At 45.6% G+C, this 121896-nt stretch overlaps 6 protein-coding genes across 9 annotated transcripts; all 6 read left to right on the top strand.

The window, feature by feature from the left end:
* The first annotated feature begins 8445 nt into the window (after positions 1 to 8445).
* LOC128403722 (protein S100-A12-like) lies at positions 8446 to 13049 on the top strand. Of its 2 annotated transcripts, none has more exons than XM_053368757.1 (3): positions 8446 to 8551; positions 11141 to 11304; positions 12746 to 13049. In XM_053368757.1, the coding sequence occupies exons 2-3, from the start codon at positions 11164 to 11166 to the stop codon at positions 12905 to 12907; spliced, it is 303 nt and encodes a 100-aa protein (XP_053224732.1). In that variant the 5' UTR covers positions 8446 to 8551; positions 11141 to 11163; the 3' UTR covers positions 12908 to 13049. The 2 variants fall into 2 exon arrangements, with proteins under 2 accessions (XP_053224732.1, XP_053224733.1); XM_053368758.1 differs by lacking the exon at positions 8446 to 8551 and adding an exon at positions 10104 to 10177.
* Positions 13050 to 14584: 1535 nt separating this feature from the next.
* Positions 14585 to 18324, top strand: LOC128403728 (protein MRP-126-like). Its single transcript, XM_053368770.1, has 3 exons — positions 14585 to 14676; positions 17291 to 17454; positions 18140 to 18324. The coding sequence occupies exons 2-3, from the start codon at positions 17314 to 17316 to the stop codon at positions 18275 to 18277; spliced, it is 279 nt and encodes a 92-aa protein (XP_053224745.1). The 5' UTR covers positions 14585 to 14676; positions 17291 to 17313; the 3' UTR covers positions 18278 to 18324.
* A 3031-nt stretch (positions 18325 to 21355) lies between these two features.
* LOC128403727 (protein MRP-126-like) lies at positions 21356 to 23888 on the top strand. 2 transcript variants are annotated; one of them, XM_053368769.1, is made up of 3 exons: positions 21356 to 21428; positions 22898 to 23061; positions 23579 to 23888. In XM_053368769.1, exons 2-3 carry the CDS (start codon positions 22921 to 22923, stop codon positions 23714 to 23716), a joined length of 279 nt encoding a protein of 92 aa, XP_053224744.1. In that variant the 5' UTR covers positions 21356 to 21428; positions 22898 to 22920; the 3' UTR covers positions 23717 to 23888. The 2 variants fall into 2 exon arrangements, with proteins under 2 accessions (XP_053224744.1, XP_053224743.1); XM_053368768.1 differs by lacking the exon at positions 21356 to 21428 and adding an exon at positions 21472 to 21637.
* Positions 23889 to 26576: 2688 nt separating this feature from the next.
* On the top strand, positions 26577 to 29350 carry LOC128403714 (protein S100-A10-like). 2 transcript variants are annotated; one of them, XM_053368743.1, is made up of 3 exons: positions 26577 to 26666; positions 28410 to 28573; positions 29084 to 29350. In XM_053368743.1, the coding sequence occupies exons 1-3, from the start codon at positions 26585 to 26587 to the stop codon at positions 29219 to 29221; spliced, it is 384 nt and encodes a 127-aa protein (XP_053224718.1). In that variant the 5' UTR covers positions 26577 to 26584; the 3' UTR covers positions 29222 to 29350. The 2 variants fall into 2 exon arrangements, with proteins under 2 accessions (XP_053224718.1, XP_053224719.1); XM_053368744.1 differs by lacking the exon at positions 26577 to 26666 and adding an exon at positions 26795 to 26871.
* An 8658-nt stretch (positions 29351 to 38008) lies between these two features.
* Positions 38009 to 41649, top strand: LOC128403718 (protein S100-A9-like). The gene is made up of 3 exons (XM_053368751.1): positions 38009 to 38115; positions 39686 to 39849; positions 41317 to 41649. Exons 2-3 carry the CDS (start codon positions 39709 to 39711, stop codon positions 41497 to 41499), a joined length of 324 nt encoding a protein of 107 aa, XP_053224726.1. The 5' UTR covers positions 38009 to 38115; positions 39686 to 39708; the 3' UTR covers positions 41500 to 41649.
* A 4491-nt stretch (positions 41650 to 46140) lies between these two features.
* On the top strand, positions 46141 to 80736 carry LOC128403709 (peptidoglycan recognition protein 3-like). The gene is made up of 5 exons (XM_053368735.1): positions 46141 to 46265; positions 70240 to 70306; positions 71726 to 71936; positions 74421 to 74539; positions 80266 to 80736. The coding sequence occupies exons 2-5, from the start codon at positions 70255 to 70257 to the stop codon at positions 80445 to 80447; spliced, it is 564 nt and encodes a 187-aa protein (XP_053224710.1). The 5' UTR covers positions 46141 to 46265; positions 70240 to 70254; the 3' UTR covers positions 80448 to 80736.
* Positions 80737 to 121896: the final 41160 nt, after the last annotated feature.

Here is a 121896-nt window from a genome sequence, read left to right as displayed (position 1 = left end):
TACCTTCCTGCCACAGTGGTACCTATTTATCTACTTGCACTGGTGTGCTTTCGAACTGCTAGGTTGGCAGGAGCTGGGACAGAGCGACGGGAGCTCTCTCTGTCACGGAGATTCGAACCGCCAACCTTCCGATCGGCAAGCCCAAGAGGCTCAGTGGTTTAGACCACAGCGCCACCCGGGTCTCTAATATTTACATTAGTATAATATCAAAATTATAAAAGAATGTATGGGTTAGGGTATTTTTGTGTATAGTCATATAATATGTTTCCACTCCCGCTTTAAAAAAGGTAATTCCCAGACCCACCTGGAGATGAAGGAGACTGAACCTGTGACCTTTGCATACAAAGCAGATGGTTTTAGCACCGTGTTACAGAAATGAGGAATTGTTCCGAGCGATGTCGCAATTTCCCCCGCCCAAATACAGGTCTTTGCTTCTCCTTTGCAATGGCTAGAAGAGGAAGGAAACACTTCCATTTGGGTTTCTCAAGGCGTTTGTCTGTTCAGTCTTAATCTGAGAACGAGTGTGTGCAAACATGCCCAGCAACGGTGATGAAATAAGTGCAGGTTGCGCTTTGCCTGGATAGGTGGAAGTACTCAAAGTTGGTCAAAAGGTCACTGGGTTGTGGAGGAGTCATGGCTGGCATCAAAGGTCAACATGGTGGTGCCCTTCCATGTGGTGAACCAAGGACTGTTAAGTAGAGTAATTTAATTCACTGAAATTGTAAATGCCAGTATGCATTGCTATGTACATTTGATTGGTTGGTAACTGAATTCTAGAGAGTTCTCTAGTAGTTCTCAAGCAATGGCCTAATGCTGGCCACATGGGAGGTTATCTGGGAAAGGAGAGACTACATTTTTGCATGAAGCAAGATGACTGTGCTTCAGGATCCACTGTGAATACTGCTGCACTGAATGGAGCATTGTGGTGCTTCTTCTCAGCTTGAGAGAAAGAAAGCAAAGCTGCAGGAGAAGGAAAAATGGAAATCTCTCATAGGGGCTACAAGGCATGGCCTAACTGAGATATGGAAGGCTGAGGGCTGAGTTCTGGAAAGAGGACAATACAGTTTGGAAGTTAAAGAAAGAGACTCTAAGCCCAGGTTTGGACAAGCATGTGACTGTAAATACTATGTTTTGATTCACCTATAAGTTTCTGCAAGTCAAGTTTTTGAATGTTAAGTCTGGTTTAATTTCCAAAGAAGGGTGCCAGTCATATATACGATTTGAGCTTCTAAGCTGCATTTTCGCTACCCTTACTTCAACACGTACACGTACCTTTCTTCTTCAGGATGAAAGGATCCCTAACTGCACAAAAGCCAGGGGAGTTTGAAAGTAGAAGAGAAGCATTGCTGGGTTTTTAATAACCCCACTCTCCAGCTTCTTGTTCAGAGATTGGCAAGGAGAACTGAACATGGACAGAGAGCTGGGCACCACAAAGGGAAGGGAAGGAGGCATGCTAAAGAGCTGGGAGATGGCAAGCCAGCTAGGTAGGCAGCTAGGTAGGCCAAATGTCTTGGAAGTGTGCAGTGAGAAGCTTGTTTTATGGGAGGGAGAGACTCTAAGCCCTTGCTTGGCTAAGCATGTGACTAAATATTATGTTTTGATTCATCTGTAAGTTTCTGCAAGAAAAGTTTTTGAATGTTAAAGTCTGGATATCGGTTTGATTTCCAAAGAAGGGTGTCAGTCATGTACAGTGGCACCTCGGGTTACAGACGCTTCAGGTTACAGACTCCGCTAACCCAGAAATAGTACCTCGGATTAAGAACTTTGCTTCAGGATGAGAACAAAAATCGTGCTCTGGCGGCGTGGCAGCAGCAGGAGGACCAATTAGCTAAAGTGGTACCTCAGGTTAAGAACAGTTTCTGGTTAAGAATGGACCTCCGGAACAAATTAAGTACTTAACCTGAGGTACCACTGTATATGATTTGAGCTTCTTAGCTGCACTTTCGCTACCCTTACTTTGACAAGGACATGGTTGGGGTTGGAAGGTGGTCAGGCTGATGCTCCGGTTCACAGACTCTAGCGATACAGAACTCGGATGTCTGCCCTTGCTGAATGGCTCAGGCTCATTCAGAAAAGAAGTGGAACATACACCAAAAACCAGTGGATTAGATCAATGGGGGGGGGGTGTAACATAACCGGATCACCCCCTAAAGGAAAATCATGCAAATTCATTTCTTGTGCTTCCCCCTCAACACAGGTGCGATGATAACAGTCTAGTAGCCACCAGCCATCAATGCTGTCAAAGAAGCGGTTAACTTTGTGCATGTGTCACACACAACACCTAGGCCATTTGTATTCTCTCGGCGCACACAAGGTGTTAATTGCCAGTGTGAGCCAGTGTGGTGCAGTGGTTAAGAGCGGTGGACTCGTAATCTGGTGAACTGGGTTCGCTTCCCCACTCCTTCACATGCAGCTGCTGGGTGACCTTGGGCCAGTCACACTTCTCTGAAGTCTCTCAGCCCCACTCAATTCTCAGAGTGTTTGTTGTGGGGGAGGAAGGGAAAGGAGATTGTTAGCTGCTTTAAGACTCCTTAGGGTAGTGATAAAGCAGGATATCAAATCCAAACTCCTCTTCTTCTTCTGCTGTAGCAATAAATCACCCCCTTGGGAAAGTTGCATGAATACTTTTTTCCATGGCCTTCACTGTTGCAAAAGCAATGGTTACAATCTGGTGGACACCCTCCATCAGTGCTGTTAAGGAAGCAATTAAATTCTGCACACAAAGACACGTGTGCACCCGCCCACCCAAACATTCGCACGTAAAAACAGACACTCCCTGGCCCTAGGGCAATAGCAATCATTTGGCAGAGACCGTGTGTCATTGTCAAAGCAATGCAGTTTTGTGTTTCCAACGTCCTACCCCTCCCACTAAAACGAGAACATTTTTTTAAAAAATAATGCAAAACTGATCCATTTACTGACATTGTTGAACTGGAAGAGTCTTCTGTCTTCTACCTGTTGCAACATCTGGTCAAAGTCAGGAGGAAAACAATCCAGTGACAGGTGGGCGATTTGGCATGTCTCAAACTCCCTAGTTCCTTAAGCGATACAAAGGGGTTGGGTGTGACCAGTGTTTGGATTTGATCCCTTGTCACCCATCCAAAATTATACACAAAGAGGATCCACAACACACAAAGACGCAATCCGACAAGTATTCCATTTCAGAACCACATCTTCCAGCAAGGTGGAGGCAACTTAAAACTCCCCAAAAAGTTAGGTGAGGGGTATGGATGGATCATCACAGGATTCCTCAACCTCGGCCCTCCAGATGTTTTGAGACTATAATTCCCAGCATCCCTGACCACTGGTCCTGCTAGCTAGGGATCATGGGAGTTGTAGGCCAAAAAGGAGGGCCGAGGCTGAAGAAGCCTGAGCTATCATATTCCCCCCCTCTTTCATTTTCCCAGTTGTAAATTCAGATCTCCACATTTCTGTAACAAGTTTGCTTTCTTTTAAGAAATCCTCCTGAAAATTCACCAGCATTTAAGTGCAAATTTCTCCTAAAAACACTTTGTTTGTTTGCAGTTGTTACTAATGCACACAATTTTTTGTGCATACAAGAAATCTGTCCTAACTGATTCCATTTCTGTACATTAATAGGGTTCCCTGTCTTCAATAATTCCAAAGGGCACCAGCCACCACTAGGGCTAACTAATACAGCGTCCTTAAGGTTCTTTAGGCTTCTTCACTTACTTGCTTCTTCATGCAGTGCAGCATTAAACTATGGAACTCCTTCCCACAAGAGGCAGGAATGGCTGCCAACTTGGATGGCTTTAAAAAAAAGAATTGGACAAATTCATGGAGGGCAAGGCTCTAATAGCTTCTAGCTGTCATGGCCAAATTGGTCAGAGGCAGCCAAGTTTCTGAATACAGTCGTACCTCTACTTACGTATCCCTCTAGATGCAGAATCTTCGGGTTATGGCCTCAGCAAACCTGGAAGTGTATACTTCCGTGTTTTGCCGTGCGCGCATGCGCAGAAGTGCTCTACGCGCCTTGCACATGTGCAGAAGCGCTCAATCGCGCCGCGTGCGCGCGCAGAAGCCCGCCTCTATTTACATAATTTTTTGGGGGGCGAATGAACCCCCAGAATTAATTAAGTTTGTATCTGGAGGGTCCACTGTACCAGTTTCTGGAAGCCATAGGAGGGGAGAGTTGTTCTTGAAGAAGAAGAAGAAGAAGAAGAGGAGGAGAAGAGTTTGGATTTGATATCCCGCTTTATCACTACCCGAAGGAGTCTCAAAGCGGCTAACAATCTCCTTTCCCTTCCATCCCCACAACAAGCACTCTGTGAGGTGAGTGGGGCTGAGAGACTTCAGAGAAGTGTGAGTAGCCCAAGGTCACCCAGCAGCTGCATGTGGAGGAGCAGGGAAGCGAACCCGGTTCCCCAGATTACGAGTCTACCGCTCTTAACCACTACACCATATTGGCTCTTGAACTCACGTCCTTCCTTGGGGGCTTCCCAAAGGCATGTGATTGTCCGTGGAAATGCTGAATTAGATGGCCCCAACAAGCAGGGCCTCCCTTTTTCTTTTCTTTCTTTTTAAAATTTTATTGAATAGTTTCACATAACAAATTATTCCAACAAATCATCTTCATTATGTTTTCCCCCATTTCCACCTCCCCCTCCCTCCATCTTCCCTACGACTTCCCTCAGCTCCTCTCCCTGATTTTTTAACACATATTATTCTCTGCGGGTGGCGCTGTGGGTTAAAGCCTCAGCGCCTAGGACTTGCCGATCAAAAGGTCGGCGGTTCAAATCCCCGCGGTGGGGTGCGCTCCCGTCGTTCGGTCCCAGCGCCTGCCAACCTAGCAGTTCGAAAGCACCCCCGGGTGCAAGTAGATAAATAGGGACCGCTTACCAGCGGGAAGGTAAACGGCGTTCTGTGTGTTGCGCTGGCTCGCCAGATGCAGCTTGTCACGCTGGCCACGTGACCCGGAAGTGTCTTCGGACAGCGCTGGCCCCCGGCCTCTTGAGTGAGATGGGCGCACAACCCTAGAGTCTGGCAAGACTGGCCCGCACGGGCAGGGGTACCTTTACCTTTTTATTCTCTGCATGTTATAAAAATGTAAAGATCCTCAACTTATCTATTATATTAGTAACAATAAATTTGTGTATGTTTATTCAAAACCTGCCAAGGAGTCCAGTTCCTTTTTCTTTTCAATCTATTTTTGTTGAAACTTTTCAGCATACGATATAAGAAAAACAGATTAATCAAAATATATATTTTTTAAAAATCATGAAAAAGAGAAAGAAAGAGAAAAATACATACATACACACACACACACATACACACATACATACATACATATGATACATACATGCATACATACAGACATACTCCTCTATTAGAGGTAGAACTTAACTGCTGTGTCACATTAAAGCTCTCACCTAGGAGCTTTCCTTCTTTTTCCCAGCCTCCCACCCTGGGAGATCATCTCTTCCCTGCCTCTCACACAGGGTCTTTCACCTCCCATCCATCACCTTCCCAGCAAGGCTTTTCTCAAATTCTTAAGCCCTTTAAGGGAAGTTTCCCATGAGGGCACCTGCTTGTTCCACGTGAGAACAGGAAGTTGGAACAAATGACCCATTGGCCCAGGGCCGGATTTAGGTTTGATGAGGCCCTAGGCTACTGAAGGTAATGGGGCCCTTTATATGTCCAGCTGTCCTTTGTTAACAACAAATTGTCATTGTTTTTTGTGTTGAATATATGCTACATGATGATTTATGGACCCAACAGGTATCTAAAGCCATTTGCACATGTTGTACATGCAGAATGTAGACAACCTATATATAGAAAGGAGCAAACCTGTGATATTTCAGGGAGCAGGCTAGCAGGCGGGGCCCACGACTTACATCATAGGAGCCTACACAACACAACACAACACAACACAACACAACACAACACAACACAACACAACACAACACACTGTTGCTGTATGTAGGTTTTATTTTATTTGCTTTTTATCTTATATTTTGGAAATGGACATCCAGGGGTTTTTTTCTCCTTTAATTTTTTTGGGGCCCCCAAGAGAGTGGGGCCCTAAGCTATAGCTTGTTTAGCTTATACGTAAATCCGGCACTGCATTGGCCTAATCCAGAAGGCTTTTCTTATGTTCTTAAGCCAGACTTAGATCAGGCATCCTTGCACTGGGAGGAGTTTCCTCTCTTAAGTAGGACAGAAGGTTACCCTACAAGTCCAGCTTTTTGACCCCCACACATACCATTCACCATTCATTGTAGTGCTCAATGCTGGTAATCATATGGAGCAGGCACCCCCAAACTTAGCCCTCCAGATGTTTTGGGACTACAACTCCCATCATCCCTAGCTAACAGGACCAGTGGTCAGGGATGATGGAAGTTGTAGTCCCAAAACATCTGGAGGGCCGAGTTTGGGGGTGCCTGATATGGAGACTTGAGACACTTGGACATTAGAGTGAGTAGCAGCTGTTTGGTGTGTGTGGTGGGGACAAGGACTGTGGGGAGAAAAGCTGTTCAGGTTGCATTTAAAGGTAGAGCTAATTAATTCAAATCTTCTGGAAAAAATAAACCAGAACTCGGCCGTCCCTCAATTCTGTGAATTTTTCAATTCAGTTCTCCAGCCTAGTAAAGTTTTAAAAACTGCACCTGTTAGGGCAATTAGTGAACATAACTATATTAGGAAATATAGCATATTGAATGCTATGTATTAGGGAAAATTGCTTGGAAAAATTGTGTATCTTAGACAACATTTTGAATACAAAAATGTGTACATTAGCAAAAATTTGCACTAAAATGCTGATGAGTTTTCAGGAGGACAGTAACAACAAGAACAAGAACAACAACAATTGTATCCCAGCCACTCTGGGCAGCTCACAATAGAACATCTAAAATATGATAAGACATCAAACATTAAAAACTTCCCTAAACAGGACTGCCTTCAGATGTTTTCTAAAAGTCAGGTAGTTGTTTATTTCCTTGACATCTGATGGGAGGGCTTTCCACAGGGCAGGCATGACTACAGAGAAGGCCCTCTGCCTGGTTCCCTGTAACCTCACTTATCGCAGGAAGGGAACCACCAGAAGGTCCTCGGAGCAGGACCTCAGTGTCCAGGCAGAATGATGAGGGTGGAGACACTCCTTCAGGTATACAGGGTCAAGGCCGTTTAAGGCTTTAATAGTCAACACCAACACTTTGAATTGTGCTTGGCAACGTACTGGGAGCCAATTTAGGTATTTCAGGACTGGTGTTATATGGTCTCGGTGGCCGCTCCCAGTTATCAGTCTAGCTGCCGCATTCTGGATTAGTTATAGTTTCCAGGTCACCTTCAAAGGCAGCCCCACGCAGAGCACATTGCAGTATTCCAAGTGGGAGATAACTAGAGCGTGCACCACTCTGGCGAGGCAGTCCGCGGGCAGGTGGGTTCTCAACCTGTGTACCAGATGGAACTGGTAGACAGGTGCCCTGGACACAGAATTGACCTGCGCCTCCATGGACAGCTGTGAGTCCAGAATGACTCCCAGACTGTGCACTTGAACCTTCAGGGGCACAGTTACCCCATTCAGGACCAGGGAGTCCCCCACACCCGCCCGCCCCCTGTTCCCCCCAAAATTACTTCTGTCTTGTCAGGGTTCAACCTCAATCTGTTAGCTGCCATCCATCCTCCAACTGCCTCCAGGCACTCACACAGGACCTTCACCGCCTTCACTGGTTCTGATTTGAAAGAGAGGTAGAGCTGGGTATCATCCGCATACTGATGAACACCCAGCCCAAACCCCCTGGTGATCTCTCCCAGAGGCTTCATGTAGATGTTAAAAAGCATGGGGGAGAGGGCAGAAACCCAAGGCCCCCACAAGTGAGAGTCTAGGGGTCTGAACATTCATCCCCCAACCCCACTTTCTGGACAAGGCCCAGGAGGAAGAAATCGCAAACTCCTGTGGAAATGTGAAAAACTGTAAGAGTGGAAAAAATGAAAAATGGAGAGAAAATAAAATGCAGAGATCTGCCTGTCCCAAGTTGTAGGCAATTCTAGTCCTTCTCAGGGTATAGTCATGAGAGAAATAGACATGGCTAACCTCAGGTCCATTAATGTCAGTTGTTCTGCTCTATGTTAGTTGCATGTAACCCACTGGACTCGTTCCACTATTGCTGCATAAAAATACCACCAGCATCAATATTTCACCATAATCTAGGTTACTTCCAGGAAACTCCATGCCCTTCCCATATTCTCAAAAACAGGTTCCATATTATTTTTATGAGGCTCTAAGTAAATAATACAAAGGATTTCCTCATACTGTGTGTAAACTTGGTGTTGGCAAATGATGGACTGTGACTGGTCACAAGTTTGTTGGGGAAGGGGAGGGAAGGCCCCCAAGTGTGTTGCTGAAGGAAGAACTTCACCATATATCTTGAGCAAGAGGTGACTGGTTTGAGGGATTAATGTGTAAAGCAACAAAGATTTCACAACTAGGGGTGGTAGCAAAATACTGGATAGAGTATAAAAGGTGGGTGCTTCATAGGACTCTTCACCACACCTTGGCTCATCTTAGCTCTCTCATCAATCACCGTCTGAGGTAAGTTGAAGACAACGAGGAGGTTTCCTTGTCTGATTGTGTAGGTTTCAGCCTTTGTGTTAGAGATAGGATGCTACTTGTTTTTCAGGGTATTTGCTGATACTACAGGAACACCTGCATGGTCTCCCCTGCAACAATAAAAACCAGGGGAGAGATCTCATCCGAGAGGTGGCCAATGTGGTGCTTTCTTGATGTTGTTGGATTCTCAATGCCCATCACCTTGACCACTGGCCAGGCTGGCTGGGGTTGATGGGAGACGGAGTTCAGCAACATCTGGAGGACCTCGGCCTTTAAATTTCTGTAAGTGCCTTTAATATGTGATCCCTGATTGGTGGGGCATGTGTCTAGGACATGGACGGGGAGCCAGATGTTGCTGGTCTACAGCTCCCTTCATCCCTAATTATTGACCATGCTACCTGGAGGTGAGGGAGTCTTAACAGCACCTGGAGGGCCATGATGTTGGCGCTCCCTGCTCTAAGACAGTGTATCCTAAGCTTGTGCTCTCCAGTTGTTTTGCACTGTAGCTCACATCAGCCCCAACATTGTGGCCGATAGCCAGGGCTGATGGGAATTGTAGACCCAGACATCTGGAGGACACTCAGTTGGGCAAGAATGTCTAGGATCAGAGGTGGGTTAGAATATGAAGTGGCTTAGAAAAAGTGGCTTAAATAATAACTAAACAAGGGTGTAGGAATTTGGGATCTTAACATACAATGTCTCTTACTGTAGAGGGGAAAGACTCTCGCCAGGTGACCTGCATATCTCCTCAAATGACCTGTCCAGGTCCTAAGTCTGGATGAACCACTTGAAGGCACTCAATTGCGTGTGTTTTTAAACCAAATATTTAAACTAGACATGAACTGTTTCCTTCTTTTGTCTAAAATGAGAATCTATCTCTATCTCTATATCTATCTATCATCTATCTATCTATCATCTATCTATCTATCTATCTATCATCTATCTATCTATCTATCTATCATCTATCTATCTATCATCTATCTATGTAATCTGTATGTATCTATATCTATCTATCTATCTATCTATCTATCATCTATCTATCTATCTATCTATCTATCTATCTATCTATCTATCTATCCAGGATTGCCTTTGACAAAGGCATTCTGTTAGGTAGGATCCCAGAAGGGTGGTGAACCTGTGGCTCTCTAGATATTGCTTTAAATTAGTTGCATATAACCCACTGGCCTCATTCCACTATTGCTGCAATAAAATGCCCCCGGCATCAATATTTCACCATAATCTAGGTTACGGTACTTCCAGGAAACTCCATGCCCTTCCCATATACTCAAAAACAGGTTCCATATTATTTTTATGAGGCTCTAAGTAAAGAATACAAAGTATTTCTTCATATTATGTGCAAACTTGGTGTTGAATGGTCACAAGTTTGTTGGGGAGGGGGAGGGGAGGCCCCCCAGGTGTGTTGCTGAAGGAAGAACTTCATCATATATCTTGAGCAAGAGGTGACTGGTTTGAGGGATCAAAGATTTCACAACTAGGGGTGGTAGCAAATTACTTGATAGAGTATAAAAGGTGGGTTCTTCATAGGACTGTTCACCACACCTTGGCTCATCTTAGCTCTCTCGTTAATCTCATTAATCACCGTCTGAGGTAAGTTGAAGACAACGGGGAGGTTTCCTTGTCTGATTTTGTAGGTTTCAGCCTTTGTGTTGGAGATAGGATGCTACTTGTTTTTCAGGGTATTTGCTGATGCTACAGGAACATCTGCATGGTCTCCCATTCATCATCTTTGACCAGGGGTGAAACTCATCTTTATTTCACCTGGGTCAGAGACTCAGTTTGGCGTGCGCGCACAGACACAGAGACTGGAAGCCTCAGTGACAACCCTCTGGAGGCTTCATCCAGGGCAAAAAACCTGGCTAGCCCCCCTTTAGCTACAGCTCTGCCCCTGACCATCAACCATGGTGGCTTGGGCTGATACAAGTTGGAGTCCCAAGTCACAGGTCCATCTAGCCGAGTACTTTCTGCACCAGACTAGAGAGCCCATCTATCTGGGATTGTCTCTAATGAAGTTGTTCAATTAGTGCAAGGATTTCCACTAGTGTAATGGAGCTCCTCTCCTCTACTTGTCACCCCCACCAAACCTGTTGTGGATGTTCTACCAGCCCTACAGAGGAGGTCCGAGGAGAGCACAGGAAGAGCACAGGGAGATTAAGTTCCATCATTCAAGTAGAAATCCTTGCACTAACTGAAAAACTTTTTTGGATCTGGAGCAATATATTTCAGACTAGACTTAGCAGCGCCTATGGTTTTACATTCTCTTGAATCTTGTTGCACCAGTGCACCATGAAAACTCCTTAATTTCTCAAGGCTGTCTCTCCACTCTGCATCTAACTGTATTAGTCAATTTTTCCTTCCTTCCTTCCTTCCTTCCTTCCTTCCTTCCTTCCTTCCTTCCTGTCTCCAGACTTTGTTTATCCAGTCTTCAGTGGTTGGAGTCATTCTATTTTCCCAGTCATGGCAGATAGTTATTAAATATTAAATTGATATTAAAGGAGACATTTAATGGACTTTTTTTGCATTTATTCTTATGCTCCTCTTATGTCTATTTAGGTTACCAACAGAAAACCTTCAAAATGTCCAAGTCCAAGACTCAGATGCAAGTTCTGGCCGATGGGCTGATTGACCTCTTCCATAAGTATTCTGGGAAATCTGACACCATCGACAAGAAGGAGTTCAAGAAGATGATCAACGAGCAGTTTCCTGACTGCGTTGAGGTGAGGTGGAGATAAGATGGGCGTGGGCAATTGTTGGCATCAATGTGCAGCACGCCTCTGGGCATGTTAAGATAGTGATCGGCACCTCAGCAAGGCAGCACTTGGAAGTGAGCAAGGCTACCCTGTTAGGGAAGTATATTTAGGGATGGGTGGATATGTCCATTTCAGTGGGTATCATTTTCTCGTTTTTTCTTAAATTCAGTTCTCCAGATTTTGAACATTTATGTATTAAAAAATAAAATAAAAATCCTCTTTTGGCAAAGCGATTTCCCCTTATAATGATTTTTTTGGTATGCTATTTTCACTAATCTATTTTAAACACACTTTGCCATAGTAAAAAAAAAAGAGAGTAATAATAATAATAATAATAATAATAATTAATAATAATAATTTTTATTTATACCCCGCCCTCCCCAGCCAAGGCCGGGCTCAGGGCGGCTAACAAGCAATAATAAAAACAAATTGAATGAACACAATGTATATAGTACATGCATTTCTTAACACTTAGCTGGATAAGTACATTCCAGAATCTGAAGAAAGGTGAATTTGGCAGGGTGAGATTCAAATGTGAACTGGATTGGATTTCTCCCCTGTAGATAGATATAGATATATAGATATACATCCCAGGAGAATTGGGGGCTCAGGCTTCTCAGACATTCCTGAGAGCCAGTGTGGTGTAGTGGTTAAGAGCAGTAGCCTCGTAATCTGGGGAACCAGGTTCGCATCTCCGCTCCTCCACGTGCAGCTGCTGGGTGACCTTGGGCTAGTCACACTTCTCTGAAGTCTCTCAGCCCCACTCACCTCACAGAGTGTTTGTTGTGGGGGAGGAAGGGAAAGGAGAATGTTAGCCGCTTTGAGACTCCTTAAAGGGAGTGAAAGGCGGGATATCAAATCCAAACTCTTCTTCTTCTTCTTCATCCTCAGATAAAGTCTCTGAGAAAAGCAATGCTCCATGAGACCTAAAGCCCAATTAGTCTAGCATCTGACTCTCACAGGGCCCAACCAGATGTCTCTGGGAAGCTTACAAGCAGAAGCTAAGCACTAAAAGATGAATATACCCCCCTTTAAATGACCTGAGTATTAAAAGAGAAAGTTTTCTTCTCCTTTTTAAATATTCTGCATTTTGAACTCCTTTACGTTGCTGCTCATTTGGGTCTGCGTTCAACTTCTGCTGATGTTACTTTGCATTAATACCATTCTGTTAAACTGGTAGTGGGGAAATTTTCAGTCCTCCGGTTGTGGCTGAACTACAACTCCCATCAGCCCCAGCAAGTATGGCCAATGACCAGGGGTGAGAATGGGAAGTGTAGTCTTGATGATGTCAGGAGGTTCTCCCCATCTATGGCAAACCTTTGTTTCGCGATGGTCTGATGTCTTAGATGCATATCAACAAATTTCAACCTGAAACCTTTTGTTCCTCCATTCCTTCTCCTCCCTACAGTACCCACAAAACCAGCAAGGGAAAGACAAGCTCTTCAAAGACCTGGATACAAACAAAGATAACGAATTGAGTTTTGAAGAATGGACCCGCCTGGTTGGGTCATTCCTCTCTTGCTCCCACATTAAGTTCCACCAGCATGAGGGACATCACCACCACCACTGAGAAAAGACCCAGCAGGTCCTTCAGGGGACTGTGGTCAGGGGCATGTTGGATACCAACCTTCCAAACAAACAAAGCCCCCCTGCCCACATCCCCTGGCTTGAAATGTAATGTTTTGGCAATAAAATAAGAAATAATCATTTAACCTGGAAAGTCTAGGATGTCTTACTTTTTGGGGTGACAAGGCAGTTTGAAACAGGTTTTGAGTGCAGCGGGGGAAGGTTGTGTTAAGTTTTCTGGTTCTGGCTTCTATGCTGTATTCATCTCTGCGACTTCTCCTTTTTACAACAACCCCTCAGTGCGACTCCATTCCTACTTGACTCACACATCCGCCAAGTATGTTGCCCTTGTAGAACTCTCTGCTGAGTCCCTGCAACATTCTTAGATGATAATAGGGACATCAGCATTCGAGGAATATTGGGGGGTATGCAATGTTTTTACGGGATCAGAGGCCTTTCAGGAAATACCTAAAATCGAATATTAAGCCAAGTGATGCTCAGAAACTGGAACAGGCACTGAAAAGCTGGCTTTGCAAGGCTTTGCTTCAGCCACATTCCCTTTTCTTGCAGTTGCTCACTTAGACATGTAGAAGCAAGTTGATTCTTTGTAAAACAGCCAGCGGATGAGATTAACCCCGCCCCCACCTGATGCTTGAAGAAAATAGAATCTCTCACCGAATAAAAAGAGGAAGACAAAAACAAAGGGAAGCATACGAACACACACAGGGACGTATGTGTGTGGGTCTCCCTCTCGGGCAGAAATTTAAAATCCTCTCAATATACTTAAATATGGGGGAGGAAAAAGCGCTACTGCAGGGTCACCGGTTGGAGGAGGAGAGGAAGAGCGTGAACGCAAAGGAGAGGAAAAGGGAAGATGGAGAGAAGAAAGGAGGAAAGTGAAAGATGAAGGAGAAGGGTGGAAAGCGGAGAAGGATGTAGGGAGAAAAGGAGTAGGTTAAATATAAAGAGGAAGGATAGAGTAAGGGGACAATCATGGTAATGGATGGAAGGAGAAGCAGGTGTATGGAATAAAGGAAACGAGCTGAGGAAAGAGAGGGAGAAAAGAAGGGAAGGGGAGGAAAAGAGAAAGGAGGATGGGTCAGGGAAGGCAACCAAAGGATGGATAAAAGGGATGAAGGATGAAGAGGAAGGCAGGAGGAGGATGCTGTGTTCTACATAGATCCATCGATTACTACTTGTAGCCAATGGTAGTCCTACTCAGAGTAAACCCATTGTAATACACATGGTTCACGTCAATCTATGTATTTTAGCAGGGGCTGCTCTGGGTATAAGTTGGCTGCATATGACCCATGGAAATCATTCCAACCACTGCAGCAAAGAATGCACCCAGAGTTCCATATTGCGCAAGAATGCATGCCGTTTTCAGAAATTTCGGGCCACACCTATATCTACAAAACGGTTAAACCACAATGTGATTAATGAGTTCTAAGAAAGAAATGAAAAGCGATGCCGCGCCATGGGTGTAAACCTGTTGTTCCTAAATGATGAACAGTGATTGGCCACAAGCTAGGGAGGGAACCCCAGCCCCCAGAGGTGCCTTGCTGAAGGAAGATCTCCATCAGATACCTTGAGCACCAGGTGCTCAGGGTTAAATGGTTCAACATGGGAGTGTCATTTGAGAAGGAGCAAAGATTTCATAAGTGGGGTGGGGGTGGGAGCAGGATTCTAGATGGGGTATAAGAGGTGGGAGCGATTTAGGGCTCTTCCTCCAACTTTGGCGCATTCGAACTCTCTTGTTTATCACCAACCAAGGTAAGCTGAAGACTATGGGAAGCTTTCTTGGGTTCTTGTTGGGTTATACATTGGACATAGGGTGTTAAATCTTTTTGAGATTATCAGCTAGGGCAGGGACGAAAAACCTGTAGGCAAGGCTCCAGATGTTCTGGACTCCAACTCCCACCAGCCCCAGTCAGCGTTGCCAATGGACAAGGATAACAAAGTCTGGCAACATCTGGTGGACTGTAGGTTCCCCGTCGTTGCAGTAGCTCTAACACAATTCAAGGTGCTCACATAGGTATTTAAAGCCCTAAATGTCTCACTCGTTCCCTGCAGAACCTCTCAAGTGATATTGTCTTTGTAGGTCCATCACTCTCTGGAGTTCGGTTGGTGATGGTGGCCTGGAGAAGACCTTCTCTGTGGCAGCCCCTTAGTTGTGAATCTCCTTCCACAAAGAGGTTCATCGTAGAATATTAGAGTTGGAAGGGACCCAAAGGTTCATCTCGTCTAATCCCTTGCAATGCAGGAATCACAGCTAAAGCATCCATTGTAGATGACCATCCAACCTCTGCTTAGAAACCTCCAAGGAAGGAGAGTCTACAACTTCCTGAGGGAGTCCATTCCACTGTCAAACAGCTCTTACTGTCAGAAAGTTATTCCTGTTTAGTCGGAATCTCCTTTCTTTAACTTGAATCCATTGGCACATTCCAGCACCTTCATTATACAGCTTCCAGTGTAGATGCATCACTTTATGCTGGCTTTTGACACTTGTAAGTTGCTTTAAATGGGTTTTAATATAGTGCTTTAAGGTTGAAACCTGTCTTGGGACCTTACGGGAAAAGGTGGAGAATAATGACAATCTCAGTACTTTGTGAGTATGGTGGAACCCCGGATTGCGGACATAATCCATGATGGAGGCATGTCTGCAACCTGCAGCGCCGTGTCGGCACACGCGTGGAGCTTTCCTCTCCCCTCCACCAAATCTGTTCTGGGAGTTCCCCCAACCTTCTGGAGCGGATGTAGGGTGGGGAGCCTAGGGAGATAAGGTAAAGTTCTGTTACGTAAGTTGAGATTCTTCTGCTAACAGAATAACTTGGAGGTGTCCAGACCAAGATATTTAAGAGTATCCCTGGCAGCATCTATAGATTTACATTTAACAACAACCATCTCCTTGCACTCTGTTGCACCAACGCATTATGAAAACTCTCCATTTCTGAAGAAAACAATTCCAAGGCTGTCCACTCTCTTTGCCCCTGGCTGTATTAGTCAATTTCACCATGTTCACTAGGTCTCCAGATTTTGCTTATCTACTTGAGATATTTATCTTTATATTTTTGAGTTTTTCGAGTTTTGACAGATAGGCAGAAAACATGTATTATCCTTTTCTACGAAAAGAAGTGCTGGAACTCACCGTGAATGGCTCACTTGTTCTCTTATTATGGCAGTGGCGCCCACCTGACTTTTCCTGAGTTCTGGCACAAAAAAACCCCCTTGTGTATCGCAATTTAAGGCCGGATCTTTAACAAAGTAAAAAACGAAAATAACAGACAGGTTTGTCAGGAGTGCACATCCTGGGGTTATTTCCATTTCCCTTATTGCATGATGGCAAAATTACATTCTTTTAAGATAGTCCCCAATACATGTTGCATGTTTGCAGTAGAAACTTGAGTAAGTAGATAATGCAATCAATGAATATGTAAGTAGTTCTACAGGTAAGCCATCTGAACAACACTTAAATGAACTAAATAAAAAAACAGAATTCAAATGGAGAGCTGTCCTGTGCTAAGTAGGAGACATGGTCACTCTATTCTTAATCCGCAGAATGCCGCGGCGAGACTCCTTATGGGGTCTTCGCTGCGAGACCACATTCATCCGGTGCTATATCAGCTGCACTGGCTCCCGGTGGAGTACAGGATCAGGTTTAAGGTGCTGGTTTTAACCTTTAAAGCCCTATACGGCCTAGGACCCTCGTACCTACGGGACCGCCTCTCCTGGTATGCCCCACAAAGAAACCTACGGTCCGCAAATAAAAACATCCTGAAGGTCCCAGGCCTCAGAGAGGTTAGGCTGGCCTCAACTAGAGCCAGGGCCTTCTCGGCTGCGGCTCCAATCTGGTGGAACGCTCTGTCACAAGAGACTAGGGCCCTGCGGGACCTGACATCCTTCCGCAGGGCCTGCAAGACAGAGTTGTTCCACCAGGCCTTTGGTCAGGGCGCAGCCTGACTCCCTCCTCTGGCAACCTGCACAGAGTTTTGCTTAATGGTTGCCATCAACTTGCTTTCAATTAATTTTTATAATGAAATATTTTTAGAATGTTGGTTTATTTGATTGTTTGATTATTTGATTGTTGTTAGCCGCCCTGAGCCCGGCTTCGGCTGGGGAGGGCGGAATATAAATAAAATTTATTATTATTATTATTATTATTATTATTATTATTATTATTATTATCCTGAAGAATTATAAAATCAAAGATTTGGAAGGGACCCTGAGGATAATCTAGTCTCAACTCCCTGCAATGTAGGAATATGCAGCTGCCCCATATGGGTATAAAACCAGCAGCCTTGCTGTTATCAGCGCTACGCTCTAACCAATTGAGCTATCCAACAAATAATCCAGGCAGAGCCACTCATGTGTTCCTATCAATTCCCAGGTTGCCACCAGAAGCCCTTCGGAATGTCCAAGCCCAAGACTCAGTTGCAACAACTTGCTGAACAATACATAGATCTCTACCACACGTACTCTGGGAATTCTGACAGCCTTGACAGGCAGGCATTTAAGAAGATGCTGGACGAGCAGTTTCCTGACACTGATGAGGTGAGGGGGAGATAAGAAGCAGCAGGGGCAAATGGGCAAAAAAGAGCCTGGAACACCCATTGGCACCAATGTGCAGGGTTCCTTCTGCCATGTTAAGACGGGGAGGAGCTGAAATCTCACCAGGTCTCTGCTTTGGAGCATGCTCAGCTACTCTGAAAACAAAGCATATCTAGGGAAGGGCAGATATGTCTGTTCCAGTATCTTTTGAGTCTTAAATTCCGTTCTCCCCATTTACGTTCCATTTAAAAAAAATGTTTATTGTAATTCTTTCCTATTAAACGTATTTTTGTATGCATTTTTGCCCAATATACCGTACACATTTTTGCAAAGCATATTTCCCTAATATGCTGCATTTTTGTATGTTATTATTGCATAGATGATCGATATAGACAGATAGATGGATTATAGATAAATATATAAATGATAGATAGAGATGAAAGATGATAAAGAAGGGAAGTAATTGATATTTTAAGGATGTAAAAATGAGTACTTTAAATTGTAAAACAGAACATTTAATTAAAAAGATAGAGAGATGATTGATGATTGATGATAGATAGATAGATAGATATATTTGTGCACATCTTACTGTAGCATATGAATTTTTATACATATTACTTGGCTGGGGAAATGCAACAATCACATTTGAAGTCTTCTCCCCTCCATTTCCCCACCCCTAACACTGCAGTCTCCCTTGAAGAAACAAAAGAGGGACCAGCTCTTCAAGGAGGCGGACATAAGCAAGGATGGCAAACTGAGTTTTGTTGAAGTGGGCCACCTGATTGCAAAATTTATCGCTGAAACTCATGACAAACTCCACAAGTAAGAAGGGCGTCCCCCTGGCCACTGGGAAAATGGCCCAGCAAATCCTCCAGGAGACGTCAGAGGAGTGTTGGATACTAACCTCCCAAATATTCACAAACCCCTATCCGCATTCACTAGCGTGGAATGTAATTGCTTTGGCAAAAGAATAAGAAATAAACATTTTACTTGGAAATCACTGGGTGTCTTATTTCAACCTCAGTCTGACAAACTGCAGTGTTACTGCCTTTTCTATATTCAATCTCTTGCCTGGGAGACTATGGAAGATTAGCTTCTTCACACACCTCTGCCTACCTTGCAGGTTGTTTGCGATACATGTGGGCATCTAGTCCTTGCTCAGGGATCCGTCAATAGAAACCTCCTCTGGTGTGGTGGCTAGGAGACGAGGCTTTGTTTGATTTATTTCTTGTATTTATCTCCCCTCTTTCTTCCAAGGAGCTCAAGGTTCTGTACATAATTCTCCTCCTCCTCATTTTATCTCCACAACAACCCTTATGTATTAGGTTAGGCTGGGAGAGACTGGCCTCAGTTCACCCAGTGAATTTCATGGCTGAGTGGGGACTTGAACCCTGGTCTTCCAGTGCCTAGTCTAGCGCTCTAATCACTATACCACACTGTCTCTCTCAGTTCAACTCTACAATTCCGTGATTCTTGGGACAGCTTCTTATTCCTGCAATGCAGGAAGTTGGGACCAGATTATCCTCAGGGTCGCTTCCAACTTTGCAATTCTATGATTCTAAGGTGTCCATGTGTCCTATTTAGCCCAGGGCAGTTCTCTATTTGAACTCTATTTTTTATTTAGCTCATTTAAGTGTTGTTCATATGACTTGAGGGACACGGGAGGCACTGTAGGTTAAACCACAGAGCCTAGGACTTGCCAATCAGAAGGTCGGCGGTTCGAATCCCCGCGATGGGGTGAGCTCCCGCTGCTCGGTCCCTGCTCCTGCCAACCTAGCAGTTCGAAAGGACGTCAAAGTGATATCAAAGTAAGTCATATGACTTACATCAGGGGTCAGCAAACTTTTTCAGCAGGGGGCCGGTCCACTGTCCCTCAGACCTTGTGAGGGGACGGACTATTTTTTTTTGGGGGGGAATGAATGAATTCCTATGCCCCACAAATAACCCAAAGATGCATTTTAAATAAAACCGCACATTCTACTCATGTAAAAACACCAGGCAGGCCCCACAAATAACCCAGAGATGCCTTTTAAATAAAAGGACATATTCTACTCTTGGAAAAACATGCTGATTCCTGGACTGTCTGTGGGCCAGATTTAGAAGGCGATTGGGCTGCATCTGGCCCCTGGGCCTTAGTTTGTCTACCCATGACTTACATATATAACTACTTACATATTGATTATTTCCATTATCTACTTACCCAAGTTTCTACTGCAAACACGCAATATGTATTGGGACTATCTTAAAAGAACATAGTTTTGCCATGATGCAGAGAAATGCAAATGATATCAGGATGTGCACTCCTGACAAACCGGTCTGTTATTTTCGTTTTTTAGTCAGTTAAAGATCTGGGCTTAAATTGTGATACACAGGGGTTTTTTTGAGCCGGAACTCAGCAAAAGTCAGGTGGGCACCATTGCCATTATAAGAGAACAAGTGAGGCATTCACGGTGAGTTCCAGCACTTCTTTTCCTAGAAAAGGGTAATACATGTTTTCTGCCTAAGTATCTGTCAAAACTCGAAAAACTCAAAAATAGAAAGATAAACATCTCAAGTGGATATGCAGTTCTGGAGACCTAGTAAACATGGTGAAATTGACTAATACAGCCGGGGGCAGAGACAGTGGACAGCCTTGGAACTGTTTTCTTCAGAAATGGAGAGTTTTCATAATGCGTTGGTGCAAGGAAATGGTTGTTGTTAAATGTAAATCCATAGATGATGCCAGGGATACTCTTAAATGTCTTGGTCTGGACACCTCCAAGTTATTCTGTTAGCACAAGAATCTCAACTTACATAAACAGAACCTTACCTTTCTTATCTCCCTAGCCTCCCCCCCCCTACATCTGCTTCAGAGGGTTGGGGAAACTCCCAGAACAGATTTGGTGAAGATGACAGGGAGGGGAGAGGGAAGGCCCTCCCCCAGGCCACTGTCACCAACCAATCTCCAGAGAGCGATGGAGCTGCAAAGAGGGTCCCTTTGGCCAATCATGTCACTTGAGAGGGTCTGTAGGGAAGGAGGCAGCCCTTGAGATAATTAGGGAGCAAGACATTTAGGGCTTTAAACACCAATGTGAGCACCTTGAACTGGGCTGGAGCTGCTTACAATCTTCCAAAGCTTGCCGTACATTGTCATCCTTGTCCATTGACTTTTAGACACTTCAGGATCTAAGTAATGAAATAACTATTTTTTTGTGTATAAGACTATTTTTTTTAAAAAAAATTGAAGTTTAAAATATGGTGTCATCTTATACACTGATAGTGCATAGTGCATATTCTTAATTTTGATTCTCAGAAAATAAGGGGCGTTTTTTACACGGGTGCATGTTATACACCAAAAATACTATAATTAATATGTAAGTCACTGTATATGTAAGCCATATGAGCCACAATTAAATGAGCTACATAAAAAACAGAATTCAAATAGAGAGCTGTCCTGTGTTAGGTAGGACACATGGACACTATTGTTGATCCTGAAAAATCATAGAATTGCCGAGTTGGAAGAGACCCTGAGGATCACCCAGTCTCAACTCCTGGAATTGCAGAAATAAGAAGCTGTCCCATATGAGGATAAAGCATGCACAAGAATGCATGTTGTTTTCAGAAACTTCGGGCCCTACCTATATCCACAAAACAGTTTAACTGCAATATGTTTTATGAATTCTAAGAATGCAATGTTGACCAGAGGCTGTAAACTTGGGGCTCCTAAATGACGGACAGTGATTGGCCACAAGCTGCAAGGAGGGAACCCCAGCCCCCAAAGGTGTCTTGCTGAGAGAAGATATTCCTCAGATACCTTGAGCGCAGGGTGCTTGTGGTTAATGTGTGCAACCGGGGAGTGTCATTTGAGAAGGAGCAAACATTTCGCAAGTGGAGGGGGGTGGGAGCAGGTTTCTAGGTGGGGTATAAGAGGTGGGAGCGATTTAGGGCTCTTCATCCAACTTTGGCGCATTCGAACTCTCTTGTTCACCACCACCGAGGTAAGCTGAAGACTATGGGAAGCTTTCTTGGGTTCTTGTTGGGTAATACATTGGACATAGGGTGATAAATCTTCTTGAGATTATCAGCTAGGGCAGGGACGAAAAATCTGTAGGCAAGGCTCCAGATGCTCAGGATTCCAACTCCAACCAGCCCCAGCCAGCATGGTCAACGGACAAGAATGACAAAGTCCAGGAACCTTTGAAGGATTGTAAGTTCCCCATCATTGCAGCTGCTCCAGCCCAATTCAAGGTGCTCACATTGGTGTTTAAAGCCCTGAATGTCTCACTCCTTATTTATCTCAAGGGCTGCCTCCTTCCCTACGGACCCTCTCAAGTGACATGATTGGCCAAGGGGACACTCTTTGCAGCTCCATCGCTCTCTGGAGCTTGGTTGATGGCCTTCCCTCTCCCCTCCCTATCACCCCCACCAAATCTGTTCTAAGAGTTTTCCCAACCCTCTGGAGCAGTTTTTTTTTGGGGGGGGGGTGGGAGCAGGGGGGTGGAAAGAGAGCCTAGGTGAAGTTCTGTTATGCAAGTGGAGATTCTTGTGCTAACAGAATAACTTGGAGGTGTCCAGACCAAGACATTTAAGAGTATCCCTGGCAGCACCTATGGATGTACATTTAACAGCAACCATTTCCTTGCACTCTGTTGCACCAACACATTATGAAAACTCTCCATTTCTGAAGAAAACAGTTCCAAGGCTGTCCACTCTCTTTGCCCCTGACTGTATTAGTCAATTTCACCATGTTTACTAGGTCTCCAGATTTTGCTTATCTACTTGAGATATTTATCTTTCTATTTTTGAGTTTTTCGAGTTTTGACAGATACTTAGGCAGAAAACATGTATTACACTTTTCTAGGAAAAGAAGTGCTGGAACTCACCGTGAATGCCTCACTTGTTCTCTTATAATGGCAATGGCGCCCACCTGACTTTTGCTGAGTTCCGGATCAAAAAACCCCCTGTGTATTGCAATTTAAGGCCGGATCTTAACCAACTAAAAAACAAAAATAACAAACAGGTCTGTTGGGAGTGCACATCCTGGGGTTATTTCTCTTATTGCATGATGGCAAAATTACATTCTTTAAAGATAGTCCCCAATACATGTTGCCTGTTTGCGTTAGAAACTTCAGTATTTAAGTAATGTAACTAATCAATATGGAAGTCGTTGTACATGTAACCATATGAACAACATGTAAATGAGCTAAATGAAAAACAGAATTCAAATAGAGAGCTGTCCTGTGTTACGTAGGTCAGATGGACACCACCTTATTGATCCTGAAGAATCATAGAATTGCAAAGTTGGAAGGGGACCCTGAGGATAATCTGGTCCCAACTCCCTGCATTGCAGGAATAAGAAGCTGTCCCATATGGGGATCAAACCTGTAACCTTTGTGTTATCAGCAGCATGCTCTAACCAACTGAACTACCCAGGCAGAGCCGCTCATGTGTTCCTATCAATTCCCAGGTTGCCACCAGAAGCCCTTCGGAATGTCCAAGCCCAAGACTCAGTTGCAACAACTTGCTGAACAATACATAGACCTCTACCACACGTACTCTGGGAATTCTGACAGCCTTGACAAGCAGGCATTTAAGAAGATGCTGGAGGAGCAGTTTCCTGACACTGATGAGGTGAGGGGAGATAAAAAGAGGCAGGGGCAAATTCTGGCCACTCAAGGGCCTGGGACACCCATTGGCACCAATGTGCAGGGTTCCTTCTGCCACGTTAAGACGGGGAGGAGCTGAAATCTCACCAGGTCTCTGCTTTGAAGGATGCTCAGCTACTCTGAAAACAAAGCATATCTAGGGGTGGGCAGCTATGTCTGTTTCAGTCTCTTCAGTCTTAAATTCCACTCTCCCCATTTGCGCTGCATTTTTTCAAAAAATGTTTATTGTAATTCTTTCCTATTAAAGATATTTTTGTATGCATTTTTGCCCAATATACCCATTTTTGCAAAGCACCTTTCCCTAATATGCTGCATTTTTGTTTGTTATTATTGTGTAGATATATGGTGTGTGTGTGTGTGTGTGTGTAGAGCACACTTTACTGTAGCATATGAATTTTTATACGTATTACTTGTGGCTGGGGAAATGCAACAAACACATCTGAAGTCTTCTCTCCTCCATTTCTCCACCCCCAACACTGCAGTCTCCCTTGAAGCAACAAAAGAGAGACCAGCTCTTCGAGGAGGCAGACATAAACAAGGATGGCAAACTGAGTTTTGCTGAAGTGGGACGCCTGGTTGCAAAATTCATTGCTGAAACTCATGAGAAACTCCGCAAGTAAGAAGGGCGTCCCCTTGGCCACTGGAAAAAATAGGTCCAGCAAATCCTCCAGGAGACGTCAGAGGAGTGTTGGATACTAACCTTCCAAATATTCACAAACCCCTATCCGCATTCACTATCTTGGAATGCAATGCTTTGGCAAAAGAATAAGAAATAAACATTGAACTTGGAAATCATTTGCTGTCTTATTTCAACCTCAGTCTGACAAACTGCAGTGTTACTGCCTTTTCTATATTCAATCTCTTTCCTGGGAGACTATGGAAGATTAGCTTCTTCACGCACCTCCTTCCATCTTAGAAGTTCATTCTCATCTAGGTCAAGTATTTGAATTTCCCAGACATAGCCGAAATTCCGATGTCAGAAACAGTGTCCGGGAGGAAACCACTGAAATGTCAGAGTGTATGGCAACCCATGTCAATTTGGGCGAATTTAATTTAAAATAGCTCAAAAACTTTCTTTCGTTTTTGAGATCTTGCAAAACTAAATAAAGCTTAACAACCCCCCCCAAACTTTTTTTGGAATATGTCAACCCTACTCTACCGAGAAGCAACCCTTGGTGTGATTGTTGCAGTGTTGGAGCCAAGAGCAGTGGTGCAGTATTTGGGGGTGGGGAGCACAGGGCCAGTCGCCCCAGGAGCAAAATTGTTAGGGGGCATAAAATTTCAACACTCAGTGCTGCCTCAATACAGCTGTGCGCTTCCATTCCTGGGCTCCATTGAAAACAGCTTCTCCATGGAAACCAGGAAAAGAGCTTTCCAGACGATGGAACGACTCTTCTTTCCTTATCTCTATGGCTGCAATCTCTTGGTTGACGCAGACGCTGTTAGGCAGCTGAATGCATATGCGTATTCCGTCTCCCTCCCTCCCTCCCTCCCTCCCTCCCTCCCTCCCTCCCTGCACCGCCCCGCCCTGTGTGCTGGCAACCCACGTTATGCCACTGGCTGAGAGTCTGGGGTTCAAATCTCCACTCATCTATGATTCTTTGTGGGTGTGACCTTGGGGCACTCACTGTCTCTCACAACAACCCTGTGAGGTAGCTTAGGCTGGGAGTGGGAGACTGGCCCCAGCTCACCCAGTGAGGTCCATGGCTGCATGGGGACTTGAACCCTGGTCTTCCAGAGCCTAGTCTAACCCTCTAATCACTACTCCACACTGGCTCTGTCAGCTCAACTCACACGGGTTCAAATCTCCACTGCCTCCTGAGCTGACAGCTGCAAAGAGGGAATCAGCAAGAGCCTTGGGCCACCCTGGCCAAATCTTATTAACTTCCATTCTGAAATATGGCAGGCTGATGCACAGGTGTAAATGTGGCTGGAGGGTTTTCCCTTTCTCCTCTCTTCCTGGACTTCGCCTCCTCTACCGTAGGAGCAGGAGGAGGAAGAGAAGGGAGTGGGTGGACAGGGGTACCCTTGTTTTTTGGAGAAGGAGGAGTGTGTGTGCATGTGTGTGCTAAAAATGGTGGCAGGAGCTGCTGTACTAATGGCCGTACCTTGGGCTTTTTTTGAGCTGGAACTTAATGGAAGACTAAGAGAAGAAGAGTTTGGATTTAATATCCTGCTTTATCACTACCCTAAAAGGTAAAGGGACCCCTGACCATTAGGTCCAATCGTGACCGACTCTGGGGTTGCGGCCCTCATCTCGCTTTACTGGCCGAGGGAGCTGGCGTACAGCTTCCGGGTCATGTGGCCAGCATGACTAAGCCGCTTCTGGTGAACCAGAGCAGTGCACGGAAACGCCGTTTACCTTCCCGCCGAAGTGGTACCTATTTATCTGCTTGCACTTTGACGTGCTTTCGAACTGCTAGGTTGGCAGGAGCTGGGACTGAGCAATGGGAGCTCACTCTGTCGTGGGGATTTGAACCACCGACCTTCTGATCGGCAAGCTCTGTGGTTTAACCCACAGTGCCACCCGCGTCCCTTTATCACTACCCTAAGGAGTCTCAAAGCGGCTAACATTCTGCTTTCCCTTCCTCCCCCACAACAAACACTCTGTGAGGCGAGTGGGGCTGAGACACTTCAAAGAAGTGTGACTGGCCCAAGGTCACCCAGTAGCTGCATGTGGAGGAGAGGAGATGCGAACCCGGTTCACCAGATTACGAGTCCACCGCTCTTAACCACTACACCACACTGGCTCTCTCAGTTCTGGAACTCAGTTCTGGCACCCCTCTGGTGCTTGCCATCGCCAATATAAGAGAACAGGGCAGGTGTCCATGGTGAGTTCCGGCACCTCTTTTTCTAACCACTTTGGGAATCGAGACATTCAGGACAAAGTCTCAAAGCCATGGTGGCTTAACATTTTTTTGTGACTGTCCCGTCAAAATCGGGTCACTTATAGGGTGTCTCTGAAGAGGTGTGTGAAGAAGGAATGAGGAACTGAAATTGATAGATCCATCAATCTCTACTTGTAGCCAGTGGGAGTCCTACTCAGAGTAAACCCATTGTAATAGACCCGGCTAACTCTAGTTCAATGTGTTTTAGCGGGGGCTGCTCTGGGTATAAGCTGGCTTCATAGGACCCATCGAAATCATTCAAACCATTGCAGCAAAAAATGCACCCAGCATGCATATTGCGCAAGAATGCATGCTGATTTGAGAAACTTCAGGCCCCACCTATATCCACAAAACAGTTCAACCGCAATATGATCCATGCATTCTAAGAAAGCAATGTTGCACAGATGGTATGAACTTGATGCTACTAAATGATGGACGGTGATTCGACACAAGTTGCAGGGAGGGAACCCCAGCCCCCAGAGGAAGATCTTAATCAGATATCTTGAACACATGGTGGTCAGGGTTAATGGGTGCAACTGGGGAGTGACAGTTGAGAAGGAGCAAAGATTTCATAAGTGGGGGGTCGGAGCAGAAATCTAGATGGGGTATAAGAGGTGGGAGCGATTTAGGGCTCTTCATCCAACTTTGGCACATTCGAACTCTCTTGTTCACCACCACCAAGGTAAGCTGAAGCTATGGGAAGCTTTCTTGGGTTCTTGTTGGGTAATACATTGGACATAGGGTGCTAAATCTTCTTGAGATTATCAGCTAGGGCAGGGATGAAAAAATTGTAGTTTTTCCAGATGCTTGGGATTCCAATTGCCACTAGCCCCAGCCAGCATGGTCAATGGACAAGGATGACAAAGTCCGGCAACCTTTGGAGGATTGTAAGTTCCCCATTTTGCAGCTGCTCCAGCCCAATTCAAGGTGCTCATATTGGTGTTTAAAGCCCTGGATGTCTCACTCCCTAACTATCTCAAGGGTTGTCTCCTTCCATACAGACCCCCGTTCTGAAAGTTTCCCCAACCCTCTGGAGCAGATATTTTTTTTTTGGGGTGGTGGGAGCCTAGGGAAACAAGAAAGGTAAAGTTCAGTTATGCAAGTGGAGATTCTTCTGCTAACAGAACAACATGGCTGTGTCCAGTCCAAGATATTTAAGAGTATCCTTGTCAGCACTTCAGGATTTACATTTAATAGCTACCATTTCCTTGCACTCTGTTGCACCAACACATTATGAAAACTCTCCATTTCTGAAGAAAACAGTTCCAAGGCTGTCCACTCTCTTTGCCCCTGGCTATATTAGTCGATTTCACCATGTTTACTAGGTCTCCAGGTTTTGCATATCTACTTGAGATATTTATCTTTATATTTTTGAGTTTTTTGAGTTTTGACAGATAGGCAGAAAGCATGTATCACCCTTGCTATTTTTCTAGGAAAAGAAGTGCCAGAACTCACCGTGAATGCCTCACTTGTTCTCTTATACAGTCATACCTTGGGTTGAATACACTTCAAGTTGTGAGAGTTCGAGTTGCGCTCCTTGGCAACCTGGAAGTAACGGAGCTCGTTACTTCCGGGTTTCGCCGCTTGCGCAGGCGCTCAAAATGACATCATGCGCATGAGCAGAAGCGGTGAAAAGCGACTCGTGCGTGCCCAGACGCGCCGTCGCTAGTTACATTTGATTCTAGATGTGAACGGGGCTCCGGAACGGATCCCGTTCATATCTAGAGGTACCACTGCAATGGCAATGGCGCCCACCTGACTTTTGCTGAGTTCCGGCTCAAAACCCCTCTGTGTATTGCAATTTATGGCCAGATCTTTAACCAACTAAAAAACAAAAATAACACAGAGGTCTGTTGCGAGTGCCCATCCTGGGATTATTTCCAGTGCTTTTTTTCTGGGGGTACACAGGGGTACACATACCCCTAAACATTTTTGAATCCAGGTTTGGCCTCATTGAGGAGCAGTATTTAAATATGAGTAGGAAAATGAGAATACCCCTAAACAATTTTTTTTAAGAAAAAAAAGCACTGGTTATTTCCATTTCCCTTATTGCATCATGGTAAAAATACATTCTTTTAAGATAGTTCGCAATACATGTTGCATGTTTGCAGTAGAAACTTGGGTAAGTAGATAATGCAATTGATCAATATGTAAGTAGGTGAACATGTAAGCCATCTGAACAGCACTTAAACGAGCTAAATAAAAAATAGAATCCAAAAGGAGAGCTGTCCTGTGTTAGGTAGGTCACATGGACACCTTATTCTTGATCCAGAAGAATCATAGAATTGCAGAGTTGGAAGGGAGCCTGAGGATCATCTGGTCCAAAGATGGGGATCAAACCTGCAACCTTGGGGTTATCAGCAATACGCTCTAACCAACTGAACTACCCAGGCAGAGCCGCTCATGTGTTCCTATCAATTCCCAGGTTGCCACCAGAAGCCCTTCGGAATGTCCAAGCCCAAGACTCAGTTGCAACAACTTATTGAACAATACATAGAACTCTACTACAGGTATTCTGGGAATTCTGACAGCCTTGACAAGCAGGCATTTAAGAAGATGCTGGAGGAGCAGTTTCCTGACACTGATGAGGTGAGGGGAGATAAGAGGAGGTAGGGGCAAATTCTGGCCACTCAAGGGCCTGGGACACCCACTGGCACCAATGTTCAAGGTTCCTTCGGCCAAGTTAAGATGGGGAGGGGCTGAAATCTCACCAGGTCTCTGCTTTGGAGCATGCTCAGCTACTCTGAAAACAAAGCATATCTAGGGGTGGGCAGATATGTCTGTTTCAGTCTCTTTTCAGTCTTAAAATCCGTTCTCCCCATTTGTGCTGCGTTTTTTTAAAAAATGTTTATTGTAATTCTTTCCTATTAAACATATTTTTGTAAGCATTTTTCCCCAATATACACATTTTTGCAAAGCACCTTTCCCTAATATGCTGCATTTTTGTTTGTTATTATTGCATATGTGTGTGTATATATATATATATATATGCACACTTTGCGCAACATATGAAATTTTATACATATTACTTGGGTGGGGAAATGCAACAATCACATCTGAAGTCTTTTTTTCTCCATTTCCCCACCCCTAACACTGCAGTCTCCCTTGAAGCAACAAAAGAGAGACCAGCTCTTTGTGGAGGCAGACATAAACAAGGACGGCAAACTGAGTTTTGCAGAAGTGGGCCGTCTGATTTCAAAATTCATTGCTGAAACTAATGACAAAGTCCGCAAGTAAGAAGGGCGTCCCCTTGGCCACTGGAAAAATGGCCCAGCAAGTCCTCCAGGAGATGTCAGAGGAGTGTTGGATACTAACCTTCCAAATATTCACAAACCGCTATCCGCATTCACTATCTTGGAATGTAATGCTTTGGCAAAAGAATAAAATAAACATTTAACTTGGAAATCATTTGGTGTCTTATTTCAACCTCAGTCTGACAAACTGCAGTCTTACTGGCTTTTCTATATTCAATCTCTTTCCTGGGAGACTATGGAAGATTAGCTTCTTCACACACCTCCTTCCATCTTAGAAGTTCATTCCCATCTAGGTCAAGTATTTTAATTTCCCCAGACATAGCTGGGATTTCAACATCAGAAACAGTGTCCGGGAGGAAACCACTGAAATGTCAGAGTGTATGGCAACCCATGTCGATTTGGGCGAATTTAATTTATAATAGCTCAAAGACTTCAGGTTGTTGTTTTTTTGAGATCTTGCACAACCAAATAAAGCTTAAAAACTCCCCCCACCCCCCCTTTTGAAATATGGCAATCCTAATATACCTATAAGCAACCCTTGGTGTGATTGTTGCAGTGTTGGAACTGAGAGCAGTGGTGCAGCAGGGCCAGTCGCCCCAGGAGCAAAATTGTTAGGGGGCGCAAAATTTCAACTCCCAGTGCTGCTTCAATAAAGCTGTGTGCTTCCATTCCTGGACTCCATTGAAAACGGCTTCCCCATGGAAACCAGGAAGAGAGCTTTCCAGACAATGGAACGACTCTTCTTTCCTTATCTCTACGGCTGCAATCTCGTTTGACGCAGACGCTGTTAGGCAGCTGAATGCGTATGCGTATTCCATCTGTCTCCCTCCCTCCCTCCCTCTCTCCCACTCTGCATGGCCCTGTGTTCTGGCAACCCATGTTATGCCACTGCCTGAGAGTCCGGGGTTCAAATCTCCACTCATCTATGAATCTTTGTGGGTGCGACCTTTGGGGCACTACTGTCTCAGCTTAACCTAGCATGCAAGGAGGGTTATGAGGATTTAACAGGGAGCAGGAGAAGCCACTATAGTCACCTTGAGCTACTTAGGAGGTAAAAACTGGGAGACCAGCAGCAGGTGGAACCAGATTCTCTTAAAATAAATTTTATTTGCAATCTTCACTTTTACAAGTTTTCACCTTTACATTCACCAACAGAAACCAATACACCATCAACTTCCCTTTCCCCCTTCCATAGTCCATTCTGGTTATCCTCTGCTGCTGCATATTATAATCCATGGGTACGCAAACAAAGGCCTGGAGGCCGGATTTGGCCCAATTGCCTTCTAAATCCAGCCTGCGGACAGTCCAGAAATCAGCATGTTTTTACATGAGTAGAATGTGCGCTTTTATTTAAAATGCACCTCTGGGTTATTTGTGGGGCATAGGAATTTGTTCATTCCCCACCCCCCAAAAATAGTCTGGCCCCCCACAAGGTCTGAGGGACAGTGGACCGGCCCCCTGCTGAAAAAGTTTGCAGACCTATGTTCTAGTCATTCTGTATTAATTCTTTCTCATTATCTCACAACTTAATTATATACTGCTAGTCCTTCTAACGTTTTAACTTGTTTACAGTTATCCTTCAAATAGTCTACAAATTTCCCCCACTCTTCCTTAAGTGCTTTCCCCCCTTCCTGACCTCTCGTTCTGTTAGTTAAACTTCCCATTTCTGCATAATCCATCAATTTTCACCCCCATCGTTCAGCCCGGACACAGAGATCCAGTGCCGAGGGCCTTCTGGTGATTCCCTCATTGCGAGAAGTGAGGTTACAGGGAACCAGACAGAGGGCCTTCTTGGTAGTGGCACCCGCCCTGTGGAATGCCCTCCTATCAGATGTGAAAGAAATAAGCAGCTATCTTATCTTTAAAAGACATCTGAAGGCAGCCCTGTTTAGGGAAGTTTTTAATATTTAATGCTGTACTGTTTTTAACACTCAATTGGAAGCTGCCCAGAGTGGCTGGGGAAGCACAGCCAGACGGGCGAGGTATAAATAATAAATTATTATTATATAATTTTGTCTGCCGTTTTTCCTTTGTTGGTTAACTGCTCCCTCCCTCCATTTCTGAGCAGCTGGAACCAGATCCAAGAACTGGCAGAACCAACGAATTCTAGTTTTGTCTCCATCCTCGTTCTCCTTACTGACATCCCCAAGGGCAACACTGACACCTAGAGAAGAGGCAGTTGACAGGCAGGAAAAAGCCCAGGGCTGGTTGATAGTAAGAACACAGCCGCCTGCTGAGAGCAGATTGGGACCTGGCAGACCAGGTTTCAAGCTCCCGGTCTGCTGTGAAGCTCTCTGCGTGTGACCTTCAATATCTTGAGTCCCCCTTCCTATCAGCGCACAGAAAACACGTTGTTCAATGATTCTTCAGAAACACAGCAAATACATTTCCTTTGCTCGTAATAACCGAGTTAGACATAACAATATGGTTAAAATCAACGCTGCACACAGGAAGAAGAACTTGCGAATCACAAATTAAATGCGTCAACATGAATTGAAGTTAAAAATATTGTAGCTGTTGCATAAGGGATTACTATTAAGATTGGACTGTAATTGGATTGAATAATAGTTTGAAAGCAGAATTAAAGGGAATTATTCAACCTTGAAATCTAGCACATGGGGGCCCACCTAAATTATGTAATTGGCTATTTGATTGATTGGTGTTTGAATTTGTATTGATAAGGCTAATATTGGATTTTTAAGATGGAAAACTAATAAAAATTATTACCCCCAAAAAAGAAAATAACCATGAAGTTAATAGCATATGATCCTCATAAAATATTGACATAATGGCAAAATATTAGGTAAGCTGAGAAACCCCAATTAAATCACAATTACCCAAATCAGCAAGGCTAGAACTGAACAACAAGCAAAAGGTGCTGTGCTCAAAGTAAGCAATAATTACACACAATTTTTTCCTTTGAAGGATATAATTTTTTCTTACCTTTCTCAAAGAAAAACAAGACCGCATGCCACAAAAGATCAAGCTTTATGTGAGGATTTGATAAAACATATGCCCCCAATACATACCTTGCAACTTCTGCAACAACTTTGATTAAACAAAGCCTACTATCACCAAAGTAAAATAAGGTTAGAAACATCTTAAGAAAACTACATCAGATGCAAACATTTGCTGCTTTTAATAAAGCGTATCAGTTGTGCAGACTTGTTATCGAAACCCAAGTTGTACAAGAATGTGTTTGGCTCACATTTGAGTGTGCTAAAAGTATCCAGGTGAAAAATAACATTCGTTTCATCTATGAGCAGGGGATAGAGAAAGTTGGGCCAAGTCAAGATTTTCTTTTTGTAACAAGAGATATAAGGCTATAGGTTCAAGATAGGGAACAGGGAGTAGCGATATTCCAGTGTGGCTTCCCTCTGAAGGCCAGGACAAAAATAGAAATGTACCTTTTATTCCCATTTTAATAAATGTAATGGTGCCTAGGGGTAAGAAACCAGCCGAAATGGGTGTAGAATTGGGGATATTTGCCACAGGTCTAGACAGTGCTTTTCCCTGGGGGTACGCATACCTCTAAACATTTTGTGAATCTAAGTTTGGCCTCATTGAGGGGCAGTATTTCAATATGAGGGACGCGGGTGGCGCTGTGGGTTAAAGCCTCAGCACCTAGGACTTGCCGATCGCATGGTCGGCGGTTCGAATCCCTGCGGCGGGGTGAGCTCCCGTCGTTCGGTCCCAGCGCCTGCCTACCTAGCAGTTCGAAAGCACCCTCGGGTGCAAGTAGATAAATAGGGACCGCTTACCAGCGGGAAGGTAAACGGCGTTCCGTGTGCTGCGCTGGCTCGCCAGATGCAGCTTGTCACGCTGGCCACGTGACCCGGAAGTGTCTCCGGACAGCGCTGGCCCCTGGCCTCTTGAGTGAGATGGGCGCACAACCCTAGAGTCTGGCAAGACTGGCCTGCACGGGCAGGGGTACCTTTACTTTACTTTTTATTTCAATATGGGTAGGAAAAAGAGAGTACCCCTAAACTTTTTTTAAGGAAAAAAGCAATAGTTCTAGACCTCACAGAAAGCAGACTTATAAGGAGTGCCTCACAGTGCCAACTTGAATTAAAAAAATGTTGGGCCCAGGTAAGCCCAGCCCTGCAAAATCGATCACATGACACAGCACATGCAGACCATTTGAATGGAAATGCCCATCGGCTTGGGGTGCATGCTGGCTCCCTCACATATTTTATTGGGGAGGCAAAGGGACCTCAGCACTTAGGAGTTAGCTCCTTCTTCCCAGGGCCAGATTTAGGTTTGATGAAGCCCTAGGCTACTGAAGGTAATGGGGCCCTTTATATGTCCAGCTGTCCTTTGCCAACAACAAATTGTCACTCTTTTTTGTGTTGAATATATGCTATATGGTAATTTACGGACCCAATAGGTATCTAAAGCCATTTGCGCATGTTGCCATGCAACCAGTCCATGCAGAATGTAGGCACCATACATATAGAAAGGAGCAAACCAGTGATATTTTAGGGAGCAGGCTAGCAGGCGTGGCCCATGACTTACATTATAGGTGTCACGGTCTGGTTCACGGGCGATCAAAGTCCCAGCTGGGGATGTCAGGGCCAGGGGCAAGATGGCGGGGTGGGAGCAGGAACGGGAGTCCAGAAGGCAGGAGTCAGGAAGCAAGGAGTCATGAAGTCAGGGGTCCGAGGATCAAGAAGCAAGGAGCCAAGGAGCCAAACGCAGCAGGGCAGTGAATGTGTTGCTGTGGAAAAGAGCCGAAGGGAAATGCTGACCTTATATCCCTTCCTGGCTCTTGCCACCAGGTGCTGTGAGTTACCAATCGGCCTCACCTGTGCGGCCACAGCTTGCCTCTTCAGAACAAACTTAGGAAGGCCCCAGTCCTGCAAAGTCCTATTGGTCACAGGGCCTGGCTCCTGCACACACACCTGACAACAGGAGCCTACACAACACAAAACACGGTTGCTGTATGCTGTTTTTATTTTATTTGTTTTTTATCTTATATTTTGGACATTCAGTTTTTTCCCCTTTAATTTTTTTGGGGTCCCCCAAGAGAGCAGGCCCCAATGCTATAGCTTGTTTAGCTTATACGTAAACCTGACACTGCTCGCATTCCTCACAGGGCACGTAGATGTGGTGCTGGTAAATGGCAGGCCATATCTGGCCAGGACTTGCAGGCAGGAATGCCTACCCAACCCTGAGTCGTGCTGGTGCATGAATCTCTCAAGTGAAAACAACACCCCAAAATGCATCGTTGATGAGCTAAACTGTGTGCAGAGGAGGGTGACGAAGATAGCAAAGATCCTGGAAACCAAGTTTTATGAGGAACGGTTGAGGGAGCTTGGTATGTTTTAGCCTGGAGAAGAGAAGACTGAGAGGGGATGTGATAGCCATCTTCAAATATTTGAAGGCCTATCTCATGGAAGATGGAGCAAGCAGGGGTTGGATGGTCACCTGTCAGGGATACTTCAGTTGTGATTCCTGCATTGCATGGCGTTGACCTCTGTGACCCTTGACATCTCTTCCAGCCCTACAATTCCTATTGGGAAAGATGCTGGGCCATAATATGTGCGTTAGGTCAAACTGCACTCAGTAATGGGTGTATTAGGAGAAATGGAGATGGGTTTTCATGGGGGCTTCAGCAAACAGATAAATCACCCACTGATGTGGAAATACGGTATACAGAACGCAAGACTGGAGAAATGAGGAACTGGAATTGGTAGATAAGCCCATCCCTCGTTGTAGCCAGTAGTTGTTCTTGCCTCAGAGAAAGCCTATTGGCATGAATAGACATGAATGACTCAGGTCTATTCACTTCAGTAGGTTTCCACAGAGTGTAAGTTGGTTGCACATAACCCACTGAACTCATTTCATCACAGCTGCAAAAAAATTTACCCAGCATAAAAGGTTGCACAACACTTAGTGTAGCTTCCCAGAAGCCCCAGGGCTACCCATGCTCTCAGCAGCAAACCGTTTTAATTAATTTATCTTCATTACATTCTAGGAAGCATAGAAAGGAAAAATATTGCGGCTGTCGAAAGTATGTTATACACTTGAAAGAAACGGACTGAGGCAACGTAAGATGGGCAGCTGATAAAAAACTGAAGAAAAGCACCATAAAGAGTAGGAAATATATATATATCACACACACACCCTACCACTGCAGTGTATCGCATATCCAAAACATATCCACCAGGCAGGTAAGCATGTTATTCATTCTCCCAGGATCGATGAGTTAAAAACAAATTACAAAATTTATACATAAAAATTCAAATGTATTTTACTGTTTTAGAAATATATCACATGAAAAGGAAAGGTGTGCCTACATCAAATAAAACTTATTGTATAGCGGTAACAGGGGTTCATAGAATTGTAGAGTTGGAGGGGACCCTGAGAATCATCTAACCCAGCGGTTCTCAACCTGTGGGTCCCCAGATATTGTTGGACTACAACTCCCATCATCCCTGACCACTGGTCATGCTGGCTAGGCATGATGGGAGTTGTAGTCCAACAACACCTGGGCACCCATTCTAGCCCAACCCCCTGCAATGCAGGAATACAATGCAGCTGTCCCATACGGGGATTGAACCTGCAACCTTGGTGTTACCATCACCACGGTCTAACCAGCTGAGCTACGCTGATATTGCTCTTCAATATTAGTAAATGCTATAAACTCAGACCACACCACAGTAAACATCTTTCTTAATCTGACCCTGTACCGTAGGAGCAGGGCCGTCTTTACCATATGTGCCGCCGGGGTGCAAAGATCCGCCCAGCGCCCCCAAATTGACTTTTATTGAGCTTTTTTTGGGAGGGGGGAAGTTGTTGACCTTTCTTCAGGGGGGAAATCGCTCACCTGTAACGACGACGCAGTGGAAGACTCATTGGGAAATATTTGACGCTACGTAGTAACGGAGTGAGGGACGCGGGTGGCGCTGTGGGTTAAACCACAGAGCCTAGGGCTTGCCAATCAGAAGGTCAGCAGTTCGAATCCCCACGACGGGGTGAGCTCCCGTTGCTTGGTCCCTGCTCCTGCCAACCTAGCAGTTCGAAAGCACGTCCAAGTACAAGTAGATAAATAGGTACCACTCCAGGTAAACGGCGTTTCAGTGCACTGCTCTGGTTCGCCAGAAGCGGCTTAGTCATGCTGGCCACATGACCCGGAAGCTGTACGCCGGCTCCCTCGGCCAATAAAGTGAGATGAGCGCCGCAACCCCAGAGTCGGTCACGACTGGACCTAATGGTCAGGGGTCATTTTACCTTTACCTAGTAACGGAGTGATGGAGGTAGGGCGGGGACTTTCGCTCCATTTCTTTTCATTGCCGCCGATCGAGAGGGACCGGTATATAGTAGGTATACATTTGGCACCCACCAGAATTCGTCGCCTGAGGGCCCTGCACCCCTTGCACCCCCGGGTAAAGACGGCCCTGCGTAGGAGCCATCTCCTAGGTTAATGGGCATTGCCATTCAAATGGTGTGCGTGCACCACATCATGTGATTGATTATGTGGGGTGGGGTTTACCTGGGGCCTACCCCAATATTTTATTTTGTTCAGTATTTTTATTCAACCCTGCTCTGTATAACCCTCATCTTGTTTGTTAATTTTCCTAAAAGCACATTGCGCAGTCCCATACCACTTGGTACCAGTTTGACAGTATAGCACCTGAGAGATATTTTCAATGCCTAACTATGGGCTTATTCCACACTGTCCGTTTGCCCAGATCTGTGCTTAGAAGCTCCACATCAGAGCGTTTTGTTTTTGCCCCTCAGCTTCTGCCGAAAAGCTGCTCTTTAGCGTTCCATCGGAACAAACTTCAATTTGGGTTTTCTGTTTGCTCCGATTGAGCTTTAAAGAGTGTGTTTTCGTGGGGAAAGCCCTCATAGCAAAAAAATAAAGGGTGCTTGGACATGGAGCTTTTAAGTGTGGACCATGTCCAGGAAGAGTGGAGGCAAACTAAGTGTGGGTAATAATAATAATAATTTATTATTTGTACCCCGCCCATCTGGCTGGGTTTCCCCAGCCACTTTGGGCGGCTTCCAACCAAGATTAAAAATACATTAAGTCCTATAACACTTCTTGCAGCTTGTAACAGGTGTCCAGCATGCTCCTTACTGCGTAAGTCTATGTTGCCTCCTGAAGAAAAACACAATGAAAACAACTGTGGTTCAATCTGTCGCTTTGTTGTTTTATTCATTTCAGTGAAAACGGATATGCTTTCACCTTTAGGCAATCCCACCATGCATGGAAATACCGTAAGTAACAGGAGTGGCATCCTCTCTAACAGTATGGAGAGGATCCTGGGCGAATCACTGTGAACTTTCTAGGGGGCCAAACTCCACAGATTTATTAATTTCAAAACCCATTCCTGGTTCCTTACTAAAACCGAATTGAAAGGAGGCTTCACCCAGAGTTTGCTCCATTGATCTGACTCATTTCTTGTTCCCCTTTGATATTTTAAAAAGAATCTTAAGAACCTACAAAGGACCTTCACAAGATTCCACTCTCCTCTACTTCATTATCAGATACTGTTATTTCTTTTTCCAGAAAGGAAGAGTTGCCTACTGACTGCTTTTTGTGCGGAAAAAACCAGCCGGATTTGTCGGAGTTTTACAAAGCTTTCAAAAGGATTGCCTCACAGGCTGTGCAAACAAGGTACTGGAAAATGACAGAGCCGTAGCAGGGGGGAAAAACCCTACAGCGGTGTGCAGCTGAAGGAAGAACACAGATATCTTAAGCAAGAGGTGAGTGGTGCAAGAGGGAGATGGCTTGAGAAGGATCAAAGGTTTTGCAACTAGGGTGGGTGGGAGCAGGGATTTGGACAGGGACTATAAGAAGAGGGGCTGTCACAGGGCTCACTACCACACCTTGGCTCATCCTAGCTCTCTCGTTGATCACCGACCGAGGTAAGCTGGAGAAGAACGGGAGGCCTTCTTGTGCTGCTTTCAGGTTTTAGCTTTTGCATTGGATGCTGGGTGCTAAATCTTTTTGAGGGTAGCAGCTTGGGCAGGGATGGAAAACACGTGTCTGTCTGTCTGTCTCTCTGTGGATACCAGATGCTGCTGGACACCAAACCCAGGCCTTCCCATCTCTAGATAATCCTCCCTGCAGCAATAGCAGAGAGCATGTTAGAGAGGAATATTTCTCCTAGATGGACTTGGTGACGTTGATGGGTTCTATCTTCCATCATTCCTGACCATTGGCTATGTTGGCTGGCACTGATGGGAGGTGAGCCCATCTGGAGGACACCGTACTAGCTACCCTGGCTCTAAGGCAAGTCTCCCCAACCTATTTCTCGCCAGCTGTTTGGCATTGCAACTCCCATCAGACCTAACACTGTGGCCAATGGCCAGGGATGATGGGAGCTGAAGTCCAAAATGACGGGAGGACACCTGGTTGGGTTAGGCTGTCTTAGAGCAGAGGCAGTCATTTTGGTGCTCTCCAGATGTTGCTGAACTCTGACACTCATCAACCTTGAGCATGGACCATTGACCACTGGAATTGGGAGTCTTAACAGCATCTTGAGGTTCACCAAATTGACTCTGCTTGCTCTGTGGTAGCCTTTCTCTAACCTGGCGCCATCTAACTGTTTTGGACTACAACTCCCATCTGCCCTGACATCATATCCCTTGGCCAGAGCTGATAGGAGGGAGCTGGATTCCAAAACATCTGGAGGGCAGAAAGGTTGTCCTAAAAGGATTCAGATGGACACCTAGCAGCCGGTGTGAAAAGGTTATGCTTTCCTGATTACGTTTCCTTACTAAGCTAGCATTCTCTGTATTCTCTTGTCTTGAGCAGATTCTTGGCAAGTGTAGGAGATAGTCGAAGTTAATTTTGGTGGCAGCAAAGGGGGAAGAGAGGAGTGTTAGATGCTTTGCCTCATGACCCCAAATATCTTAGCTCAGGTTTGGGAACCTGCTGCTCTCCCAAGGTTGCTGAACTAGACCTCCCATTATCCCTGCTCATCAGCCATGCTTGCTTTTGGACTCCAAAAACATCTGGAGGGAGAAGGATTCCCTACACCTGATTAGCTGATATTGGAAACTTGACACTTTCAATTTGAGAGGGTGTGTGTGGCAACAAAATGGCTGGACTTAGCTTTGGTGTGAATTCAGAAATAAGGGTGTGTCCACCAGGGGTGGCAAAACCAGGGTGTTCTCCAGATGTTGAGAGAGACAGCCCAACACCCGTGTTTTTATTTCCATTTCATTTACTACGACACCCCAAAATTTCATTATTTTAAGACAAGCCCAAAATATAAATTGCATGTCTGCATTAGAGAATTAAGCAGCTTTTAAGTAACTTAAATGAACAAGTTAAGTAATAAGATTCAAATTATGTAGGACTCTATTCCTGACTCAGTAGGCCTCCTCTTGTGTTTTTATGAGTGAAGGAGGTCTCTCATCTTCATGGCCTGACTGTGGGCTTTCTGGTGGAATCTGATAGGGTTCTTCTTATGTTCATATGTCTATCTAGGTTGCCAACCGAAAACCTTCAGAATGTCCAAGTCCAAGACTCAGATGCAAGTCCTGGCTGATCAGCTGATCGACGTCTTCCACAAGTATGCTGGGCAATCTGACACCCTTGACAAGCAGGAGTTCAAGAAGATGATCCTTGAGCAGTTTCCCGACTGCGTTGAGGTGAGGTGGAGAGCAGAAGGGCGTGGGCAACTGCCGGGCACTTAAAGCCCTAGCTGGCACATAGGCATTAAGGTGCAGGGGATGTTAAGATGGCGAGGGACTGGCGTCTCCCCAAGACAGTGTTTTGAAGCATGTTCAGATGAAAGCAAAGTTTACTTAGGGATGAGTGGATATGTCCAATTCAGTTCCCCTCATGTCCTCCTTTCCCAGTCTGAAATTCAGTTCTCCATACAGCTTTTAAAAAGTATTCTCCTGCTATCTACCAATAAACACACTTAAAAATGCATTTTTGCAGAACACACACCTTTTTTTTTTTTTTTGCAAAGCAATCTTCCCTGTTAGAATGCATTTTTCCCCACATTACTGGTTTAATGCATATACTTTTATATACTTGTACCTATTACTTGGCTGGAGAAACGCATTGCCAAATCCTGAGAACTGAGGATTTCAAGTGATGCCTGGGTTCTGAGTTGCGGACAGCTTGGGAAAGTGCTGGTTTGGTAGATTTGGCTTAAAATGTGAATTGGATCAAATTTCTCCCCCTTCCCTAAGTTTGTGTTCGTGTCTGTGTGTGTGCACACACTTGTACACACACGGCTCCATCTCTGCTCACTCATCTTGCCAAACCCTCACAGCTCCTTCCACCCCCAACAGGGAATGTGCAAAAGATAGGGGAGTTCAGGCTTACTAAACCTATAGGGTAAGCCCCTCCCCACTCCATTAAGCAGCTCACCTGGGCTGGCCTGCCATTCCTCACCCTGCAGTTTGTGTGGCCCCCTATCAGTGGCTGCTCCAAATGCGGAGCATGTCGACATTCTACATTTTGCTTTATATAGGAAGATACATATGGGGAAGTTGCAGGAGGTAGCGGGGTTCAGGACCTCTCAACCACCTCAAAACAATGCTTCTGAGAAGAGTCTGGTTTCCGGATCATGCCAAAAGCCTGTCTAGCCTAGAATCCTTTTCTCAAATACGTCTATGGGAAGGAAGCCTATAAGCAGGATGTGAGTCTGGTTCTGAGTTAAACGCCCACCGATGTTACTCTGTGTTAATTTCGTTCTGCTAATCTGAAATACAACTTCCACCCATCTCAGTAAGGTTGGTTAAAAGCCAGGGAGGATGGGATGTAGTTTGTTTTCTCCTGCCCTAGAGAGTAGGACGTGAACCAATGGCTTCAAGTTACAAGAAAGGAGATTCCGACTAAACAGAAGGAAGAACTTTTTGAGAGTGAGAGCTGTTTGACAGTGGAACGGTCGCCCTCAGAAGGTCTCCCTTGGAGGTTTTGAAGCAGATGTTGGAGGGCCAGCTGGATGCTTTAGCTGAGATTCCTGCATTGCAGGGGGTTGGACTAGATGATCCTTAGGATCCCTTCCAACTCTACAATTCTATGATTCTAGTCTAATAGTGCCAGGAGGGCCACAGTTTTGTTTTCTGATAGCAATAAACTTCTACTCTCAATCCCTGCAGTGTCCACGTAAGAAACAAGCGAAGGAACAACTCTTTAATGAGCTGGATACAAACAAGGACAACGTAGTGAATTTTGAGGAATGGACCCGCCTGGTTGGAAGATTCCTCCATTGCTCCCATGAAAAGTTCCACCAACAACATGGCGGACAGCAGCAGCAGCAGCAGCAGCCACAACAACAGTGAGAAGGAAACCCAGCAAATCCTTCAGGAGATGGTGCTCAGGGGCCTGTGGGATGACAACCTTCTTAACACCCACCCCCTCCTTCCTACATTCTCTAGCTAGGAACGGAAACTTTTGACAATAAAATAAGAAATAAATATTTCACTTCGAAATCCTCAGATGTGTCATTTCTTCCCAGCTTCGGCAAGCTGTTGTCAAATGGGCTTTTCTGCACGGTATTCAAGCTCTTCTGTGGGAGAGGACAAGAGAGTCGCATTTTCACCTACCTTATAAGTTCATTCATAGAACCATAGAGTTTGCTGGGGAAGGGATTCTATGACTCATAGAATCATAGAGTTTGCTGGGGAAGGGTCCCTATACCCAGAAGCATCCCCTGCTGTGGTGGTTGCACCTTAGGACCTGGGAGACTAGAGTTCAGATGTCCACCTAGCCATATATCTTTCTGGGTGTGACATTGGACTGTTTCACTGTCTCTCAGCTGAACCCACCATGCATGGGTGGTTGCCAGGATGGTAGATAGATGGTAGATAATTTTATTACGGTTGGAGACCAGCTTATTGTCAGGATATAACTAGGAGGGGAAGAACCATGCATGGTCACCCTGAGCTTAAGAGCCAAAGGCAGGTGGGACCAACTAATTCTAAGACTTCCCCATACTTCTCCTCTCTGCTGAGTTCCGTGGGGCTGGTGCCCATTGCAACCAATAGGGCTAGCAGCAAGTGCAGGCTAAACCAAATAATTCTAGCTTAAATCCCCAAAGTTTAAAGCCCCCAGTCTTCCTGATACCTTCTGGATGTGAACTCACATTCTCTCAGCCTAACCTGCAGCGTGTGTGTGTGTTTCTCAGGATATAACAGGGAGGGGGAGAACCACGTGTGGCCGCTTTGAGCTGTTTGGAAGGAAAAACGGGACACACATGTATTAGTAGGGAGACCAACTAAGGGCTCACCCAAACATCTAGGCTCTGTGTCGGAGCATTTCTGTTTGCCTTTTGCTCCAGTGAATCCGAGCAAACAACAATACAAGGAAAACCTGAATTGCTGTTTGTTCCAATTGAGCGTTAAAGAGCGGGTTTTCCTGGCGAAAGCTTCGGGGTGGGGGTGAGAAGCGCCCAAACACAGAGATTTAAAGTGCAGGCCCAGAAAGAGAGTGGCAAAAGATAAGTTTGGATGAGCCCTGTCTAGTTTTGTCCCCACCCTCCTCTTCCCTACTTATTCAAGAGGCAACAGTAGTGGGGTAGGAAAGCTGGGGGGGGGGGTCACACCTGTCAACCAATGTGTTTCAGATAGCACATGGGTAAAGGTAAAGGGTAAAGGGACCCCTGACCATTAGGTCCAGTCATGACCGACTCTAGGGTTGTGGCACTCATCTCGCTTTATTGGCCGAGGGAACACCATTTACCTTCCCACCAGAGTGGTACCTATTTATCTACTTGCACTTTGACGTGCTTTCGAACTGCTAGGTGGGCAGGAGCAGGGACCGAGCAATGGGAGCTCACCCCGTCGTGGGGATTCGAACTGCTGACTTTCTGATCGGCAAGTCCTAGGCTCTGTGGTTTAACCCACAGCACCACCCGCTACCCAAGCACACCGGTGGATGAGTCTAAAAAGCAGAGGACACAAATTTTCACAGCCCCTTAGCAGCCACAGTGGCTCAGTTAACTCCAGAAGTGTATACTCGATTCAGACCAAACCAAGCCTCCTAGATATATCAGACGTATATACATTGTAAACTGTAATCTGGTACCCAGAGTGTCCAAAAGGCAACTTGACTCTCACTGCATACACCTGAGAGACTACCAGGGAAACGACATTCCCGTGGTAGGCGTTGGCCGGTTTCGGATAGCCTTCAAGGATTTTTCGGGTCTGCTCCGACTGGTGGCGGTCAAAGGTCAGCGGTCAAGCCTCCTAGGGCTAGACTGGTTTGATGCCCTCGGCTTGGAAGTCACCAGCATCAACTGCATCTCTAACGCAGAGAGTGAGGGTCTGATCTTGGAAGGGTAATCTTACAGGGCAGGAACATGACTGGGGGGGTCTGTGGTTGTTATTTTCCCATAATGCCTCTGGGTCAGGGCCCAGAGGCATTATGGGGTAGTGAAAATGGCGGTAGCTGTGGCCATCTTCCCAAGCACTTCTCCTTCCCCCCCGAGCTCTGAATAAAGGAGGGTCTGCTTTGGAGCCTGCTCGGTTGGCTATGCTATGAAGTCCCTGCTTTGGGGCTTCCAAGCACCAAATCACCTAAGGTCATTTGCAACATCTGCTGATTGGCAAGTGTGGGGGGCCACCCGCCTGTCAAATTTGGCCCATGAGGCAGGAACTGATAATAATAATTATTTATTATTAAGGAACTACTCTGTTCCAAACTTAAAAATGGAAAGCGTAATGCTGGTGGTCAACAAAAGAGGTTTAAAGACTGTCTCAAGGCAAATCTAAAAAAATGCAGTATAAACACTGACAAGTGGGGAACACTGGCATGCGAGTGTTCCAGTTGGAGAACAGCCTTTACCAAAGGTGTCATGGGCTCTGAAGACACTCAAACTCAGGACGCAAGGGAGAAATGTGCTAAGAGGAAGGCACGCTGGGCAAATCCACACCGTGATCAGCTCCCTCCCGGAAATTAATGTCCCCACTGTGGAAGGACGTGTGGATCCAGAATTGGCCTCCACAGTCACTTACGGACTCATTGTTAAAACTGTGTTTATGGAAGACAATCTTACTTGGCTATGAGTGATCGCCAAATAACGATAACGATAACGGTAACGGTAACAGTAACGATATCGATAACGATATCGGTTATGATATCGGTAACGGTAACGATATAGGTAACGGTAACGGTATCAGTAACGATATCGGTAACGATAACGATAACGCTAACAGTAGATAACGATATCGGTAACGATAAAGTTAACGGTATCGATATCGATATCGATATCGACAACGGTAACGGTAACGATAACGATAATGAAACCCAATGTGACAACTGCACTTTGACACCAGGTGGCGCTGCTGTTTTTTCAGAGCATTTTCAGAGCGTATTTTATAGCTGTGTAAATGCAGCCTTCGAAGGAGGAGGTGGAAAGGCAAGCTCAGGTACTTGTTCTTTTGTTATATACTCCTTTTAGTGACGAGGGACATGGGTGGCACGTTAAACCACAGAGCCTGGGACTCCTTACCTTTCCCCATTAGTGACCAGCTTGAACGGAAATAGTTAGAGGACAGGAGGGGTCAGAAATTGCTGGTCTCTTAGCTGAGCTGACAGTCACTGAAGTCTCTCATCTTAGTCTGATGGAATGTGTGTTTTCAGAAGGCATGAGGGAAAAGCCCGTTTTACTGCTGTCTCTCCCTTTGCATTTGCTTCCAGTTTGGGCTGATATTTGGGCCAAGGAAAGGGCTTCCAGCTGCCGACTGCTTAGTCTAAAAATTGCCACCTTGTGCAATAATGAAAATCAGTTTGACAAACAAACCCGCCCAGCTTCTCTGGCCGAACCCAAGAGGACAAAGAAAAACAACCTGGGCAAAAATAAGAGGGGCAAAATCAGTTTGGGGGAATGGATGACTCCTTGCCTGGAAAACTCCTTGCTTTCCCCTTCAAAGAAAGGCGAGATAGAGGGTGGACACCATAAAGAACCTCGGGAACCGTAGTTTGCCAAGCAGGCAGAAGGTTGCTGGGAGAACCTCTTTCCCCTTACAGAGCTACAATTCCCGGACTGGTTTAACAGTCAACCCATCTTCCCATGGAACTCTGGGAGTTGCACTCTGGGAGGGGCCCAACTCTCAGCACCCTTGACAAACTACAGTTCCCAGGATTCTTTGGGGGGGGGAGGCCGTGAGTCCATAAAGGGGTATGATACTGCTTTTAATGTACAGTGCAAATGGAGACCCATTTAGCATTTGTCTAAGTGTCTTTCGCTTTTAATTAATGTCATCCTTATTTTGTCTTACTGAACCATTTCTTGTCTTTTGCATAGAGAGGCCAACAAATGTTAACAACGATGGCTGGCACCCGTCTATCTCAGGAGACAACGGAGGAGGGTGCCTTTGGGGGTGAGGTCAAGCTGTTGGAAGGTTGCAGTTCCTGCTGTGGCTGAAGAGACCTATGTGGGAGAGACATGTTTCGCTGAAGCTGGGGCAGATGAAGGCATCTGGTTGTGCTATTGCAGATGAACGATGGCATTGTCACTCTGAGCTTCTCCCAGGAGTCATTTCTCCTTTGGCCACTGCTATCGATACATGACTTGACCGCCTGTCTCCAGGCACTGCGGTCATCTGCAAGGGATTCCCAATCGGCAGGGTTGATTTTGCAAGCCTTCATGTCATGTTTGCAGACAGCGTTGGCCTGCCAATAATAATAATAATAATAATAATAATAATAATAATAATAATAATAATGACACTTGGTTTTGAATGAATGAATCTTTATTTGCATCAGCCACCAGCCTTAGCAATAAAACAACAATACAATATACAAATAAAAAGTCAATTATGTAAAATACAGTTCAGGGTTTTGGATCAATAGTCAAATAGTGGAAAAAATGACACTTGGTTCTAGCCTGGCCTTTTTCTCTCGACTCTGTGCTGGGCTGCTCTTTCTAAACTTTCCTGTTAAGAAACTGGTCGAAACTTGAGACACGTCCAGCGGCAACATCCCTCCTGTCCCTGATCGATTGCCTCCTTGCCTCTTGCAAAACGGGTTCCTCAAGATATCTTGCCTTTGCGTTTGGACACACAAGGGCTGGCAGAGAACAGCCCGTCTCCCTGGGAAGAAAGAGGTGAGGCCATGAAACTTTGTCTGAATGGGACCGTGCAGAGTTTTGAGAAAAGCACCACTTTGTGCTTATTGTCCCAAGAGCAGATGCTGTTAGGGGTTGGCTCCAGGAGTAGGGGAAGGAGACTAGGAAGGTGACTCAGGCTGATTCATGCCCTTGGTCCTTCTACCTTGGTCTTGTCTCAGCATGGGCTGGCGCCCGCTCTCTAGGGATTCAGGTGGGGTGTTTGTGTTTTCCAGCCCTGCCTGGAGAGGCCAGGGATTGAAGCTGGGCTTTTTGCAGGTGCTCTACCGGTGAGCCACAAAATACAGACCCCAGCCTTCGTAATTCTGAATGAAGAACTGATTTGCATAGGCATCTGCTGCCATACCTTAAATCAGGGGTTGGCACTTTTTTGTTTTGCCCCCTGTGGCCCCAAAGTTCCCCTTTCAGGCTGACTGGATGCAGAAGAAAGGGACCCTGCTGCAGAAATAGCAACAGGTCTTCATCCTGCCGTGACCCCAGACCACTAACTGTCACGGTCCGGTTCACGGGCAATCTAAGTCCCAGCTGGGGACGTCGGGACCGGGGGCAAGATGGTGGGGTGGGAGCAGGAATGGGAGTCCGGAAGCCAGGAGTCAGGAAGCCAAGGGTCTGAGGGTCAGGAAGCAAGGAGCCACAAAGTCAGGTGTCCGAGGATCAAGAAGTAAGGAGCCAAACGCAGCAAAGCAGGGAACGTGTTGCTGTGGCAAAGAGCCGAAGGGAAATGCTGACTTTATATCCCTTCCTGGCTCTTGCCACCAGGTGCTGTGAGTTACCAAGTGGCCTCACCTGTGCGGTCGCGCCTTGCCTCTTCAGAACAAACTTAGGAAGGCCCCAGTCCTGCAAAGGCCTATTGGTCACAGAGCCTGGCTCCTGCACGCACACCTGACACTAACCTTTTGCTCCTGCCTTAAATGAAGTGGCCGCAGTGTGAGGGGGTGCCTTCTTTGTTCCCCCCTCCCTTCTGCTGGTTTTCCAGCTTCTTCCTTTATAGCACAATCCCATCTGTATTTAATACAAATCAGGGGCTGTCATTGTGCATCTGTGCTTGATTCACAGTTGCGCTGCATGGTGGGCTTTGTAATCTTACAGCTGTTGGTGTTGTTCTTTGGAAGCCATGGTCCAGGTCTTCAGCAAAGGGCTTTTTGTGGGTTCTGTCTGGTGGTGGTGGTACGAATATAAGTGAACACAATAGAACTCCCCTGTTCAATTATTATATCGCTGAAAACTCAATTCTGGGAGGCAGACAATAAGGGCAAGGGAGCTGCTGCCTTCAGGCCCTACATGCAAGTTCCTTGGAGGCATCTGGTCAACCATGACTGGATCCCCAGCCTTTGTAGAGATGTGTGTGTGTTTGAGGTTGAATCCTGACTTGGGGGACAGGAGACGGTTGGGTGTGGAGGACCTGAATGGGGTAACTGTGCCCCTGAAGGACCAGGTGCACAGCCTGGGAGTCATTTTGGACTCACAGCTGTCCACGGAGGCGCAGCTCAATTCTGTGTCCAGGGCAGCTGTTTACCAGCTCCATCTGGTAAGCAGGATGAGACCCTACCTGCCCGCGGACTGCCTCACCAGAGTGGTGCATGCTCTAGTTATCTCTCGCTTGGATTACTGCAATGCACTCTACGTGGGGCTACCTTTGAAGGTGACCCGGAAACTACAACTAATCCAGAATGCGGCAGCTAGACTGGTGACTGGGAGTGGCCACAGAGACCACATAACACCGGTCTTGAAAGACCTACATTGGCTCCCAGTACGTTTCCGAGCACAATTCACAGTGTTGGTGCTGACATTTAAAGCCCTAAATGGCCTCGGTCCTGTATACCTGAAGGAGCATCTCCACCCCCATCGTTCTGCCCGGACACTGAGGTCCAGCTCCAAGAAGGGCCTTCTGGTGGTTCCCTCACTGCGAGAAGCCAAGTTACAGGGAACCAGGCGGAGGGCCTTCTTGGTAGTGGCACCCGCCCTATGGAACGCCCTCCCATCAGATGTCAAAGAGAAAAACAACTACCAGACCTTTAGAAGACATCTGAAGGCAGCCCTGTTTAGGGAAGCTTTTAATGTTTGATGCATTACTGTATTTTAATATTTTGTTGGAAGCTGCCCAGAGTGGCTCGGGAAGCCCAGCCAGATGGGCGGGGTATAAAAATTATTATTTTTATTGTGATCCAGCAGAGATCTTCTTATTGCCACAATTGTCCTCAGCGCTAGCTGATAATGTATGGAAGTTCTCCAGACTTGAACATCTAAATTAGCTGCAGAAGAGCTTGCTAGAGCCCACATCATGTTACTGTGTGACCTTTACAGAAGCTTACAATTACATGTGGACGCAACGGCGACAAAACATTGCATCATCAACATGCTACATAACCAGTTGAATCCCACCCCCCACCAGAACAAACCAATCCAAACATGGGTAGACAATCTGTGTCTACAATCAGGTGACTTAGAACAGCCAGTTATGTAGGGGGGAATCAGACATACTCAGATACAAGCAAACATGGGGAATTTAAAAATGCCACCATTTTTGATCCTTGCTCATTAGCACCGCACAATTTTATTCGGTGACCTTCAAGAGGACTAGTGCATTGCACACCCATAATCATCCTTGAATCCCTTGCTTGATTTGATTCTGATTTAGATTCAGCCACCTGACCGATTGACCACCTTTTGGAGCAAGCGACCTCCTCGGTGAGTATTTTTCTTTCCTATAGCCAGGGGGCTGATTCTCTTGGGATCTCTGTTTGGTGGATATTGCAAATTTTATGACATTGCAGGTGCAACTGCGTGCTCTGTGTGAGCTCTCACCCTTGACTCTTCTTGATAAACATTAGAGCATAGCAAGTATTTCTGACATAGTTTGAAAAGGCCAAAAGTGGTTAAGGAAGACATTTCTCTCTCTCTCTCCAAATAATCTTTATTAGTTTTTCAATTAGATACTCCACATACACATATTGTATTACATTTTACATTTATACTTGCTCTCTAGAGCTGACTTTCCTCCTTCCTTCTTCTGGTTTTTTATATCACATATAATTTTATCACATTATTTTCTTCGATTTTATATCTTGTTATTCATTTTCCATATTTGTCCATAGTGTATCCATAAACAAATAAGTCCTCATGTTTATACAATTCTTCTTGTCTGTCTGTATTCATTTATTTAATTCATTTCTGAATAGGAGCTCAATGATCTTAAACACAAAACAAGGTGGTCCCTTACAATTCTACAATTTGTATATGATTCTATGGTTGAGGATGATGGGATTTGGAGACCAGAGACATTATGGCCCTTTCCAAAACAGAATAATAACCAAAACACAGACACCCTTTTGCATTTGCAGTTCTCCGGATTTTGCAAAGCAGTTCTCCATCTAAACCATGCTTAAACAGACACAATCTATTCAGGGAAAGTGTCCATAGGGATGACTATATTAGCAAAAATGACATGCAGAATACATTCTATCTGGGGGAATTGCTTGCAAAAAGATGCACCGTATTAAGAACCGCACTCAAAAATGTGTTTATTAGGAGAAAGTCACACTAAAACGCTGGTGAATTTTTACGAGGATTACAAAACCCCATAGAAGCACATTTCTGCAGAAATGTAAAGAACTGATTTTAAAGTGGGGGAAAGATGAGAGACGTGAAACTGACAGATCCATCCCTACTGAGTGAATGAAGCCCAATTCGCACCATGCATTTTAAGCAGTCGTATGCCACTTTAAAGAGGCATGGCTTCCTCTACAGAATTTTGGGAACTGCAGTTTGTTAAGGGTGCTGAGAGTCACCAGGAGACCCCTTATCTCCCTCACAGAGCTACAGTTCCCAGAGTTCTCCAGGAAGAGGGATAAAGATAAAGGTAAAGGGACCCTTGACCATTAGGTCCAGTCGTGACCAACTCTGGGGTTGCAGCGCTCCTCTTGCTTTATTGGCCGAGGGAGCCGGCGTACAGCTTCCGGGTCATGTGGCCAGCAGGACTAAGCCGCTTCTAGCGAACCAGAGCAGCGCATGGAAACGCCGTTTACCTTCCCGCCGGAGCAGTACCTATTTATCTACTTGCACTTTTCATGTGCTTTTGAACTGCTAGGTTGGCAGGAGCAGGGACCGAGCAACAGGAGCTCACCCCGTCGCGGGGATTCAAACTGCAGACCTCTGCACATGCGCAAAGCTCGATTTAGTGCTTCTGTGCATGCGCCGAAACCTGGAAGTAATCCTTTCTGGTACTTCCAGGTTCGGTGTGGTGCGTAACCCGAAAACGCGCAACCTGAAGCGTCTGTAACCCGAGGTATGACTGTACTCTGAAAGAGGGCATGTCTGCCAGCTGGCATGCTAAACAGCAACATGTCCAATGGCAACATTTTTGCTGCCGATCCCTATTCTGGGCGATGGGCGAGGCTCATTCTACCTCAGAGCGAAAACTGGAGGAGTTTACAACAATGCCTTTCTTTGATCTTTGAAATGTCGGTCTTCCTGTTATAGCCACCACCCCATGGCTCCAGTTCAGCTGAGCCGTGATTCGTCCTGGAGTGGTAAAATGTCTGTACGCCTTAGTGAGTTTGGAGAACCGGGTGCCCCTCTCTCTTTCTGAAAACTTGACAGTTGTGGTCTGATTTTTCTTCTTCAATATGCACTTAGTGGAATTGTGTGGGGAGTTGATGAGTTGATATTCACTCTGGAACCCCTCTGAAATTGTGGGGCCTCTGTAGGAATATTTCTGTTGAACCTGCAAAGCAAGTGAGAGGGGACATCCTGCCATAGCAGAACAAAATAATGGCGGCGGTGGTGGTGGTGTTTATGATAGTAAGAATAGCAATAATAATTATTTATTTTTTATTATTATTTTGAAATAATTTTTTATTTGGTTTTCAAAAATATAAACATACCACAAAAACAATTCTGAATCTGTAGCAGGAACCCCCCCACCCCAATCATTCTGTTTGTACAAACTTCACACACACACACACACACTCACACACTACATACGCCACATTTCTGTTATAAATTCATAGAAAAATCAACCATACATCGGATTTGCACTGTTCCATTTTATTTTACTCCATATGACAAGGACTATCAAAGGGGGATGGCTTGGTCCTGGTCAGCCATAATCCCTTCACCATCCCAGCACATCCACAGGAGCCCTGCCCAGTTGTTATGCCAACCCTGATGGTCCTAGACAGAAGACAATCAAGATCACAAAGAACTTCCATATGGGAGTGGATTCAGCTTGGACTGGAACAAAGGACAATGATCAGATCTTCCCTCAGGGGGCAGGAAACTGCGACTACATTTTGTCTTCAGAGAATAATTCCTGGGGAGGGGGAAAGGGGGAACCAGCCAGGTGACAGGACACTCAGGTTACCACCACAACTCCTCCCTCAACCCTCCTTTCTGTAATGTACGCATGATGTTTCTGGGGGTGGGCTTGACCTAGGTGATGGGAATTTCAAAAGTTTTTATAAGACCTGGCACACCATTTTTCGGGGTCTTTCCTCTCACCTGCAAGTGAGGGGAGCACCCTGTTGCAACAGTTCAATAAAGGCCAAGCCTACAGGCTGCTGTTTTGCTCCAAGTTATCCTGGTTGGTGTCTTTACTTTTTGTCCAAGGGAGCCCTCAGATTTTTCCGGTAACAAATCCAAATGTCGAGATCACTTTGAATCGTCTGACTTCCTCCCCATCCCTTCCATGCGCCCTATTAATCCTATTTTCAACTGCATATCACTACTTCTTCAATAATAATATTTATATGCTGTCCATCTGACTGGGTTGCCCCAGCCACTCGTGGCGGCTCATGATAAAAAAATAGTAAAAACACAATACATCATCATACACAAAAAACTTCCCTGAACAGGGCTGCACCCAGAGCTCTGGAGCTGGCTACCTGGCCTGTCGCCATCTTAACCTGTAGCCCAGGTGTGCATGAAGAAGGCGAGGACATAAGAATAGGCTGCTGGATCAGGCCCATCTAGTCCAGCACCTTATTTTCAAACCTTAAAGACTTCCCTAAACAGGGCTGCCTTCAGATGTCTTCTAAAAGTCAGATAGTTGTTTATTTCCTTGACATCTGATGGAAGGGCGTCACTACCAAAAAGGCCCTCTGCCTGGTTCCCTGTAACTTCACTTCTCTCAGGGAGGGAACCGCCAGAAGGCCCTCGGTGCTGGACCTCAGCGTCTGGGCTGAACGATGTGGGTGGAGATGCTCCTTCAGGTATACTGGACTGGGGCTGTTTAGGGCAGGGGTCAGCAAACTTTTTCAACAGGGGGCCAGTCCACTGTCCCTCAGACCTTGTGGGGAGCCAGACTATATTTTTTTTTTTGAGGGGGAATTAACAAATTCCTATGCCACACAAATAATCCGGAGATGCATTTTAAATAAAAGGACACATTCTACTCATGTAAAAACACGCTGATTCCCAGACCGTCCACGGGCCAGAGTTAGAAGACGATTGGGCTGGATCCGGCCCCCGGGCCTTAGTTTGCCTACCCATGGATTAGGGCTTTAAAGGTCAGCACCAACACTGAAAGCAAACCCTGCTTGCTAATAAACTACCATACCCTCCAATATTTATCCAATGAAAATAGGGACGTTAATAATAATAATAATAATAATAATAATAATAATAATAATAATACCCTGCCCATTTGACTGGGTTGCTCCAGCCACTCTGGGCAAACTTCCAACATATATAAAAACATAATAAAACATTAAACATTAAAAGTGGTGCTGTGGGTTAAACCACAGAGCCTAGGACTTGCCGATCAGAAGGTCGGCGGTTCAAATCCCCACAATGGGGTGAGCGCCCGTTGTTCGGTCCCTGCTCCTGCCAACCTAGCAGTTCAAAAGCACGTCAAAGTGCAAGTAGATAAATAGGTACCGCTCCGGCGGGGAGGTAAACGGTGTTTCTGTGCGCTGCTCTGGTTCACCAGAAGCGGCTTAGTCATGCTGGCCACATGACCCAGAAGCTGCACGCCGGCTCCCTCGGCCAATAAAGCGAGATGAGCGCCACAACCCCAGAGTCGGTCACAACTGGACCTAATGGTCAGGGGTCCCTTTACCTTTTTATATCGGGTGGTCTTCTATTTTTTTTTATAATATTTTTTATTACGTTTCTTTCCAAATTTTATACATTACAAACAAATAAGGAGTTTACAAGAAACCATTTTTTTTTTTTTTTAACAAAAATCCCAACTTGGACTTCCCCACCCCTTCCGATTCTGCGTTCTTTATATTAACAATGTCAGCAATTTGTTACCTTATGTCATACCTTATTGTAACTTTTACATGTTATGTATCTATATTCAATGTATTATGTCACAATTTTTATACCTTTAAAATAAACGTAACATGTTCAATTTCATATTATCTCCTTTTCTCTTTTATCACTTAGTTTACTATTTACTTAATCATAATTGCTAAAGCGTATCATTTCCAAATCATGCACCGTCTTAAGATTCATACAGTTTGTAATACTTTTGCAAGTAGTCTTTAAACTTTTTCCAGTCCACCTCAATTGTTTCTACATCCAAATCTCGGATTCTGCCGGTCAGTTCAGCTATCTCCATGTAGTCCATCAACTGCATCTGCCATTCCTCCAGCGTGGGTAAATCTTGTGTCTTCCAGTTCTTTGCGATGAGTATTCTTGCTGCTGTACTAGCATACATAAACAAAGTTCTGTCCTTCTTTAACACTTTCTGGTCTACCATGCCCAACAGGAAGGCCTCTGGTTTCTTGGGAAAGGTATACCTAAATACCTTTTTCAACTCATTGTAAATCATTTCCCAGAAAGCCTTAACCTTTGGGCATGTCCACCAGAGGTGAAAGAAAGTCCCCTCTGCTTCCTTACACTTCCAACATTTATTGTCAGACAGGTGATGTATCTTAGCTAACTTGACTGGGGTCATGTACCACCGGTATATCATTTTCATAATGTTTTCCTTCAAGGCCGTACTGGCCGTGAATTTCATTCCGGTGTTCCATAACCTTTCCCAGTCTTCAAACATAATGTTGTGTCCAACATCCTGTGCCCATTTAATCATAGCAGATTTAACTGTCTCATCCTGTAAATTCCACATAAGCAGCAAGTTATACATTCTAGATAACAGCTTTGTCTTTGGTTCTAACAATTCTGTCTCTAGTTTCGACTTTTCCACCTGGAAACCAACTTTTTTGTCCATTTTGAAAACCTCTTGAATTTGAGCATAATGTAGCCAATCTCGCACCTTATTTTTTAGTTTGTCCTGGCTCTGCAACTTCCAATTGTCTCCAATTTTTTCAGTCAATTCCCAATATTTCGGCCAATAGGCCTCCATATTGGGTCTTTTTCGGGCCTTGGCCTCCACTGGTGATAGCCACCTCGGAGTTTTACTCTCTAGTAAGTCTTTATATTTCATCCAGACTGCAAAAATTGCTTTTCTGACAATGTGGCTTTTAAACAATTTATGTGCTTTAACCTTGTCGTACCATAGGTATGCGTGCCATCCAAAAGCATTATTAAAACCTTCCAGATCTAGGACATCGGTGTTTTCCAACAAAAACCAATCTTTCAGCCAGCAGAAGGCTGCAGCTTCATAATACAACCTCAAGTCCGGCAGGGCAAACCCCCCTCTTTCTTTCGAATCTGTTAATATTTTAAACTTTATTCGGGGCTTTTTGCCCTGCCAGATAAATCTAGATATATCCTTCTGCCATTTTCCAAAGCAATCCACTCTGTCCACGATCTGTAAGGTTTGAAACAAAAATAACATTTTCGGCAACACATTCATTTTTATAGCTGCAATTCTTCCCAACAAGGAAAGTTTCAATCTTGACCAAATTTCTAAATCCTTTTTAACTTCCAACCAACATTTCTCATAATTATCCTTAAATAAATTCAAATTCTTGGAGGACAAATAGATCCCAAGGTATTTCACTTTTTTAACCACATTCAGTTCTGTTTCTCTCTGAAACCCCTCTGTTTCTGTAATTGTTAAATTTTTGGTCAGAACCTTAGTTTTTTGTTTATTCAACCTAAATCCCGCCACCCGACCAAATTCAGATATAAGTTCGAGAACTCTTTTTGTACTGGATTCTGGCTCCTGCAGTGTCAAAACTAGGTCATCTGCAAAAGCTTTCAGTTTATATTGTTTCACTCCGACCTCTATCCCTTGTACCAACCGGTCCTCTCTGATCATATTCAATAGCACCTCCAGGACTGAAATAAATAACAGAGGGGATAGAGGGCACCCTTGTCGTGTCCCTTTTTCAATTTTAAATTCCTCCGTCACCACATTGTTCACTATTAATTTAGCTTTTTGTTCTGAATAGATTGCATGTAATCCATTCTCAAACCCCCGTCCCACTCCCATCCCTTCCAAGTTCTTCTTCATAAACATCCAAGATATGTTGTCAAATGCTTTCTCCGCATCAATAAAGATTAACACCGCCCTTGTGTTCCTGTTAGTCTGCAAAAGTTCTAAAATGTCAATGATGTTTCTAGTGTTCTCATATAAATGTCTACCAGGGAGAAAGCCAGCTTGGTCTTTATGAATTACTTCATTTAAGACTTTTTTAAGTCTATTTGCCAAAATGTCTGCAAATATTTTGTAATCCACATTTAGGAGTGAGATGGGACGGTAGTTTTTAAGCTGAGTCTTTTCAGATTCTGACTTAGGTATCAATGTGATGAAGGCTTCTTTCCACGTTTCTGGTGCCCTCTTCCCATCCATAATCTGGTTACATACCTCCAACAAAGGTTGTATCAAATAGTCCTTCAGAACCTTGTAATATTTGGAGGTAAGTCCATCCGGGCCTGGAGATTTGCCTAGTTGCATATTCTGAATGGCACCTTCAATTTCCTGTGAGGTTATTGTAGAGTTCAAGATTGATCTTTTATCTTGAGTTATTTTTGATAGTCCATTTATCTTTAAAAATTGATCTATCTCTGATTCTTTCTGGGGCCCCTGTGCATACAGTTCTTTGAAGTATCTGTGGAAGCACCTCCTAATTTCTTCTGGTTTCTGTACGATCCTTCCATCAATCTCTAGATTTGTTATCGTGTTTAGCTTTTGTCTTTTTTTCAGCTGCCAAGCTAGCAGCTTTCCACATTTATTTGCTGATTCAAAAGATCTTTGCTTCATCTGTTTTATTTTCCATTCAATCTCCTGATTAATCAATTTTGAGTATTCTGCTTGGTGGAATTTAATTTCTCTCAGCACCTCCTTGGACTTTGGTTTGGTTCTCAGTTTTTTTTCTCCTTGGTGTATTTTCTCCAATATTTTGTCCTTCTTTCCGTTCCAGAGTTTTTTCTTGATTGAATTCTGTTGTATCAGAAACCCTCTCATAAGAGCTTTGCTTGCGTCCCAGATCGTTCTTTTTTCAACTGTAGTATTCAGATTTATCTCAAAATAGTCCTTTAATGTTTTTTGGGCCTTTTTCACAATCTCTTGATCTCTTAGTAGTGTGTCATTCATTCTCCATCTGAAGGAACCAGGTTGAGTTAATCTAAGTTCTATTTTCAAGGCGTTGTGGTCGGAGCATGTTTTTGGGCAGATTTCCACCTTTTTAGTCTTGGGTGCCAGCCCCCTGGAGGTCCAGATTTGGTCGATCCTTGACCAAGACAGGTGGGCCTCAGAGAAAAAAGTTCCTTCTTTACCTAGGGGGTTCTTTGTCCTCCATATGTCGATCAAATCCAGATTGTCAGTCAGTTCGAAAAAAGTTTTGGGCAGTCTGCCGTCTGATGTTAAGTTTTGGTTGTAAGACTTATCCATATGTGTAGACACCACTCCATTCATATCTCCCATCATTATGATGTTAGCATAATCCAGATAGTCCAGCAACGTCTCATGCAGCTTCTTGAAAAATTCTGATTTCCCGTCATTTGGGGCATAAATTCCTAATATCAATATTTTTTCTCCTTGGGTTTGAATTTCAATTGCCAAAATTCTTCCTTGTTCATCCTTAAATAGAAATTTGGGTATCAGGCTCTCCTTAGCGTAGATCACCACTCCTCTTTTCTTTACTTTGTCAGACGAAATAAATTCTTGGCCTAATCTTTTATTTACCAAAACCTTCCTGTGGAGCCTGGTCACATGGGTTTCTTGTAGGCAAATAATGTCCAATTGTTCTTTCTTCAATATGTGAAATAACCTCCTTCTTTTCTCCGGGGAATTTCCGCCATTTATATTCCAACTGAGTAGCCGCAGAGACATCCTGAACTATTCTGCTACACCTAGAGCGGTGTATCTTCTTTCTCCTCTGGTTCCGAAGGTGCAGGTATTGCTCCACCTGGGTTGGGTATAGGCCAATTAGCTGCTGCTTCTTTTTGGAGGTCTTCTCCGTGATCGTGCTGGAACTTTTGTAAGTCCTCTGGTGATCTTATTTTAACCTTCTTCTGTTTGTAAGTGAATGATAGCCCTTGTGGGAACTCCCACCTGTAAGGAATTGTGTTGAGTCTCAGCAACTTAGCCAAATCTGAGTAGGTGGCTCTCAAGTCCAATAACTGTTTAGGAATATCTCGGTAAATTTCCACCCTTTTCTCTTGTATCACAATTGAGTTTTTGAAGTGTAGGCCTAGTATTTTGTCTCTCTCCTCCCTTGATCTCAAAGCTATTAAGCAGTCTCTGGATCTATCTTTTCTTACTAATCTTCCCAACCGAAAAGCCGATACAATTTTGAAATCAATTTCTTCTTTTAAGTCCCAGAACTTTGTAAACTCTGTTGTCAAAAGTCCTTTCAAATCTTCTTGTTCAATTTCTGGGACTGCCCTTAGTCTGAGGTTGGTCTCGCGATTTTTCAATTCCACCAACGAGAGATAGGTTTGTTGGTCCCCTATCTGTTTATGAAGAGGCTTGACTTCCGCTTTAACTTCCTCGACTTCTTTTTTAGCTGATGTTGCAATTTGAACGGCTTCCCCTGCCAGTTTACGATTCTCTTCTGTTGCTCCTTGCAATTTTTCAATTGCTTGGGTATGTTGGGAAACCTGATCTGTCAATTTCTGGATCGAGGATGTTGCTTGGTCAATTTTTGTTGATTGGTTATCAATTTTTTGATTTATTGCTGACAATTGTTCCAAAACTTGTTTCAGTACTGCCTCAGCTCCTCCTGCTGCCATATCTTCCTCTTCAGATTTTTCAGGCTTTTCGGTTTCTACTTTTTGTGTCGCAAGCACAGCTGGAACTGATAATCTACGTCCCTGAGTTAAAGTTGTTTGCAAAAGCTGTGCTTGCTTTTTTGCTTTCTCTTTCTCCTTAGCTTCCTTAGCTTTGGCTGCTCTTGTCTTTCCTGTGCCACTCATCAGTCAACGTTCAAGGTCAAGTGTTGTAATCCCATGGGAAAGGCAAGTCCAGAATTAAAAACAGTCTATTGAGAGAAGGTAAACAGAGAAACTTTCCCAGGCCTCTATATTCCCAATGTCCTCTAGGGGGAGTGCCACCAAAGTTTTAGTAAGAAGAAGGTAACTTTCCGCAATTAAAGTCTCTTTGTTCCAACTTTAAAAACAATTTTAAAAGCAAATTAGTTCCAGCACGCTAAAAGAAAGGTCCTGCAGAGCCCTTTTAAACATATAACAAAGTTCCAGCAAGGTGCCTGCAATTGTATCCACTTCAGCTAGGTGAGCTCAAAATTACACTATCCAGTTACAAAAGTATCTGGAAGCTTGCAACAGTTCCGCAGTTTAAACAACTTTACCCGGCCACCCGGGAATTTGGGGTTAGAGTCTTCCCTTGCCCTTGGGGTGTCCGCTCCAGGTCAATTTTATGCTGTATTTATTCTTTAAAAGTAAAATTCAAATGTGCACGAAAGTCCCGATTTAAAGCTTCAAAGCTTCCCTGTTCACAGCGCTTTCCGCTCTTTAGACCGTCTGCTTTGATCTTGAAAGCAGTGTCGGAAGACGGACTTCCTCTTTCTCGTCTCCCGTTTTTAGCCAAATTTTCCGATTTGATTTGTAGAATCTTAGGTCCTTACTCACGGGTTTGATGTTTCAGCCCGATGTTTCTTGGAAGAAAGGTCAGCGCTCATCCGTGACAGCCGCGCGGCTTCGCCTCCGCAGAAAGAGCGATGAACCCACAGCACCGCTCCCCCTCCTTCACTCCGGAGCCCCTTACGGGGTTCCTTTTGTGATTTCGGGGTCGCTCCAGGTGCCCGCCGGGTCCCACGGCCACGGACTCACTCTGCCCGTGGTTTATCTTGATGGGTTGCCGCTGCGCCGTCGCGAGCAACCCTTTTCTGCGGTGCCCCTCTTCAGAGCTCGAAGAGGTCCGCCATCACGGTTTTGCGCCGCCTCCGGAAGTCTATATCGGGTGGTCTTCTAGAGGTTGCATAGTTACTTATCTCCTTGGTTCAGGGGTTGCATAACTACATACCTTCCAATATTTTTCTGATGAAAATAGGGACGTCCTAAGGAAAAAGGGGCTTTTCTTAAGGAAAAAGGGGCAGAGGAACCAGAGACCAAATTGCAAACATGGACTGGATTGTGGAGAAAGCTAGAGAGTTTCAGAAAGACATCTACTTCTGCTTCATTGACTATGCAAAAACCTTTAACTGTGTCGACCACAGCAAACTATGGCAAGTTCTTAAAGAAATGGGAGTGCCTGATCACCTCATCTGTCTCCTGAGAAATCTCTATGTGGGACAAGAAGCTACAGTTAGAACTGGATATGGAACAACTGACTGGTTCAAAATTGGGAAAGGAGTACGACAAGGCTGTATATTGTCTCCCTGCTTATTTAACTTATATGCAGAATTCATCATGCGAAAGGCTGGGCTGGATGAATCCCAAGCCGGAATTAAGATCGCCGGAAGAAATATCAACAGCCTCAGATATGCAGTTGACACAACTTTGATGGCAGAAAGTGAGGAGGAAATAAAGAACCTTTTAATGAGGGTGAAAGAGGAGAGTGCAAAATATGGTCTGAAGCTCAACATAAAAAAAACACGAAGATCATGGCCACTGGTCCCATCACTTCCTAGCAAATAGAAGGGGAAAAAATGGAGGCAGTGAGAGATTTTACTTACTTGGGCTCCATGATCACTGCAGATGGTGACAGCAGTCACGAAATTAAAAGACGCCTGCTCCTTGGGAGAAAGGCAATAGCAAACCTAGACAGCATCTTAAAAAGCAGAGACATCACTTTGCCAACAAAGGTCCTTATATTTAAAGCTATGGTTTTCCCAGTAGTGATTTATGCAAGTGAGAGCTGGACCATAAAGAAGGCTGATCGCTGAAGAATGGATGCCTCTGTTATTTTCTCCTACAGACAGAGCCCACTTAAAGACTCAGTACGACTCAATACCCCATAAGGGAAAGGGAGCAGTTTTTCTTATAACACCAGTTTATTTATATTATTGTGTATTTTTTATGCTATTCAACACCCTGCTTCTCAGACTGTGTGAGAGGACTCAGCACCTAAGCCTACATGTCAAACATACATTTACATTGGATAGGGGCGTATTCTGCTGTGCTGATTCACCTTACAAGGACTGCTCTGTCCCTTTGCTCTCAAATCCTCACTGAGGAATGTTGCCCCATCCAACTGATTTTTTTTATTATGAGAAAAACCTGTTAAAACTGGTGGCTTTTTGTTTTAAAACCAGCTTGCACTATCAAGGGAAAACCCAGCTTGAGGAAATTGTGCAAGAATGCAACACTATCCTGAGCAATTTGCAGTCTGTTTCCTCTTAAACCAGATTGCTGTGTGTGCACATCAGGGGAGGCTAAGAGGCCAAATTCTGGCCCCTTTTCATTACCCCAGCAAAACTCCCAGAGTAACCTTGTTACCATTGAATTGATGGGGAACTACCAGCCCACAGGCCTCATTCGGCCCAGATTTGGCCCATGAGGCTTTTCCTCACAAACAACACCCATCTACCACCAATACTTTTGATATCAGGTGTCAGACAAGTATGGACAAGGCTACAAATGAATAACAGGAGCTTAAAGTTAGCTGACCAGTAGTTTAGACCCTCCAAGTGTCCCTGTTTTCCAGGGACAGTCCCAGATTTACAGAAGCCGTCCTGGTTTCAGATTTGATCTCGGAATGCCCCATTTTTCCTTGTTGTTGTTGTTTAATCATTTAGTCGTGTCCGACTCTTCGTGACCCCCTGGACCAGAGCACGCCAGGCACTCCTGTCTTCCACTGCCTCCCGCAGTTTGGTCAAACTCATGCTGGTAGCTTCGAGAACACTATCCAACCATCTCGTCCTCTGTCGTCCCCTTCTCCTTGTGCCCTCCATCTTTCCCAACATCAGGGTCTTTTCCAGGGAGTCTTCGCTTCTCATGAGGTGGCCAAAGTATTGGAGCCCCAGCTTCAGGATATGTCCTTCCAGTGAGCACTCAGGGCTGATTTCCTTCAGAATGGAGAGGTTTGATCTTCTTGCAGTCCATGGGACTCTCAAGAGTCTCCTCCAGCACCACAATTCAAAAGCATCAATTCTTTGGCGATCAGCCTTCTTTATGGTCCAGCTCTCACTTCCATACATCACTACTGGAAAACCATAGCTTTAACTATACGGACCTTTGTTGGCAAGGTGATGTCTCTGCTTTTTAAGATGTTGTCTAGTATACACCAGAGTATACTGAGAAGCAAAGCGGCTAGTAAGCCTGATCTTTATTCAAAGAACAGTTGCAACAGGGTCCCCACTCACAGGAGTGAGGAGAACTCCAAACAATGGTGTGCAAGCTCTTATATAGACTTTTGAAATTGTCCACCCTGTAGCCCAATACCACCCCCCAAAAAACACCATCCATCCATCCATCAAAGGAGGAGGCGGTCTACAGCAGAAATCCTGTCTGCCAGGATACCTGATAATGGTCACTGATTGCATTATCTGGGCAGCCTGGCCATTTTTTGTGTGATGGTTAATTCTTTAGTTCCTGAATCCAGGTCACAGGCTCACCCTATTCATACACAGATATGCCCTTAAGATAGGATTTTCAAGCAAAAATACAATGGGAAGGCTTTCCCCATTTGCCTCCCTTACTGCAGAGGAACATTTGAGGCCTTTGGGAGAGTCAAAATGACTTCAGGATTGCTCTCCTGTACTATTTCAGACACATGGTTCATGTATTTTGATATGTGTGCATTTATGAATATTGATTCTATATCTGAGACGTTAAAGTTCTTATATAACACTGGGTTGCCCCAACCACTCTGGGTGGCACCCAATGTATATAAAAACATAATAAAAAATTAAATGTTTAAAACCTTCCTATACAGGGCTACCTTCAGATGTCTTTTAGAGGCTGCATAGTTATTTATCTCCTTGGCTCAGGGGTCACATAACTCCATACCCTCCAACATTTCTCTGATGAAAATAGGGACATCCTAAGGAAAACTGGGACATTCTGGGATCAAATCAGAAGCTAGGATGGCTTCTGAAAATCCGAGACTATCTCTGGAAATACGGACATTTGGAGGGGCTGATATTGTGGCTGGAGATGGGTGGGTGAGGAGAAACTGAAGGCTCTTTATTTCCTGCAGGAAAATGGAATTTGCTGAGCATTTGGGGAATATTTGTTGCCACCTGGTGGCACAATAGAAGAATGCAAGGTTTTTCTGCAAGTGGAGATACTATTTTTTGCAGATCAGAGAGCACCCAGGTTTTGCCCACAATCAGTGCTGGATTTAAATATAAGCTAAACAAGCTATAGCTTAGGGCCCCACTCTCTCGGGGAACCCAAAAAATTTAAAGGAAAAGCAACAATCTGGATGTACATTTCGAAAATATAAGATAAAAAACAAATAAAATAAAACCTACATATAGCAACCGTGTTTTGTGTTGTGTAGGCTCCTACGATGTAAGTAATGGACCCCGCCTGCTAGCCTGCTCCCTAAAATATCTCAGGTTTGCTCATTTCTATATATAGGGTGCCTACATTGTGCATGGACTGGTTGCATGGCAACATGCGCAAATGGCTTTAGATACCTATTGGGTCCATAAATTACCATATAGCACAACACAACACATTCAACACAAAAAACAGCGACAATTTGTTGTTGACAAAGGACAGCTGGACATATAAAGGGCCCCATTACCTTCAGTAGCTTAGGGCCTCATCAAACCTAAATCCTGCCCACAATGTCAGCTTTATTAAAATAAACAAATTTTAAATTAATATCATACAAGTGTACAAAAAAATCATAGAAGGTTCCAAAGTTCTACTTAGCGGCTTGCGGTCTCTATTGGCTCATGAGCAGGAGTGAAGGCGGACATGCACTCTGGACTTTAAGAAGGTCAATTTCCGAAAGCTTAAAGAACTAACGGGTAAGATAGCGTGGTCAGAAATACTCAAAGAGAAGAAATCCAAGGTAGATGGGAGTTTCTTGAAGGTGAATGACTCCTAAGTTAGCTTGCTGCCTTCAGGTGTTGTGGAGATTGTATGGCGAGTTCCCGCCCCCCCCCCCGGTAGAAATAATTACACATGACACAATTGTTAGGGTTAATGGGCTAAAAAAGGCCACAACTTTATTGGTTACAGGTGATGAGCGGTATTGGCTTAGGCATTGGTCCTAACAGACTATACAGTGGTACCTCGGGTTACATACGCTTCAGGTTACAGACTCCGCTAACCCAGAAATAGGACCTCGGGTTAAGAACTTTGCTTCAGGATGAGAACAGAAATCGTGCTCTGGCGGTGTGGCAGCAGTGGGAGGCCCCATTAGCTAAAGTGGTGCTTCAGGTTAAGAACAGTTTCAGGTTAAGAACAGACCTCCGGAACGAATTAAGTACTTAACCCAAGGTACCACTGTATCCGACTTCAGCCTGTTTGCTTGAAGTCCGGGAAGGGTTAACCACCAGTAGGGGGAGTCCTGCTGATGCGCATCAACTAGGAACTCCCCTGGGGTCACCAATAGGGGGCGTGCCTTGGGCTTCGGACATGGCCATGCCCCCCGGAATCCTTTAACGGACTACCCTTCAATATGTGGGGCAGGTGATGGCGCTTCCTCCCCTCTTCCATCTACAGAACAATACCATTGCCTAATTGCCAAATACCCAGAAAGTTGTGGCGATTTGCTATGAGGCAGGCGAAAACCAAGTGGCTGCTGCCAATTTGCCAAGTGGAAAAATTCCTACCAGTCCCCTCAATGGCGACCAACTAAAGTCCATAGCGAGGTCAAGGAACGAAAACCTTAGAGGGTGGGAGGGTGGAAAAACTGGAGCAGCTGGAGGGTGGACAAAGAGGGAGATACCCGGCTGCGTCCTGCCTTAAATAGGGCAGGCTACGCCCCCGGAGCAACCTGATTGGCTGGCTAGGAGGTGATGCAGCCGAGAATCCCCCAATCGCACGGGGCTGGCCTCCCACCCCCTATGCACGTGGAGGGGATGCGAAGCCCACAACCCCACCTCCTCCTTAAGGTGGAAGTGGCTTTGCTTTGTCCCCATCAGATCAGATTCCTTTATGTGTACAGTGGTACCTCGGGTTAACTACTTAATTTGTTCTAGAGGTCTGTTCTTAACCTGAAACTGTTCTTAACCTGAAGCACCACTTTAGCTAATGGGCCCTCCTGCTGCTGCCGCGCTGCCGGACCACGATTTCTGTTCTCATCCTGAAGCAAAGTTCTTAACCCGAGGTACTATTTCTGGGTTACTGGAGTCTGTAACCTGAAGCGTATGTAACCCGAGGTACCACTGTATATAGACCATACCTGTCAGGTGTGCGTGCAGGAGCCAGGCTCTGTGACCAATAGGCCTTTGCAGGACTGGGGCCTTCCTAAGTTTGTTCTGAAAAGGCAAGGTGCAGCCACACAGGTGAGGCCACTTGGTAACTCACAGCACCTGGTGGCAAGAGCCGGGAAGGGATATAAAGTCAGCATTTCCCTTCGGCTCTTTGCAACAGCAACAGACTTCCTGCCTTGCTGCGTTTGGCTTCTTGCTTCCTGATCCTTGAACCTCGCCTTCTTGACTCCCTGCTTCTTGATCCTTGGACCCCTGACTTCGTGACTCCTGGCTCTCTGACCCTCGGACTCTTGGCTTCCTGACTCCTGGCTTCTGGACCCCTGTTCCTGCTCCCACCCCGCCATCTTGCCCCTGCTCCCGACTTCGTTTGCCCATGAACCGGACCACGACAATACCATTGATAGAAGTTAACTTGGACCCAAATAAAGCTCTATAGAACAGATGTGCAGGACCCAAAACTGAGAGTGGCATTCCCTTTTGGCAAAGTTCTTGGAGCCGCATGCTGCCACTTTGTGGCACAATAGGACTTAGCAGGCTGCCTTGCAAATGAAGAGGCAAGACAAGTTTGGAGTCTACACGCATAAAAAAAAAAGTTCTACGGCTGGTGTTTTGTTAGCCCCCAAAGTGGAAAGCGAATGAGGTCCCGACTAAAGAAGAATGGCAACTTAAACTGGTGGAATATGCGCAGCTTGTGGACCTATCATATAGAATAAGAGAACAAGAAGAACATAGGTTTAGAAAAGATTGGAAAACGTTTGTTGAATATATGGGGGGGGATTGTGTACACTTGAAAATGTTGGCAGCATTAACAGGGTAAACGAGTTTTGATGGATGTAATAATGGAAATACCGAATGGTTTAGTTTATGTAAAATAAGCAGGGATTTATGGTATGGAAAATAAACCACGGAAAGAGAAGAAGGGAAGTCACTGATATGTTAAGATTGTTTAAAATGAATATTTGTAATTGTAAAACAGAAAATTTAATAAAAATCACACACACACACCCCCGTTCTGAAAATGCTTTTTTAAAAAGCGTTTTTAAAAATACATTGAATTTTCCATATGGCTCTATTGGGATACTGCCAGGGAGACATGGGTCCATCTGAGCCCCCAAGCCAGCTGCCGGACGATCCATTGATCTCCCGTAGACACACAGTATCAGCAATTAGCGACACGAAGCCTCAGAAACAGTATTCCACATTCTTAGGCTGGTGCACACTCTGTCAGCAGAATTCACACAGCGAGAGATGCACAGCAGGAGAGCATATTTACAGTTTATTTAGCGTTGGTCAGAACAAAGAGAAACATGACCGCCTGCATCGGTATGCTCAGGCAACAAGAAAGAAACGAAAGCAACTGAAAACATAAACATCCTGTGAACAGGAAATACGCAGACTCTGTGACTCACAAAGCCTGCTCCCTTTTAAGGTGGAACGGAAATATCCTAACAGGCTCACCATCGCCATCTAGTGTTACATTGTATATGGCACTTAAAACACACTTAAAACATTTTATTTGCAGCTGAGTAGCTGAGTCCAAGGTTAAAGGAACCCACCTGACAATGAGATGATATTAAAAACGATTATTTACCATACTTTTCTGTGTATAAGATGGGGTTTTTAAACTCTAAAATAAAGTTAAAAAACGGGGGTCTTATACACGGATAACGCATTGGGGGACGGGTGATTGGTTTCAGTCGCAAGCTTCGGGGGTGGTTGGTGGCTGCGGCAAGGGCTGCTGTGGATTGGCTGCCGTTGCAGCAACTGGGCGTGCGATTGCCAGCTGCTGTTGGTGAGCGGGCAGACGCTTTTTTGGCGTCAGTGATGCGAGTGATTGTCAGCGTTTGTAAGTTGGGTTAGTGATTTTCTGCATTCCCCCCCCAAAAGCTCAACAACCTTGGGCAATGCCCGCCCCCCAAGCTAAACAACTCTGGGCCATCTCCCCCCATTTTCTTGAATTTGAGTCCCCCAAAATAGGGATCCTCTTATACACGGGGACGTGTTATACACGGAAAAATACTGTATGTTCGACAACTGAGGTTCCACTGTATTGTGATTTTATCTTGCGAACCACCCCCGAGACTTGCAGGTATACAGTGGTACCTCTGGTTAAGAACTTAATTCATTCTGGAGGTCCGTTCTTAACCTGAAACTGTTCTTTACCTGAGGTACCACTTTAGCTAATGGGGCCTCACACTGCCTCCGCACAATTTCTGTTCTCATCCTGAAGCAAAGTTCTTAACCCGAGGTATTATTTCTGGGTTATTGGAGTCTGTAACCTGAAGCATCTGTATCCTGAAGCGTCTGTAACCTAAGGTGCCACTGTAAAGTGATATACAAATGTATTTGTTTATATTTAATAATAATAATAATAATAATAATAATAATAATAATAATAATAATACAACATGGATATGCCAGGATCAAAGCTATGACGGGCTTGCAAGCAATGCTTGTGCTTTCCTGCTTAATTTCACCTTGGTGTTGTTGTTTTTTTTACAGTTTGTCTCAACAGAAATCTCCTTGAGTCATCGAAGCCTTCCCTGGGATATTAAACATCTCTAAGGCAGGTGGCGTGACACATCATAACTCATGTTATAATTAACACGACATAACAGCTGGGTTTCCCTTGTCCCAGCATAGATGCCTTCTGCAAAAGCGTTTCGCTTACATAATCCTCCAAGAGATAAAGCCTTTGCTTCCTCTGCTTTTGTCTCTGTGACTTGATGGATCTGCACCAATACTAGGGGGTTTCATAACCCTTGCTTATTATCCCTCTGTTCACACCCTTGCTGCTGCCAGGATCCACAGCCTGGCGACACCTCGCCCAAGGCTCCTGGCTGGTTTCGACATTCTGACTTTCCCCACAATCCTCCGCCTCCCTTTAAAAAGGGAGAGAGGTAAAACCTGCAGCTTTTAGAAGGAAGGCTAAGCTTAAACCGGGCACAGGTAGGTTCTCAATTGTTTCTGTGCTTTCAAGAAATGGGCTAGGCCAGGGACGGGGAGCTCATTTCTTCCCCACCCTGAAGTTCTTGGACTCCAGCTCCCATTATCTCTGACTGTTGGCTGATGGGATAGTGTGGATAGATAATTTTGTTCTTTGGATTATCCGTTCTTATTGCTGGGCTTTAGATTCATAGACTCATAGGTAAAGGTAAAGGGACCACTGACCATTAGGTCCAGTCGTGGCCGACTCTGGGGTTGCGGCGCTCATCTCACTTTATTGGCTGAGGGAGCCGGCATACAGCTTCCGGGTCATGTGGCCAGCATGACTAAGCCGCTTCTGGCGAACCAGAACAGTGTACGGAAACGCCGTTTACCTTCCCTCTGGAGTGGTACCTATTTATCTACTTGCACTTGGACGTGCTTTCGAACTGCTAGGTTGGCAGGAGCAGGGACCGAGCAATGGGAGCTCACCCCGTCATGGGGATTCGAACCGCCGACCTTTTGATTGGCAAGTCTTAGACTCTGTGGTTTAACCCACAGCACCACCCGCGTCCCTTCATAGACTCATAGAACTCCAGAATTGGAAGGGATCACGAGGGTCAAGTTCTATTGACTGAGCTATCCCAGGTCTCATGATGCTACAGCTGGGCTGGGGAAATCTCTGGCCCTCTTTTGGACTACTAGACCTGCCAACTCTGGCCATTGGCTGTGCTCACAGGAGATGATAGGTCCAGCAACATTTGTGGGACCATTACAGCTTCCATCAACCCTGGCTGTTGACCATGCTGGCTGGAGCAGTTGGCAGGTAAAACCCAACAGCATCTGCCCATCTTCTTTTTTTGAAGGTGAGGATGATTATACCTCCATGGCAACGTGCACACGCAGGAGGTCTCTCTAGGTAGGACTGGGGAAGACCCCTGTTTGAATCCTGGAGAGCTGCTGCTTCTCAATGCAGACGATGCTGAACCAGATGGACCAAAGTCTGACTCTTTATAAGGCAGGAATGGGGAACATGTAGCCCTTCAGAAGTTGCTGGACTACATCTCTCATCATTGCTGAGCATTGGCCGTGCTGGCTGGTGCTGATGGGAGTTGGAAGCCAATCACACCTGGAGGACCACACGACTGAAAGTATGACCCCTTCCCTTTTCTCTGGCACTGTATATTCCTGCAAATGGGGAGGCTCTCTTCAGATGGTACATGCGTCTTCCAAATGTGGAAATCCAGCCCTGCTGTGCTTGTCTCCCCTGGCCTCTCTGTCTGAGGCAAAGGACAATCTGTGTGGAAATAATAGATTCATCCAAATCTGTATGCAGGCCTGCTGCTTCATCAAAATGTATTTTATTCTGGTGACGCTGCAAGTAAAGCCCTGTTAGGATCTCTCAGCATACACACCGCATCATCAGCATAAAGACTCAACATAAAGACTCATCAGCATAAAGACTCAACTGTACCCTCATAAAAACTGAGATATATAAATTCAGCCAGCAGCTGCAAAAAGAGGGAAGAGCAATGTGGACCAGGGACATCTCTGTTTAGTACCCCTTCAAATAAAAATCAGTGAGGAATCTTGATCATGGGTACACACTGTGCCATAATTCACTTTATACAACTAAGCAGTTGCTGCTGTAGATTTAGTCTCCAACTGGTATTTGTTTAAAACACGCAACAAGCAACACCATTCCAGGGAATCAAATGCTTTATAGGTATCTGTAGCCAATGGAGTTTGCTTCCTTCTACAATCAAATGTAACATTTAATAAACAGCATACTGGATCTGCCGTATGTGCATTGGGTATGAACCCTGTCTGATCTAAATTCATAATTGTTGCAATCACCCTGCACACATGAGATGCCAAAACGGATATAATCATTTTCTTTAATCCTGATTAAGCAGGGTGAAAGGTCTGTATGATCCCACTTCCTGCCTATCTTGTCCAGGTTTGAGTGAGACAATAATCTGAGAAGCATTCAATGTCTTTTGGGTGCCTCTTCCTTGCCAAACTTCATTAAACAAAATTAGTCACATCAGGTATGCTGTGAACTGCCCAGAGATCTATGGATAAAGGGTGGGATACAAATAATAATAATAAAAATAATAATGTTTCAGCTTTGAAATTGCAGTCTTACATTTCCCAAATATAACTCAGTCTTATTCTCCAAAGGTTCAGTTATTTGATATAAATCAGAATAATATTCTGCAAATATATTATGAATAGTCTTGTGATTAAATGTAAGCCTTCCATCTCTTTGTTTCATAGAACGTTGTCTACTGTAATATCTCTCCTCACAAACTTGGATTATATATAATGTTGTCTAGACCAGCTTTAACCCATCAATATTTTATTTACCACAGGTCTTTAATAGCAAGATGATGGCCAGCCAAGAGATTATTCTGCTTTTTCTGTGTGCTCTGTCACAAGGTAAGCTTGAAAGCCAATTGAAACAACAGGAGGATGTGGTATGATCATCAGCATGACTGTACCACCTGATAATGCATGGGGATAGAGTTACCATAATTCAGGGCCGGATTTAGGGTTGATGAGGCCCTAAGCTACTGAAGGTAATGAGGTCCTTTACTGTCTACCTGTCCTTTGTCAACGACAAATTGTCGCTGTTTTTTGTGTTGAATATATGCTATAGTATATGCTATAGTAGTGATGTATGGAAGTGAGAGCTGGAACATAAAGAAGGCTGATCGCCGAAGAATTGATGCTTTTGAATTATGGTGCTGGAGGAGACTCTTGAGAGTCCCATGGACTGCAAGAAGATCAAACGCATCCATTCTGAAGGAAATCAGCCCTGAGTGCTCACTGGAAGAACAGATTGTGAAGCTGAGGCTCCAGTACTTTGGCCACCTCATGAGAAGAGAAGACTCCCTGGAGAAGACCCTGATGTTGGGAAAGATGGAGGGCACAAGGAGAGGGGGCGACAGAGGACGAGATGGTTGGATAGTGTTTTCGAGGTTACCAGCATGAGTTTGACCAAACTGCGGGAGGCAGTGGAGGACAGAGGTGCCTGGCGTTCTCTGGTCCATGGGGTCACGAAGAGTCGGACACGACTAAACGACTAAACAACAACAACAACAATATGCTATACGGTAATTTATGGACGTAATAGGTATCTAAAGCCATTTGCACATAATAAAGGTAAAGGTAAAGGGACCCCTGACCATTAGGTCCAGTCGTGACTGACTCTGGGGTTGCGGCGCTCATCTCGCTTTATTGGCTGAGGGAGCCGGCGTACAGCTTCTGGGTCATGTGGCCAGCATGACTAAGCCACTTCTGGCGAACCAGAGCAGTGCACGGAAACGCTGTTTACCTTCCCGCCAGAGCGGTACCTATTTATCTACTTGCACTTTGAAGTGCTTTTGAACTGCTAGGTTGGCATCCACATCGCGGGGATTCGAACCGCTGACCTTCTGATCAGCAAGCCCTAGGCTCTGTGGTTTAACCCACAGCGCCACCCGCGTCCCATATATGGAAATTTATGGACCTAACAGGTATCTAAAGCCATTTGCACATCACAAATAGGAGCCAACCTGCTGTATGTAGGTTTGATTTTATTTGTTTTTTATCTTATATTTTGGAAATGGACATCCAGTTTTTTTCCTTTAATTTTTTTGGGCCCCCCCAAGGGAGTGGAGCCCTAAGCTATAGTTTGTTTAACTTATACATAAATCTGGCACTGCCATAATTCATTGAGCAGACCTCAGTTAGGATTTTAGCCATCGGTTGGCTTGCATTGAAATCAAGAGGAGTGGTGGAGCTTGGAAGGAACGGTGTGAGCCCTGGTTTCACACACCCGTACCACTTCGCAGTTTTCCTTTTGTATGTTCCCAGCTTCGGGGTGCTTCAAACTCATCACCCCCTCCAAGTGGGGTGCAAAGCCGGCCAACTGCTCTGAACCTTTGAAGGACCTCCCGCCTGAGTACGTCATCATCATCCACACGGCTCAGAATCCGTGCAAAACGCGAGCCGAATGCTCCAGAGAAGTCAGGAACGCTCAGGATTATCACCTGGGCCTCAAAGGGTGGTGCGATGTGGCCTATAAGTAAGAGCGTTGTTCTTATTCTTGTACTAAAGTATCTTAATTATCTCTTTTTCTTGCTGCATTTCTGTTAGTCGAGATCACTGTTTGACTTTGCTTAAGCCGCTTCAAATATCAACTTAACAATAAAGTAGCCTACAGTGGTACCTTGGTTCTCGAACTTAATCCATTCCGGGAGTCCGTTTGACTCCCGAAACCGTTCAAAAACCAAAGCTCGGCTTCCGATTGGCTGCAGGGGCTTCCTGCAGTCAAACGGAAGCGGCGTCGGATGTTCGGCTTCCGAAAAATGTTTGCAAACTGGAACACTTACTCTGGGGTTGTGGTGTTCGGGAGCCATTTTGTTCTGCAACTAAGCCATTCGGGAACCAAGGTACGACCATATATATATATATATATATATATATATATATATATATATATACACTGCCTGAATGGCTTTCCCTATACAGTGGTACCTCGGGTTAAATACTTAATTCGTTCCGGGCCTCCTGTTGCTGCCGCGCCGCCAGAGCACGATTTCTGTTCTCATCCTGAAGCAAAGTTCTTAACCCGAAGTACTATTTCTGGGTTAGCAGAGTCTGTAACCTGAAGCGTCTGTAACCTGAAGTGTATGTAACCTGAAGTGTATGTAACCCAAGGTACCACTGTATATCTCAACAACTATAAGAACTAGAAGCTCAAACATAAAGCAAAGAGGCAGTTCCTTGCCCCATGGCGCTTACCGCTCCAGAGCTGGGTTGGATAGGCTCAGATTAATCTGAACCCCTTTTGCAAACAACAGAGGAACTGAGGCAATAAAATAGATCAGGTATTGTGAGCCCCAGCCCACCAATTAGTAATTCAACCGAGTTTGCGATGAGCCCTCATAACACTGGAATTTGGGGATATTCCAGTAGAATTGAATGTTGCAAGATACATGACAAACAAAAGAACAAAAGCACATCATTGTTAACAATTAACTCTGTTTTTTATTTATAAAATGACTGGGAAAGGTGTTGGATTCCAGAATAATGTAGCAAGTCAGTAGCTGTTTATAAAGACCTCCAAGTCTTACTACAATCACACTTAACTCATATTGCTGTGAATCAGTGTTGTTTGTTTTTCCATATAGGAAATTGCTTCTGTATTTTTGCTATTCGACTGGAATTTTGCATGTATTGAAGAACCTAGACTACTTTTTAAGCATGGTCCATTTTGCTAGTTTTATAACACATGTGTAGCAATGATATATGCATGTGTTGTTTACTTTTTCTGCTGTAAGTCTATTTCAGCAACTAATAAATTTTAATAACAACAAATTGTTAAATGATCGCAGTAACTCCCACAAGGGGCTGTGAAGGTCACTGTCTTGTATGGCTTTAAGAAGATTAGTCACTTTGAGGCCCCATTTGGACGAGGTATTTAAATCTGTCTAGCAAACACGGGCGCGGGTGGCGCTGTGGGTAAAAGCCTCAGTGCCTAGGACTTGCCGATCGAAAGGTCGGCGGTTCGAATCCCCGTGGCGGGGTGCGCTCCCGTTGCTCGGTCCCAGCGCCTGCCAACCTAGCAGTTTGAAAGCACCCCCGGGTGCAAGTAGATAAATAGGGACCGCTTACTGGTGGGAAGGTAAACGGCGTTTCCATGCGCTGCGCTGGCTCGCCAGATGCAGCTTGTCACGCTAGCCACGTGACCTGGAAGTGTCTCCGGACAGCGCTGGCCCCCGGCCTCTTGAGGGAGATGGGCGCACAACCCTAGAGTCGGACACGACTGGCCCGTACGGGCAGGGGTACCTTTACCTTTAGCAAACAAAACAAGAGGTGTAAAGGGGAAAAGTGAGAAAAGAAGGGCACAAACGATGTCTCTCGCTCACTTCCTTTCACACCCTTCAATGTAAGAAGCCATATCTGTTCAATTCCTCTCCGTGTCTCTTCCACATCGTAAGTTCAGTTTGCTACTTCTTCAATTTGCTTTGCTGCTGCTGCTGTTACTTTTAAAAAGCCATAATGAAAATTTGCTACAATTTGTATTTTAATTAAAATATTATTTAATCAAAATATTAAATTAAATATTATTTTAAATTAAATATTATTTTAATTAAATATTATTTTAATTAAATGTTTAATTAAATTGTGTTCGTTTCTTTGCAGACAGTTTAATATAATGCATTCTTGTATGTTGTTTTCATTTTCATATATATATATGTCTGTGTGTGTGTGTGTGTGTGTGGATTGCAGAACTGGATTGTTGGAGAACTGGATTGTAAAGTTCACGGGAGAAAGTAGATTTTGTAGGATTCGATTATGGTGTATCCTTTGAGGAGATGTAGATTTCTCCCCATCCTTAGTCTTTGGAGTCTTGCAGTACAGGAGTCACAGCAGCTCACAAGAATATATTTTCTTTCTTTCTTTCTTTCTTTCTTTCTTTCTTTCTTTCTTTCTTTCTTTCTTTCTTTCTTTCCTTCCTTCCTTCCTTCCTTCCTTCCTTCCTTCCTTCCTTCCTTCCTTCCAGCTTCCTGATTGGCGAGGATGGGCTTGTGTATGAAGGGCGCGGCTGGCGCAATGTTGGATCTCACACCTACGGCTACAACGATTTGTCCCTCGGCATCGCTTTCATTGGCACCTTCGTAGGTGAGCAGATCCATGCCTTAGGAGACCTTTAACCCAGTCAGATCATTGGCCCATCTAACTCAGTATTTCCCGCACCGACTGGTTTCAGAGAACGGTCTTTCCTCAGCCCTACCTGGAGATGCTGGGGATTGAACCTGGAACCTTCTGCATGCAAAGCAGGTGCTCTACCACTGAGCTATGGCCTCATGCCTAGAAACAAATGTCCCCATGGTGATGGATCAAGGGTTAACTTTAATAGGATCAGAGGAATCTATATCTACCTATCTACCATCTATCTATCATCTATCTATCATCTATCTATCTATCTATCTATCTATCTATCTATCATCTATCTCTATCTATCTATCTATCTATATCTATCTATCTATCTATCATCTATCTATCTATCATCTATCATCTATCATCTATCTATCTATCATCTATCTATATCTATCTATCTATCATCTATCTATCTATCTATCATCTATCTATCTATCTATCTATCTATCTATCTATCTATCTATCTATCTCTATCTATCATCTATCTATCTATCTATCTATCATCTATCTATCTATCTCTATCATCTATCTATCTATCTATCATCTATCTATCTATCATCTATCTATCTATCTATCTATCTATCTATCTATCTATCTATCATCTATCTATCTATCTATCTATCTATCTATCATCTATCTATCTATCTATCTCTATCTATCATCTATCTATCTATCATCTATCTATCTATCTATCTATCTATCTATCTATCTATCTATCATCTATCTATCTATCTATCATCTATCTATCTCTATCATCTATCTATCTATCTATCATCTATCTATCTATCTATCTATCTATCTATCTATCTATCTATCTATCATCTATCTATCATCTATCTATCTATCATCTATCTATCTATCTATCATCTATCTATCTATCTATCATCTATATCTATCTATCTATCTATCTATCTATCTATCTATCTATCTATCATCTATCTATCTATCATCTATCTAATCTATCTATCTATCTATCTATCTATCTCCACCCCCATCATTTTGCCCAGACCCTGGGGTCCATGGCCACGGGCCTTCTGGTGGTTCCCTCGCTGTGAGAAGCCAAGTTACAGGGAACCAGACAGAGGGCCTTCTCGGTAGTGGCTCCCGCCCTGTGGAACGCCCTCCCACCAGATGTCAAAGAGAAAAACAATTACCAGACTTTTAGAAGACATCTGAAGGCAGCCCTACTTAGGGAAGCTTTTAATGTTTAATAGATTATTGTATTTTAATATTCTGTTGAAAGCTGCCCAGAGTGGCTGGGGAAACCCAGCCAGATGGGCGGGGTATAAATTATTATTATTAAACCAGTGATTTTTTTCTGGGGGGACGCAGGGGTACGCATACCTCTAAACGTTTTGTGAATCTAAGTTTGGCCTCGGTGAGGGGCAGTATTTCAATCTGAGTAGGAAAATGAGAGTACCCCTAAACATTTTTTTAATAGGAAAAAAGTGCTCTCTCTCTCTCTGTCTCTCATTTCCCTCCTACCCTCACATGGTGGTTTAGAATATATAAAAAACAGGAAAATATAACATGGTAAGAAACAAAAACAAAGCCCCTCCCCATAGGCTGTAGATTGTTGAATTAGCCAAAGGCCTGGGAGAAGGAGAATGCTTTCATTTGGCGTCTAAAGATATGTAATGATGGCTCCAGGTGAGCCTCCATGGGAAGATCATTCCACAAATGGGGAGCCACCACACAAAAGGCCCCGTTCTTGTCTTGCCACCCTCCGGATCTCTCATGGAGGAGGCACACAAAAAAAGGGCTTCGGGTGATATCCCAAGTCCAGAACCATCCCATAGTTTCTGGCATCCTCTCCTTGTTTACTCTTGCATTACGTGGGAGCTCAGTGAGTGGCAGAGGCGTCAGCTTATGATGGTCACGTCTCATGTGTGACGTCAGGACGTTGGGAGGAGCTGGGAGTGGAGAAGGAGCTGGCTGCTGGGGGCATGCTGTGCTCAGTTCTGTGCTTTGGCCCTGCACTTTTGGGATATTGGGGGGGGGGTGCCAGCCTCTACCTCCCCAAATATAGGGGCCCCAAAAGGGCCCAGAAGCACCTAGGAGCCAGCATCCCTGGTGAGTGGATTGTCTCATTTGTGGAAGGGTGTTGCATCACAGCCTAGGAAAACATGTCGCCATCAGTGGGTTGGTAACATCAAAAGATGCACACAGGATGAACTAGGGTTGCCATCTTCCCCAAAGTGAAGATCTGGACAAAATTGTTGAGCTTTTTGGGGGAACACCTGCCCCCTCTGCAAAACAACAACAAAGTTTTGGGCTTTTCTTGGGTTTTTTAAGCATTTCTTTTAAAACAATGTCCTATTGCCATGCGTCTGGGTTCTCCCAGATGCCATTTCCACCCAGTTGCCTGATTTCACTGCCTGATTCCCAGATGTGGCCGGGAAAACCCAGCCATATGGCAGCCCTAGGATAAGCTGAAGTCAGTGGGCTGAACCCCACTGGGTTGTTGGCCTGCCTTCCTCTCCTTCCCCCATAAGTGGTTCCTCCCTAATTGCACTGGCTATCTACCATCATAGAAAGGGCCCATAGATTCCCAGTGACTCTCCCAATAATATTATTCTCATCAGCCACACATAGCACTGCCCAGTGGCCAGGGAGATGTAGATCAGCAAAATCTGGAGGTTCCCTGGTCTCCTCCTCAACCTGAGGCTCCCATAAATGACCCAAAAGTCACCACCATTGAACCTCAGAATGACAAACATCTCCAGCAGGATCATGGAGGAGAAGGCTCTCCATGGCTACAAGCCACAATGACTATGTTTTACCCCTGTTTTATCCCTGTTGGGTTGGCACCCTTAACTGGATTCCTACCAACCTAAATGGAAAGCTACATTGCAAAGCTACTTGGATGATGGACTCAAGGGCATCCTGATCAAATTTGCAGATGACACCAAACTGGGAGGGGTGGCTAACACCCCAGAGGACAGGATCACACTTCAAAACGACCTTGACAGATTAGAGAACTGGGCCAAAACAAACAAGATGAATTTTAACAGGGAGAAATGTAAAGTATTGCACTTGGGCAAAAAAATGAGAGGCACAAATACAAGATGGGTGACACCTGGCTTGAGAGCAGTACGTACATGTGAAAAGGATCTAGGAGTCTTGGTTGACCACAAACTTGACATGAATCAACAGTGTGACGCGGCAGCTAAAAAAGCCAATGCAATTCTGGGCTGCATCAATAGGAGTATAGCATCTAGATCAAGGGAAGTAATAGTGCCACTGTATTCTGCTCTGGTCAGACCTCACCTGGAGTACTGTGTCCAGTTCTGGGCACCACAGTTCAAGAAGGACACTGACAAACTGGAACGTGTCCAGAGGAGGGCAACAAAATGGTCAAAGGCCTGGAAACGATGCCTTATGAGGAACGGCTAAGGGAGCTGGGCATGTTTAGCCTGGAGAAGAGGAGGTTAAGGGGTGATATGATAGCCATGTTCAAATATATAAAAGGATGTCACATAGAGGAGGGAGAAAGGTTGTTTTCTGCTGCTCCAGAGAAGCGGACACGGAGCAATGGATCCAAACTACAAGAAAGAAGATTCCACCTAAACATTAGGAAGAACTTCCTGACAGTAAGAGCTGTTCAACAGTGGAATTTGCTGCCAAGGAGTGTGGTGGAGTCTCCTTCTTTGGAGGTCTTTAAGCAGAGGCTTGACAACCATATGTCAGGAGTGCTCTGATGGTGTTTCCTGCTTGGCAGGGGGTTGGACTCGATGGCCCTTGTGGTCTCTTCCAACTCTATGATTCTATGATTGCATGAAAAAGCTAGAGCAATAATTATGAGAAATTATGAGAAAGCTACAGCAATAATCCGCCAAAAAATTTGGGATGTGGAACTGCAATGCCACGTGAGCGAGATGAATAAACACCCAGCAATAAAAGATAATGGGAGAGGATTCACCCCAGCAAATTATTTGTCAAAATTACAAATACCCAAATAGAGACGGTCATTTACCCTCGCTAGATTCAACGTGCTGCCATCTGCCTTATTGCAGGGCAGATTTGAGGGTAAACCGTACGCGGAACGAGTCTGCCCCTGCGGCTTGATGGAGGTAGAAACTGTCTCTCATGTCTTGTTACGCTGCCGTTTCCACGGGGATATACGCTCGATATTTATCATTCCTGTTACACAAAAGTCTCCAAATGGGTCCGAATTTCAATGTCTAAAACTCCTGGTAGAGGACAAGGATCTAGAGATCATGCTAAGGGTGGCCAAATTCGGTGCGGCTGCCATAAAACTTAGGGAACAAGCTGTACTACCGAAATGATTAAGGTTTTAAATGATAATTTTAGGTTATATTTTAGTGATCAAGATTTAATAAAAAAATTTAACTGCCACTATATCTGAATTGTCTCTGTTATACCCAATTGCAATTTAATGTATTCCGGTTGTGTTTTATGAGTTTCCTGATATTGTAAGTGACCCGGAAATGGTCTGTGACCATAATAATAAAATTCTATTCTATGTTTTACCCCTGTTGGAGTCTGTAAGCTTCTCAAAACCAGTTGCTGGGAATCTAGAATCGGGGGAATTGCTGTTGTCTCACTTGCAGGCTTCCCATGGAAACATCTGGTTGGCCACTGTGGGAACAGGATGCTGGACTAGATGGGGCCATTGGGTCGATCCAGCAGCCAGGCTTATGTTCGCTTATGACCTCACCCTTTGGACTGCATGCTTTGTACGGGATGGTGCAGAGGCATCCTTGGATGAATGCCACTCTTGGGAGGTTCTCAAGGGAACAGAGTTTGCTTTGTACTGAAGGGTAGGGTGTTGGTCCTGTGAAGTCAAAGGTTGCTCGTGACACATTCCTAAATTGGGCCTGGATGTGTGTGAAAGAGTCATCTTGCTACAGAGCAATCTTTTAGAAGTGAATGCTCTCCAGTTTTTGTTTCACAGAAGAAACTGAAGTACAGTGGTACCTCGGGTTAAGAACTTAATTTGTTCCGGAGGCCCGTTCTTAACCTGAAACTGTTCTTAACCTGAAGCACCACTTTAGCTAATGGGGCCTCCTGCTGCTGCCGCGCCACCGGAGCACGATTTCTGTTCTCATCCTGAAGCAAAGTTCTTAACCTGAGGTAATATTTCTGGGTTAGCAGAGTCTGTAACCTGAAGCATATGTAGCCTGAATCGCATGTAACCTGAGGTACCACTGTATGCTTTGATGCAACACCCCTGCTTTCCCCCACCTGCCCTCCAGGTGTGTGCTCTGAAAACATGGCGCATGGGTGGAGACATGCTAGAATGTTCTAGAGCATTGAGTCCATTCACATAGATCTATTGAGTCCCTTTGTCGAAAAGGAGATTAAGCAGATTCATGGAGAATAAAGCTATCAACAGCTATGTCTGTGGTCCACCTCCGGTCAATGGGAAACAAGAGTTGGAGAGCGCTATAGCACTCATTTTCAGCCTGTGGACTAACCAGAGACATCTGGCTAGCTATGGTGAAATAGGATGCTGGAAAATGGACTTAGAACCCTGCTGGATCAGACCAGTGGTTTCTCAGGGAAATCTGGTTGGCCACTGTGAGAACAGAATGCTGGTCCAGGTGGGCATGTGGCCTGATCCAGCGGGCTCTTCTTATGCTCCTAAAAAAAATATATGCATAGCTAACGGGTGTGTTTGTAAAAACTCTGGAGTCTCATGCCACCATCCCTTTCTCTTCCAGAGAGGTCTCCCAACCAAGCGGCATGGAAAGCTTTGAAGTGCCTGCTTGACTTCTCTGTCAAGGTCGGGTACCTGTCTCCAGATTACCTCGTAGTAGCCCACAGTGACATCAGCAATCTTGTTTCTCCCGGAGAGCCGATCCGTTCAGAAATTTCCAAGTGGCCCAATTACAGGCACAACTGAAGACTTCTTCACTCATCTGCTGCAGTGCTGGAAGTGTTAGAGAGGAATGAGAGTGACTCCAAGTGAGACCTTACAACAAAATGCCACAGCCTGGACTGCAACTGTTGAGGTTTCCATCCATTAAGACATGCCTTTCACCAGGATATTTCATTTCACCATTCCCCTGTTTTCCATTTCCTCTCTCCAAAAAACACTCATTGTTCAGTGGCCGCTATGCATGCTCAGCAGGTACGTACTGTGCTGTTTTTAGGTGTTTAAATAAAACTCTCCTTAGCGGTTCTCTCATTAATGATCTCTTGCACTTCTGCTAATTTTGGCGTCCACTTAACCTGCTGATGTCTCCTTCTTGCATGTGTGCAGTGCGGTTTTGGCAACGTAACGAGACTGAGTTTGCTTTGAGCATATATGATTTGGGCGTTCCAGATATCAGACATGTCCAACAGGTCGATCGTGACTTCCTGGTCAATCGCGGGGTGTTCCTGGTTGATCCTGGTTGATCTTTTGTCCCCTGGTGATTTGTAAATGTCCCCCAAAAACTTTGGCTCCCTAAAATAGCCCAACTTTGGCTTCCTAAAAAAAGCTCAGCAACTCTGGTCCATCCTCCAATGCCAGTTTTTTTATACTGTGAGTAGATCGCAGTCTCTTGGGAGTTGGACGTTCCTGCTCTAGATGGTTGGGTTGCATAATGGCGGTTGGTTAATATGTTAATATATTTACACACAAATTCCACAAGGGGGAGCTTAGAATCAACATTGCTGTGGTGTAAATAAAGAGATGTACTGTCTTTTGTGTTTTGGAATCTGTGGCTCTGCTTAATTCTGAGAGAGGAAACAGCCTGGGTTGGGTGTGGGACAGGCAGGGCTTTATTTCAGCCACAACTCACTGGAACTCAGTTCCTACACCTCTCAGGCAGGCATCATTGCCATTATAAGAGAACATGAGAGGCATTCATGGTGAGTTCTGGCATCCTCCCCCCCGCCCCCCAGAAAATAGCACTTGGGAGAAGTAATGGACACCTTGCAGCTAAGTATCAGGAGTCCAGGTTCCCAGCTTGATAATACAGTGAGCGTAGATAATTAAAAAGGAGGATTTATTGGAAAAGCAAACAGATAGCTCCGGACAGATCTAACAAAGCCTCCTGCATCATTACTCATGATGAACCTTCTGAAGATTCCTTCTGGGATTTGCAGAATATATTGAAACGACACCCCTTGCACCGTTTGTTTTGCTTCCTATCTAGAAGCCCTCCCATTCGCCAACTCCTTGGAGAGATTAGATTAGTGCCCAACTCTTCCTTTTGCAACAAACTGTCTCCTTGTCTATTTGCGCCCATTTGAGCTTCCAGCGTGCTTTGGCAGTGTTCTAGCCTGCTCTCAGCTACTGCCTTATCAGCTTGCCCATCAAGGTCAGGAAGAGCCGATTTCTGCAGCTGCCAGTTCTCCCCTGACTAACATCAAAGCCTCCTTGTTTCTGGCTGCTTTCTGCAGTTGGCTGTAGCCCTTCGCTTAGAGCTGGCTCATTCCTGACACTCAGGAAAAGCTGCAGCTCAGTGGAACAGCGCCTGCTCTGTGTGCATAAAGTCTCAGGTCCAATCCCCAACAACTCCAGGTGGGGCGGGAATTGCCTGAAACCTGGGAGAGATGACCCAATGGCTTGACACAGCAGAAGGCATTTTCCTATGTTCCTAAGATGACCCTTTCTCTAGGGGTTAAGGGTAGTAAACAAAGCCATTCCCTCTGCTTTATCATCATAACAGCCCTGTGAAGTCAGGACAATCTAGCCCAGTATGATTCATGATTTCATGCTGTCGTCAACAATAGCCCTCTCCCAGTCGTGTCCTGCTGGTATTCAGGAGCAGTGAAGGGTTATCACATGGAAGAATACAAAGCAGAGGGCCAGCTTCAGGGGGCTGGGTCCATTTCCCATATTTTGGGGGTTGAAGCGAGGACCCACCCCCGCAGTGTTCCAAAAGTGTGGAGGTGAAGCGTGGAGCCGACTGCAGTGCGGGCTCCAGTGGCTGAGTCCTCCTTCTCCTGCCACGGAGGGGAAGGAGAGTCAAAGCAGCCTCCTACCAGTGGCAGTACCAGGAGGAGGAAAAGGAGGAGCCACTGTCCACTGAAGCTGCAGGGGCACCACATCTGTCTCCACTTTTGGCTCCTCCCAATGTACAAACGTCACACGTGTGACATCAGGACATCACACGAGCAACTCTGGACCCCTAATCACCCTTGCAAGCTGGTGCCTCCTGTACAGAGACTTAATGAGCTTGTGTTGGAGAAGGGTTAATTCCACATGGATGCCAGGAGATGATGAGAGCAGTTGGATAATGGAAGCAATTACAGTGGTACCTCAGGTTGAGAACTTAATTCGTTCTGGAGGTCCATTCTTAACCTGAAGTACCACTTTAGCTAATGGGGCCTCCCGCCGCCGCCGCGCGATTTCTGTTCTCATCCTGAAGCAAAGTTCTTAACCCAAGGTACTATTTCTGCGTTAGCAGAGTCTGTAACCTGAAGCATCTGTAACCTGAAGTGCCTGTAACCCGAGGTACCACTGTACCTAATGCAAGGGTGCCCAAACTTTTTTCAAAGAGGGCCAGCTTTGATGAAGTGGACATGCGTGAGGACCAGCCAAAGTTGAGCTTTTTTTAAGGATTGAAGTTGCTGAGCTTTTTAAAGGATTTTACCCCAGGACATATGCTGCCATGGGGGCCGGATTAGGCCCCTAAAACAGACTTTGGACATGCCTGACCTAAAGGGTTGATAGCCTTTCCCTAACATAAGAACATCAGAAGGGCCATCCTGAATCGGGTCAAAGGCCCATCTAGACCAGCATCATGTTCTCAGAGTGTCAACCAGATGCCCAGGGAAAACGGGCAAGCGGGACCTGGGTGCAACAGCAATTCTCTCCATTTGCAGGTCTGAGCAACTGGTATTCAGAAGCATACACCACCTGACACTGGAGGTAACCTGAAGCCAATGACAGCTGCCCAATCCTTCTTTCAAATCTGTCCAAGCTGATGGCCATTATCACTCAATCTTGTGGGAGTGAATTGCACACTTTAAATATGTGTTGTGTGAAGAAGTTCTTCCTTTTGCCTCTCCTGGATTTTCCTGGTTGACAGCTCAGAGATTGCAATCTGATACGCAATTAAAAGGGAGTAAGCTCCCCGCTGAACTCAATGGCATCCGAGTACACAGGATCTGCCCTGGATGCAACCCCCGGCAACTGGTGTTATTCAGAGGCTGACTCTGACATAGCCTTCATGGGTACTAGCCACTGGTAGCTTCATCCTCCATGAATTTGTCTAGATCAGTGGTTCTCAACCTGTGGGTCCCCAGATGTTGTTGTACTACAACTCCCATCATCCCTGAGCTCTGGCCTTGCTAGCTAGGGGTGATGGGAGTTGTAGTTCAACAACATCTGGGGACCCACAGGTTGAGAAAGGCTGGTCTAGATAGAACCCTGCTGGATTAAGCCTAAACTGTCATCCAGCCCAGAATCCTGTTCTCACAGTGGCCGACTGTCAGGCACTGGACAGGGGAGGAATGGTGGAGGTTGCCTCCCCATCCTGAACCTCCCAGAGAAGAGGAAGACAGTATAATAATAATAATAATAATAATAATAATAATAATGAAATTTTTTTATTTATACCTCGCCCTTCCCGGTTCAGAAAACCGGGCTCAGGGCGGCTAACAACAAATTTAAAACACTTAATTGTAGAAGCAGCATAAAATACAGTATAAAAACATGAATAACAATAAAATTCAAAGTTCAGAAATCAATTTGGGGGAAATCCATCTAATAAGCATTAGATAGTCACCAGGGCTAGCTGGCTGAATTAGTCCTACTTGGGCCAGCGAGGGGGCCAGGGGAGAATTAGCTGTGGGGTCTCAGAGCGGGTGATCTTCATAAAAGGGGAGGGGGAGGGAAGAGAAGAGAAGGGAAGGGAAATAAAAGATCAGGCTAATTCAAATTAAAGGCCAGGCGGAAGGAGGCCCGACGGAAGGAGGTTAACGCCTGAAGGGCCCTAGTCTCATGGGACAGAGCATTCCACCAGATTGGAGCCATCACTGAAAAGGCCCTGGCCCTGGCCCTGGTGGACGATAGTCTGACTTCCTTAGGGCCCGGGACCTCTAAACTATGGTTATTCATGGACCTTAAGGTCCTCTGTGAGGCATACCAGGAGAGGCGGTCCCGTAAATACGAGGGCCCTAAGCCACAAAGGGTTTAGTTTAGATTTACAACAATGGTTTGCGGGAGGTCACAGCTCAGAGCCAGATGAGGGGTTAAAGTTGGGAAATAATGGGAGAGGAGGAGGAAGAGGCAGGGCTGGAGCAGCTGGCTGACACGTTATCACTAGAAAGCATTCCAGACCACCCCTTCTCCAAGAACCTGGTGAGCATTAAAATTAAGAGAGCAAAGATCTCAGAGACAAATGCCCCTAAGCGGTCACTTTAAGGTGAGGTGCTGTTGACGACTGAGGAGAGAAGTGGAGTGGAGATTACCCAGAAGAACGCCATTACTCCAGGAGACTGCATTTCTAAACCACTCTGTGTGAATATTGAATAAAATACATTGGTAAGAACAGGCACCCCCAAACTCTGCCCTCCAGATGTTTTGGGACTACAATTCCCATCATCCCTGACCACTGGTCCTGTTAGCTAGGGGTGATGGGAGTTGTAGTCCCAAAACATCTGGAGGGCCGAGTTTGGGGTAAGAACTTTGATTGTCTATCTATTCCTGGTAGCCAACCGTGGGGGGGGGGTCAGATCTCCTGATGCCTGACACTGACCAGGTGCCCCAATGGGAAGTTCACAAGAGGACCTGACCCGGGGCAAACTTTGCTCTTTCAAATTTCAGCAGCATCCTGGCCAAAGGCAGAAAGCCCAGCCAGCAACCAAACGAAGCCTCAAGCGGTGGTTCCCACAGCGCAGCAACCCAGCAAAGGGGATGCAGCAAGGAAAACCACCGTCACCTCTCTGCTGGGAAGTGCTGAGCAAAGGCGAGTCCCCAGGCAACGCGGCCGATTTGATCGGCACAAGGCATGCAAGCTCCACCCCCCAGTCGTTCTTAGGCTCCTTATTGGGTGAGCAACGCAGCCAAGCAACACAGTTGGAGCCTCCCTCCTCCCTGGCCGGCAGGGAGGGTGGGAGAGGAGCTGCTTCCTTTGAAACTCGGGAAATTTAAAGGACATCATCAATAAAGGACAGCAGCGGGACACAGCGCTGGGATAAGGGACTTTCCCGCCAAATAAGGGACGGTTGACAGATATGCTCAGAAGCTGGGGCACGCTTCTCAGCAGAGTAAAAACTACACAACAGAAGTGGCAGGAGAAGTTGTGTGAGCATATTCACAAGCAGTTTATTCAGCATACAGCAGGACAAAAGGAAACATGTCTGATCCCTTTCGTGTCCAAAGCAAGACAGCAAAAGCAAAAGCTATACACAAACAGAAGTTCCCAGCAAGCTGTGTTGGAGTGTAAACAAGCATGTGACACATAACAATCATGCCTGTTCCTTAAGGTGGAACGGAATCTCCCAACACTCATATCCTGGATTTGCTCCTTCAAGAAGGGTAGCAGTGTCCTGCTAGGTTGGTCTTCTCCAATGTGGCATCCTCCAGATATTGCTGGACACCAACACCCTTCAGTCCCCGCGAGCATGACCAACGTGAAGGGATGATAGGAGTCACGGTTCAACTTCATTTGCAGAACATCTGGTTGGGGAAGGTTGAATTACACGGCACAAAGGATCTCCTCCAACACTGTGATTATATTATTCTTTCGGATGAATGAAGAAGTGTGTCAGTTCTCTCATAGTTCCAGCCTGCCAAACCATCCTACACAACATGCCATTCCCCTTTTCCCTTCTATTCCCAACCGTCAATCAACATTCCATGGCTGAAGAGCACAGGTGACCCACATTAGGCTGTTTTGGCAGGTACAGTGGTACCTCAGGTTACAAACGCTTCAGGTTACAGACTCTGCTAACCCGCAAGTAGTACCTCGGGTTAAGCACTTTATTTCAGGATAAGAACAGAAATCGTGCAGCAGTGGCACAGCGGCAGCGGGAGGCCCCATTAGCTAAAGTGGTACCTCAGGTTAAGAACAGTTTCAGCTTAAGAACGGACCTCCGGAACGAATTAAGTTCTTAACCAGAGGTACCACTGTACTCCACAAATGCTTTTCTTGACATTCTTTGGGGTGTGTTTCTGCAAACTTTTTTGGTGTGTGTGTTGGGGGTTCCCCTGAGTGTTTCTCTTGTGTGTGAATGCAAATCGCCATTTTCACTACACAAGGATTACCACTTGTTTCCAAACTTCAGATGTTGAAGGGAATGTTATTGAAAAACCCAAGCAATAACAGCATTAACAATGGGCCCCACCACAAATTGGGGCTCACTTTTATTTAATCCAAAGGTTTTCAAATGATTGAGCAAAACTTGGATTCTCATCAAAAGAGTGCCTAGTCATAGGATCAGTGCTTTTTTTCTTAAAAAAAATGTTTAGGAGTGATCTCATTTTGATTCAAGAAAATACCATTTTATAGTTCAAATTGGGAAAAATAACCACAGTAAATGGACAAAAGTACAAGGATTCACAAAATGTTTAGGGGTATGTGTACTCCTGTGTTCCCCCAGAAAAAAAGCACTGCATAGGATCACAGAATCATATAATTGTAGAGTTAGAATGAACACTGAGGGTCATCTAGTCCATCCCCCCTGCAATTCAGGAATCTCAGCTAAAGCATCCATGACAGATGGCCATCCAACCTCTGCTTAATAATAATAATAATAATAATAATAATAATAATAATAATTTATTATTTGTACCCCGCCCATCTGGCTGGGTTTCCCCAGCCACTCTGGGCGGCTTCCAACAAAGATTAAAAATAGATTAAAATGTCACACATCAAAAACTTCCCTGAACAGGGCTGCCTTCAGATGTCTTCTAAATGTCAGGTAGTTGTTTATCTCTTTGACATCTGATGGGCACCACTACCGAGAAGGCCCTCTGCCTGGTTCCAATGAAGAGTCCACAACCTCCTTTCCAGTGTTGAACAGCTCTTACTGTTAGAAAGTTCCTCCTGGTAGTCAGAATCTCTCTATTTTGGTCATTTGAAGGCATGGGCTTGAATCCTACCCTCCAGATCAGGAGGAAACAAGCTTGCTTCATCTTGAAGCAGCCCTTGAGATATTTGAAGATGGCTGTCATATCTGCTCTCACAATCCTCTTTTCCAGGCTAAACAAACCTAGCTCCTTCAACCTGCCCCCATATGAACTGACCTGGACCTTGTGATCATTATCATGTGCCTCCTCCACAAGAGGTCTGGAGGGTGGATAACATCAGGGCCGTCTTAAGCATATCCTCCGCCATGGTGCAAAGCTCCCTCTGGCGGCCCCTCGTTTCCCAGAGATTTTTTAGGGAGTACAGTGCTGCCAGTGGGGCTGGAGGAGGATGGCAGTGGCTGGAGGGTGGCTCCTCCGGCTGGTAAGGGACAGAGGCTGGACGTGGTGCCCCCAGGCTCAGCTGGCCGCTTTGTGCCATGGTGGCCACGGCAGGCGGAAGCTCCAGGCGTGGTGCTGCTTAGGTGCGGCATGGCAGAGGCAGATGAGAGTGGTGAGCTGATGCCAGGAGGCGCCACTTTCAGCCTCCGCCTCTTTCCTGGCGCCCCGCATCACTAGCCTCCATGGATAGGACGTCCCTGGGTAACATGAGAATGGGCCTTTTGTGTAGTGCCTCCCTGCTTGTGGGACGCTCTCCCCAGGGAGGCTCAATTGACTCCTTCTTTATACTCCTTTAGATGCCAGGCAAAAATGTTCCTCTTCAACCGGGCCTTTGGCTGATTACCTTCCTATACTCTTATTTTATTTTATTTTTTTAATTTGAATTTTATTTATTTATTAACTTAATTTATTATGGTCAAGAGACCCAACAAATCGTTACAGAGCAACGCACAATTCAGACAGCCTACCTCCAGGTTAAACAAGCATTTTGTTCTGACTTAAAGATAGGGCTCATTGGTTCTTGCAACCACTGATAAAAACTTTGCCACTGCTAATGTTCTAGCGTTTGTCCGGTCTTCCAATAGGAACCTGACATAGTGAGCCTCTGATTTTCCCGGGAAAGGTACCAACAAGGGTAATATCAGTTCAGCCCTGGCTTGCTCATATTTTGCACAGTGCAACAAAATATGTTTTATGGAATCGATGTCTTGAGCACACGAGCAATGTCTGTCCTGGTAGGGAACTCCTCTCAACCTGCCATCCAACACTGCAGAAGGAAAGACATTTAGTCTGGATTTATCTATTAAATTTCTTATGTTACATCGGTAAGCATTATCACATTCCACCACAAGGCTTATTATACTATAATTTTCAACATGTATACAAAGTTTATATACTAAAAGAGAGGGGGGGAAAACAAGGACAAAAAACTATTCCAAAATCATATATATACCAACACTTTGGACTTCCTGTCTATCCCTTTGTATATTCCTTTTTTACAAATGAATGTACTCTATTGTATATTTCTTTACATTTTATCTAATACATTCCTATATCAATATGTACCCTTGGTCTTATTTCTCAACTCAGTCTCTCTCCAACGTCAATCGAATGCTAGCATAGATAGTGAACCTTTACTGTATTTTTGAACATATATCTATCCCACTTTCCCATAATTTTTTGTTTTGAATGTAATTTTTTGTTTTGAATGTATTTGTGGGAGCGGAGGTGATGGGGTTATTTTGTTTTAGTTTTCATTATGTATTTTGTGTTTTTGTTTTCTATACTCATCTTGCAAAATGCCCCGAGATCTTCGGATGAAGGATGGTATACAAATTTAAAAATGAATGTGTCAGGGAACTGCCATTCAGCTGAGGAGGGAACCAGCAGGGGGAGAGGTGGAGTTCCAAGGGAAAGTGAGTCGGAGGGAGGGCTCAGAGACACTTCCAGCGAAAATAGTGGGGAGGTTTCAGGACCTCCCATAGGGACACCTACTCCTCGCCGGAAACTGTCACGCCGAGAGTCCAGAAGACGCTTTTCCGTTAAGGAGCTTTTATGCTGGAAGAAGTTCCGTAAGCGCCCACTGTCCGATTCTACGAGCGACTGATGGAGCCATGCTTAAGGAGCTCCGTCACAGACAGAGGTTTGTGGACTTAGCCAAACTCTGAGGGACTAGGATTTTACGCACAAGCAGCTCACCATCCCATCACAGCAATCGGACAGTCCCTGAAAGCAGCTTGTGCAGAGAGGCATCATGAGCAACCCAGCCGGAGCCGGGGGAGCAGGAGGAGCTGGAGAGGGTCCAAGCCTGGAAGAAAGGTACAGGGTGTTGGAAGTCCAGCTAGCGCTGCAAACGGCGAGGCTAGAGGAAAGGAGGGCGCAGGATGCAGAAAAGGCAAAAGGCGCTACACTAGCAAGAAAGATGCCAGGATTGGTGCAGACGTTTGGGGGGGACCCCAGGAACTATCAAGCCTTTAGGACAGAGATGCAGTATGCTCTCGAGCTGCAGTTTGATGACTTTCCCAACGAGGCATCGCGAGTGGCGTTTGTGGTTGGCCATCTCGAAGGGGGGGGCGAGAGACTGGGTTAGACCCCTGATGGCAGGGAATAGTGAAATGCTGAAGGACACGAGGAAGTTTTTTCGCGCCATGGATTTGATGTTTTCCAGCGAGATTGAACAGGGGCTGGTGCGCAGACAATTGATGGCTTGTAAACAGGGGGGCCGATCGGTTCATGAGTACTGGACTGAGTTTACAATGCTGATACATAAATTGGGGTGGGACCTATCGGCGGAACCCATTCAAATGCTTTTTGAAGAGGGGCTTTCTTCGGCGGTGAAAGACGAACTTTCCCGGGCGCCCAGGGCGGAGTCTATGGACCAGCTGACCAAATCAGCGCTGACCATTGGAGCGCGCCAGGAGGCGAGAGCCTTGGAGAAGCGGGAAGGGAAAGGAGAGCGTTGGAGGGATTTCCGCATTCCAGAGATTCCGGAGCCAAATTTCCCGCCAGGAGAGCCGATGGAAATTGGAACAGCGCACGCGCGCGCAGTTTCAAATCCCAGTGAAGGGAGGAAGAAGGAGGGGAAGAGCACCAAGAAATGTTATCTCTGCCAGCAGCCAGGTCACTTTGCCAGAGTCTGCCCGCAAAGAAAGGAATGGCAAGGGATGGCGGGAGCTGTTGGGGGGAAGGAGGAGGGAGTCCAGGAGCCAGTAAAAGCCAACGCCTGGCTGCCACCTTCAGGGCACAGCAGCCAGGCCAAGGAGCAGTAAAAGTGCCCACTCCGGAACCTCCAAGACCAGCCCTAGTAATAGAGGTGTTGCTAGAGCTGGCAAACGGATACCCACTAAAGACAAAGGCGCTGTTGGACTCAGGCAGCTCCTGTAATTTTATGAGTAAGGAGTTTGCAGCTGAACACCAGATACAGATACTCCCTTTAAGTAACCCCCTGCAGGTGACCACGATCGATGGGAGGGAGCTGTTGGGAGGAGAAGTTAGCCTACAGACCGTCCCAATGGTTATGAGGGTGGCCAGGCACACCGAAAGGATAGCGTTCAATGTGGCCACCCTGGGAGGGGCTCCCGTTATTTTGGGAATGAGCTGGCTAGCGTTGCATGATCCGCTAGTGGGCTGGCATCAGAGAGTGGTCTCCTTTGGGTCAGCACATTGCCTGGAACACTGCAGAGAGGGAAAGGTGCCGGAAGGGGCAAAGCCTTTCTAGCAGGGACGGAAGTGGTGGACAAAGGGGAGGTGCCCAAACAATACTCTGACCTGAGCAAGGTCTTCAGCGAAAGGGAAGCAGATAAACTACCACCGCATAGAGCCTTTGACTGCCAAATTAACCTGGTCCCTGGAGCCCAGCTCCCCGTGGGCAAGCTGTACGCCATGTCAGACAGGGAAATGCAGGAGTTAAGGGAGTTTATTGATAAAAACCTGAAGAGGGGCTTCATCAGAGAGTCCAGAGCGGTGGGGGGGAGCCCAGTGTTTTTTGTGGACAAAAAAAACACGGATAAACCCAGGCTTGTAGTGGACTACCGGGCCTTAAATGCAGTGTCAGAACCAGTGACTTTCCCCATGCCCAGAATTGATGACATTTTGACCAGGGTGAGGAAGGGAAAGATATTCACGAAACTGGACCTGAGAGGGGCATACAACCTGATACGAATAAGGAAAGGGGATGAATGGAAAACCACCATGTTCACCCCTTTGGGGGCTTTTGAATATTTAGTTATGCCCTTCGGATTGCAATCAGGCTCAGCATGTTTTCAATCGTTCATGAACCACGTCCTGGGACCTCTGCTCTACAAGAATTGTGTGGCCTTCCTCGATGACGTGTTGATATATTCAGAGAATGAGGAGCAGCATGTAAAGGATGTCAGGGAAGTGCTGAGCCAACTGCAAGCAAACCAGCTGTGGGTGAAAGTGGAGAAGTGTCAGTTTCACACCAAGGAGGTGGAATTCCTGGGGTACCGCTTATCAGACAAGGGATTAGCCATGGATCCAGGCAAGGTCCAGGCGGTGCTGGAATGGAAGACACCGAAAACGAAAAAGGATGTGCAAAGGTTCTTAGGGTTTGGGAACTTTTACCGTAAATTCATCAAGAACTTTGCCCACTTAACGGCTCCCATCACGGACTGTCTCAGCAGCAAGAAGAAATTCGTTTGGACGACGGAGGCGGAGCAAGCATTTGAGGAATTGAAAAGGGCATTCGCTTCGGAAGAACAGCTCCTGCATGTGGATTTACAAAAACCCATGAGAGTGGAAACTGATCCCTCAGACCGGGCGGTGGGGGCGGTGCTGCTTCAGCCGGGGAGGAATAAGTCGGAATGGAGACCGTGTGCCTTCTTTTCGCGTAAGCTGAACAAATCCGAGAGGAACTACACCGTATATGACCGAGAACTACTCGCCATTCACGAAGCGTTCCGGAGATGGAGACATTTACTAATTGGCGCACAACATAAGGTGCAAGTGTGTACGGACCACAAGAATTTGGAGTATTGGAGAACGGCACGAGTGCTCAACCAACGACAAGTGAGGTGGGCCCAGGAGTTCTCCAAATTCCATTTTGAAATTTGCTATGTGCCAGGTCCAGAAAACATCAGAGCGGACGCTCTCTCACGCAAACCTGAATATTTGCAGGGGGAGGGAGCGCCGGAAGAGAGACATATTATCCCAGAGGACCACTGGGTGTGTGGTGCGGCCTGGGTGGGGCAAAGAGAACTGGTAGAGGGAACGGTAAATGATGAGTATGCCCAGGACAAGCTCAGAGGTCTAAGGAGAGAGGGAGAAGACCCCGGGGGTTTTGAAGAAAGAAACGGGGCATTGTATTACAAAGGGGCACTATATATACCCGAAGGGGAATTGAGGGGGAGAGTACTCAAACAGCTGCACGACAACCCCACAGCGGGGCATTTTGGGCAACACAAGACCATGTGGTTGGTGACCAGGGAGTTTTGGTGGCCCAAGGTGAGGGAGGATGTACGGGAGTATGTAAGAGGGTGTGACCAATGCCAGAGAGCCAAAGGAGAAAGGCGGGCGCCAGCGGGGTTATTAGAACCGTTACCCACACCAGAACGACCGTGGGAGGGGGTATCGATAGATTTTATGACTGATCTGCCTAAATCCCAGGGGAAAACCGCCATACTAGTCGTAGTAGACCTGTTAACTAAGATGGGTCACTTTGTAGCTTGCTCACATGCAGTCACGGCGGAAGAGACAGCGAAATTGTTTATAGAACATATTTTTAGGCTGCATGGCGCCCCCTTGAGGGTGGTCTCCGACAGAGGGAAACAGTTCACGTCCAGGTTCTGGAGGAAACTTATGAGCTTGTTGCACGTAGAGGTCAACTTTTCGACTGCCAGGCACCCTGAAACCAATGGGCAGGCGGAGAGAGCAAACGGTATCCTCCAACAATACCTGAGGTGTTATGTTAATGACAGAGAGAACGATTGGGTCGAAAAGTTGGCGCTAGCGGAATTTGCCTACAATAATGCGGAGAATGTGTCCACCGGGATGAGCCCCTTTTTGGCTAATTATGGGTGCCACCCCAGGGCGTTTCCAGGGGGAGGAGGGGAGAGATGGAGTGTCCCGGCCGCCGAACATTTTGTAGAAGAAATGGAAGCGATCCATCGTCAACTCCAACTCAACTTAGAAAGGGCCAAAGAAGAATATAAGAGGCAGGCAGACAAGAGCAGAAGGGAAGGTGAAACCATTAGGGTGGGGAGTCAGGTCTGGCTGTCAACCCAAGGGTTGCCGTTCAAGGGGGGTTGCAAGAAATTGAGACCCAAAAGATTGGGACCATTTGAGGTCATCCAACAGGTCAACCCAGTGGCTTTCAGACTCCGGTTACCGAACCACATGAAACTGCACCCAGTATTCCACAGGTCATTACTGTCACCATATAGGGGGGAAGGTGAAGGGGTATCCACACGGGGGCCAGTCTTAGAAGAAAGGGAAAGCAGCAACCATGTGGCGGAGATCATCGACTCCAGGTGGAAGGGTAATCAGGTGGAGTATTTGGTCGCGTGGGAAGGGGAACCGGAGTCGGAAAACACCTGGGTGACGGCAGAGGAGGTCAGTGACGAGATCTTGATCGAAACGTTCCACCAAAGGTTCCCCAGGAAACCTCAGCCAGTAGCGAGGTTCCGGAGGGAGTACTTTGGCACCACCGACGATGAGGAGGAACTGGAAGGATTCAGGGAATCGGAGTTGGAAGAAGGAACAGACTCCGATGAGGAGGAGTACTTGGAAACCGGAAACAGCAACCGGTGGAGGGAAGTGTTCGAAACTTCGGTAGATGAGGGAGGTTCTTTCAGGGGTTTTGCTCCCTCGCCTCCCGCAGAGGAGGGGAGGGAAGGGGGTGAAGGGGGCCCTGGAGGGGAGGTGGATGTCAGGGAACTGCCATCGGAGGAGCAGGTGGTGAAAGGGCTCACAGAGGCTGAGAGAGAGTATTCAGCTGAGGAGGGAACCAGCAGGGGGAGAGGTGGAGTTCCAAGGGAAAGTGAGTCGGAGGGAGGGCTCAGAGACACTTCCAGCGAAAATAGTGGGGAGGTTTCAGGACCTCCCATAGGGACACCTACTCCTCGCCGGAAACTGTCACGCCGAGAGTCCAGAAGACGCGTTTCCGTTAAGGAGCTTTTATGCCGGAAGAAGTTCCGTAAGCGCCCACTGTCCGATTCTACGAGCGACTGATGGAGCCATGCTTAAGGAGCTCCGTCACAGACAGAGGTTTGTGGACTTGGCCAAACTCTGAGGGACTAGGATTTTACGCACAAGCAGCTCACCATCCCATCACAGAATGAATGAATGATCTAGTTCAGAATCTGTTCCCCAGTGGGAAATACATAAGCTGAACCAAACTGGACAACACTCTCCCGTCCTGTGGTTTTCTGCAACTGGTATTCAGAATCATTGCTGCTTCTGACTGTGGAGGCAGAGGACAGCTATAATTTCTTCCAGCGAATAGGAAACGTTCTTTTTCGCAGATATTCTAAATAACAAAAAAATAAATAAATGATAGAATATCTGCAGCTAGCGAAAGCGACAGGAAGAGTAAGAGGAAGAGGCCAACCAAAACAAAAAGTCTATAAGGATTGGGGAATCTTTAAAGAATATTTAGAAAACTATGGAATAAAAGGAAACATCTTGGCAGAATTAGACTGATCCCTGTATTGTATAAATATAAGTTCGTAGGGAGGCAAAAAGAAATTATATAAGAAATATGTAACTGTGCGGTATAAAGCAATGGATAGATAAAGTACAGTGAGATTAATTGTAAGTCAGTTTTAAATTTCTTCTCTATAAGTTTTATAATTGTGTTTATATAATGATAATTATATTAATTATATTATAATTATATTAATTAGTTATCTTATAGTCTGGTGGTTTGTTTGATTTTTCTCTTATTTGTTTGTTTGATTGTATGTTTGTTTACTTGTATGTACGTCTGTTTTCTCATAAATGTCTTTATTTTAAATTAATAAAGATATATTTTTTAAAAAGGAAATGTTCTTTTTCGGTCTTCTTATTCCCTGGACCCCAATCTCCTGCAGAGAGCTAAGCTGCTCCCCATCTCTCTCAACCTGTCTCTCACCCACGTGGATAAACACCTTCCTGACATATGATCATCTGGGAGGGTTTCCAGCAGGAACGCAGGGGAAATGGAGCAACAACAACAGCAAAGCAGGTTTCGCCAGAAGGAAACTCACCACCCGCCTCCCACTTTCTCTCACCGCTCAGCATAAGGGAAGCTGGCGTGGGGTGCCTTGCTTTTGCAAATGCTGCATTTGCCCGGGCCAATTTCTCAGCGCTGACCTGGGTAAGTTTTGGGATTTTATTCTGTCTTAGGTTTAACCTGCATACATATTTAAAGCAAACTCACCTGAAGAATCCAGGGGGAGGCACACTTTCTTCAGAGTGCTGGGAATTTGTAGCTCTGTGAGGACTTAGCTGCAGTGCCCAGCACTCTTCGGAGAAAGTAATGTGCTTAAAAAAAATTAAAATGGTTTAGTTACATTGTGTGGGTGCAGTCCTGGGACCACAGAGTTGGGAATGAGGCATGTATCAAAAACCCATTTAGCCCAATTCACTTCTGTGAGGTTCCATTGCTGTAAGGATTCACCATGCATGAAAGGTAAGGTAAAGGTAAAGGACCCCTGGATGGTTAAGTCTAGTCAAAGGTGACTGTTGCGGAGCTCATTTCGCTTCAGGCCAAGGGAGCCAGCGTTTGTCCACAGACAGCTTTCTGGGTCATGTGGCCAGCATGACCAAACCGCTTCTGGTGCATGGAGGACCATGACGAGTGCCAGAGCGCACAGAAACACCGTTTAGCTTCCCGCCACAATGGTACCTATTTATCTACTGGGACTGGTGTGCTTTCGAACTGCTAGGCTGGCAGGAGCTGAGACAGAGCAATGGGAGCTCACCCTGTCATGGGGATTCGAACCGCCGATCTTTTGATCGGCAAGCCCAAGAAGCTCTGTAGGTTTAGCAGCGCCCCCAGCCCCTGAAACCAACTTGGGGGAAATTCAGACTGTAGCACATCATCAGTGGAAGTACTGGTGCTTTATAGAAAAATGGTATGTTACGAAATGCGTTGATGATGAGAGGCTGATGGTGAATCCAGTTGGTATCTGAATATGTTTGTGTGTGTGTTTGACTACTCTTATATATGCAATTGTTCTGTACATGGTTTTTACTGTATTGCGAAATCCAGGAATGGCTCCATGACTGTGGGTGCCCAGGGCCATAGGTGCCATACAGCGTGCATAGCCCTGGCACTGAAATTTGTGGGTGCTCAGCTCCTTCATGTGGAATTTTGTGGGTGCTCAGGTACCCAGGCTCCCATGGAGTTAGCACCTACGTCTACTGCTGAGCTACAGCCCTATCCCATTGTAGACAGCCAAATGATCTGGGAAGCTCATAATCAGGGCGGGAAGCAAACAGTCTCCATCCCTATTACATTCTAGTAACTTACTGTTCAGAGGCATATTATTTTGTTGTATTAGATGATGAGTACGATGATTTCGTTCTGCAATAAGGCATGCGTATTGATTTGTTGTTGTTCAGTCGTTTAGTCGTGTCCGACTCTTCATGACCCCATGGACCAGAGCATGCCAGGCACTCCTGTCTTCCACTGCCTCCCGTTTGGTCAAACTCATGTTGGTAGCTTCGAGAACACTGTCCAACCATCTCGTCCTCTGTCGTCCCCTTCTCCTTGTGCCCTCCATCTTTCCCAACATCAGGGTCTTTGCCAGGGAGTCTTCTCTTCTTATGAGGTGGCCAAAGTATTGGAGCCTCAGCTTCAGGATCTGTCCTTCCAGTGAGCACTCAGGGCTGATTTCCTTCAGAATGGATAGGTTTGATCTTCTTGCAGTCCATGGGACTCGCAAGAGTCTCCTCCAGCACCAGAATTCAAAAGCATCAATTCTTCGAACTTGTTATTACCAGTACATGATTATTATTTTGCAGACAACTTCAAATCACCCCCCTTTGAAATTAATTGATCTAAATTTGACATGCCTATCAATTTCAATGGTCTACCTCAACATTAAATGCAACCTATTATTTTTTCACATGTGAATCAGTTTTTATGAAGCATTTTGAAGTGATTTCCCTATAGGGACCCCCGGGGGCCAGAGCTCAGCACCCACACTGCAGGGCCCCCCCAATGCAACTTCTGGTGCTCTCTGAGGCCTTGCAGGATCTTGGAGGCTGCAGGGCATGTGATGTCATGACATCACGTCGCAATGTGACATCATGACATCACGGTGCATGCGCTGGGCACCTATAACCTATAGCCCTTCCTTTTGTCTGCTCTAAATCTGGGAAGCTTGAAAACAGAACCTGAGGCCCAGAGATTGGTATTCAGAGGCATCCTGTCTTAGACTGTGGAGATGGAACAAAACTCTCATGACAACCTTCTGCTCCATGAAGTTGTCTAATCCACTTTGAAAATCACCTGTTGGTGTTGACCTTTAAAGCCCTAAACAGCCTCGGTCCTGTATACCTGAAGGAGCATCTCCACCTCCATCGTACTGCCCAGACACTGATGTCCAGCGCCAAGGGCCTTCTGGTGGTTCCCTTCCTGCGAGAAGTGAGGTTACAGGGAACCAGACAGAGGGTCTTCTCGGTAGTGGTGCCCGCCCTAGGGAACACCCTCCCACCAGATGTCAAAGAGAAGAACAACTACCAGACTTTTAGAAGACATCTGAAGGCAGCCCTGTTTAGGGAAGTTTTTAATATTTAATGCTGTATTGTTTTTAACACTCGATTGGGAGCCACCCAGAGTGGCTGGGGAAACTCAGCCAGATGGGCGGCGTATAAATAATAAATTATTATTCTATTATTATTATCCAAGCTGGTGCCCATCGCTGCCTCCTGTGAAGAGCAAATTCCATAGTTCAACTGCGCATTGTGTGAGGAAGTCCTTCCTTTGGACTGTCCTTAATCTTCCCGATTGATGCCGAAATTCCTAGCAAGCAGAAAAGACTATTTATGTATGCGACCACAGCTGCACGGATGTTATTGGCCCAGAGATGGAAAGTAGATAAAGTCCCAAGAAGAATAGCAGATGAAGTTAATGAACTATGCAGAAATGGCTAAAATGACCGGAAGAATCAGAAATAAGGAAGGCTGAAATTTTAATAAGGAATGGGGATTTTTTAAATAACTTATCTTAAAGACCATTGTAAATAGTTATAATCGTTCATAGGATTGGATTGGATTCCACTTGTGGTTCATTGGTAAATTTTGGACACAATAGAGAGGTAAAAATATTTGGATTGTCATAAAAGATGCAGGACACGGGCTTCCTCAAACTCGGCCCTCCAGATGTTTTGAGACTACAATTCCAGTCATCCCTGACCACTGGTCCTGCTAGCTAGGAATCATGGGAGTTGTAGGCCAAAAACATCTGGAGGGCCGAGTTTGAGGAAGCCTGTGCAGGAGGAAACGATTGACAATAGGACCCACAAAGGGGAGGAGGGAAGTCCAAGAGATTCCTTGGAATCTTGTTTTTATGTTGGGTATGTGACTGTGAAATTTTAACCTCAAAAACCAAATAAATTAATTAAAAAAAAACCTTGCTGGTACCTTTCCTGGGAAAATCAGAGGCTCACTATGTCAGGTTCCTATTGGAAGACCAGACAAACGCTAGAACATTAGCAGTGGTGAAGTTTTTATCGGTGGTTGCAAGAACCAATGATCCCTATCTTTAAGACTGAACAAAATGCTTGTTTAACCTGGAGGTAGGCTGGCTGAATTGTGTATTGCTTTGTAACGATTTGTTGGGTCTCTGGACCGTAATAAAGATAACAAAAAAGTATCTTCCGGGTTGACAGCTGAGAGGCTGCAAATTGACACCTACTTAATTGGTAGCAAGACTCATTAGACTTGATGGGTCTTACATCAGAGTAGACATTCTTAGGATTGCACAGCCTGTTGTGTCAAGAGGTGTCATTTCTCCATGTTAATCCCAAGTGTTCCAGCAGACACCCATGATTTGTGTGGGAGAACATATGGGCAGTTTTGGGTGTGAGTCATGGCCAAATCCTTCTCTCACTCCTCCGCCTCCTATTTTCTTCAATTGCAGCCGTGGGGTGTAGCTCCCTGTGTGATACTTGCTTGCTTGCCAGGAGAAAAATGGGTCATGAAAATCAAATGGCTACAATAGTGCACAGGAGCCAACTTCAGGGGACTATGGGTGCTTGGGCGCCGACAATAATATAATTTTGGAAAGGAAATTATATAATATCTAACACTGGAATTATATAATAATATAACATTGGGAAGGAAATTCTATCCCAACAAAAGGGGAATGGTTAAGTAAACTATGTGAGTACCTGATGGGTTTAATAAGGCATAAATCCAAAACTATAATTCAGAAACAATGGGAATGCTTAAATGAATATTTATACAAGCAGGGCTCAAATACAAAAGTTTGGTTGTGCTTAGACTAACCTTGTGAAGAATATAGAGAACATAAAGATTTGACTGATTATGAAAGAACCTAAGGAAGGGAAATTTTTGAAGAACAGATGTAAAGGCGAGCAAGATAACTAAAACGTGCGGTGAATGCGGCGGAAGTCTTTTATAATATTTTGACTAGGATTTATATATTGTAATGTTTGAAGCATGAATTTGGTAATATTATTGGTTATGAAAAGTATTTTCTTTTCTTTTGTCTTTTTTTTTTAGTTTGCATTTTGGAAAACATGTATATAAATGTGTTTACAGTATTATGTATTGTTCCTTGTTTCTCTTTCTTTTTCTTTTCATGTAAAATTCAATAAAATAGAAAATAATAATAATATAATTTTGGGGTCTGGGTGCCCACAAAGTCAATGAATAACGCCAGCAGGTGGCAGCAACACTGTCTCCTAGAGAGAAGTAGTTCAACTCTGCCAGTGTGGTTAAGAGTGGTGGACTCGTAATCTGGGGAACCGGGTTAGATTCCCCGCTCCTCCACATGCAGCTGCTGGGTGACCTTGGGCTAGTCACACTTCTTTGAAGTCTCTTAGCCACACTCACCTCACAGAGTGTTTGTTGTGGGGGAGGAAGGGAAAGGAGAATGTTAGCCGCTTTGAGACTCCTTAAAGGGAGTGAAAGGCGGGATATCAAATCCAAACTCTTCTTCTTCTTCTTCTTCTTCTTCTTCTTCTCTTCTTCTTCTTCTTCCTTCTCTGCCAGCCAGTGAGGCACCCTTTTCTGGCTGGTGGGTCTCTCTGTCTCCAAGTCCAAGCCCCTCCCCATGGAAAAGGGTGTTTTGCTGTCTGTGGATAGGAGGAAGAAGAGGAGTCCCCACTGCCGCCGCAACACAGATGTGTGACGTCACACACACACACACGCCTGCATGCATATAGTGCATGTGGTGTTGCATGCCCACGTTGCAGCAGTGGGTACCCACAGTGGCACCCCTGCAACAGTGGTACCCAAACTGCAATCTGTGGATCCATGAGCTTCATTCAGGTGGTTGAATTTTCATTGCATTTCGATTGCATCTTTTCTTTCTTTTATTGCATTTTATTACAATCTGAATTCTATGAGTGCAGATTCCAATACAGTAAAATGCAACATAAGAAATAAAAGAAGCAACGAGAGGACAGCTACAAATAATTCAGCATCTAGCAAAGCACATTGCAGTTGCTTCCAAAATGGAATGAAAATCATGAATGGGTCATCCAAGGCCACAAGGAATTTTAAGGTGGTCCGTAAAAAGAAGACCTACAGTGACCTATTCAGTCTCCTGCACTAGGAAGGGACTCCTAGCCCTTCCACAATATGTCTTTGACTACCAGTTAAATTGTTACGGCTTTTGGTTCATACAATAAACCCTTTTTGCTGAATACCAGTTGAGCCAGAATGCTGAAGCAGATAGGCCTTTGGCCTGATCCAGCAGGCTTTTATTATGTTCTTGTGATCAGCCTTCATTCCTACTTGCAGGAAAACATCTGAGCATCGCAAGATGTCAAGCCTGTACAAAGCCTTCACAAACATGATTGAGCGCAACTCCAAGGCAAACCACAAGAAGGTGGCCGAGACAGAGAAGTTCCAGAAGAGTGAGTTTAAGAAACTAATTCACCAGGAACTCTCACCGGTCAAGGTAAGTCTTGTTTGAGGGGAAAGGGGTCTAGCAACACAGATGGATCCAGAATAGCTGGCAGATGGAGAAATATCATCTAGACAAGTAGCTTATCAATCAATCCCTCTTCCCAGGGAACTCTGGGAATTGTAGCTTTGGGTGGGGGGATAGGGGGTATTCTAAAAGTGCTGACCACTCTTAACAAGCTACACTTCCCAGAATTCGTGGGGAGAAGCTATGACTCTTAGAGTGGTATAATACTGCTTTAAATGAAGGGTACAAACAAGGCCTGTATCTATGGAGGCATAGTTGGTGGCTTTCTGACCTTTCTCCAATCACCACACTCCTCTCAGGCCAATTTGCATTTCAAGCAACCAACACTCTAAGGAAAGGGGCAAAAGGCTGGCCATCCTTATCTGGCCTTGAAACCAATTACCAAGAATTCAGGTGGGTCTACAGAGGGGATGGGCAGCTCCCATGGCTAATCCAATTTGGTTCTCATAATCTGTTGGGACTTCTGCTATATGAAAAGGAATTCCATCAAAACCTGTAGAAGTAAAGGTGGGTGGGTGTAAGATATGATTCATTCTCCGAAGCTGTGATCCCTCACATCTTTTATATCCTTCTCCATCCTCTTCCCTTCTTTGTGGCTCCAGAGGACATCCAGTAATAAGTACAAGCATATGAAGAATCTCCCCGACTCTGACGTTGAATTGATGAATGACAAGGAGGTTGTGCCCTGTGTTTACTGAAGTGTGCCCCAGGTGATTGTGTCCCTGGTGTGGACTTCAAAGAAGGTACTGTTCCATATGGAGTATTCTGTTGCAGCTCCATTATCTATTGGGGGTAGGAAAGTCATTCATGAACCTTTGGCATCCCTTTCCCCTTGGAAGCCATTGCAAAGCCACCCTCCATAAGAGAGAGATTACTGGAGCTCATTGGTATGGCTCTAATATTTCCAAATGAGCAACAATGGTGGCTGGCACCTGTTGGGATTGGTAGGGTGAAAGGCTGGGAGCCCAACAGTAGGGGGAGCTAGAGCCGACGATGGGTTGAACTTAAGTATGGGTTCAGTCCTGACCACAGGACTGAGTTGGCTTTAGTTGCCCTGATAGATGACCTATGCAGAGAGAGGAACAGGGGGAGTGCAACCTTGCTCCTGTTTTTGTTGAAGATGCCAGGGTTTAAAATTGGATCCGTTTAAATGAAAAGCAGATGCCATACCACTGAACTATGGTCCTTCCCCAAAGCGTCACATCAAAGGGTCACCTCAGTGTGGTGTAGTGGTTAAGAGCGGTGGACTCGTAATCTGGGGAACCGGGTTCGCTTCCCCGCTCCTCCACATGCAGCTGCTGGGTGACCTTGGGCCAGTCACACTTCTCTGAAGTCTCTCAGCCCCACTCACCTCACAGAGTGTTTGTTGTGGGGGAGGAAGGGAAAGGAGATTGTTAGCTGCTTTGAGACTCCTTCGGGTAGCGATAAAGCGGGATATCAAATCCAAACTCCTCCTCCTCCTCCTCCTCTTCTTCTTCTTCGGATATATTTAGATATATTTAGATGGCAGATATTCCCCTCCCAAATGGTTAGGTGTGTACGAAGGAAGTTACTGCAAGGGAGAGACACTAAGGCTGGGGCTGTTTTCTGAGGGTGTTTCCAATTATAGTGGGGAAAGCAGAAAATAGTGCCAGTATTCACACTGGGAAACCCTTTGGTTTCAGATAGTACATGGGTAAAGGTAAAGATAAAGGGACCCCTGACAGCGCCACCTGCGTCCCTTTTAGCGCATGGGTAGATGAGTCTAAAAAGCCCAGAACACAAATTTCCATGGCCCTCTAGAGGCTATAGTGGCTCATTTAACAGAAACAATGTATTGAGTGTTAATTCTGGAACCAGATAATATTGTTCTTGGGAAAAGCAAGTCTCTATCTTCGTACAATTTTAAATCCATAGGAGAGATCTTGCAGAAAGGGGCTCATTGGTTGCCAGGTGTGACAGCCCCCCCCATTTTCCCTATCCAACTAATTACTGTTTAACATAGGAACTTCGGAATCTACCTTATTTTGAGTCAGACTGTTTGTCTATCTCTTTTTTTAATATAAAATATTTATTAAAGTTTTACAAAATGAAAAAAGAAAAAGAAAAATACAAATTAAAAAAAACAGTTCCGTCTTTCCATTACATTCTTTCATTTACTTAATTTTCTGGACCTCCTCTAACCTCCCTTTTTGTATTCCAGTTTAATTTATCAGTTCAGCAAATCCTTCCCCTCTTTACTTATCCTAATCTTTAATCTTAAAATAATGTAACATTAGATTTTTACTTATTAATAGTCCATTTTTTCATACTCCTTATAGTATTATAACTAAAAACCACATAACTTTCAATCCAACATCATTCTAACATTCATTAATTTTGCAATATTTCTGTAAATAATCTTTAAATTTCTTCCAATCTTCTTCCACCGACTCTTCTCCCTGGTCTCGGATTCTGCCGGTCATTTCTGCCAATTCCATATAGTCTGTCTATCTCAGTGTTGCCTATTCAGACTGGCAGCCGTTCTTCAGGGTTGCAGAGAGGGAGCATTTCGCAGGCCTACCTGGAGATTCCAGTGATTGGACCTGGGATGTCCTGCATGGAAATCTGATGCTCACCACTGAACTACAGTTCTTCCTCATCAGCTTCAGACCAATGAGCTGGAAAAAAACCAAAACAAACCAGCCCAACAACTCAGAGATTCCCATTTTCCTTACTGGCAGCTTCAAACACGTTTCACTCCCAGCCTTAAACCTTCACAGAGGGTGTGGTTTTGTAATATTTGTTACTGAACTCTTTTGACAAAACACACTTTTAAGTGCTAAATTGCTGACCTACTTCTTGCATAGTGTTTCATTTGTTTTCTTGTTATAAGCTGTCCTGAGAACAAAAGGCTATGTTGACAACAGCAGATCTGGCTAGGCAAGGTGTCAAACCAGTTATTTCCATTGGGTTGAGTCCGTTGTTAGTCCTACCCAGAGTAGATCCACTGAAATTAATGGGCCTAAATTGACCAGTAATTTAAGTGGGTCTACTCTGAGTAGGAGGGACACGGGTGGCACTGTGGGTTAAACCACAGAGCTTAGGACTTGCTGATCAGAAGGTCGGCGGTTTGAATCCCCGCGATGGGGTGAGCTCCTGTTGCTCGGTCCCTGCTCCTGCCAACCTAGCAGTTCGAAAGCACATCAAGTGCAAGTAGATAAATAGGTACCACTCCGGCGGGAAGGTAAATGGCGTTTCCGTGCGCTGCTCTGGTTCGCCAGAAGCGGCTTAGTCATGCTGGCCACATGACCTGGAAGCTGTATGCTGGCTCCCTTGGCCAATAAAGTGAGATGAGCGCCACAACCCCAGAGTCGGTCACGACTGGACCTAATGCTCAGGGGTCCCTTTACCTTACTCTGAGTAGGACTAGCATTAGCTACAGTTGGGTCATGGTTAGAGTGCTGGGCTAGGACCCAGGAGATCAGGGTTGAAATCCTTGCTGGGTCCTGGAGTCCACTGGATGTGGCCTCAGGCCAGTCATTGTGTCTCAGCCTAGCCTACCTCACAGGGTTCTTTTGAGGATAAAAATAGGGAGAGGATAGAACTATGTATGCCCTCTTGAACCCCCCCTTGAAGTGGGATAGAAATGCAACAGCAAATAAATCAATTATTCCATTATGTTGAGATGTGGGTGGTTTTCTCATGGAAGGTTGTTGTTGTTGTTTTTGTTTTCACTGATTGAAAATGCCAGTTTTGTACAGAGCTGTTGATGCAGCACCGATTTTGAGCCACACTGTCCACGCTCATTTGCAATGATTCCTCCCCTTTCTCTCTTGCAGGACTCAGAGCTCCTTGGAGGAAGTTCTGGATGAAGTCACCCGAACAATCAACGAGATGTGATGGGGTCACGAATCTGTTTCTTTTGTGGAAGTGGGGGGCATTTGTATAGGAAAGAACAGTTGTGCCTCCTCCTTCGTGTGTGTGTGTGTGTGTGTGTGTGTGAGAGAGAGAGAGAGAGAGAGAGAGAGCCATCCTGTATAGACACGTCTTGTACTAAACAATCAGCGATCCTGTTTGCTTTGGGTGCCAATGCTTATGATGCACAAAAAATAATAACTGAGCAGTGGGAGGGTGAGATGCAATAATCCATTTACAGCAGGGGTGGGGGGCAACCAACAGCCAGGGCCATTACCTTCAGTGGTGGGTTCATGGAATACTTTTGGGCCACAAGTCCAGGGGTGAGGCTCAGAAGATGAGGAGGTAGCAGACTTGAAGGAAGAGAAACAGAAACCTCAAAAAGCAGCTAACCTTTTTGAGCCAAAGGCCACATGAGCCAACCCTCCAAGTGATGGGGAACTGCCAAAGTGTAGCCAACGTGACAAAGTGGCTTTGGTGAGAATGGTAGTTCTCAAGCTTCTTTTCCAAGGGGACCCAAGGAGCGGCCAGCAAAAGTGATTTTTTAATAAAATAAAATTGACGTATGTTTTTTGATCTGGGGTGTGTGTGCTTGGGAGCCACACAAATACCTTTGGCATCACACTGTAACAGTAGGGTACACAGAGGAAAAGGCAGGGCGTGCATACAAAAACATATGTGCACACATTTATAAATATGTACTTGTGTTTGTGTGTGTGTTTGCCAACCCCACCAAACTCCCACTCCTTTGCCGCCCTTCTTCCCCAATACCTGGCGTCATCCCTCCCTCCACACCTGACCAGTCAAGACTCTTACATTACCAAGCCACACCATGCGTGATGGAAACACGCCTTTGCGCAAGATGCTAGTCCATATTGAGGAGAGGGAGATTGAAATTGTTTCTACGTTTGTCTCTTCCACTGGTCCTTTTGGAATTTTCTATCTGCCGGACTGGAAGGTTGATGAGTCAGAGAAATAGTGGAGGACGGGGATGGAAAGCTTAAATTACCACCAAGTACTGAGTACAATTGATAGGGTTTAAACTTTCTGGTTTGTAAATTTGGCCATTTCCATTCCATTTGTTTCATTTGCAAAAAGCAATTTATTTACATTTTTTGGAATTCTTTAAAAAACCAACCAAAGTATTTACTTTCTACCACAGCTTTTCTCTTGTCATTTATTTATTTTATATGTTATCTTTCCTTAAAAAAATTAATAATGTCTGAAATCTATTTACTGGATCTGTAATTTACGGGTTAACATCTGGGTGCTTCCCGGGGACAGAAGTGAGATCGACACATCGAAATCGATGAGTTCACATAACAGCCCCATACAAACGCAATGGCGTGGTGTGCTGAGTTGCTAAAAAGGGGGAATGGCAACTAAATTGGGGGGAGGAATAGAAACACACACACACACACACACACACACACACACACACAGTGGAATGGTCCACAGTGGACCATTATCTGGATCCCCAAACACACAGAGGAAATAGAGGAATCCACTGTATTCCACCCCCTCCCGAACACCCAGGTGATAACTGAGCAATGTTGATTGACTGTTGGGGCTGATGAGATTTAGAGTCCAACATCTGGAGGCCATGGGTTCCTCAACCACAGTTTGGATCTCCAAGATATCCCACCATCTCTCTCGCTCTCTCTCTCAAACCATAGGCTTGTAGTGACTTGCACCTTTGATGGATAAACCAAGGCTGGGCACATTCCGGATTCTGAAGGAACTGCTTCTAGCAGAAAAACAGGACAAGGTATAACAAATCACCTTGCTTCTACCCTTATGAGGACTAATATATACCAAAGAACATAAGAAGAGCCATGTGGTCCCTCTACTGCCAATGTCATGGGTCCTACAGTGGCCATCTAGATGCCACTGAGAAACTAGTGTGAAGAGGACAACCCTCCCCTGCACTCCCCCCTTTCCAGCAACTGGTCCATCAGGGACATCCTGCCTCCGAACCTAGAAGCAGGAAACAGCCATGGTAGCTAATAGCCACTGCTGATCTCATCTTCCACCCATTGGCCCAACCTACCCTTTTAAATGCAGTTTGGAAAGTTCTGGGCTGTAGGGTTGCCCTATTTTGAAGAGCAAAAAAGAGGACACGACTTCTACTTTTAACTATGGATCGCTGACGACCCTCATTTTGCACACCCATGAAAAAGAGGATGTGTCCTGGAAAAAGAGGACATATGGCAACCCTAGCTAGGGCATCAAACGCCACTGGGAGGCTGTCAGGTGGACCAACAGTTTGAATTAATATGAGGTCATTTCCTATATTCCATTGTCAGTGCTTTGGTAGGACACCAGGGGGCACCCTAACCCTTTCCTAATACAGTGGTACCTCAGGTTACATACGCTTCCGGTTACAGACTCCACTAACCCAGAAATAGTGCTTCAGGTTAATAACTTTGCTTCAGGATGAGAACAGAAATCGTGCTCCGGCGGCGCGGCAGCAGCAGGAGGCCCCATTAGCTAAAGTGGTGCTTCAGGTTAAGAACAGTTTCAGGTTAAGTGCGGACCTCCGGAATGAATTAAGTACTTAACCTGAGGTACCACCGGCGGGACGCGGGTGGCACTGTGGGTAAAACCTCAGTGCCTAGGACTTGCCGATTGTATGGTCGGTGGTTCGAATCCCTGCGGTGGGGTGAGCTCCCGTCTTTCGGTCCCAGCTCCTGCCCACCTAACAGTTCGAAAGCACCCTTAAGTGCAAGTAGATAAATAGGTACCGCTTTATAGCGGGAAGGTAAACGGCGTTTCCGTGTGCTGCGCTGGCTCGCCAGAGCAGCTTCGTCACGCTGGCCACATGACCCGGAAGTGTCTCCGGACAGCGCTGGCCTCCGGCCTCTTAAGTGAGATGGGCGCACAACCCTAGAGTCGGACACGACTGGCCCGTATGGGCAGAGGTACCTTTTACCTTTTACCACTGTACCATAGCTGGTACCATATTTAGATGTCCTGCAGATGTTTTCTAAGGCATTTGCCTGGACTCATGAGTGCCCAGCTGTTTGAAGAGATAAGGATGGGAGAATCAGTCAATTTCTTACAAATTTGTGTGGTCATACAAATTGCACATTTTTGTCTAACATGCACATTTTTATGCAGCTGTTTCCCCCCAAATAAAGCAGTTTTGAACGTTCTTTTCACATTTTTATGCACATTTTAGCCCCAGTAGAAGCATTTTTAATGTACACATTACTTGGCTGGAAGACTGCAGCATCTGGGACTTTCTAGTTTTAGAGGAAAAGTAAGAGCACTTACTTCTGAGTAGACATATATACCATTGTACTGTCAGTTAACTGAACCATGAAATTCTTAATGAGGGCCTGTTGTTAAGCTGGAATCATGCCCGAAGTTTCATGCCTGGTCCTGTCGCTCTTCCATCTTGTCTGTTCATGCATTATCTTGGAAACATTCCTGCCCAGCGTCATGGACCTATGCTGTCAGTTTCACAGCCAGATCTCAACTAAAAAGTTGTATTCTAAGGTGGCACTGCACTACGGTAGTACTCCAACGTGCATAACGAGGTTAAACATATTGTGTGTGCATTTAATAATAATAATAATAATAATAATAATAATAATAATAATAATCTTTTATTTATACCCCGCCCATCTGGCTGGGCTTCCCCAGCCACTCTGGGCGGCTTCCAACAAAATATTAAAATACAGTAATGCATCAAACATTAAAAGCTTCCCTAAACAGAGCTGCCTTCACGTGTCTTCTAAAAGTCTGGTAGTTGTTCTTCTCTTTGACATCTGGTGGGAGCACGTTCCACAGGGCGGGTGCCACTACCGAGAAGGCCCCCTGCCTGGTTCCCTGTACCTTGGCTTCTCGCAGTGAGGGAACTGCTAGAAGGCCCTCGGCGTTGGACCTCAGCGTCTGGGCAGAACGATGGGGGTGGAGACGCTTCTTCAGGTATACAGGACCGAGGCCGTTTACGGCTTTAAAGGTCCGCACCAACACTTTGAATTGTGTTCGAAAATGTACTGGGAGCCAATGTAGGTCTTTCAAGACCAGTGTTATGTGGTCTCAGCGGCTGCCCCCAGTCAACAGTCTAGCTGCTGCATTCTGGATTAATTGCAGTTTCCAAGTCACCTTCAAAGGTAGCCCCACATAGAGCGCATTGCAGTAATCCAAGCAGGAGATACCGTATTTTTCGCTCTATAAGACACACCCGACCATAAGATGCACCTAGTTTTTAGAGGTGCTATGATGCTCATGTACTGCTTGTGGGCTTCCCACAGGCATCAAGCTGGCCACTGTGTGGCCACAGTGCTGGCCACTGTCTCTGTGCAGCGCCCCTTCAGCAAAGCGGGAGGAGGAACAGAAGGGGCTCCGTCCCTCCTCCCGCTTTGCGGGAGAGGCACTTCGCTGAAGGGGCGCTGCGCAGCTCCCCCTCTCTGCGCAGCGCCATTCGCTCCATAAGACACACTCACATTTCCCCTTACTTTTTAGGAGGAAAAAAGTGAGTCTTATGGAGCGAAAAATACGGTAAACAGAGCATGCACCACTCTGGCAAGACAGTCCACAGGCAGGAAGGGTCTCAGCCTGCGTACCAGATGGAGCTGGTAAACAGCTGCCCTGGACACAGAATTGACCTGTGCCTCCATGGGCAGCTGTGAGTCCAGAATGACTCCCAGGCTGCGCACCTGGTCCTTCAGGGGCACAGTTACCCCATTCAGGAGCTCTAAGATCACTCACTGGAATTGGGGATGAGCTGGTACTGCAAAATGAGACACTCCATCCACCATCGGCTAGGCCAGCGGAGCTTTCTAAACTTTTCATGTTGGTGGCAAACCTTTCAGACATGCATCATTTCGTGACACAGTAATTCAGTTTTACTTGTGAACCGGAGGTTAAACAAACCCCTTTCCAGCCCCGGGAGGAGCGCTTGTGCCAACACACCTACGCACTGCAGATGACACACTAACATGTCATGACACATGGTTTGGAAAACTCTGGGCTGTACGGCTGCCATATTTTGAAGAGCAAAAAAGAGGGCATGTTCTGGAAAAAGAGGACACATGGCAACCCTAGCTAGGGCATCAAGCACCACTGAGAGGCTGCCAGGTGGACCAACAGTTCGAATTAGTATGAGGTCACTTCCTATATTCCTTTGTCAGTGTTTGGGGATGAGAAACCGTATTTTCCTGTGTATAAGACTAGGTTTCCCCCCTAAAAAATAATGTCAAAAATTAGGGGGCATCTAATACACGGATACACCCCCCCCCCCGTTTTCTTAAATCTGAGTCCCCAAAAATACAGGGTGTCTTATACATGGGGGTGTTTTATATATGGAAAAATACAGTATTTCGAAAAGTGAAAATCCAGACACAGAAGTTATTGAGCTTTTTTTTGGGCAAAGTTTAAGCTAATTTAAAGAAAACCCTCCAAGATCAATACAGTGGTACCTCGGTTTAAGCAGTTAAACTTAACTGCTTAAACTTAACTTAGTCTGGTTTAAGAACGATTTGGTTTACAAACTCTGTAAAACTGGAAATAGTGTCTTGGTTTGAGAACTTTACCTTGGTCTAAGAATGGAATCTGAATGGTGGAAGGGCAGCGGCAGCGGGAGGTCTCAACAAGGAAAGCACGCCTCGGTTTAAGAATGGTTTTGGTTTAGGAACAGACTTCTGGAACGGATTAAGTTCGTAAACCAAGGTACCACTGTATTCCGGCTTTGTCTGGGAAATTCTGGATGTACGGAAGCCCTAAGGTTGGACACTAGGGGGCACCCTAACCCTTTCTTAATACCATATCCAGCTGCTCCCATATTTAGGTGTTCTGCAGATGTTTTCTAAGGCATTTTCCGGCATTTTCCTGAAGTCATGGGTGCCCAGCTGTTTGAAGAGGTAAGGATGGGAGAATCGGCCAATTTTGGTTCCGTGGAAATTTGCGTGGTGGTGCAAATTGCACTTGTTATAAACATTTTTGCCAAATGCACACATTTTTATGCAGCTGTTTCCCCCCCCAAATAAAGCAGTTTTTGAACGTTCTTAAATGCATTTTTATGCCAGTAGAGGCATTTTTTAATGTACACATTACTTGGCTGGAAGACTGCATCATCTGGGGCTTTCTAGTTTTAGAGAAAAAGTATGAGGTGACAAGACAGACGTTTATAACATTAGACATGGCATGGAGAAAGGGGATGGAGAAATGTTTCTCTCTTTCTCCCCCATGACACTAGAACTCATAGACATCTAACGGAGCTGAATGTTGGAAGATTCAGGACAGATAACAGAAGGACTTATTCACACAGTGCAGTGTTAAACTGTGGAACTCACTCCCACAGGTGGCAGTGATAACAAGCAATTTGGGCGGCATTTAAAAATAAATTCATGGAGGATGAGGCTAAGGGGGAAAGTTTCAAACAGCTGACACCTTCAAAATAGAGGACTGTACCCTGTGAAGAGGCCACCTGACCACCCTCCACACGCATGACGTGCTGCCTTCTGGGTGATCTGCAGGGCAGAACAGCAATACAGTGGTACCTCGGGTTACATACGCTTCAGGTTACATACGCTTCAGGTTACAGACTCCGCTAACCCAGAAATATTACCTCAGGTTAAGAACTTTGCTTCAGGATGAGAACAGAAATTGTGCTCCGGCAGCGCAGCAGCAGCAGGAGGCCCCATTAGCTAAAGTGGTGCTTCAAGTTAAGAACAGTTTCAGGTTAAGTACTGACCTTTGGAACGAATTAAGTACTTAACCAGAGGTACCACTGTATTGGTAAAACAAGAAACTGAGAGAAAAAGAAATTGACAGATTTTTCTATGGCAGCAAAAAAACCTGAGTCATCACAACCCCTATGAGATATAATTGCCTACAAAAATACACATTCCCTGCTTCAGGTTAAGAACAGTTTCAGGTTAAGAATGGACCTCCAGAACAAATTAAGTACTTAACCTGAGGTACCACTGTACTTGGAACAAGTGATTGTGTGGACAGGAGGAGCCCCGAAACCCTGGGCGGCCCCTGTGTGGAATAACGACTCAAGACAACATGCTATGGGATTAAAATTGGCCACAACTTTATTATGTTTCAGCTATGGGTAGACCTTGGCTCAGGCATTGGGCGTTTATCCCTCCCAGTCCCCTGCCAGGGATCTGGGGAACATCAGGGTTATCCAGTGTGTGGGGGCTGGCTCTGGAGAACATGTGTTCAAGCAGAGAGAGCCCGCCCCCATTGCACCACCATTGCAGGGGAGAGCACTGACGACCTCTAGGCGTACGGCCAAAGCCTCCCCTCAAACAAACCCTTTAATGGGGAACCCTGTTATTGCCACTGCAAAGAGGAGGGGGGCGTGGGTCACCGCTTCACGCCCACCCCAGTTCAGGGAAGATAGACTAAAGGATTCCGCCCAAGGCCCGATACCACCAAAGTTGTGACGTTTTGCTACGGGAAAGGCACACCTGCCAATGCAGGAGAATTCCTTCCCGGCCCTTCAACAGCTATCTTGGCGTAGCAGCGCCCACGTACCTGTGGAGAAAAAGTTAACCTGCAAAAGAAGTCTTAACTGAGGGTGGGTAGGGTGGGAGAAGCTCTGAAGCCAACTGACGATTCCCAGGTAAGATCCTCCCTCTATTGTGTGGGCAGGTAGTCCCTCCCCGTACCTGGCCTGATCACCTTGGCAACACCTCCCCAGGCGGGATTGGACAACTGGCTGAGGTAGGCGGAGACCTTCAGGTATCCCACCTGGGGAAGGCGAAGCCAGGCCTGTGCTAATGGGTCCAGGGGACTGTGCATAGGGTCCAGGGGGCTGCGCGCGACCACGCAAAGGGTGCCCCCCATTTAATGTGGGGAGTGGTCGTTATGAACTGTTATTTCACAAGCCACTGAAATTGGCACACTCCTTTTTTCCTGTTGGATGTTGACCAAGGAGTGGAGAACTGAGTCTCGTCTCTGCATTTCTCAACATGCAGGGATTTGTCGGGAAACGCGTGAGTTACTGGTCCTTATGATTGTGAAACGGATCTGGCACATTGAGCCTGGGAAACACTGCGAGTTTTGCTATTCTGGCTAAGCAGTCTTTCCCACCCGATCTTGATTTTAGCTCCTGGGTTGCCCATGAGAAATCATTGGTGGCTGATGCCCTCAGGCACGAGTGGAACGGAAGGCAAAGAGCCCAACATTTTGTGGAGACAGAGCCAACGAGAAGCAGAGACAACTGGTTCTAGCTTTGTCGCTGTCTTCCTCCGGCTGAGTTCTACAATGAACAACCCTGAGACTAAGGAGCAGAAGTTGACAGGCAGTGTTAACACTCCGGACTGTTTGTGAGATAAGAAGGCTGAATTTGGAGGGGCAGTGCCATCTTCACCTATCCTCCAGTGGGCACCAGATTCTTCAGCCCTTCTCTAAATATATTGATGTCTGCAATATGCTATAGTAATGTGATTCTACAGTGGTACCCTGGGTTACATGCGCTTCAGGTTACAGACTCCGCTAACCCAGAAATAGTACTTCAGGTTAAGAACTTTGCTTCAGGATGAGAACAGAAATCGTGCTCCGGCGGCACGGCAGCAGCAGGAGGCCTCATTAGCTAAAGTGGTGCTTCAGGTTAAGAACAGTTTCAGGTTAAGTACGGACCTCTGGAACGAATTAAGTACTTAACCTGAGGTACCACTGTACTGGGAGGGTTCTTAAACAGCAGAGATGGAAAATCAGTGGCCCTCCATACATTACCAGACCACAACTCCTGCCATTCTTGACTATTGGATATGCTGGTTTGCAGACCCTCCAATAGTCCCTATTTTCCAGGGACAGTCCCAGATTTAGAAGCCGTCCTGGTTTCTGATTTGATCCTGGAATGTCCCCCTTTTCCTTAAAGGTAAAGGGACCCCTGACCGTTAGGTCCAGTCGCAGGCGACTCTGGGGTTGCGGTGCTCATCTCGCTTTACTGGCCGAGGGAGCTGACGTTTGTCCACAGACAGTTTTTCCAGGTCATGTGGCCAGCATGACTAAGCTGCTTCTGGCAAAACCAGAGCAGTGTACAGAAACACCATTTACCTTCCCACTGGAGCGGTATCTATTTATCTACTTGCACTTTGATGAGCTTTTGAACTGCTAGGTTGGCAGGAGTTGGGACCGAACAACGGGAGCTCACCCAATCGTGGGGATTCGAACCGCCAACCTTCTGATCAGCAAGCCCAAGAGGCTCAGTGGTTTAGACCACAGTGCCACCCGCATCCCTCCCCTTTTCCTTAGGATGTCCATATTTTCATTGGAAGAATGTTGGAGGGTATGGAGCTATGCGACCCCAGAGCCAAGGACATAAGTAACTATATAACTTTTAGAAGACGTCTGAAGGCAGCCCTGTATACTCCAGTCAGATGGGTGGAATAATAATAATAATAATAGCTGCTGTTGTGATTGTTGTTATTGTTACTATTGGAATAGAACATCCCTATTTTCACCAGAGAAATGTAGGAGGCTATATGGTTATTCCCATAGTTCCATGGGCTTTACAAGAAGCCCATATGACTCCCTTGTTACAACAGCTCCACTGGCTATTGGTCTGTTTCTAGGGACAATTCAAAGTGCTGCTTATGGTCCACAAAGCCCTATACCACGTGATATGGGTGGTGCTATGGTCTAAACCAGGCATGGCCAAACTTGGCCCTCCAGCTATTTTGGGACGACAATTCCCATCATCCCTGAGCACTGGTCCTGTTAGCTAGGGATGATGGGAGTTTTAGTCCCAAAACAGCTGGAGGGCCAAGTTTGGCCATGCCTGGCTAAACCACTGAGCCTCTTGGGCTTGCTATTCAGAAGGTTGGCAGTTTGAATCCCCGTGAAGGGATGAGTTCCCATTGCTCTGTCCCAGCTCCTGCCAACCTAGCAGTTTGAAAGCACGCCCGTGCAAGTAGATAAATAGATACTGCTGTGGCGGAAAGGTAAATGGTACTTCTGTGCGCTCTGGTTTCTGTCACTGTGTTCCGTTGTGCCAGAAGCGGTTTAGTCATGCTGGCCACATGACTTGGAAAGCTGTCTGCGGACAAATGCCAGCTCCCTCGGCCTGAAAGCGAGACGAGCACTGCAACCCCATAGTCGCCTTTGACTGGACTTAACCGTCCACGGGTCCTTTACCTTTTACTTTTATACCAGAGCTTTCCCAATTTTTCATGTTGGTGACAAACTTTTTAGATGTGCATCATATTGTGACACGGTAATTCAGTTTTACTAGCAAACTGGAGGTTAAACTAACCCCTTTCCAGTTCCGGGAGGAGCGTAGGGACCATTCACATGACACACCTACACACTGCAGCTGACACACTAACTTGTCAAGCCACACAGTTTGGAAAGCTCTGCCAGTGTGGTGTAGTGGTTAAGAGCGGTAGACTCGTAATGTGGTGAACCGGGTTTGAGTCCCTGCTCCTCCACATGCAGCTGCTGGGAGACCTTGGGCTAGTCACACTTCTTTGAAGTCTCTCAGCCCCACGCACCTCACAGAGTGTTTGTTGTGGGGGAGGAAGGCAAAGGAGAATGTTAGCCGCTTTGAGACTCCTTAAAGGTAAAGGTAAAGGGACCCCTGACAATTAGGTCCAGTCGTGGCTGACTCTGGGGTTGCGGCACTCATCTCGCTTTATTGGCTGAGGGAGCCGGCGTACAGCTTCCGGGTCATGTGGCCAGCATGACTAAGCCGCTTCTGGCAAACCAGAGCAGCACATGGAAATGCCGTTTACCTTCCTGCCAGAGCGGTACCTATTTATCTACTTGCACTTTGACGTGCTTTCGAACTGCTAGGTTGGCAGGAGCAGGGACCGAGCAATGGGAGCTCACCCCGTTGCAGGGATTCGAATCGCCGACCTTCTGATTGGCAAGTCCTAGGCTCTGTGGTTTAACCCACAGCGCCAGCCGCATTCCTTGAGACTCCTTAGGGTAGTGATAAAGCGGGATATCAACTCCAAACTCTTCTTCTTCCCTGTACAGTTAGGCCCAGGTGATCTGAAGGACCATAGTCTCCTAGATACATTGTTCTCCCCATCCTCATTTAATGCCCACATAAACCCTGTGAGGTAGGTTAGTCTGAGAGGTAGCAGCTGGCCCAAAGTCACCCAGGGAGCTTCATGGCTGAGTGGGGACTAGAACCCTGGTCTTGCAGCTCCCAGCCTGATGCTCTAACCACTACACTACACTGGACCCACACTTCTCAGCATTCCCTGCCAGGGACCACCTCCCATTGGTCAGACCAGAGCAACCATTGCGGTACAAATCCTGCAATAAGACACACAGGGAAGAACGACTTTGAGAAGGCAGACTGATGCTTGTGCATAAATTTTAATAATATCTTGCCGCCAGAGCCCAGAGCAATACATTGGAAGAAAAGATATATTGTAAGGGGGAAAGGGTGAACCAGATGATTCAATGTGCTATTTTGGATACATCATAAAATAAATATAGGGGAAATTAGGTTGCAAAGAAGGTTTTTTTTCCAGACAGGACTCTTCAGCTGAGCGCTCACAAGGTCTGTCAGGGTGAGGCACACAGATATCCATTGGCTATTGATGTTCTGAGCTGATGACTAGATGAGTGTCCATTGATGTTGACGGGACTAGATGGGCTGGGGTCCTGTGTGCCCTGGAAACATCGATTCCCAGATTGTCTGTTCTTCTCAGCTTGCCTTTTTGAAAGAGGTAGGAAAGTGTTTGCTAGAATGGAGCCGACAGCAAAGGTGGATGGAAAACGAATGGGATCATAAATATCAGACCATGCTTCCATATTCCTTCCCTCCTACCCTTCTCCTTGCGGGGACTTCTCTGGGTAGGCTGTGGCAGACGTCGCTTAACAGCATGGGGGGTCCTGTTTGGGAGGGCAGCACTGCTTAGGGGGGCAGCATTGCTGAGGAGGGGGGCAGCACTTCTGCTGAGGGGGGCAGCACTGCTGAGGTGGGGGGCAGCACTTCTGGGGAGGGGGGCAGCACTGCTGAGGTGGGGGGCAGCACTTCTGGGGAGGGGGGCAGCACTGCTGAGGTGGGGGGCAGCACTTCTGGGGAGGGGGGCAGCACTGCTGAGGTGGTGGGCAGCATTTCTGAGGTGCCTTCTTGCATTGAGGAGGGGGTGGGCAAGTTTGCTTGCATTGCTGACTTTGGTAAGACATCTTCTGCTGATTTAGAGAAGCCTAGAAGACAAAGAGAGAGATCTTTAATATATAACAACAACAACAACAGCAACAATTTAATATTTATACCCTGCCCATCTGGCTGCGCCTTCCCAGACACTGGGCGGCCTCCAACAAAACATCAAAATACCGTAATGCATCAAACATTAAAAGCTTCCCTAAAGAGGGCCGCCTTCAGATGTCTTCTAAAGTCTGGAAGTTGTTCTTCTCTTTGAACATCTGATGGGAGGGCGTTCCACAGGGTGGGCGCCACCACTGAGAAGACCCTCTGCCTGGTTCCCTGTAACTTGACTTCTTGCGGTGAGGGAACTGCCAGAATGCCCTTGGTGCTGCACTTCAGTGTCTGGGCAGAACGATGGGGGTGGAGACGCTCCTTCAGGTATACTGGACCGAGGCCGTTTAGGGCTTGAAAGGTCAGCACCAACACTTTGAATTGTGCTCGGAAACGTACTGGGAGCCGAGAGTAGGGTCTTTGAAGACCGGTGTTGTGTGGTCTCGGCGGCCGCTCCCAGGCACCAGTCTAGCTGCCGCATTCTGGATTAGTTGCAGTTTCTGGGTCACCTTCAAAGGTAGCCCCACGTAGAGAGCATTGCAGTAGTCCAAGCGGGAGATAACCAGAGCATGCACCACTCTGGCGAGACAGTCCACGGGCAGGAAGGGTCTCAGCCTGCGTACCACATGGAGCTTGTAGACAGCTGCCCTGGACACAGAATTGACCTGTGCCTCCATGGACAGCTGTGAGTCCAAAATGACTCCCAGGCTGCACAGCTGGTGCCTTCAGGGGCACAGTTACCCATATACCATACATATATATATATATATATATATATATATATATATATATATATATAACAAAAATAGTACCCAATGCATGAATTTTCAGCGGTGTGAAATTCAAAGAACCAGGGACCAGAACCAGCTTATTTATTTAGGCCTCATTTGCACTGTACATTTGAAGAAGTATCACATCATTTGAGGAAAGTCATGGCTTCCACCAAAGAATGGTAGGAACTATAGTTTGTCAAGTGCTCTCACAATTTCCAGAGATCTCTGGAAAGAGGGAGGGGTTGATAAACCACTCTGGGAGTTGTAGCTCTCTGAGGGGAATAGGGAGTCTCCTCTCAGCATCATAACAACTACGTTTCCCAGCATTCTTTGGGAGGGAATCCATTACTTTCCATTCCTGCCCTAGGTCACATTCACTGTGAATGAAAACCACTATTGCTACCACTTTGAACAGTCATGGCGTAGACCTGCCTTTGACCAATCATGTCCCAAACAATCAGGGATCACATATTAAATGCACCTATAGAGGAGTAAAGCAGGAATGAGGAGCCCAGGACCCTCCATACGTTGTTGGGACCCAATTCTCAACAACCCACCAGTTGGGACCCAACTCTCAACAACCCATTGGCCAGCATTGGTCAATGGTTAGGGATGTGACACCAGTCAAGCTTGCAAAAATCTACAATTTGCCCAATAATAAATGTTGGAAATGTAATGAGACTGAAGGTACATTCTTTCACCTTTGGTGGACGTGCCCAAGGATTAAGACATTCTGGGAGATGATTTATAATGAAATGAAAAAGGTATTTAAATATACCTTCCTGAAGAAACCAGAGGCCTTTCTCCTGGGCATGGTCGGCCAATTGGTGCCAAAGAAGGATAGAACTTTCTTTTTGTATGCTACAACAGCAGCAAGAATACTCATCGCATTGAGTATTGGAAGACACAAGATCTACCCACCCGGGAAGAATGGCAGATGAAGTTGATGGACTATATGGAACTGGCGGAAATGACTGGCAGAATCCGAGACCAGGGAGAAGAGTCGGTGGAAGAAGATTGGAAAAAATTTAAAGACTATTTACAGAAACACTGTAAAATTAATGAATGTTAGAAGGATGTTGGAATGAAGCTATATGGCTTTAGTAGGAATGTTATAAAGAATTAAGTAAGAATAGATTGTTTAATGGGCCAAAGGGGAAAAAATAAGGTTAGATTAGGTTAAGATAAATTATAGGACAAAAAATGAGAAAGCTGGAAAGGATTTGCTGAAATAGCTAATTGAATTGGAATACAAAAAAGGGAGATGTGAGGAGGTTGTTGAAACAAGTAAATGAAAGACAAGATATGGGGAAAAAATGGTTAGGGATGATGGAAGTTGTAGTCCAATGTCCTTGGACACAAGGTCCCATCAGGGATGATAGGAGATGAACTCCAGCGACATCTGAAGTTCCACAGGTCCCCCATCCCTGCTTCAGGGAAAACCACAGCTTTGCAAGTCATCATTTAACTCCGCCTTGTCAGGATATCAATGTTGACATTTCCATTCCAGCTTAAGGAACAGACAAGGGATTGTTATGTGTCACATATCTGTTTACATTCCAGCACAGTAAGCTGAGAACTTCCGTTGTATGTATAGCTTTTGCTTTTAGCTGTTCTCTCTGAGACAATGAGAGAGAGAGAGAGACGACATGTTTCTTTGTCCTGATTTATGGTTAATAAATCTGTAGTTGTAGTATGCTTCCACAAGCCTCACACCTATTCTGTGTGTGCAGTTCGATCTGCTGATAGTGTGCCCTGGCTTTGAAGCCGGGTCGCTGATTTACGTTAGAGCAGAGGTGATGGTCTACGCAGCGGGATGGCTGGAAGGAGACGGCCCAGCTGGGGCTAGCCAGCTGGCCTCTCGGCCCTCTTCATGTCGACAATCAATGTCCCATTTGGATCATCTTTGGGAAATATGAAACCACAGTGGTAGATCACCTGACTTGCAGAAGAAAGTACTGGGCTCAGTCCCCAGCATTTCCAAGTAGGGCATGGAAAATCTCCCCATCGGAAACCCTAGAGAGTCACTGTGAATCAGTGTTAACAATACCAGGCTAGATAGACCAATGGGCCAAGCCAGTATATAAGGCAACTTCCCATGTTCCATCCAAGAGGAGTACCAACTTGGCCCTGCAAACCATGAGTGCCCGGGGCCATGATTGCCATTTATTTATTTATTTAATTTTATTTATACCCCACCCTTCCCGGCCAAGACCGGGCTCAGGGCGGCTAACATCAAGTATAAAAAGAATGGATTAAAATACAACTTAAAAACAGGATTAAGATACAACTTAAAATGCAGCCTCATTTCAGTGGAAGCCCGGATCAAAAACATCAAATTTTCACCAAGACCAACTATCCAGACTGTTCCTAAGTGAGCCAGAAAAAAGCCAGGGAAGTCCCCAAATAGGGGTTCCATCACAGAAGGAAAAGGAAAGACGGGGAGGGGATCAGGCTGGTTCCAAGCCAAAGGCCAGGCGGAACCACTCTGTCTTACAGGCTCTGCGGAATGAAATCAGATCCTGCAGGGCCCTGGTCTCATGAGACAGAGCGTTCCACCAGGCCAGATCCAGTGTTGAGCCATGAAGCTTGCATGGCCCTGGCACTGAAATTTGTGGTTGCCCAGCCCCTTCATGGGGAATTTTGTGGGTGCTCGGACACCCAGGGTCCCAGGGAGTCGCCACCTACGCCACCCCCAGTTTCCCCTCCCAAAACCACCATCTTAAAACCAGTCTTGACAACAAAAGCAGCCTTTGAAAAAAACAAACCACCCCCAAAACATAACAACCAGTGCTGCTTACCCAAGCTCAGAAACGGTCAACACTCAAGTGGTCAGGTAGCAAAGTAGAATGAGGAGCCTGCAGAGGCGATGTCTTATATATATGCCAACATTAAGTTCCTGTTTGCATCGGAAGAATTTCACTCACCTGTCCAAAATAAATAAATAAATCAAAAATCAAAAGGGGAACACCCTCTCCAGTTGTTGAGTAGATCTTAATTTGTGATCTTAATTTGTTTGTGTGCATCAGCAGGGTAGTCACGGAGGAAGATTGCATGATCATTTGGGAAGGAGAGTCCGTTTATTTATTTATTTATTTTCTTCCCCAGCAGAAACTCCACCTAATTGTTAATTGGATGATGATAATACCTTTGGCCACTATTGGCTGCATCATCCTCTGAGCACTGCTTTCTGAGAAAGAGGAAAGCATTTCCTCAATCCATTATGCATCATAAATGATGGGTGAGCATTCATGTTAGAAACATCAATTGTCTCGCTGTTTACGGGAACTCGCTGCGTAATTTCCACTGAACTTTAGTCCTCTTCCTCCAGCCCCAACGCCCAGAGATCCCATAACTTTATTTGATTGGGGGGCCTGTAGATTAAAAAAAAAAGCGCGGATTGTACTAAACCTTTCCTGTCCTCAGCCCTCATCTGCACTGTGCATTTAAAGCGGTATTTGTTGTTGTTGTTTAGTC

The sequence above is a fragment of the Podarcis raffonei genome, chromosome 16 (assembly GCF_027172205.1).
Source record: "Podarcis raffonei isolate rPodRaf1 chromosome 16, rPodRaf1.pri, whole genome shotgun sequence".
NCBI classification, from domain to species: Eukaryota; Metazoa; Chordata; class Lepidosauria; order Squamata; family Lacertidae; genus Podarcis; species Podarcis raffonei.
Note: the sequence above shows the minus strand (reverse complement) of the source record. Positions and strands in the feature narration are given on the sequence as shown.

Coding starts and splice junctions, on each gene's coding strand:
- LOC128403722 (XM_053368757.1), top strand. CDS start 11,164: ATGTCCAAGTCCAAGACTCAGATGCAAGTTCTGGCCGATGGGCTGATT. Junction 11,305..12,745: donor AGTTTCCTGACTGCGTTGAG/GTGAGGTGGAGA, acceptor TCCTCCCTACAG/TACCCACAAAACCAGCAAGG.
- LOC128403728 (XM_053368770.1), top strand. CDS start 17,314: ATGTCCAAGCCCAAGACTCAGTTGCAACAACTTGCTGAACAATACATA. Junction 17,455..18,139: donor AGTTTCCTGACACTGATGAG/GTGAGGGGGAGA, acceptor CTAACACTGCAG/TCTCCCTTGAAGAAACAAAA.
- LOC128403727 (XM_053368769.1), top strand. CDS start 22,921: ATGTCCAAGCCCAAGACTCAGTTGCAACAACTTGCTGAACAATACATA. Junction 23,062..23,578: donor AGTTTCCTGACACTGATGAG/GTGAGGGGAGAT, acceptor CCAACACTGCAG/TCTCCCTTGAAGCAACAAAA.
- LOC128403714 (XM_053368743.1), top strand. CDS start 26,585: ATGGGGTATAAGAGGTGGGAGCGATTTAGGGCTCTTCATCCAACTTTG. Junction 26,667..28,409: donor TCTTGTTCACCACCACCAAG/GTAAGCTGAAGC, acceptor ATCAATTCCCAG/GTTGCCACCAGAAGCCCTTC. Junction 28,574..29,083: donor AGTTTCCTGACACTGATGAG/GTGAGGGGAGAT, acceptor CTAACACTGCAG/TCTCCCTTGAAGCAACAAAA.
- LOC128403718 (XM_053368751.1), top strand. CDS start 39,709: ATGTCCAAGTCCAAGACTCAGATGCAAGTCCTGGCTGATCAGCTGATC. Junction 39,850..41,316: donor AGTTTCCCGACTGCGTTGAG/GTGAGGTGGAGA, acceptor CAATCCCTGCAG/TGTCCACGTAAGAAACAAGC.
- LOC128403709 (XM_053368735.1), top strand. CDS start 70,255: ATGATGGCCAGCCAAGAGATTATTCTGCTTTTTCTGTGTGCTCTGTCA. Junction 71,937..74,420: donor TGGTGCGATGTGGCCTATAA/GTAAGAGCGTTG, acceptor CCTTCCTTCCAG/CTTCCTGATTGGCGAGGATG. Junction 74,540..80,265: donor TTTCATTGGCACCTTCGTAG/GTGAGCAGATCC, acceptor TTTCTCTTCCAG/AGAGGTCTCCCAACCAAGCG.